Source organism: Vidua chalybeata, chromosome 6 (assembly GCF_026979565.1).
Source record: "Vidua chalybeata isolate OUT-0048 chromosome 6, bVidCha1 merged haplotype, whole genome shotgun sequence".
NCBI lineage: Eukaryota > Metazoa > Chordata > Aves > Passeriformes > Viduidae > Vidua > Vidua chalybeata.
In genome coordinates this window covers 40,828,894-40,973,072 of record NC_071535.1, presented here as the reverse complement: position 1 = coordinate 40,973,072, position 144,179 = coordinate 40,828,894, and the positions used below count along the sequence as shown (strand labels likewise).

General features: G+C 40.4%; 2 protein-coding genes across 5 annotated transcripts; both read left to right on the top strand.

Moving 5' to 3' along the window:
* Window positions 1-47,188: 47,188 nt before the first annotated feature.
* Window positions 47,189-62,368, top strand: ACCS (1-aminocyclopropane-1-carboxylate synthase homolog (inactive)). Of its 2 annotated transcripts, XM_053946578.1 has the most exons (16): window positions 47,189-48,279; window positions 49,368-49,981; window positions 51,523-51,582; window positions 54,172-54,242; window positions 54,784-54,853; window positions 55,949-56,015; window positions 56,488-56,585; window positions 57,160-57,237; window positions 58,211-58,311; window positions 58,979-59,068; window positions 60,001-60,046; window positions 60,175-60,316; window positions 60,432-60,548; window positions 60,899-61,041; window positions 61,424-61,577; window positions 61,780-62,368. In XM_053946578.1, exons 1-16 carry the CDS (start codon window positions 47,643-47,645, stop codon window positions 62,073-62,075), a joined length of 2,784 nt encoding a protein of 927 aa, XP_053802553.1. In that variant the 5' UTR covers window positions 47,189-47,642; the 3' UTR covers window positions 62,076-62,368. The 2 variants fall into 2 exon arrangements, with proteins under 2 accessions (XP_053802553.1, XP_053802554.1); XM_053946579.1 differs by lacking the exon at window positions 60,432-60,548 and having other exon boundaries at window positions 47,194-48,279.
* An 8,130-nt stretch (window positions 62,369-70,498) lies between these two features.
* Window positions 70,499-143,459, top strand: EXT2 (exostosin glycosyltransferase 2). Of its 3 annotated transcripts, XM_053946032.1 has the most exons (16): window positions 70,529-70,547; window positions 70,768-70,859; window positions 71,101-71,210; window positions 72,391-72,950; window positions 73,123-73,212; window positions 77,963-78,079; window positions 81,452-81,647; window positions 85,030-85,169; window positions 86,074-86,167; window positions 104,453-104,584; window positions 113,001-113,190; window positions 125,485-125,651; window positions 132,656-132,799; window positions 133,321-133,449; window positions 134,647-134,729; window positions 140,679-143,459. In XM_053946032.1, the coding sequence occupies exons 4-16, from the start codon at window positions 72,415-72,417 to the stop codon at window positions 140,815-140,817; spliced, it is 2,157 nt and encodes a 718-aa protein (XP_053802007.1). In that variant the 5' UTR covers window positions 70,529-70,547; window positions 70,768-70,859; window positions 71,101-71,210; window positions 72,391-72,414; the 3' UTR covers window positions 140,818-143,459. The 3 variants fall into 3 exon arrangements, with proteins under 3 accessions (XP_053802008.1, XP_053802009.1, XP_053802007.1); XM_053946033.1 differs by lacking the exon at window positions 70,768-70,859 and having other exon boundaries at window positions 70,499-70,547; XM_053946034.1 differs by lacking the exons at window positions 70,768-70,859; window positions 71,101-71,210 and having other exon boundaries at window positions 70,499-70,547.
* The last annotated feature ends 720 nt before the right edge of the window (window positions 143,460-144,179 follow it).

Genomic DNA, 144,179 nt, shown 5'->3' with positions numbered 1-144,179 from the left:
TAAAGGTGGCAGGAAAATAGTGTAAGATTGGAAGAAAACAGAGGTGAATTCTTGGACAGTGGGGGCATCTTTGTTGACACTTGATGCACAGCAATGCTGAATCCGTGAGAAGCTGTGGAAACAGATACTGCTCTGTATCCTAGGAAAACCACAGGTGACACTGTGAAAGATGATGTCTGATAGCACCAGGCTGTGGAAGAACTAGGAAGGTCAGGCTGGGCTCTGGGAGGCTTGCTGTGCAGATGGGCAGCATGATAATGCACATCCAAAAGTGTCCTGTGTGATCTGTTTTGCCCTTGGTTACACCACTGAGCCTGCTTTGAGCCCCACGTTGTGCTCTCCATGCTTTCTGTGGGGCTATATCTGAGCTGAGGTCAGGTTTCTTTTGCTGTTAGCTGGGACAAGAAGAAAACAAATAAAATCCAAGAGATAAACAGTGCCTGTTAATCTTTTCTGTGTGTTCCAGTGAACTGGATTTGTTGTTTAACAACCAGCAGCTCCCCCTCTGTGCAATGTTCTCTGGAGACAAAATGCTCAGCTACTTATATATCAAGTTCCAGCAAACAGGGATCCAAAAATGCTTTCAGAAGAGGGGTTTCTGCTCAGTTGTGGGTTATTGATCAGCGGAAAGAACAAAATGCTCCTCATGCTGTGGGAACCACATATCCTTCTATCTTTAGCAATAAAATCAAATACTGGCTTTTGCAATACAGCCAGGGCATTGCATGGCAGACTTAAGGCTGCTGCTTCTCGCTGGGGCCTTGCTTGTGACTTCTGACAAGGGGTCAGCAGAGGGGATTTTGTGATGAGGTGAGGAATGTGGTTAGCATTTTATTTGTGATTCTTCCAAAGTCTCTGCATGAGTGGGAATCACAGCTCCCTCTCCTTAGCTGCCTTCTTCTTTTCCCAAGAGCCTGGCCATAGCCATGGAGGCACTTTAGGCACATCAGCATTCTGTCTGCAGGGCATGAACCAGGGGAAGCAGGTTGGTGCTGGATGTAATTCTGCCACAAGTCTGACCCAGCATTTATCTCCTGGATAGGAAACAACTCCCAGGAGGTGCTGATACTTCGAAAGGAAGCGGTGTGGATTGAAGCACGTTGCACTCTGCAGGGGGGACTGGCTTTCAGCAGAAGAGTTTTTCCCTGGGCTGGACAGGACATCTGAGCCCAGACAGGATGGATCTATCCATGAACCAGTACAACCTTCAGGTAAGAAAGCCGTCTGTCTGTATTGGCGGGCCTTGGCTGTATAACCCACTAAGGGTAATTGTATTGTATGTTAGGGATGTACTCTGTATTATCCAGGCAAGCTCCCCTACACATGACTATGTGGTACCTGAGGCTGCAGCAGTTGTGTGTGCAGCTGTGCAGTGGCAGAAGCTTTTGCTCTGGCCTTGGGGCTGCCACAGACTTCATGGGGCTACGGCTGTCAAAGGAAGAGTGCCTCTTCCCTGGACTAGGTGGCAGGGCTGTGCTGGAGTAACGCAGTAAGTGTGAGAGCCTCCAGTGTGCTCAGCTCTGGGCAGGTTTGTTATTTAGGGCATAGCCTCAGAAAACAGGATCCCAGAACCAGATGACTCCAGGAGCAGTTATTTATTAAATTAATTCATTATTTTTTATCAATCTCTATTAATATTGTTTATATATTTCTTCTTTAATACATTTCCCTTTTTGTTTCATTAATGCATTTTCCATTCAGTTATATGCTTAGCGCAGGCATTGGAGTTCGTCATGTCAACGGCAGATATTGAATCTGTTGTCCTGACAGATCTAGAGGGCAAAGCTAAGGCTGAACATCCACCCTGAAGTCAGCACCTGCCTAGTCCTGAGGGACTAAATCCAAATGGGACCCACTGTGTCTTTGGGATTCTGTACCTAACATTTAAGTGTCACAATCTTTCCACCTTAAACCTGTAGGTGCTCTGTAGCTAATCACAATAATGAAGTTTCTGGTTTTCTGCCCAACACACTCTCTTAAGTCTCAGACTGGCCTGACCCCATAACTGTACTCAGACCAGGTCTCCTAGAATAGGCCTCAGAAAAATGTCAACAAACATTGGCATTTTGGTGTTACTTTGTCCTGCAGCCAGCAGATAGAGCACTAACCTTTGGTGGGACAGAAATGAAGACTTGTGTCCTGTCCTTACTCTGCCTGTTTTGGCTCTGGGATTAAACCTGATTCCACCACATCCTGGAGGGAAGTGTAGGCAAAGGTGACAGTGGAACCCTGTCCACATCTCTGTGTCTGATTTTGTCACCCTAGGCAGGGTCTCAAGCTCCAAGGCCCTGAGGAGAGAGACATGCTGCTCTTAACCTAGAAGCTGCCACCAAAGCCCTTCTGCTTGGCCCCTCCTACTCTCTAGCTGACTTCCATCTTCCTCTGCTGCCACTCTCTTAACAATCTCCCTGTCTTGTACAGTGAACTCTGGGAACCTGATTCTTGACTGAACTTGTCCATGGGTGAGAAGACACCAAGGAGCCAGGAAACTTGTGAGTTATCTGTGGGCTACTTGGCAGCCCTGATTGCTACAACCATGTGGGAAGCTGCTGGTGGTGAGGCAGCACAGTGCACAGCTAGTTAAGCCTTTCATGGCTGCTCAAAGAATCACAGAGGAGGAAGATGATTTCAAAACCAGCTCCTGATTCTGGAGCTCACAGACATCTCAGGAAGTGCTTACAAAACCAAGGCTGGTCTCAGGCAATGGAGGTCTACAAGGTCCACATCTTATGGGCAATGTGGTATTGAGGAAGGGTACAGGGCTTTGAATTGCTATTTGATATTTATAGTCCTGTTGGATTTTAAAAGCAATTCTTCTGGTGTGTTTAATACCATGGGCACAAGGAGGACTCAAGAGGCCCAAGGCAAGAGAGAGGATTACTCTTTACATGCAGGCTCAGCAGAGCGATGTCCTGATGTAACAGGATCAGACACCTGGTTTGTTTCTGCATAGAGGACTCAGGCAATCAGCCCCATTTGCCCCTGCCTGCTCAGCCATGGCTTCAGGCTGTGAAAAATAGGAATTATGTGCAGAAAAAGTTTTGAGACTAAACAAAGTATTAATTTTGGTTTCTTTTCCTTGTTTTCAACTACAGTTCAAGAGACTCAAACGCTTTTCTAAAGGAGGACCAGAAATGTGATGGTTTTTTTTCTAAGAAGAAACTGAGAATCTTGTGCAAAGACTGGGATTTAAAGATAGTAATGAACCTGTCTTGAGCTATCATGATGAAAGCCCAAGGCACATGGGTCTGGATGAAGTGCCAGACTGAAGTGTGAGTGTGTGGGTGCAGTGGAGTGAAAGGAAAGGGTTTGTTCTTCTGCAGCCCAGATGTTAGCCACAAGCCAGAAGTCTTGCACTTGAAGTTTGCACCCCTATTGCAAGCTCTACACCTTCCACATTACAGCACTGTGCCTTCTTTCTCAACTCCGCAGCTTCTCTCAAGGTGCCTGTGAGGAGGCCACACAAGTCCTGTGCAGGAGGGTGCTGCAGAACCCTCCAGCTGCAGTCCTGAGCTGGTGGTGTTCCCCCATATTGTGGATTTGTCCCATCTGATGTCCTGGAGAAGAAGGTATTTTCAGGGGTGTTTCACACCAGGAGCTACCACCTCTGCCCATGGGGCAGCCACACTTGCTGCCTCTCTGCCCTTGGGAGACACTGTTTTGGAGCCACCTAAGATCTGCACCCAACAGTTTTGCTCCTTCAGCAGAACTGGGGGGTGCATTGCAGGGATGTCTTTGCCCCTACACTGACTTACTGCCAGCAAGAGCACATATAGATCTTGCTATATATAAACAAGCAGGGTCAGAGCTCTATTTTTAGCCCAGCTCAAAATATATCCCTTACAGTGCATTTATTGCCACCAATTTCTAGTCCTGTCTTCTTGCCACAAAAAGCCCTCTGAGGTCAATGAGGTCTGTCAGCCCTGGGATCAAAGTGGGGGAACAGGGCAGAAAACTTTGCTATGGGACATTCCCCAGTACTGTGCCCTGCTGTGAGCAAAAAGTGAGCAGGGTACTTGTATTAAAATATCCCTTTAACATTTCAGGTGAGAAAGTCTTCACCACAATTTTTAGCATTCAGAGTCAACCACTCTGTGAAATGAAAGCCCAGCAGTTCAACTGTGGGCACAGGGGGAGTATTGAGAAGAATTGGATACTGCGGGACACTTGTCCCACCACTGTAAGTCTCTTCTGCTGTACCAGGTACACACAGTTCTGTCCTCTCCAGGGCTGAGCTTTGCTTTCTCTTGTAGCTGATAGGATCAAGGAGTACAGGGCAAGAGCATCTAATTTATATTGTGCCAGTACGTGATGCTATTGGTGCTGCAGTGTGATGGTTCCTGTCATGCTTCAAACATTTCCTGGAGCCATCATGGCAGTAATGAATGAAGTACTGCTTCTGGCCTGAAGACCAGGGTGATTTTTGAAGATTCTGCATTGGCTTTCCATCTTCCTAAAGCAGACATCTTTGGAGGTGTTTGCAGTACAGCTGATGTCGCTGCTGCTATTTAACCTGGCTACACGGGGACAGGAGGTGGCTAACCTAAGGTTGGACAGGCAGTATTTTCATAAAGGGAAACCTTGCTTGGCTGCAAGTATGGGAAAGGGTAGGAGGTGACATGTGAGAGGGCAAAAGGACCAAAGACTGGGGGCAGTGCTTCTTCTTGCAGTGACAGCCCTTGGTCCTGGCTGCACACTCTGCCTGCTGCTATAAACCCTTTCCTCTGGCTCCCGGGGCACCTGTTTGAGGAGCGCACACTGAGCCTGCTCTGGGAAGGTGCAGCAGAGTGTCCTGTGGTCATCTCTCCTGCTTCTGTTGTGTGCTCGGGTCCCCTGTGACAAAGACATCCCTAAGGGACAGTTTGCTTTGAAGGGCTCTGGGTTCTGAAGGGCTCCCACGCTCCCTGGCTTTGCCATGCCATTGCAAGTCCCAGTGCAGCTGCTGAGCTGGGGCAGCTGCCTGAGTGTACGTGCTGCAGCCCAGGATGAGCAGATCAGTTTACTGCCTTTCATCACAGGCTAAGCTGAATTTCATTTGCCTTGCAATAGTCCTGGCTCGTCCTGTGTGCATGGCTGGTTACTCATGGTAACTCATGTCACCGTAACCCAGCTCTGAGTCCCAGCTCTGGCAATTTGACTGTAAATCTTATGCTAGTTCAGGATTTTTTCCTCACTGATTTGGCTCCTGGAAGCCTCTGGTTTGGCAAATATCTCTCCTTTTGCTTCTGTAACACTTTTCACACTTCCTGTTATGGAAAGCAAGAGCATTAAAATGGGATTCCAGTATTCTTGGTAGGCTGGGAAGAGAGAGGGGAAATGCATCAACTATTAAAAAATGATCATGACTTTCCAGCAGTTTCATATCAGAGGGAGACAAAGAGGTTTTGAGATAACCTGTTCTGTTTATTCCTTTTATGAACCATGGCTCTTTGTAAATTTATTCCTATTAACTAAAAGGCAACAGAAAACTAATGGCATTTTATCTGTCTTAGTCTTTATAGAGGGGATAATGTGGGATTCTAAGCAGGAAGACTGGAAGAATCCTAGCAGATCAGTCAGTGGAGCAGAGTATTGTGAACTCCAGTGCAAAGACCCACAAGCTGCAAATCTATACCAAAAGGAAGACTGTGCACAGAATCATGTCAGTAATATCTGGAGGAAGAAGGTAAGGATTATGAAGATGTGTGAAACAGACAGCCAAGTTCTTACAAGTTCCTTACAGTTACCCATGATGCTTTTAAGGTAAAATACATTAATTTATGGTTGATTATACACACAGGATTGATTTTCTAATTTCTTATTTGCAATTAACTAATAAATAGGTAAAGCACAAGTATTTCAATGCAAAAATATATTCACATGGAGGCAGGAGGCTATTGCTATTAAGCAGTAGTAAGCTTGCCACCTTGGGTTGAATATCAGTATCAGCTATAACAACTTTTCATTCATGGCTTGATGACTACCAGAATATCAACTATATCAGAATATCCTATATCGAAATATAGGAGAAAAAAAGGCTGGCAATGCAGGCTTACTACAGACTCCTGTAGCCTAGGAAGAGTCTGGAGCCAAAATATATTGCTCTGCCTGTGACCTGTGATGTCTGATGAGGTACAGTGACCCCCAGAAGGCTGGGAAGAAGAAACAAGCAGTTTGCTGAGACTGAAATGGGCATCTGGTCTGCTGGCCAGGAGGGCTTCATGGTGCTGAGAAGGTGGACATGCAGACCAATCAGCTAATCAGATGGAGACAGGATCCCCATCTTCCTCTATTTGGTCATGTCTGGGATTTGATGGGGTTGTCCCTTCTGAGAAGGATTAATTTGGAGAACTGAGCTGCAACAGCTAACTCTGGAAACAGTGAAAGCTCCTGAATTTGTGGTGGATATTAGGCCAAGAGACTCACACTGCTCCCAGTGTAGCGCATGGCAAAGCTCCCACCACTGTTGTCAGCTACTGTCTTACAGCAGTGGGATGAGCTCTTGGAAATCCTGACCTACCAGCTTGTCTTCTAAGACCAAAGGCTCAATTTAATTGTTCACTGTGCACCAGTCTTCTCACAGCATCAGCTCATCTCTTCCTCCCAGTTCAACCATTTAATTTTATACGGCTATTTAGTGATTAAAAATGTAATGGGATATCGGCACTTTCCTTCTGTTAATCCTTAAAACTTCTCCCTTCAAACTTCCTCACTTCTCTCACTTCCAGATAGCTATTTGGATATCCACAAGACTAAGAGCAGGATGAGGCAGGTAAGAAGATGGCCAGTGCCTAATTCCTGTTATATCACCATTTTGTGGTAAATGGAGAATCCATGTTATCTGGTGGACACAGTGGCCAAAACTCAGATTCCCTGGGTCCATAGCATGGGAAGAGGAATAGATAAAAAAGCAGAGGAGACTAGAGTTTGAATTTTGGCCATGGCCTGTTTGCTGCTCTCATTGACAGTGCTAATTATAATTTCCTTATTCCTTATATTGGGCCAGGGCAAATGACAAAGTGGGGTGAAAGCCAAAAATAAACAGCCCTCAGAACAGCCTTCTGCACATCTTCCTGCTAATGGCATCTCTGAAGATGACTGCTTGTTCCCCTTCAGACAAGCTTTCAGAGGCTATTTTAATCTGTTTTTAGTTGCAAATAGCATTTATCAGAATAAGTGTGGGCTGGTTGCCAGCTCCTTCAGATCTTTGACAGCCTGGAGAGGCAAGTCTCTGAAATATAGACTGAGTGTGCTTCTACTGCATGTTCCCCTGCCCAGGGGATTTTGGGAACATAATAAGGAAGCTTTCCTCTGATGGAGCAGAGCCCAGGAACCAGTGCTTTACTAAACCAGCAATTCCTCTGTCATCAACACTTGTTCCCAGGAATCAGAGCTCTTGTTCCTGTCATCAGTGGAGTTGCTTCAGATGCAATTTAGTAATCATTAGGAGGCAAAGAAACAAGGTTGGCAAAAAAGATTAGAGAGTCACTCATTTCTGAGTCACTGCTTAGAACATGACCCTAGCTAATAGTGTTCAAAAATCCTTGCTGACAGTCATCTCATGGCCACTCTGTGGCCTCCAGTGAGTTCACCATCTTTGCCAAGTTTATAAACTGTTCAAAGTTATATTTTAGAAAATGCCATATTGAACATTAATTAGCATTCCCAGGGAAGGAAACCTGGAGCAGGCTGAAGCTTGAATGATTAATTATTTAAAAGATTAAATGTCCCCTTTCCTGGAGAAATTTTGATACCTGTGCAGCTTGCCTTAGTGCTCTGTCCTGGACTCTGGGGCTGTCATCTTTCATCAATTCTAAATCAATTTTAACATGTCTTAGGAATAATATGTATGGTGACCTACTGCCTGACTTCCCTGGGAAAGGAGAGAGCCCCGACAGAGGGCTGGGGGTAACATGAGAGATCTTGGGGTCTGATAGAGGTTGCCATAGGAGAAAATTAGGAAAATATTGCTACATTCATGGTTCATTGCTGTCCTCCAGCATTTGTCATAGTGACTTTGAAGATCACTTGATCTGGCCTTGATCTATTTATAGCTCTTATATTCAAAACCAGGCATCTGAAATGCAGATCAGAAGGGGTTCATGAACAGTACTATGCAGAAAGCCTGTTGAGCGTGTGATACCTGGGCCCTGCGTCAGCATAATAATGATAAATTCTTTGCTGTGATGGGGGAACTGTTGCATTTAATCAAGAATACAGTGGTACCAATCCATTTTTCTCTCACTCCTGACTTGAGACCCAGTTATATGTTTTACGATGTGCAAAATATGTGTTCGTATGCTTTGACAGTCACAAACATTTCAGGACAATATGGGAATTTTCACAATGTTGCTAGGTTCTTGATTCTTTATTATTTAAGAGGGTAAAGCCTGGTAGCAACAGAATGCATCAGACATGTTAATGTGTAGATGCAAACAAGCCTTCAAGGAATATTAGCCAATCTTTTTCTCCCTATTTTATTTCACTGTTTGTGAGAGGAAAGAAGACTTGGCCGGAGGTGAGCAGGCAGATCATATTTCTAATTACGTCAAGTTTGAAGGCTGACTAGAGAATCCTTGTGGCTGCTGTTGACCTCCCTCCATGCACTGTCAGGGTCTTATGACCTGTCATTTGTTGCCTGGAAAATGCCAATAAACCTGACTTATCAGTTATGTGTCATCCTCTCAACACCAGTAGGGCAGTTAAAATTTTCCTATTAAATACTACTCCTTTAACTTGATTGTATAAGGGTTGCAGCAAGAACCAAATGGCAGCCCTTACCTACTTAGCTCGTGTCAATTCTGTTTCACTCTGTTTCCACAGATGTGTTTGGCTGTTGAGCAGAGCAGTCTTTAAACAGTGAAAGAGTAGGGGATGACTCACTGCTGCAGCAAGCTGAGAATGCTTCTGCTCACTGCCTCCAGACGAATTAATTTATCATGAAACTGGAGGAGTTTTGCTGAATGTCACCATGCTTGTTTTCCCTGCCTGGACTTCCCCCATTATTTCGAGGTGGATCTTTAATGGAAAAATTGGGTCTGCCATCTGTAAGTGCACCCGTCTCTCTGGTGATGCTGCAGGCCTAAAAGGGAAACCCCAGCAGCGCTTTGGCTTGCATGACTCCAGGCCCTGCCCCACGACAGCATGCCCAGGACATGTCAGAGACCACTCTGCTGAGAGTGGGGATAGCACCTGAAGTCCCGTGGAGAAGGCAGCTGCTCCTGGCTCACTGCCCCACATTCTTGGCTGCTTCCTGCCTTGGTGCCTTACTTGTTGTGCCAGCTGGAGCCCTGGGGGAGCTGCTGCTGATTTAATCGCTCAATAAATTCCCCTGTGCAAATACAGATGAAAGCATCCCCCTCTCAGGGAGGGCTGGTGCCAGGAGTGTCAGACAGCAGTCCAAATAGTTGCATGGAAAGCTGGAAAGGACATTTTATGATCTCAGCAACAGGTTTGAGTCACAGATGTCCTTCCACTCATGCACTCTTGAATTCAGAGCCTGAAGTGCCAACTGCCTTGTCACAGCTATTCCTACTCATGACAAAGATGGATTTACCCTGATGCAGATTTTTCATGGAAGTCAGCTCTGATATATGTGTTATGTAGTAAAGCTTGGGCATCCTTGTGACTACTAAAAGTTCTGCAATGCTTTCAATTGGGGAATAAACTTCTTTTTCATCTTGGCTCAGCTGAATTCTCTCTCCTGCATTTTCAGGGATAGGTGCTGCTCCTCACCTAGAGAGGGGGCATTCAAGAGGGCATTGAATTTAAGTAGAGGGTTTAGCATTTAGAAGTAAAAGAAAGTTTGCATCTCTGAGCATCTAAAAGTGGTAGCTGATGAAATAAAACTGAATACTTGTGGGGAAATCTTCATAGGCCAAATAAGAAGGGATGAGCTCTGACAGTTCATATTTGACTATACCATCTGCAGAAGGTCACAGGCTCTGTTTTGTGTTGAGGAAATGCTGAGGGTAGACTGTGAGAAGGAAGGAGGAAGCAAGAAGGTGCTTAAGGAATAAAAGGAGAGGAAACCAGGAATGACACTTGAAGGCAGGAGACTGGTGGAGAATGTCAACTCCTTACACTCACAGTGTTACAGAAACAAAGGGGAAATCTTACCTGAGCAATGAGGGGAGCAAGGTCGATATATTTGGGGGGTTGCATTTGTTTAGGTTTTTTGAAAATGCACTTAATGTTTGGTTTTGTCTTTGGATAATTATATAAACACAGGGGTAGAACTCATCATAAAAGGCTTGCATTGAAGTCTGGTAAGCAAAGATTCCTCCTCATTTCCCATAGTTCTCCTGAAGTCAGCTCCCAGGGCACAGGCAGTACACAGTGTGCTCATATTCTGGGGGTGGAAATACAGAAATGAGTAAGCGAAGGGCTGCCTCTTGCTTTGAGTTCAGAGCACTCAGACTTGCTGTCCTGGTGGCAGGCACACACCAGAGACAGGGGGCAAAGTTTGCTCTTTTCCCGACAGGCCAGAGCTGTCTTTAGCATCTGAGTTCCCACCCTGTCCTCCACCGCCCTCTTGTAAAGGGCACTTGGACAGAACACTCTTTTGGATGGGCTTCCAGAGACCTTTTAAGGCTGTGGGGTTATTCCTTTGTAGCCGCAATTTACTGGTAAAACTTGTCTGAATTATGTAGGCTTTTTATGGTGAAATGGGTTCAAGAACCTCTATTTTTAGTCCAGCTCTAAACAAGTGCAAGAATTACTGCCTGCTAGTCTTGTGCTCCTCTGTGGCCCTTTCCCTCACCAGGGCTGTCAGCTTTCTGTGCCAGGTAGCTGTAAGGTGGCAGGAACAGTCAGAGAAACTGGACTATTTAGTCTGAAAGAAATCGTAAGCTGCTTTTCCAGGACTGCAGAAAGCCAATCAATCCTCTTGATTTGTCCCAACAGGCTGATGTGACAATTAGCAAGTCCAGTTGCTCTCCAAACCTGAAAAGTGTTCTGGCTTTTGGAAGATTGTTGATCAGGAGAGAGCATGAGGTAAATGTAGGCATGTGGTACTGGAGTACTGAGCATGCATGTGCATGTGCACTGTTGACACAGTGATGTGTCTGTGTGCAATATGTTACAGATATTTAACACGCACATTCCTTGATGGGAAGAGCTGTACTTGAAAAGCCATTTGCAATCATAACAAGGGCTCGGGTTGACCTGTGGAAATATTAACTGTGGCAGAGTTCCTTAGTCTGATATCCGTTTATATAAAGCATGTATGTGCTGTCCCTTTGTTGTATATACAAATTGACGTGGAGTCCATCCAGGAAGCTTATGATCTAGGCTTAGCACTAAAGGATGCTGACTGTGGCACGGATGGGAATGGCTGGAAAACACACAGGACCCCACCCTCAGAAGAGACAGTGATTGCCAAGAACCTGCTGTGCTAATCCCCACCCATATTGTTTCTCATTTGACCCCAGCTCCATCAGGTATCAAACAACCTTGCAGCACACCAACAGCCAGCTGCCCCAGGAAGAGCCCTGGGGAGCAGGAATGGCGGGCTGGACCATTCTGAGGCTGCCTCTGCAGCACACACATGTGTGTCCTGTCCCAACATCAACCCAACCTGTTGCCTCCTCCTCAAGGCTCAGCTTGAACTAATCCACCAGTAATTCCTTATATACATCTCCTTGGAGAGAGGATTTTGTAGGCTCTGTAAAAGCCATGAAAGTAGCTCTAGCCTCCTGCTCCCCTTCTTGGCACAGGGGTGGTCCTTGGAAGTGCAGGAAACAAGAAACTTTGCAGCCACCTTGCAAAGCCAATTCCCTACCCACCGGACTCCCACTGCTGACTTTACAACTGAAGCTGCCCAGGCTGCTGCTGCTCTACCAGGTAGACCCCTATGGCTGAGGATGGGATGGTGGTGTGAGAGGTGGGGGGGCTTGACTTTGGATGGCTGGACTGTGTCCTAGGGCTCCTATGTGTCACTTGATGCAACTTTAACCCTTGTGGTCAAATATTTTTGCAGACCAAGCAGAGAGGCTCTCAGGGCCTGTGTGGAGCTGGTTTCAAGGGGCTTTCTCACACAGAGTAAGGTGACATGCTTCTTGAAAGGCTGTGGCCCTCAGCTCTTCTCCCGTGGATCTAAGTAGTGAAAAACCAAGGGGACTTAAGTAGGTAAAACCTGTAACTGGCAGATCATTGTTGCTTTCTGTTGCCAAAAGACCATTGAGAGCTCAGCACAGGCTCTGTCCTCTCTCCTGGGGACACCTGTGAAAGTCTTGCCTTGTCTGTCCCAGCTCTCTTCTTGTGCTTCCCTCCACACTTCCCCAGCTCATGAGCAGTTCTGAGGATGTGAAAGGAAAGGACAGACTTTATCCTAGCTCCCAGAGCAGAGCCATGCCTTGTGATGCCCCAGAGGGATGCACCTAGGGCTGGAAGAGCAACAGCAGTAGCCATTGGCAGGGTGCAGCTCTCGGGTTGTGGGCCAGCTTGGCATGGCACAGCCTCCTGGGTTGTAAATCCCAGGGGTGAGATCCATGTGGATAATTGCCTCTCTGCTTCCTGCAGAGCAGCACTGAGGCATCTGTTGCTACTTTTCTGCTTGAAATCTATTCATCTGCAGACTGAAATGAGAACCAGCTGGTGGTTGTTGGGATTTATTTTACGAAAAAAAAAATCTTCTGTAAAGCATTATTCTGTTTTGCATTCCTGTTTCCTTTTCCATCTGCCCAAGGAGCTGGGTTTGTAGGTCTCCCACTGCCTGCATGTCCTTGCTCACGGCATGGCTCCTGTGTGCTGGGTCCCAGTGTGGCTCCAGTGGGAAAGGCCAGGGTTACATTTCTCCCCAGACTGTGCACAGGGGAGCTTGTGCAAACTCTGTGTGTTAGTTGGGTATGTTTCATCTGCTTATGTTTTCCCTCCTCCTGAGTTTCCTGGATTTGAGCAAACCCAGAAATCTCAAAGCAAAACACCACTGAAACACCATCTGGTTTCACATCAAAACAGCACTTCCCAGGCAATCCTCTGCCAGAGCTTGAGTCTCCCTTGCAGCCTGCAACTGCGCATTGTCACTGGCACCAGCACAAAGTGGCTGGTTTGGTGGTATTCTGCACCCACAAATCCTCTGCAAATATACAAAAACACAAGACACAAGGCCAGCTTTCAAAAACTGGGCAGAGCAAACTCAACAACATTGAGCAATCTCTGGACTGGAATTTTTTCACCTTCCTTTGTATTCTGTGTTTGATTTTATGAGAGTACAAAACTGCCTTATTTGTTTAAAATGATAGGCCAGGGGTTGCTCTCAGTTGCACCAAAATTAATCTACATTTACGCTGAGGTTTTGCAGAAAAGGAATACTTCTGTGACCTCTTTTTTGTTTTCTACAGATATCCTTCCTCTTTTCTTCAGTTGTTAGCAGCTATGTGAAGGATTTCCTCACTGGATTTTTAATATTTATTAAAGAAATTGTGGCTTTCAAAAAGATTTAATGTTCTTTTGCAACTTCTAATAGTAATTAAAATCTCTTTCATAACACAGCACAATTTGTTCAGATGTATTTCAGTGCTTTCAGAGGTCTTTTCTGTTCTTCCTGGGCACTTTTTATATTTTTAAGACCAGAGGGACCTTTACGATTATTTGTTCTGACAGTAAATCTCACCCAATAATTTCTGCTCCAACATTTCTTGAGATGCATTGTATCTTTGAAAAAAGGCTGTTTTGTCTTCAGTTCAAGGTCTCAAACTGTGGAAGCTTATCCCATTCCTACGTAAATGGTTCTAATAGCTAATGGCTTTTGTTAAACAGTGCTCCCTATAGTTCCTCTGAATTTGCTTGGCTTCTAACCACTGCATCAAATTATATTCCTGGGTTTTACTATATACCTGATTAAAACCCCCTATTTATTATAATTTCTTCTGGTGCTGGTAATTACAAATAATCTTTTTACCTGCTGTTGAGTAAACTTGCGTTGACCTTCATAAGATTCTTGCTAGAAGTATGTTTTCCAGATGCTGTATCTTTCTTGAAGCTCTTCTCTGAACTCTTGACCATTTCTGTGTTGTTTTTAAACTGTGAAAACTGAAATAAAACTACAGATTCTCTTTCGATACAGCGGAGCAGTTTCCGCTGCTGTTTCAACAGCAATGTATACTAAGATAATGCCACATTTCTGCTATTGCAGGATAATTTTGTGCTTTTATGTCCCAGAATCATGTTTGTTCTAGCAATAGGATCATGTTTTACTATGTACCATGACCCTTGGGTAGAGTCAGGTTTTAACCATCCCTTATGGAGATGCTATTTTGTGAGGGACTGTCTTCCACTGTATCCATGTAACCCTCACCATCCTTTACTACCATATGACTGATCCAAATTTGGATGCATTAACTACCATGATGTACAATTTAATTTGTCATGTTGGGCAGCCTTTTAGGTGGTCCTGTACGTCTGAGCATGGTCCTTGTCTTTCCAAGCTTGCCGTTAGTTAATGCTACCTGCTTTCCAGGAGCAATACTAATGTTGTGGATTGCTGTTTTCATATGGCAATGTCAAGTGAGGCTGTAAAATGACTCCTGGCATAAATATACTCATAGTTATCTACATTAAAAAAACTAGTGATGTCACCAAATACGGGACTGTGTTTTAATAAGACCTGATACCATAAAAGGATAAGCACCTTTCCTAGAGAGAAAGTGGAATTTTTGACTCTGCAGATACTAAAACTGAACCAGACAAGTCCCTGAACAACCTCACCACCTAATCACACCTGTTTGTGCAGAAGCTTGGATGAGATGACTTTCAGAAGTCCCTCCCAACTCCAATTTTTCTGTAATTATATAATTGTGACTAATTAGGTCACTACTTTTAATAACTGTCACTGTTTTCTACCGTCACCTTTCTGCATTTCATCCTGTTGCAAAGACAGGTTAACTGGATTAGGCCCTTCAGATTTAAATATCTTTCGTATCAAATCTACTTAAAGAACTGTGTTTATGGATGAAATAGAGAGCGCTTCATTATCAGGTAATCCTGCTCATGCCAAATACAAAACAGAGGTGCTTTCCAAAGATGTTTCTCTGACAATGTTATGATGGGTGTCTACGTTATGTCTTGGGGGCTGACACTGGGGTGCCTGCAGAGATTTGTCAGGGGCCTCTCTTGCACTCTGGCCAAAGAGAGGCAGCTATAGCCTGTGGCTGGGCTCCTGTCGTCCCTGGAGCAGGGCTACTGGGCTGGCAGTCTCCAGGAGAGGTCACTCCTGCCTGCCAGAACCTGTCGACACTGCCTCTTCCTAGGGCCGATCTGTACTCTCACCTCTGCAATATGCAAAGCATGGTGGGCAGGAAAGACATCTCTTGGGGGTGGAGAAGGTTGCTTCTCCTTTTCTCCTCAGTCTGGCTTTCCCATTCTGGATACATCCAGCAACATCAGGAATGTCAGGCATATGACTGGCCTGTGATTTCAATAAAACCTATTTGATCAAGTTCATTTTAATAACAGAATATTTCCAAATCATTCTGCATTTGATTTGTCCCCCTGATCACAGTTCTCTTGCTAAGTACTGTGAAATAGCCATTCTCAAGCTCCTGTTTTATTCCAATTCTTAATGGTAGCTTTTGATCAAACACCACTGTTTCAATTTGGACTGGAAGAGATCTCTGAAGATCACCTGGTCCTTCCATCCACTCAAAGCAAGACTAACTACAAGGCCACTCAGGGTTACATTTGGCCGATTGCTGAATATCTTCAGTAATGGTGAATTCACAGCTTCTCCAAGAGCCCCTTGCACTGCTTGACCAGCTTCATCAGGGTTTGTTTTGTGACTTAATACCCAAGGGAAATTCCCTTGCTCTGTCCTTTGTAGAGTCTATGTAATCCTATTGTTGTGCTCTTTACTGAGATCTTCTGAAGTATTCCCATAACAGCTTTCCATTTCCTGTGTTAGTCCTGCTGCCCTTCCTGAAGTGTCTGAACTAACAGGGGCCAAGCATGTACTTACTGTACTCAGGGAAGTCTGGAGCACTCCAGCTCTGAAAGTATGTTTCATATTGAGAAATATGCACTGGTGCTAGAGAAGCATGCTAGAGCAGGAGGCAGCTGGAACCCCTGGCATCTCTGGAGGGGCCTCTGTGGTAACATGGGGGACCACATGCCCAGGGCTGTGTTTTGTGCAGCCGTTTACCCACCTCTGTGATAAGCTGCTGCTGCCTGAGCCAGGCATTGTGCTCTGGCTGCCTTCCCTGTTTGTTTTCTTCCTTGCGGGTTCAGTTGTTTTGCATCTGTAAGGCTGAGTGGGTGGTATGTAGTTTCTGTACACTCTGTTCTTTTAGTGGGTTTGGTTTAGTCTGTGTTTTTAAATGCAGGTAGTGCTTCTCAGAAGGAACACTGCTGTCATTGAATGGCATCATCCATCTAAATACCTCGTTTTGATTTTACACCAGAAAATCTGATGAGATACAAGCTGACATCTTCTTTTCTTCATCTGGTTAGAGGAAGTCACGATGTTTTTTCAGGTAAATCTTTATTCAAAGATCTCAAAATATATAAACAAGTAGATACTTCCTCTGCTTTCCTTTGTCAGGCTGTCAGAATTTTCCCAGGCCACACTGCTTTGTGTTTTTCACTTGTTACTCCTTCTTTTGGATGACAACAGAGAAATGAGTTGACAGGCACTGGTATCTGTGATCTGTGAGGCAGAGACTTGTTCGGGGAAGACAAGTGCTCAGCTTTAAAGAAAACTTTGTACTTTTGGCAAGGCTGGATCAGTGACCCTGCCACAGAGCAATGATGACTTTTGTCCAAGGGCATTCATATTGCTAAAATATACAAAATATACAAATATACAAAACTCCTGAAAGAGCTGTTCCCTGGGACTGTCCTTTGTGGATGGGAAGGTGTGCACAGCTTTTTTTCCAAGGGATATAGGCTAGGCTCAAACCTGAAAGCGTAAGCATGGGCTGACTTACTTATAAAGCCAATCCTCTGCCATCAATACAAATAGACTCCTGAGTGTAGGGCCTTACCTTTCTTCTGCTCTCACTTATACTTTTATTTCAGCAATATAAAGTGTTGAACCAGTAAAAGGGCAGGCTCAAGCCATAGGCTTCTCATTGGTTTGTTTTGTTTTGACCCAGTCAGGAGTTTGAAGGCTGAGTACAGGGACAGCTGAGGTCTGTCTGGTCTTCGACTTTCAGGACCAGACCTTAGCAAATCACAGCATCCGACTCTTGTTAGATGGTAGCAGGAAGGTATGCCTCAAACTTGCATAGTTATATTGTGTTGGTTTGAGCTTAAAACAGCAAAGGAGCAGTGGCTGATATGGATTGTGCTAGTGCATAACATGTCTGTGTTGACTGGAGACAGTAGGCAGTGGGGAAAGGGACTTTGTGTGCTCATGAGAGAGACCAGGGAAAGGAGAGCTTTAGCCATGAGATGGAAAGGGCTTGACTCAGGTGTAATGGCTCCTGTGTTTTAGAAGCCCATGTGATGAGTTGGAAGAGTTATAAGCTGTGAAAAAAGAGAAGGGTGAGGAGTAGAATATGAGGGCAGAGAAAATGAGATGGGAAAGAAGGAAGGGAAAAGCTGGAGTGGTACAGACCCCCTGAAAAGGGAGTGGTCAGGCAGGTTAAAGATTTTCTGTGTTGTTTATTGAAATTTGTGATGGCATCCAAGTTCTAAATATTAATTGTGCAGCCGGACACAAGCGACATGCAAGGAAGGAGGAGTGAGACGGAGGACTGTGACTTGTCCACTTGCCTTGTCTCTTCTACTTGTTCTTCCTTCATCTGTCAGCCTCATGCTATGGCTGAACAAAGCTGGAGGTCTCCAACCTTCTGCATATGAGTGTTCTATAGAGAGCAGGGCATGCTGCCTCCCCTCCTTGTTCTCAGGGAAGGACTCATCATTGCTGTGAGGCACACTGGAGCATGTCAGGCATCTTCTGAGCCACATCCAATCATCTGAGACAACATCCAATCAGTTATGTCCATGAGAAACTAGTGACCAACAAAGGGGGGGGTAGTTATGAGGATGAACATGAAGAGTGTGGGGAGGGAGGGATGCACTCTGTGGCTTTGGTTGCTTGAGGTAGTCAGGGAAGTAGCCAGCAAGGAGCTCTGTACACTGCCTTGCCAAAATCCACGAGAGATGCCAGTTTTGCCTGGGGATCATAGACATGGCCATTCCTCTGCTAACCTTCAGCATCCCTTATGGGACTAGGTATAGGAGGGAATAAAAGCCAAAGGTACACATTCTCATGCAGTGGATGTGAAGCCACAGAAAAATGTTCTGTAGCCTCATACAAAGGTTACTTGGCAGCTGTCTGATAGAATTTTTTTCCTGTTAGAGGTGGGTGTTGTGTTGAAAAGTCAGAGCAGAGTAATGCACCTCCTCAGAGAGCTGCCTTGCCTATTCTGGAGGTCCTGGATGTGCTCTGCTGAGCCAATGCTGCATGGTGTGGGGAGTCAAATGTGCCATTCCTAATGTCCTCTGGAACCTGTACTGAGAGCACAGAGCTGGACCACACGTGTAGCGGCAGCTGTCTGGCAGAGGGTCCAGTGCAGGGGCACCACTGTTCCCTTGGGCCCACCATTGAACAGTGGTGCCTTCCTGTAGTGCCCAGGTCAGTCTTTCATGGGCTTTATTATTTTCATGGATGAAAAGACACTTTCCTGATGTGGACTTACAGCTGGCTGTGCTTCATGGCATGCATCAGCCTGTTATTGTTATGACACTGATCATGTATTTCCTTCTCTCACCCACTGCCTGTCCAAGGGGAAGCTGTGATAATGACAGGCCTACTTGTTCTTTGTCACAGAAATTGGGTATAATTGCTCCATTTTGGCAGCTTTAAGATGTGCAGCAAGGGAACAAGCAGGGTTCTTTCTTAAGACATCAGTCACCTGAAACATTTGGTAGATGGCACATCAGAGCTGGGAAATGACTCAACCATCTTTGTTAAAAGCAGTCACTCAGCTCTGGGAATAAAATTAGAGGAAGAGAGCTGAGGGAGGTGCAGGAGGGGAAAGGACACTTGAGCAACAAAAACAGAGATGCTGCATTCTGTGTCGCTGTCATAGCACAAGAGTTTCTTCTTGCTAGAGCTGTATCTGAATCATCCCTTCAGTCAAGGAGCTGTTCATCAGCCTACCCAAAGAAAAAAAGGGTGAGGTGTCCCAGGGGACAGAAGAGGTTGGTGGGTGCAGCTGGGCTCAGCACAGCCATGCTACTTCTGTCTGCAGCATGAGGATGCTGGGCTGAAGCTCATTCATGAGTGACTGCAATAGTGTAATTTCTGTGAGGGCATTGGCATGAACTCAGACCTCTCTCCTAAACCTCTGGGATCCCTTAGAGAAGTGCGTGGAAGCGGGTGTTCTGATGTCTGCCTTGATTTTAGATATCTCTTGTTTTCAACTTAATGTTGAGATCTCAGCAGAAGAACCCCAGCTTCCCACCACTGTCTGAGCCAAGATGGGCTGTTATTTAGTGGAAAACCTCTTTAAGGGAAGTGAGGATTGCCAGGGATTTACATGGTCTGATTAAACTGGCTTCCTGTTCTCAACTGACATGGTGTATTGGAATCAGGGTAGGTTCCAGGGTAGCTCTCTGCCCAGGGAACCTCTAGCTGGTGGTGTGCTGCTGAGTGCCTGGATGGGCTGCAGCTTTGCCCTCCTGTCAGAACACTCAAATCATCCTAACTGGGAGCCATTCCTCCTCCTGTCTGGGCTCACAGAAACCTAGATGGGTTGCTCTTGCCTGACAGTAAGTCTTTGCAGATCTTGTGTGACAAACTGTTTCATGGCAAAACAAGCTGCTTCTCAGTGGGCGTAGCAGGGACTGGCTTTGTTTGTTTTTCCTGCTGCCAAGGCCTTGCTAATCTAACCTCCATTTTAGTTCTGTTCTGAGTGGAAATATTCTTATTTATGCAGCTGGGGCAGAGGTCCTTTTTGTTTTAACTCTTCTAAGTTTGAACTTGTGGAAGAGAAAATCTCTCATTGTGGCTCTGTCTTCTTCTGGATGAAATGTGGTGCCTGATACATGAGGTGTACAGAGAGCACAGGTCAGTAAATCTGTCCCCTGGTCTGTAATGAGCCACAGTATTTTCTTCAGTGCATTTACACATCTACTTAATTACATCTAGTAGAAATTAATTTGGCCCTTCTTGGTCTGAGTCAACCCCCTGTCAATAACATCCAGAGACTTTAAACCTGATGCAAGTTACACATAGAAAACAATCACTGCTCCAAAGAGAACTCAAGGGTGTGACACCATAGCTGAGGGACTCCTTGAAGAGCACCCTGATGTCATCTCAGTGTGGGTTTGGAGGCCATCTCCTGGGATGTTCTGTGCTTGGGCACATTTATTTAGGCTATGCTGCAGCTGTGCTGGGGGCTGCTCATGACAAGGCAGTTCACTAAGCACACTGTGCTTGTAGCCACCCATACCATATGAGAAGATGTAACCATATATCTAGGAGACCCTATCACTTTGTCCCAGTGTTTCTGTCTTTAGTCTGGGTACCAGCATCCCTGATGGCCAACACTGACTTGGCAAGGACTATTGTGACAGTGGGGTCTTCACACACCGATGGACTTCTTTGATTGTGGGATCCAAAGTGACTGGGTTTTCTGTTATACAGAAGGAACTGTATTCATTCTAATAGAGAATTCAGTAATTTGCAGAGCATCTGATACCTCCACCGTGGCCTACTGCAGTGTGAGAACTCCACGGCCCCAGTATTGCAGCTGTACCCAGTACTGTGCATTCCTAGGTGATACTGTGAAATCATGCAGAAAAATGATTTCTTATATATTGCTTCCTTTTATAGTCTCTCAATGCACTGCTTTGTGTTTTTGTTTAAATACTCCAAGCTCTAGGTTTGCTTTGTTCAGCACAGTCTGTTCAACACAAAGGAAATCAGTCATTAGTGATTAATTGGAGCATGCTTTCCTTTCTTAGCTGGGCTTTTATGGACCATGCAGGTGCCTATTTCCAAAACAAAGTTTGTCTCTGTGGCTCCACTCTGAAAAGCACCTACCTGTGCTAGGTTATGATTCCACAGTAATTAATGAAGGGTTGCAGAGCTGGTCATTGCTGTCTATTTAGTGTGGGCCAGTGTGTTTCTAAGTACTGTGACAAATTGGTCAAGGGAGCACATGTGCACGATTTGCTACAGCTGATGAATGACAGTAACAGAATTACCCTGTACATTTGCATGCTCAAAAGCTCTTGACAAGGCCCTAATGATAGCTCTCCTGTTGCTTGTATGAGAAGAAATTGTAATTTTGGGAGCAAGCAGAACTAAGTAGAGCTTGTTTCCGCAAGCTGAGTAGGAACTGAGTAGGAATGTTTCAACAAAGCTGATGCAGTTAGAAAATGTGTATGTGCTGAAGTAGAAATGTTTCATGGAAACATATGTGGTTTGACAAATTTTAATTGTCAGTCTCATGTTGGATAACTTGCCTGTTGTATCACATGTTTGATCTGGGAACTGCACAGAAACAAAGCTGCTGAGCTTTGCCCAGGAATTGCTGCTCTGTAGTCAGTCCTGCATCCTCTGGCTGGTTGATGTTGGACTTCTTTTGCTCTTTAGAACCTGGAAATTTGATTCTTGTGTGAGGCTGATGTGACTCTTCAGTTTTATTGCTGCTCACTCCCAAATACGTTTGCTGTCCTTATTCAGTGCTGAGGAGCCACGATATTGGAAAAACACCCAATGTTCATTTTACTCAACAGCTATTGAAGTCCTGGCCTGCATCTAATATTTTGTATGTATTAGCATTTCTGAAATAAAATCTTACAGGATTTCAGCTTCATAGGAAGCTTGCAAACTTTTTTAATGCCTATTTGAAATTACATTTCAAGCTATTGAAAAATGTCTACAGAAAGAAAATCCTCTTAGTCAGCTAGCTTGAGACCTGACTTACACCTTATTGTTGCTGAAATTTTGAGCAGATGTGGCTGGAGGTGTTGTGACAACCACTATACTCTTAGATAGCTGTTGCTTTTATTGCTGTTTAAAATATAATTTGCACTGAGGTTTACTTGCACACAGGCTTCAGAGGCTCATCCAGTGGAGATTAAGGGCAGAACAAATTTGGCCATTTCTAAAAGTCTTTGCAAGAAAGAAAATTGTTTTACAGCTTCTGATAAGATATTGGTCTCTTCTGTCTCTACAGAATGAGTTTGAAGCTCAACAGAACAAACCAAAAATAGTGTTAGTATTTTCTACATTCAGGAGATGATCCTTTCTTGGGAATTTGGTCACAGGTATATTTAGGGCTTGAATAAAACCCCACACCAGAGAACCAAAACCTCTAAGGAAGTTTAATTGTTGGCTAGAGAGATCCTATGACCCAATTCTATGTAGTCTTATCAAATCTGAAATATTATGCCTCTAAAGCCTTGGCATGCCTACCGCTTCATTTCCAAATGTCTTCACAGGATATTGACCTGTGGGATGCTCGAGTCTTTCTGTGTGCAACATTGCTGCCCATAACTAAACAGAGACTGAGATCTTAATGAAGTAAATTCCAAGAACTACAGTCCTGTAAGAAAAATGAAAAACTCACCCACAGCCATCAGTATTTACCTTCTAGATCAAATCTCAGGTCAGGCTTGGAGTAGGGTGTTAAGAATTAAAGTCCTGACCTAGGGACAGGACAACTGGTTTTGAGTCAGCTGCTCTGTCATCAGTTTTATGTGAAAATTTGGGCAAACAGTTACATTTCACCTATTCTTGGCTCCTCATTTTCAAAGTGGGGGCAGTAATATATTTCTGTCTCACAGGCGTGGGAATACAGTACAGCTTGTGAGGCTTGGTCATTACTGGTTTGGAAGTAGGACCAATCCACCTGTTCTCCTGATTTCACAGATGGCAAACGTGGGGAGCTGGCTTTGTCAGAGGCTGTGCTAGAAATGATGGACTAATCAGTGTAGTCTGGGAACAGCATGTTCTGATGCCAGATCCCTGCTTTGGCCATCCTGTTGATGTCTCTGCTATGCTTGGCTTTGCATCTGAGGTGCAGAGGAATTTCACCTGGGGGAGTAAATGGATGTAAAAACTTCTAGTTTCTCTCCTTTACCAGATGCATTTTTTTTTCTGGAACAGCTTAAGATTAGCTCAGTCATTAGACTCTCTAATTCCTTTAAAAACACTTTGTTTTTGCTTTCACATGCTGACAACATGCTGATGCTTGTCACTTGACTTGGCTGCGTAGCACTTCCCATGACCCCAGTAAGATATTTTGGAAAGGATATTAAAACAAGCATAAATTGGCCCTGAAGAAGAGCATGTTCAGTAAGCGTGTGTTGCAAGCACTTACGTCAAGGAAGCTAGAAATCTGTGCAGAACTTTTCTGTCCCTGAAAACTTTGCCATGAGGTAATTTTCTGAGGTGCTGACTGCTGACACAAAAAGACCTTGACGCTGTTTATGGAAAATCTGGTTGTCTTTCCCTCTAGTATTTACAGCATCCTCATGGATCCCAAATAACCTTGTTGATCCCACATACCAGTGGAACATAGGAGGCTTTGCTCACATGTCTCTTGAAGCATTGCACATCTGCCTGGTACCATACAACTTTGGGTTCTGCCACATAGTTGATTTGCCTATTCAAATGTTACTGACAAAGCTGCATGTGGTCAAAAAAAGTATGTCCATTTTAATCACTGACCAAAGTCAGTGAAAGAATAATTAATGCAAAGATATGAGAAAAATTTAATCCAGAAATATGTGCATATTACATTTTTTGCTCCACTTTACCAGATTTTGTTTTAATTTTGCCGAAGACTGCAGTACCCAATTGCTCAAAATGATTGACTAGTTTATGTAAAAATAAGCAGATTGTTTTGTCTATCTATGGCTGAATGTAGACTGATCCGTTTCTTAATGTTTTATGTTTTGCAGACTGGGTTCCTATGCAGAACTGGCTAGCAGCTACTGCTGGGTTTCCTAGTCCACCCACTAGGGCAGAAGATCTTTTGGTGTGAGAGATCCACATCCAAGGCTTCTTTGGCAATGGCTGATGCCCAGGTGCTTCAGTCACATTAGGGGGTCTACATTAGGTTTTGTTGTAGAAATGGGAGATGGCTTCAGAAGAGAAGCCTGAAATACACAGGGAGCATATCTGATGGTTTCTTGCTTGGGACTCTCTAAGAGGATGGGTAATGAGGGCAGATAGAAGTCCATGAACCTGGGATTCTCTCCTACATGTTGAACAGCCAGTGCCGGGGCTACTCTGCCTTCTGTCTCTGCTGAAGCTGCTCCTTTTCATTTCCAATAACTTCTAAGGTCAAAGTGGGTTCCATGGCCAGGTGCTTAGTACAGCCCAAGTGGTACCACCTCTCTTCTGTAGCCCAGGAACAATTTCTGTTCTTTTGGGAATCCAGCCATTCTGTCTGGTTCTTTAGGCTTTTGTAGAAAACGCCTCCCAAGGGAAATTACTTGATTTCCACCTAATAAAACATTTCACTTTATCTGAAGCCAAATGTTTTCAATTTGCCAGATATTCCAAAAGAAGTAGTTCTCAGGGGGGCCCACAACAACACTTCCTTTTTTTTTTCCTGTTCCATGACAGAACAGAATTAATTAACTAGTGCCTCACCTCCTCTCATGCTAAAGGCGAGGTGGCAAAAGTGGCAGTGCTATCTGCCCTTGCCTTGCAAAATGTGCTCAGGCTGAGGGAACCTCTGGGGGCTGTGATAAGGGGGCACTCTCCAACCCTGAGGTTGCGTTCATGTTTGAGTGAGTCACACCTGCCTGTTTGCTTCCCAGTCAAAAAGCAGCCCTGCAATAAGAGAGGTGAGTGGTTCAGAGGTTCAGGGCTGTCCTCTGACAAACAGATGAGTTTCTCAACACCATCTGTCCTTTGAGCATCTTTCTCTCTACCTACTGACAGCTGAACTGCTCCTTTCACATGCCCTGGGGCCACTGAAGTGCTCCTTCTTTCGAGCTGTCTGTCTTGCTTGAACGGTATGAAGGACCGAAGTTCCTGCTGTGGTGACACTGACCTTCCTCCAGGCACCACAGAAAGTATCCAAGGAAGGATTGTGAGCTCAGTTACATTCTTCCCCTGCAGCTGCTGCCTGTGGCTCACTTGTTTTGCAGCAACTCTGCCTGCAGGCATGATGCCTGTCTGTGTTATGGGGATACCTTCACCTCAGACTCCAATGTCAAATCTGTGATTTCACTCATCAGTCTTTTCTCTCCTGATCTGTCATTTGGGCCATGATGACACCCCTATGCTCCTCAGGAGGGCTAAATGAGGGAGAGGAGGGACAAACTGTCTTCCAGCAAAGCAGGAACATAAAGCTAGAGCTGCAATTGCAGCTAGAGAGCACATAAAAGCCGTAATTTCTTTGCCAGTGCACAGCCCAGAGACAAAGCCTCTGCAAAGCCCTGCTGGCAACCACCCCAGACAGAGACATCTGCGTGGCACATCCCCACAGGGGTGCAGAGCAGAGGGGATGATATGTCTCTACTCTGCAATTAAGGCTCTCATTTTGTCACTTTTATTCCCTTCTTGTGGAAGTCGGTAAAATGCTCTGCTTTTCCCAACTCCCACTCTCAGTGCAAAGCTTTATGGTGCTTGGGTGTTCCTTCCTCACTCCACAGAGCGGCTGCCACCACACCCCCCTGTCCCCACTACCCTGGCAGAGCTGGGTGACTTGCCACTCGCCTGCCTGCCTTCTGCTGAGTGATGTTCTTCAATTTTTCCTGAGCACTGCTGCAAGGCACTGACCAGCACAGGACCCTGCTTCTGGGAAACCACTGCAGGCAGCCTTACTCTGAGGCACACTGCAAAGGCTTTAATTATGTGTGTTTTCTTCTTGGGGCTGTCCAGGCCTTTCCCCATTTCTTGTTATTTTTTAAAGAATTTTTGGATGAATCTTCTCTTTCTATGTCTGTGATTTAAAGCACTCTGCTGCAGGCACCATGCTATAACCACTTGCCTGTCCAGCTCTCCTGCTCCATCTGATACTGTGGTGCCAGGGCACACCAAAGTGCTAAACTCTGATTTGACTGATCAGCTGTTCAGATCCACAACAGCTGCTTCTGGGATGCTATTGATCTGTTGTAATTCTATGATTTCACAAATACTGAAATCTGGACAGACCCAGGGAAGAAATCAGGTCTGCTGCACTTCATTTTCCCATTACACCAACATATGCTCCAGGTTTACTCCTTCTCATCTGAAAGATGATGTTGTACATCCTTTATTCTTCCTCTTTGTACCCTCATGTACAAAGATCATCTCAGCATTACAAATGAGGAGTCACCAGGCAGAATGAGTCACTGGTGCAATTTTCCATAGCTTAATCTAAACTTTTAAGGCCTGATTTCATTATTATTGCTTACTTTAAGTGGTTTCTTCCTTCGTGCTGAAATCAGCAAGATTTCTTGTTCACTTGGTGGAAGGTTTTTAAAAAACATACAGGTTGTTTCAGGTCAAGGTTTAATTAGGGGAGTAAAGAACAGGAAGAAATGCTGGGCAGGTAAACAGCTGGTGATGAAAGCTGGCTTCAGGTAACCATCCCTCCGTTTCATGTTCTTTTGTGTTACTTAAACACTTGAGTGATTTGGTAACTTCTGTGAGCTCCAGGCTGATGGGCTGGCATGCAGTAGGGTGGAGAGGTGGCATTCAGTGGGCAGCTAAGAAATGCCATGTCTCTTGTGGAAATGTGAAGATTTTGAAGAGCAGGGAGTTAGATGCAGTGCTGTTCTTCACATTTCCTTTTCCAATAAATCCTCTCTCGGGAAATGGAATAACTTCACCAGACCATCAGAGCTGAGTACTGCAGAAAAAGCATTTAGGTCTTTGAAAGAACCCAAGGACCTGATACCCTTCCCTCACACATCACAAAATGGATCTCCATGACTTCTCAGGAAGTGTACAAGGATGCCATTATGTCATGTAGAAAGAAAATTAGAAAAGCAAAAGCTCGGCTAGAACTCCATCAACCACTGCTGTGAAAGATGATAAAGAAAAGTGTTTTTATAAGTACATTGGATGGAAGGAGGAAGGAGACGGTGCCACCAAAGATGAGGAAAAAGCTGAGGTACTTAATGTCTTCTGTGCCTTTAAGGGTGGCTATCCTCAGGGCAACTGTTTCCCTGAGCTGGTAGGCAGTGACAGGGAGCAGAACAGACCTCCTGCAATGCTCACAAGTCTATGGGGCTGAATGTGCTTCATCCAAGGGTACTGAGGGAGCAGCAGAAGGGCTCGCTAAGCCACTCTGCATCATTTATTAACTGTCCTGGCTGACTGGGAGGGGCCCAGGTTACTGGAGGTTGGCCAGTGTGATGTCCATCCACAAGATGGGCCAGAAGGAGGATCCAAGGAACTACAGGCCTATCAGCCTTACCTTGGTGCACGAGCAGGTTATGGAACAGATCATTTTGAGTGTGCTCACACAGCATACACAAGAAAACCAGTGGATCAGGCCCATCCAGCGTGGGTTTGAGAAAGGCAGTCCTGCCTCAGCAACCTGATTGACTTTTATGACCAGGTGACCTGCCCAGTGAATGAGGGAAAGGCTTTGGGTGCAACTAACTACCAGACAAAGAGGACATAGTCTCAAGCTGCTCCAGGGAAGGTTCAAATTGAACATCAGGAGGAATTTTTTCAGAAACCTGGTAAAAGGTTGGACTCAATGATCTCAGAGGTCTTATTCAACCTAATTTATTCTGATTCCCCAGCATCACAGAGCATTCCTTTTCCCTCCTGTCCTTTCTGCTAAAACAAACCCAGTCCCTCTGCAGGATTTCTTAGTATCATGGCCAGTCTGACTTGAAAAATACTCTAGTACTGAATCTTTCAGACCTACTGTATTACATTGCCTTTTCCCTACTTACATTTTTCTCTTCAGGTTAAGTCCTTTTTACACTCTTTAAAAAGTCTTCTGCTTATTTTTGCCATATTTGCAGACTTAAGAACATATCTGTTTTGCTTCTCAGCCAAATGGCAGACACAGCTCAATTCTGAGAGCTGCACTCTGGCTAGAGTTTGTTTCTCCTCTCTGAATTCGCAATTTCATAATGTCTTACTAGTGATGTGCTACACACTACTAAGTGAAAGTATCCCCAGAGAACATCACTCACAGATCTTATCCAGAAGGACTGTCCCATCTGTCCTTCAGGGCAGATTTTCTCAGATATATTTTCTCAGATTCTGTCAAAAAAAACTTTTGCAAAAAACTTGTCCCCCACTACCACAGACTTGACTTTTTCAGGTTTAGCTGAGGAAGGCTTTGACCCTGCCAGATCTAGGGCAAGAGAACCCTGGGTATACCAAATCAGGTCGTGGACCCCCACTGCACTTGTGCCAGAGTACTGGTGAGTCAGGTTGGTTACTGTGTTCCCCAGTGAGCTCTGCCCTACTTTCTTTCCTTCCTTTATCCCTTTTTCTCTGTTCCTTTTCTCGTGGCAGAAGAAGTTCAGCCCCTATTTCTTCAGTTAGTAACTTTTTTTTTAAAGTTCAGTTCCATCTTCCCACGCTGCAGAGATTTTTTCATGCTGTCTGTGATATCATTCTGTATGTAGACCCTTCTATTTCTGTAACCCTTGAAAGTGTGGGTGAAAATGGTAGAGTATATTCAAATATTTTGAGAAAACATATAATAATAAAAAGCTAACAAATAATTAGCAGAAAAATCAATGTTCTAACTCTCAAAATTATTAGATAATAGAGTAGGTTAAAAATATGCCTGCCCCACTTTTTTTTTTCCTCTGCACTTTCCTCATGGGCTATTTCTGTAGCTTTTAATCCTTATAATAGCTAATCCTTTGGGAGTAAGGATGAATCCCTTGAGACTAGTGGACTTGGAAGGCCTGTAGCTTTTCCTTTTCCTCAGGCAAATACTAACTTTACCAAGCCACATAATTTCTGAGGATATTCTCTCTGGCAGCCTATATAACCCATAGGATCTCCTAGGCTGTTACTTGCAGTAGAAATTGTTGAGAGCAGAGGCTGTGTTTCAGATGGAATGAGCCCTGGTTTTTAAGCTGAGGTGCATGGGTGATGAGTAAGAATTGCCCTTGCACATTATCCCAGGAAAGTGCATGCACTCTTTGATATTTTTGGTGAGGGAGTAGCATCTCTGTCCCAGTTTTGGCATGACACAGATGTTAGTCTAAACCACCTAACACGGTTTTTGAGGGTGGGGGAAAGGGACTCTGGGTTAGTAAAAGAAGGGTGTGGCTTCTGGCCAAAAAAATGTGGTGGGTGGGGGAGAGGGTAAGCTGTCCACCATTCTTCAGTGTCTTGGGGTCTGTGGTGAGCATTTTTGCATGTGAATCACCCTCTGGTTTGTGTACTTTTGTAATAAACATTGTTGCTGTTACTGCTTTTTTTCTTATATCATTGCTGTTTCCAGTAAATCATTCTTATCTCATCCCATGATCTTCATCTTTTTTTGTCTCAATTCTCCACTCCACCCCACCAGAGCAGGAACAGGGAGGAGAAAGGGGAGCAAGAGAGCAGCATGTGATTTGAGAGTCTCAGTAGGGGCACTGAACTGGGGAGTAGCATTCCTAAACCATAACAAACACACAGGTGAAATCCAAACCAAAGGAGAAGGGGAGTAGAAGTCAGCAGAAGGCAGGCTGGCTTATGAACAATAGAGTAGAAAACAGAAAATTTCTCCCACCCAGTTTAGCAAAAAGTAAAAGAGAGGTGATGAGGGGAGTGATCAGAGCCAGCTGAGCTCTTCCCAGATTTGCAGGTGATACCTGGGGGTCTGGCAGGTCCCCATGGGACAGCAGCTGTTATGACTTCCTCTTTGGCTTCATGTAGACTCACAGCTGGAAAAGTCTCATGGGCTGCTGAGGCTCCATCTGCTCCCTGTTTGTACTGTGATATGCTCCATGGGGCCACACGTGCAATGGACCTGTCGAAACACAGAGCCTCTGCAGATAAAGCATCTCTTGTGACTCAGTGTGTTGTGCTACACAGAACAAGCATCAAGCTGCTCCCTCTTGCCAAAACCTCCACCAGCTCAGACCTCCTCTGAAACTAGAAAATGCTCAGCTGTTTGTTACAGCTGTAGGTTTGAAAAATACCTGTTCTTCTCAGTGTGTGTTGTCCTTAGGGATCTGGCACAAAGGTGTGAGTCTGTACATGGTGTACTACCTTCTACAATATTTATCAGGATCTAGAAAGCTAAAAGACTTAGAGGAAAAGTTGTCCTTCCAGAGAGACTACCCCAGATCAGGCAGCTTTCAGAGGGATGAGTTCAAAGTGTCATACTCTCTCATACTCTCTTTGTTACTGCTCCAACACAGTTGTATCTAGAGGGGGACTTTGGCAAGTTCTGCTTGCTCGTTCTTATTGAGATCAAAATTTTCACGTGCCTGTCCAAATTGCGGCCTGAAATTCCAGCTCAGACTCTGGCTCACAACCCAGCCTACCCAGGGAAATGGGAGTGAAATTCCCAACAACTGTGGCTTGTGGCTGCCCTGAGCTGCCTGGATATTTATTGAGCTCTCACACGCAAAACAGGTTTCTTCTCAGGAAAAAAAAAAAAACAAAAAAAAAAAAAAAAACCAAAACCCCCCCAAAAAAAAAAAAAAAAAAAAAAAAAAAAAAAAAAAAACACCATCAAAAAAAACCCAAAACACCAAAAAACTACTCTTGATCTCTCTGCACATTTTTTCCTCTCAAACTGTCAGATTTAATTAAAGCATGACCCAGTTTGACAAAGTGTTTGTGAACTTGAGCAGACCTGGCCTTCACTACAGCTTGCAATGAAACCCTGAACCAGGAGCTCGTAGCCTGGTTCCAGCCTGGGCTTCACTCACCAGCTGGGATCAATGCAGCCCCAGCCAGTTGGGTTTAATTGCCGCAGATGCCGTATGCTGTGCAGTGGGATGCAAAGTGGAAAACAGGCTTTCAACCCCTTGTGTTCCCAACAGACAAACACAAAAGGGATCCAGTGGCTTCAAAGGACAGAGGGTTTGGATGTGAGTCCCAGAGAATTTGCAGGGGGAATTCTGGTAGAGCTAGGTTTGCACAGGGGCCAAGAGCATTCCTGGTGCAACTCTGTTGACGTCAGCCCTCATGCGTTCAGCGTCGGATTCTCATTTGTATTTCCTCCTGAGCTCACAGGGCCTGGCATCTAGTTTGTGCTTTTGTTACAGCAGCTGTTACTGGTATGGCTGCCTCAGTAATTTCGCCAGTCCCTGGAAAACCCACTCATGAACCCATCTCTAGAGCTCTGTGATTGCTCTCTTAAGCACACAATTCCCAGATTGACTCTCTCTCCACAGACTAATTAATCTGACTAATTATCCCCTTCTTGGTGCTGGTTTGTTTTGAATGCAGAAATTTGGCCGTTCCAATTTGTTCTATTCTTTAAAATTCCAAAGTCATTGAACAATGATGAATAGAAAACCCTTAATTCAAATTCGGCAGTGAACAGAGGCAGCCTCTCTGACTGACCTGGCATGTGAGGCTGTCTTTTCTGAAAACGTGAGGCTGTGGCCCCAGAAATTCATCTGCTTCAGAGAAGTCAGGCAGGAGGCTCCCCTTGTCCAGTACTGCAGCAAGCACTGCTTGCAGGCACTTTCTTGAGCAATATACATATAATGAGATTTTTTTAGTGGGAAAAATGAAGCAAAACCACTGACTCCTAGAAAGAAAAAATTGATTTCTCTTAGTGGAAGTGGATTAGAACAAGAAATATATATCAGCACCTTATCAGTGCAGCACTCTAGCACAGGAATTGCCACAGTGGCTTAGACAAAAGGTTTGTCGTTGAGCCCAGCTTTTATTGCTTCAGAGGACAACACACAACACCATTAAAACAGATATTGGGTGGCACCATGTTAACAACCATGTTTGACTATGGAGAGTACTTCTGCTGTTTCCATAAATCTCTGCTGGATACTTTTGCATTCCTGTGAGCACTATTTCTCAAGCAAGATCTCAAGACAAGGGCTGTGTCTTTCAAATTCCTGTGGAGCTATGTTTTAATGTGAGGTCATTAGGGAGACCTAAATGATCTCTTACATGGGTATGCTTATGTCTGCCCTCTTCTATTCTTGCTCATCTGCTTTCTTTTGCTTGTAAAAGAACCTATTCTCTCGATCCCTCTCTATGTTTTTATATGGATTTTCGATTCTTTCTAGTTGCCTCTTTATACATTTCAATTTTATTTTGATATTTCGTCTGAAAAAGGATAATGAACACTGTTATTTCTGTGCAAGTGGTTAATTTTGTTCTTAAAACACCAGCAAAGGCAGTTTGCCCAGTTCTCTTAATAAGTTAGGACCTTCTGAAACTCTTACCTTTTCTTAATGTCAGGGGTAAATGATGTTCTTCCTAGTTCAGATACCTCTATACCAAAAATGACTGCTTATGCCAGATTTCCACCTGCTGCAGTTTTGTTTAGATAAGTATTTTGAAATTATCTGGATGAGCATTCTTATCCCAATATCACCTACTTTTAAGGAAACCTGTTTGTGCCTCTCTGAGAGTAACTCAGACATTCCTGCTTTCTAGAAGGAATATGACTACAATGATTATTAGTTTCATGGAAAGTAAGTTAAAGCTAAAATTCCCTGAAGGTGCACAACAGATTGACTCAAAGTCCATGAAAACCTTGTTATCTTAAGGCAGCCTTGGAATGAAGGAAGATCTTTTTCTTCTGTCAGCTTCTTGATTCTTTCTTGAGGTCATAGAAATCAGGCTCTCACCTGGTGTTGTTTAATGCCATGTCTCAATCATGTTCCCTGCGGCAGTTCTGTTCTAGACAGAAACCACCACAGCTTCTGTCTCATTGATCACATCAGAAAGTGAAGTTTGAGGGAGAGATAGAGTTTATTGCCTTCTGATCTGTAGATAAAAGATTGCATCCCTTTCCACTTACCTTAAACATGCTGGTTTAAAAGAGATTGTTTTATTATTAAAAATTTTAGCTCTGGAGGTTGCCTTGGTAGGACTCTTAGGTTTCTTCTCCAAAACTCTATGAGATGCAAAGTGACTTGTGCACAAAATATTTGCTGTGGTTAACTGTAGAGAGGGCCTGTGAATCCAGAATCAGAAAATGGTGGGAAAAAAAGAGCAGTGAGACATGGTCATGGAAAATGAAGAGAATTCCTATGAAAGGAATGTGGGAATTTTTAAAATTAGAGGGTTTTGGGTAAGTTTTAAAAGGTAGGCTTTAGAGATAGTAGAATTGTGATTAGAGTTAAGTAGTAGTTATAAGATTTGTTAGTAAAAAAATTATATAAGAAGTAGAAAGTAAGGATAAATAGAATAATGGTTTGTGTATTAACATTTGGTTAGAATAATTTTTTAAGTTATAGAAATGTATACTTAGTGAGAGGAAGTTTTAAGTTTAATAATAGAATTTTGTATATTGTACTTTAAGGTTTATAAGTAAGTATTGTATTTGAAATAAGTGAGTATTTTTTTAATTAAAGGTATGTGTACTTATAGTGGTTAGATAGAATTATTGTTAATAAGTTTTTGTTTTGTCTAATTGGTTAAAAAGTTTTTAAAGTAAGTTGTAGCATTAACTTTTTGGTTTATTGTTAGAGATGTGAGCTGCTAGCATCTTCCCATTGTCATAACCATGTAATAAGACTGATGCTAAAAAATAAACAACTCGAGACACGTTCCTCAGCAGTCCTGTCCAGTTCATGATTTGTACATAGTCCCTCGGCCAGCGATAGGAAGACTTCCTATAAAAGGCTACACAGTATTACCTGCTTATCCCCAGTTGTCTCCCTGGAAAGTTTTAGATTGTGCTAGAATATAACTTTTTCACATTCTTTTCTGTCTATCAAGTCATCCTCTTCCTCTGTCCCCTTTCCCCCATCTCTAATATTTGTGTTTGAGTTAAAGCTGGACACAATGAGAGATATTTGGGTTCCCTGCTCCTCTTCCCCCATCATCTCTTATTTATGTGTGTAAATATTTTGTTTTATTGATGCACATTTGCCAGAGAAATGCTGGGCTCGGGTCCAGGCAGTCTCATTTCCCTCTTCCATCTTGAGACATTCCAGACCTAAACAGCATAAGCTTGCACAGCTAAATAGGAGAAAGCAACAAATCTGTGTCACCAAAATCTCTAAATATCCCTCAGAATAAAATTATATCATTTAGTATGTGCAGAAGAAGAAATATCACACCATTTCTATAAAAAGTCTTGCATCACATTAGGAAAGGTTTATACTTAAAACTATGATTCATTGTAATCAGTATAGCGTCTCACTTAAGTCTGATCTCAGAGGTAAAACACCACCATACTCAACTCACTTCTAACCTCAGAGCACTGAAATACCAGTGTGCTGCTGACTTCTGAAATCTGTAGGATCCCAGACCCCTCCTAGAACAGATCAGCCTCTTCAACTGAAGATCAGGATCTTTATGCTGTCTCCTCTCATTCCTCTTTTAATCTTTCAGTACTTTCTATGAACATGGAGAGGAATTATGGACAAGCATGCTTCATTTGGAGCACAGGCACTGTGCTGCTCACCTTTTTAGAGACAAACACCACCTACTAATGTGAGTGCTGGACCTGAAACAAGTGACTTTGTCTGCAAAGGTTTCTGAAATTTCCAAACTTCTCATAGAACTTGGGGCAGAATTTTGCCATAGGTTTTCACAACCATAGGAGTTCAGCAGAAAAGAATACAGATGGGACTGTCTGCCTCACTTATTCTGTTGCAGCTAATTTTGACAGAGGCTGTGAACTAGAGCACAAAGTCTGAAAAAAGTACCAGAGGTTTGGAGTATCTTCTTTGGACTTTAGTGCTTGTATGAATCAAGCCTTCAGAATGGACATGTTGGTGAAAGCAGCTCTTTTTCCTCTACTGCCACACGGCCTGGATGTGAAGGCAATAGAGGAAATAGAAAGCAAATGGGATTCTGGAGAAAGAGGTCCAATTTATCCTCAGTGATGCTGGAGTAACTCAAAACTGAGGATCCTTCATGTCCAAATGTGTGAGAGAGACAACGACTGGCTGCCTGGCTGTGCTTACTCTGTCTGGTAGTGACTGGAGCATGCTGCATCCTCCAGCTGCCTCCTGCCCATGGTAAAAGTTTTTAGAGCTTCTCTGATGAATAAGAGCAACGCTGTATTTAATCACTTTCCTGTTGGCTGGCACAAGGCCTTGAAGTGGTTTGGGAGAGGGAATGCAAATGCTGCACACCTGCTTCCAGCCTCTGCCCAAGATGCGCTCACTCACACCAGTGCTACCATTGGGTTTGTTTCTGGGTTACAACCAGGTGTTGAGACAAGGCTACAGGTTACACAGATGTGCAGTATCTTTGCATCCACCCTGGCACAGCAATGTACTCTTTAGTTCCTCAGTTCATGGGAAACATCTGAAGCCTGGTCACATGCAAATAAATATTCCCAGTGGATAAGAGGGAGGAAAAAGAGAGAGGGGGGGAAGATCTAAGGCAAAGGCTCGACTGACTGTAAATGGGAGAAGAAGTGAACCAGAACTACATTGCCAGAGTCTGGATTTTTCTATCAATCTTGTGGTTGCTTTTGCTTTCCTTAATGCCTCAGCTTTATGGAGATCAGTGTTTACTTATTATTATTGAAATAATTTTTGAATATTTTATAACTTAATATTTTGATGGAAAATAGATGCTGGCTTAATTTCTAATTTTATTTATTTGAATAAGGATACACAATCATCGAGAAATTACACATTTTTGTATCTATTAATATATGTATTTTTCTTTTAGCTGAGCACCTGATTGAAAAAAAAACAACAAACTATGAAAGATGTAAATAAAAGTTCTTTTCTTCCTCCCTTCTTGCAAATTGTTCTGTAAATAACTATGATTGGTTTTAGACTGGAGGCCAGACCTTGACCACTTAATCAGTGGATCAGCTGTGCCTTTTCCCCAGCATCACTTGTGAGCATCTGGTACATTCTCTACGTGGGACTTGCATGTGGCTTGCACCTGGGTTTGGAAGTGAGACAGCAATAATCTTGCTCTTCACCCAGTGGTCTGGAGCACAAGAGAGTGCCTGGTGAAACAACACAGCTAAGGTGACTCCTGCTTGTGCACCCGAGGTCTTCCACGCCTTCCACTCCTGGAGATATGTAAGTGATGGACTACGCTGCCTCCGGGGTACCAGTGACCACTGCTATTTAGCAAAGTTCCCGTGTCAATGGTCAGTAATGCAGATGAAATGTGGAGTGGTTTAAAACTAGCTGATATTATTAAAGTAGATTGATATTAGCTTAAACAGATGCTGGTGCTTTCTCAAAGAGGTGTCCTTCTGTTTGCAAAGGAGTTCAAAGTATGCTAATGAGGGGAGCTGGCTTGGAAATTTGTGAGTCTTCCTGAACATAACTATACTCTGATTTCTCTCATTTTGTGTATTTGAATTGAGTGAAGTTTAAGGAGTTTCATGGGGATAGAATGAATGAAATCACATCAGACTGAAGCAGCCTAGGTACAGGCAGAACACATTTCAATGTATGCTGCCTTTGCTTGCCAAAATATTTCTTTCTTCTAATTGGAAAAAAGCAAGTTCCCTTGTGGGACAAACAGCCTGCTTGAGTCATGATCTCTGGGCCAACAACAAGACTTAATGATTTTTCTGTTAGGTATTCATCATTCCTAAACAACTGACTCAAAGTGCAACTAATTTCCTTCATAAAGGTTTCTGTAATTTTGGTCACTTCTGAATGAAAGTGGCTTCACTCAAACAGGAAAAAACAGGAAAGCAGAAAGAAGAAAGCTGGCAATAATGCACACATTTCAAATTGAAAGTTAATGTGTGTATTCCTTCATAATTCCTTCCTATTCAGCCGCAGTGGAGCCAAAACTGCAGAGGAGAAGGAGTGAAGGCACATGAACTAAATGTGATCAGTAAGATAACTTTAGGGTAGACTCAAGTTTGGGTTCAGTTAAAATCTCTTTAGGGTGAGGATACTCAAGGAGTGTACAGTCTGATGACAGGACAGACTGAAAGGCTGAGATTTTGGGAAAATGATGTGAAGACTCTTACTCGTAAGTCTTTGACAGTACTGCAGGTGAAATCCTGTTCCCTTTCTCCCACCTGTTCTTGATTTACAGAGGGTGAAGACTGCCACTACAGTCTGGGTTATAGAAATCTGACTCAAATTCAAGCCAAGTAGCTCACATCTTTAATCCTGATGAACTCTATTTCCTTCTGTCTGTCAGCGAGGGTGGTGATGGTCCTGGACATGTTCCAGCAGTCTGGAGGGGAGATTTAGGTGGAACTGGCCCCTGCTCAGTTTTCACTGCACAACTCCCATGGCACAAAAGCAGTTCCCTTTCTGAAGTCTTGCCAGATGCATTGAAGGCTTAACTAGAAACTGAAAAAATTTCTTTTATCTCTTGCAGTCACCCACCAGTTTTAAGCTGTGCAATGGTGGTAAGTCGCATGGGAAAATCTTCCTTTGTTGGCTGAACATGACATGCCCTTTCTGGCTGCACTCAGGGTATGAGTACCCTGACTCAGTTCACTGCCACTGCACTTACCTACTATTTTAAGAAACAGCTTACTAAACCAGAGGAAATTCTTTTGCTCCCACAGTGTATCACATTTGGAAAGTGACCTCAACATAAGCAGCAGAGACTCGGTAGGCTTGAGACACACACCTGCAAAGGGTGCTGGGCCTCAGCTTGACAGAGCTTTATTAGCTTTGGAAAGAGGAGTTTCAAGTATTCCCTCAGGCTCTGGGGTGGGGTTTTGCTGTGACAGTCTTGGGGTAGAAGCTGATCTCTGCAGAAACCCTCTTTGCAATTCTGAAGTTAGAGGCTGAAAACCAGTAAGCACTGGCATTCTTCAAGGCACAGATCTCTGATTGTTATTGACATCTCAACAAGTGAGTAGATGAAGACCTGTAATTTGTAGACCTAGAAGTACTTTCTTACATGTTTCTAGAACCTTTTATGAAGTTCCCTAGAATTTATAATTGTTTAAAAACTGCTTAATAAACATCATAGAGTTAAAATGATTTGAACATAGCACAGTTCAAACTAAGACTGAGTTTTCAAAGAAAAGGTTTGTCAGAAACTGCAAGACAATTCTTTTCCTTAATGTAGTAAAACCAGTCAGCCTCCAAAGAACCAGATTTTCAGAAGTTTCTAGCAATAGCTATGAATTCTGAATGTTCCCTTCCACCCTAGAAGGCATACACTCGATGATTGATAACCTGCACACATTCTGCTCTTTAAGTACTGCAAGGAAGCCATGTGACTCAACCAAGGGCACAAGGACATGGCCTCTGACTGGGAAAACCATCCAAGGGGAGGTGTGATTCTCACACATGCTTTTCTGGGAGCTCCTTGATGCAATCTGTTGAACGTACCTGACAAAGTAAATAAACATCAAAGAGAGCATTTCCTCAGCCTTTTTCCAGGGTTATAACTGCAGCTGTACTTGGAATCATAAGGCAAAATCTGACTGTTGTCCATTTTCTCTTCCAGTAAAGTCTACAGGTAAGAGCAAACTATTACTATCTTACTCCAATTGTGTTTTGCTTCAAATGTAAGGTATGGAGAATTATTTTTGTTTGCTTTAGACAATGGGTGTAGTTAATTTCTGGGGCATTCTAGCTCTGGATAAGTGAAACTGTTGTTATCATGAGGCATTGAACTCTGAGAAGACATCCAGCATCTTTGGTTGGTACTTCTCTGCAAGAAGAGCCTTTGGTTAGTATTTCTTTTGACCTGTGACAAGTCACTGAATTGCCTGTCTTTGTAAAGTGGAAACAAGCTGTATGACTCTGTTGTAATGTTGCAGTCAAAAACACACAAGGCATTTGCCTATTCTATAGTAGACAACGAGATTGGGGTGACCACGAACTGTATTTTTAAGAGTAATTATTTCCATTTGCTAACCTTTTTGGACCAGTGTAGCAGGATGTGTGTTGGCCAGCTCACCATTGTGTGGCTGGTAGGGAAGAATAGGCTATTTATTGGGATGGAGAAGCTGCATGTTGAACCAAACCAGACTCAGGACCAGCGGATCTAAGTAATTTTGTGGCAGTCTCCTGGATGAGTCTGCACCCTTGTAATGTGCACTAGTGAGAAGAAACAGTGGGCTCTGGAGAGATAAGGAGGTCAGACTCAACATGCACGCATGCGGTTGTTGTGCTTTGAGGACTGGGTTGGCTCATGATCAGTGTCAGAGGGAATGGGCCTATAAGAGACTGGAGCTGGCTTTGTGTAGTTCCACTCAACCCTAGGATTGTTCAGGCACTGCTCAGATACATGTCTTCATGCACCCTTGATGAAGTCCAGCATTAAGGGAACTGGCTGAGAAATATTAGGAAATATTTCTGAGTTATCATGGGAAAGGGATGAAATTCCTAAGGTAAGATAAGAGTGCATGTAGTGATAGATTTGAAGAAAGGAGAAAAGGAAGCGGAACAAACTAGGTAGCAGTCACCACAGATGCAATTTCTGGAAAAAGTGGGAAGAATGAGCTGTGCATAAGCCTACAGACGATAACAAAGTTGTAAGTAGCAGGTACACACGCTTGTCAAGACGAAATCCTATCAGAGCCACCTGCCCTCTGTTTTTTGACAGAGGCACCAACCAGGGAAGAAAAATGAGATGTCCTATATTCTGACTTGGCTAAGGTTTTCCATGTTCCTTCACATGATACTCACAAGGCAGCTATGGACTCAGATCCCATGTGAAACTCCAGGAATTTCAGTCAGAGCTGCATGGAAAAGCACATTCACTGAATGTTCCTTGGAGGTTTGCATGAAATGGGAGGGAGCAATGGGAAGACTCTTGTCTTTAATGGCTTCATAGGTGCAACAGAGATAATGCTTATCAAATGCGATGGTGGTGTCACGCTGACAGGCATACAAGCACATGGGAGAACAGGGTCAGAATTCAAAGGGGTCTTCAGGTGCTGGAGGACCAAATTAAATAATATTCAATATGGAGAGGTACAAAACAGGAATTAATAATCCACTGCACAAATACAAGGTAGGTGACAGCTTGCAGGACAGCAAGATGGTTTAAGTGATTTTAAGCGATCACAAAATCAATGTTTCAAGTGTTTTGCTACTGTTAAGAGACCATTCTTATCCTGAGACAAACAGACATTAATATAGTTTCTGAAACAGACTCCTTTCTCTGCTTTGCACTGGTGGGTTTTTGGATTGAGTGTTATGCCTAACTGTGGATTGCAGGTTTCACAAAAGCTATAGATTAGTTTGAGAGCATTGAGACAAGGGAAAAAAAATCAGATGTCTAGAGAAGATTTTCTCCACATTTTTTCAATTTGTTGACAAGGCTGTACACTAACCTCAGCTTGTGAAAGAAGAAAAACAATTTTCTGAGTCAGCGCTAGATAGGATAAGAACTCTCCCTTACAAATTACATTGTAGCAGGAGAGATAAGGGTTAACCTTTAGGAAGCCCTTCTCATTCCAAACGTAGAAGAGCATCGACTAAGTTGCTTAGGAAAGTTTTGCAGTCTTTTAAGTGAAATTTCAAAAACTCTGCATCTTCCAGGAATTGTCATGGTAGTGCTGCCACAGGTAGAGATGTAAATAACAAGAGAACAACAGGGAACCCAGATAGGATAGCTGTGCAAATCTGACAAGCCTTTGGGCAAACAAGTTTCTTTTCCAGTCTCAAGCTATTGGTAATCTTATTGTGGAACAGACTAGACAGAGTCCCTGCCAGTCAGGGCTAAGGGTAGGAGAAATCACTCAGTAAGAGGTGTTTGTCACCCTGTGTAGAAACAAAGTTAACAGCACCACCTGCACCCTTCTGTTGACTGCTTCTGTCTTATCTTAGTCTGCAAATACTAATGCACAACTGTTGGAACAAGAGGATTTTTTCCCCAGCTTCAGTTTAAGTGTCTGGGGCACTGGTTTTAAAGGGATTTCAAGTTCTGGTACTGGATCCATGTGAGAAATTGGAAGGATTTCCAGTCTTGGGAGACTTGATTTCCATCCCAACCAGTTCCACATTTATTTTCCTGACCAATTTTTTTTTATCTGTGCACTACTTTGAAGGGAAGATAGACTCTTAACAACATTGGCAAATATCTACTTACAGCTACCAAAACCTTGTGCTAATCTGACTTCTGGTTATCTCTTCTTTCCAGAGAGAAATCAATCCAGTGTGGTTATTTTCATTTAAATATTCGCATAAAATTTCTGCCAGCCATACTTAAAAATTTATTTCAGGCCATTCAAAAACCTCCCTCTCATTCACTCCCTTGCACAGCTGGACAGCGCTGGTTTCCCCAGTCTGCTCTCAGGAAGTTTGCATTAAAGTCATATTTAAAAACAGGATTTTAATTTTGGTCCACATCAAACTCAGATAATGATAGCATATCTGGATGAGACACCAAAGAGTTGTGCAGATCAGGCAGTTGCCATTACACTGAGCCAGTGTTGACCCACAGGGTCTCAGGCTGTTTCTTGAAATGCCGCTAATTACACAAGGACAATAATGTTCCTGATAGCAATTGCCGACTTTTTAAGAGCAACATTACTGAAGCTCTTGCACAAGATAGTGAGAATGAGGGAAGAAGAATAGAAAGGTCTCTATATCTCATGAATTGACTGCAAAGAAAAGCTTAAAAAGAAAAAAGAATTAAAGAGTATTTAGTAATAGTTGCTAAGAAAGCATGACAATATATGAGGGGACCATTCCTTTTTGGGGATTATATTTGGCTCAGGAAAGCAGAAGCTGAGCTGTCTTTGTAGCTCTCTGATCAAGGCAAGCAGTTACAAGTTTTGTGGCTCAGCCTCAGACACAAGGCTACCAGTAAGTGTTATCACCATTTGTTATTCTCAGGCCTGGCAGAGCAGAAAAGAAGGCCAGGATGAGGACGATGACCTGCTGTCAGTGCAATGCGGCTAGAGCAGAAAAGCTGTGGGGCCCCAGCAGGATTGAGTTGCACTGGCAGAGCCCTGTGAAAATCAAGGACACCTGTAGCAGTGACTGGCCTCAAAAAGCTGCACTGATACCATCATCCCTCCCTAGAAAAGGCTCTGTGTAAATAAACAGGTCCTTTTGGGGGACATTAGAAGTATCCTGCTTGGCTCTTAGTTATGCTACAGGAAACAAGATCCTAGTTTCAGCTCATGTAGTTAACTCAGGCAAAAGCAGTAAAAGATCCTCACTATTATAAATTAAAATACAGAAGAATTCTCACCCATGGTTTTATATAGAAATTGAATTCCAACTGTCTATTGTACAAGACCAAATATGGATGTCTCTCTGTCTATCTTTAGCATCAGATAAGGGCAGTTAGCCTGCTTTTCCTTGAGTCTGGCTTTTCTCTTTTAAGGCAAATACGACAGATCCTGAATATGCCTTACGTAAAACTAGAGAGGAAAAAAAAAATCATGGCAACTGAAGGGCACAGGAGAGAGAAATGGGATGACACCTGATTTTGTTGTGTTGTTACTTAAGGAATTTTATCTCTTGTATTTACCTTAGTGATCAGTGAATCTGAGTTTGGAGACCACAAAAAGGACTGAGGGGTTTTTGGCTTGGTATCTGTTGGTTCTGAAATGACCCACGTTGTCTTTTGGCAGCAGAGAGGGAGAAAACATTTGCAAAGAACTCCCAGAACAGAGTCAGCCTAAGAAGCAGCAATGGCCAAAAAAGAAAGAAAACAGACAAAAATGCATGCCTGACTAATATAAACAACATGTTAAGAGGGAAGCAACTTCTAGTGCCCATTTTCTAGCTAGAGCCAGTAGCTCTTCTTTACCTCTACTCCTTTGAACATGGGTTTTCCTTGCAATCCTCTTTCCCTATCAGTGACTATGAAGAAACTGCAAACAGAGGTCACTTTGTCAGATGCCACACCATGTCCTTCATGGTGAAGCCTCTCATGGTTTTTTTTCTCTAGGGCAATGAAAATTTTCTGTTGTTTAGAAAAGGACGATTTCAATGAGCCCTGCAAGGAACTTAAATGTATGTGGGAATCTGCAAGTGCTGAGTTGCCTTTGCTTGCCTTGGCCTTGAGTGCCTGGCAAGCCTTAGTGGTGAACATGAAGCACTGCAAGAGCTTTCTCTGCATATAGGATGACAAATGTCAGTGTCATATGGAAAGTTAAATTTATGTGCCCTAACAGATATATTTGGCTTGATTTCTTGCCTGTGGCATCAGTCAGTGTTACTTCACCCTGAAGAAGAAAATGCCCTGTCTCTCCCTAGTGGTGTGCTTATTAGTTTAGCAGAAGTGCAATCTGCTCCTGCCCTGAAATTTGCCACCATTTAATCTGTAACATAAACATATATTCAGTCACAACTTACAGAAATCATATTATAGCAGCTAAATCTACAGAAGTTTAGATATCTTGGAGAAGAGAATGGTTTATAGGAATCTGGATCCATTTATTCTCTTGAATCCCTCTAACAAATTAATTTAGAAACTTAGATTCCCTTTATCTCTGTTTGGTTTTAGTCACAGGGTTAGCCAGTACTTGAAACACCCCTAGTCCAACCACCACTTCCTGCTCCAGGGAATACCATTAAATATTTGCATGTGATGAATAAGCAGACTTGGTTCTTATCAAATTTCCACAGAAAGTGTGTAAACCACAACTCCTTAATTGTTTGTGTAGCTGTTACACTGACTTTGAGTGTGGAAAACACTCAGCACTTCCAATAGCTCCCCCTGCCTGCAGTGGGGCAGGTCCCGTGGGTCTGTTCAGAATTTCAATGGAAATGCAATGTACTGTTTAATCGTGTACAAAACTGACACTTGGGGAAAAAAAAGAATCAGTCTCATAAAGTCTAGGAGTTGAACAGTGAAACTCTTCTTTTCTTCTGCAGTTTTCTTTGTCCAGCTCCACTTTACAAAGTATTTTTGAAGACTGTCCTACTGCCCTCTGTGGGCTTTACTGTGAAGTACCTTAAATAACCCTGTGGGCATGTGTTGGGATATGACTCCTCCAGAAACTTTTGCTTCTTTTCTCCCATGCCCATGTGCTGCAGCTGCTTATTAAAGTGATACCTTAATTTAGCAAAGCCAATTGTACACTCCCCACCCCTTCATGTGCCTGCCAATGCAATGAGAAGCCTAAGAGAAGGCATCTGTAATGGCTGTTTGGTCTTGCTGGTTCTGAAAGCCAGTGAGATATAATAAACTCGTCTTCAAATAAACATACAGAAATAGAAGAATTAGTAAGCAGTTTGGAAGGAGGATCCTGGTACGTATGTGATCCTGCCTTAGTTTTGGTTGAGGTGCTTTGTTTCAGTCAGCATTTTGTGGTTTTCAGAGGCTGGCCTGAGGGGTTTTGCAGGAAATTGAGTGGATAATAAATATTACTAATAAGCTTTGCAACTAGGAAGTCTGTGAAGTAGAAAGGGTGTTTTCCATTTCTTTACAATGGTGAGTTTTTAAAGAATGTAAAAATAAAGACTGCTTTGGCTTCAGCTGTTTAGTTCCTCTTGGCAATCTGGTGCAGAACAGAGAGTACCTGGGGGTGCTCTTCTGCACCATCTCTGGACAGAGCAGTAGCTCAGATCCAGAGGAACTAGCAGAATTAAGAGAGTTTTAACTTGGTCCCATTTGTTTGATAAGATGGCAAAATATTATGTTTATTTATTTAAACTATCTACCAAACTAGGAAGATACATGAAGTTTTTTGTCTCGATGGTCAATTTGGACTTTAATTTGTAAACTGCAATTATGGTAATGAATTTTTATTAGAGTCTCCTCTTAGGAAATAGACCTCAGTCTGCTCAACTTGTCTGGTTCCAAGGCAGTATGTGGCATCAGGTGGTTGTGGTTTTAGTCACAGTGCTTCTGGGCTTTACTTAAGTGCTGCCAGCAGCCACTACACATCCTGGGGAAGTAACCTTCCTCTGATCTAGGGCATTGTAAGAGCCAACCCAGCCCCTTTCCCATGCCACACGCTCTTGTGTTTTACTTGACTGCAGCAGAAACTTCCCTTTACACCCAACCATGGAAAGCCATGTACTGAACTTTGGAAAACGGGCCTGCTGGGCAACTGGCCCTCCTGTTAAATCTCTTGCTAACACATTCCCACCCTGCCAGGGTCTCCCACACGTTCCTTGCCACCCGTAGGTTTCCATGCAAACCCACTGCCAGGCAGAGAGGAAGGTAGCTGGGGCTGGAGCACCCTCTGCAGGGACCTTCCTCCCGTCACCGCGCCGGCCACGCCTGCCTGGAAGGGAGAGCTCCAGCCCAGCGCGGCCTCCCTGCGCCGCCAAGATGGATGGAGCCAAAAGGTCAGAGAGGTCCTGCTGTGCGCAGCCCTGGCTCAGGGAGTGTCCGCAGTGGGAGCGCCAAACGGCCTCTCCTCTGGGAGGGGATGCGAAGGGCATTCTTTGGGAGAGGGAAGCAGCGTGACAGTGGAGATGCTAACCCAAATGCTGCTTGGTATGAGCCATCCTCTTTGCAGCATGAAGGCATTTATGGTTTTAAGGCATTATTATTATTATTATTATTACTATTATTATTATTATTATTATCCTGTGTACTAACAAAATAATTTATTATTTTATCAGTGAAAACAACTGAACTATGAAAAATAGTTCAAGATTTATTATATTTTTTTATATTGTGAATCTAGGTTCCATTCCTTTTAATGTTTGCATTTTGAAACTGTGGCTTTTCCTGATGCCAGGACATATGACAAGTTCCTTTTGAGAATACTCTGCTGCTGTCTGGCTAAGTTATGGCCCTCAGGTATAACAGGCTCTAGCCAAGCTTTCAGGCTTCTTTGAAAAGCTTTTTAAAAAGACTGTTTCATGCTGCCTTTAATCTATTTATATTTACTACTAAACTTCTGTCGTCAATGACTCTATTCATGGTTGCCCTGGTCTTTGTGTACTCCAGTATACAATATATGTAAAAGTCCTTGAGTAATTAAGTATGTACTTGTAGAACATAGAGTGCCATTCCCATGAAAAAAAGCCAGGAAAGTAAAAGCACGTCTTATAGACATGTGGAAATACAAACTGTAGTTCAGCAGACCACTAAAAAAATCCAAACTACTCTCTCTGGTCATAATTTATTAAGAAAGGTAGTGTGATTTTTAAAGCTAAGTGGGGGTTTTTGGGGGTTTGTTTTGTTTTGGGTTTTGGTTTGGTTTTTGGGTTTGTTTGTTTTTTTGGTGTTTTTGTTTTGTTTTGCTTTGTTTTGTTTTGCTTTGTTTTGTTTTGTTTTTTTTTTTGCTAAGTATTTTTGCTTTTTTTCTTTTTATTGCCCCCGCCCCCAAGAGAGCATTCAAAGTATTTAATGAAATTTAGTAAAAATCAAGTTTTCTGTTTCCATTTCACAGACTGAGAAATGGATTCATAGAGGCTGCAAATGATTTATTAAAATCCTGAGTGAAGGTAATAACAGTTGGATAAAAAAGCCTAGTGCTGCAATGGAGTGGATCTTTTGGTCTAAGAGGAAAATTACAAACTTTGTTGTGCTTCACTACCTGTATGTTGGCCACAGGTGATACAGGATATGGACACACTATGTGTCATTCTGGTTTCCTCATTAATTACTGGTTTATGCTTGTACTTGGTGCCTTAGGGCTCAGTCCTTATCCTGCCAGACTGGGGTCTGGACTGAAATTTCCGCACCGATGTGGCACGGTGCTGCTAGCTCTGTCCTGCAGCATGGCTTGAGGCCACCTTCATGGCTGATGCGGCAGGATAGCTCTGTGAAGTCGAGTTCTGCAATTACAGATCCCTGCAGGGAATTCAAGCTGGTGTGGTGTGGAGGAAAAGGAAGAAATCTTGCATTCGTTCTCTACAGTCCTTCAGCCCAGCTAGAGATGTGGCAGAGGACGGAGTGCTTACTAGGAAGGATTTGAACCACGCAGCTCACTGACGGTGGCGGGTAAACAACGGAACAAACTGGTGTAATGCCTGGTCGCTCGGGAGGGCCAGGCTGGAGGCACAGGTCCTCCGCTGTGTCCAGGAGTGCCCAGGAGCGGCGGGCAGTGCCCCGTCCCCGTGCGTGTACCCGAGGGACACGGGGGCAGCGGGGATAGCCGCTGTCAGGGGCTGCCGCCGCACCCCCGCAGCTCTCTCCAGGCCGGGCCCGCCTCCGGCAAAAGCGCCGCCAGTGCCCCGGGCCCGGGGGCACGGTGGGAGCGGGGCCGGCCGCTCTACCGGCGGCATTCGGCGGCACCGCTCCCGAGGTCTCCGCCTCGCCGGGGCCGGAGCCGGGGGTGATACAGGCGAAGCCGTGCCGGGCCGTGCCTGGCAGCGCCGGGCGGAGCGGGGCGGGGCCGCGGTGCCGAGCGCCGTGAGGGGAGGCGCGGCCGCGGCTCGGCACGGCCCGGCACGGGGTGATGCGGAACGGCACGGTCGGTGCTGCCTCCTCCCGGGCCGGGCCGTGTGGAGGGACGGACGGCAGGAGGCAGAGAGGGAGGAAAAGAGGCAGGGTGGGAGGGACCCCACGGCGCCGCTCGGAGCCCGGCCCGGCCCCAGGAGCGCGACAAGCGCCTGGCACGGGATAAAGTTATCCCGGAATAAGGCTGCACGCATGTGCGTCACCCCGGATGTGAACATGCCGGCCCGGCTCCCCGCTAGCTCGCTCCGCCTGGCTCCAACGGATGGGCTAAGCCGTGCCGTGCCGAGCCGAGCCGTGCCGAGCCGTGCCCGAGGCCCTGCAGCCCGGTAGGGGCCGGGGGAGGCCGGCCGCCCGGGCGCCCTCGAGGGCCGAGGTGCGAAAGCCCCTCCCGGCGGGGCAGGGGCAGGTGCGCAGCCCGGGGCGAGCGGCGGGCGGGGCCCCGGGAGCGATGGATTTTCGTGGGAAGAAGTACGAGCGCGGCAGCAACTGGTCGGACCCCGAGGTGGTGGAGCTGCTGCAGCTCTGGGCCGACGAGTCGGTGCAGATAGAGCTGGAGAGCTGCTTGCGCAACCAGCACGTCTTCAACCGCATCGCCGAGGTGCTGCGGGAGAAGGGCATCCACCGGACGGGAGACCAGTGCCGGGAGAAGATCAAGAAGATGAAGCTGGAGTACCGGCGGATCAAGGACAACAGCAAGGCCCCGCGGGGCGGGCGGACGTGGAAGTTCTACGAGGTGATGGACCGGGTGCTGACCAGCCGGCCGGCCCTGGCCTATGGCTCCCTGAGCGGCAGCATGATGGCTCAGCAGGTGCTGCAGGGCGGCATGGTGGAGAGCTACCACCACCAGTTCACCTCCTCCGCCCTGCCCTTTGGACACTCCCAGCACCCTGAGCTAATGGAAATTAAATGTGAGGAGGTGAATTCTGATGACCACAGCTTGACCCCAGAGCCCCCACAAGCCATGTCTTACCAGCAGGGCTCCCCTGAAGATCAGGAGATGGAGAGAGCCTTCTTGGAGAGGGCCCAAAACGACTCTCCCATCTCCAGGGTGGAGATTCCCATTGAAACCAGTGTTTCACCTTCAGGTAGGGATAACCTTTTACATTCCAGTATAAGGTTTCTGCCCATTTTCCCAGAAAGAGAAGATTATTTCTGGTGCAGAGATAGACACCTGGTTTTCTAAGTGACATTTGGATCCTTGTTTTTCCACATGCCAGAAAGCTTTAAAGTAGAAGGCTGATATCTGAATTTATGGTGTTTTGACCATTCCCAAATGCAGGTATCTCACTGCAGGTAAATATAATCTAGAATTACTGAGCTAGGTGAAACAGTGTGTATGAAATCCAAGGAGTTCCACAAGCTGAGCTAGTTAGTTTTCTGCATATAATGCTGACAGTAAAAAACGCATTTGCATGCTTATTTGTTATCACTTGAACATAACCTGAGCTGTCTGCTGTCCTCATGCTGAATTGTATCATGACACCCTCTTCTGCCACGATTGTACTGTAAACCTGCAGGTAAAATGTATTTGCATTGTTTTAAAATATGTTCCAGATCTAATATTTTAGCCCCTCAACAGTGAAGAATACTTGGGAGTAATCATTGCCTGACTTTCTAAGCCATTCGCTGGGACTTGCAAAGAAGATGTTTTTGAAAGTCACTGGCAGAAACCGTGTATTTGTTTACAGGAGATGAGTGAGATTCCTGCACTGAAAATGCAGTTGGCATTTCCCAGAGTACAGTCTGGGAATCCTGGGGATTTCAAGCCAGTCTAGGACAGGCTGATGGAAGACCATGAATTGCTGAAGAAGGAGAGATGATAACAAATGGGAGGTTAATGTCTGAGGTCAGGAAGAAATGGTATCTCCTCTTGGCTGTGGTGATTGCATAGTTAGCCTAGTGGAGGGAACTGATGACCATTCAGGTTAATACAGAGACCATGTAAGGGGCTGGGGCTGGCAGCATCATGGTATGCCCAATGTGTGATGTTAAAAACAAACTTAAAAAACTGTTTGCGAACCTCAGGATGTACCTGACAGCTTTTGTTTTGTTTTTTCTATAAACTCTATGGTAGATAAAAGGGTGTCCTTATGACAGGCAGGAGAAGGAAGAAAGGCATGCCCAAGCTACTTTGCTGCTGCACTTTTTCTTCTTTGCTTTTGTGTATTCACAGGTTTCAGTGAGCCAAACATGGCAAACTCATCACGGATCCAGAATGTTGTTCCCCGGCCTGGCTTCTCGTCTTTGCATCGGCTGAGAAAAAAGCGGAAAGGCCAGCGCATGAGGGACCCACTTGACGATCTCCTGCTGAAGACTCTGACATCTCAGCGGGCCATGGAAGAGCGCTTTTTGCAGATGGAAGAACGCCGATTTCAGCGAGATTTGGACGTGGAGGAGCGTCGGATGCAACTGGAGCAGCGCCGGTTTGAACTGGAGAGGGAACACGAGTTTCGCATGTTCAATGTCTTTGCTCAAATGCTCAGCATCCTAAAGCAGAGCCATAGTGGCTCCTCCTCCTCTGTTGCCATGCCTCAGGGTTTGGACTTCAGCCAGGCACTGTCCGAAATTGAGGGAATGGGAGGAAGAGGGAGCAACGTGCAAGAGATGAGGGTTCGGCCGCTTGCCAAGAGGAGGGTTGACATGCACAGCTTCTGTAACCCCAGCAGCTTCCAGAGAAGCCCCTACCTCTCTGCTCGTGGCAACTTTGCCAACGTTTTTCAGGGCTCCACTGAGGAAGGGTACAAAGCCTATCATGCTGACAAGTATGATGAAGACAAGAACCCCAATGTGAGTAAGAGCCTCAAAGTGTTTTCCTGGCTTCCTTGTTAGGAAAAAAAGTTTCTCAGAGGTTTGCTGGCAGATGTCCTAAAAGTGTGGGGGTTTTTTTGATCTCACTAGTACAAGGTGATTCAAACTGCTTATTTGAGGAAAAGAAATTAAAAGAAAGAAAGAATAGAAAAGAAATTAAATTAGCTTTGTGGATCATCTAGATACCAAAGATGAATGCTATATTTAGCTCAGGTTTGCACACTCTGATTTTTTAATCAGCGTAGTAATAGCAGTAGCAGACCTTGAAAGAGATAAGAAATCTGGAGGAACAGAGCTCATTTTCCTCCTTTCACCTTGTGACCTCTATTGCCCACTGAAGACCATCTCTGATGATCTGACTATATCTGATTATTGTAGGTGATGGGTGCAGGAAGTAGAACTACTAAGTAGTAGCCTTTTTTTTTAATTACTGTTAATAACACTCAGCAATTTTTCTACCCGTTTACACTCAGCTGCTCAGTTTTAAGTAGCTCATCATAGCCCTCTTGTGGCACAAGGTCTGTGTTAATAGTTCATGGCAAATTATTACTGAGTAACAAGTGTAGTAAATATAAATAATTTATATGTGGATTACTTTTAGTTAGAGTTTTCATTCACATACTGAACTAAGTACTTGAAACTTTTAAAATATTTTATTATTAGCCCTGACTTTAGTTGCCCTGTGTGCAGGGGTGAAAACTAGATTGTCAAACTAGAAACACACAGGGGAAGTTTTTGTTACTAGGTGTATTATGAGGTACAGGCTTCTGCTTCTACAAACTGTTGTCTCTGTAGGAGGTAGTTTTTTTTAAAAAAATACCTAAAATTAGACTTGTAATTTAATAACATCAGAAGTGTATAGTTGTTTCAATTTTCTTCCACATTTTAAAATTATATTTACCCAAGCTCTTCCAATAATGAGAATGTACTAGTAGATTTGAACTCTTCAGAATCTAATGCCGTATTATATATGGCCAAATCACAAACCTGGAACTGTAGGGTCATCTCTCCAGAGGGGAAAATTCAGTAATTCAAATACTTATCATGACTACATGTTTATATGGTTTTTGAGCAAATCAGTGGAGTGGAATAGTAATTAATGGTAAACAAATGCTTTTAAGATAAAAAAACATATCCAAAACCTTGTTTAAAACTGCTGCTGAAGGGTAAACCTTGTTTTTTTTCAGAGTTGCTTTAGGGTTTCTTTTTTTAGTTACACATAATAATGAGTGAATTCAAGATTAAGTTAAACATGTTCTGTAAAGAAGTATAAACTATTAGTACATGTTCATTAACAGACAGTTTATTATTATTATTGACTAAGAAGCCAAGTGCTTGGGATATATATGGAAATGTACACACATAGATGCATGTCTTGAGTTATATATGGTGAAGTTTATGTGAACTGTGTTTTGATTTTTCTTTGGTAAGCTTTTTGGAGGCAACTTAGTGAAGTGATAACTAAGGTGATGTACTCACATGTTTTATGTGTCTATAAACAATACTGTTTCTTTTTCTAGGGTATAATAAACTTTGGCACCAGTGAGAACAAGCTCTGCTTTGACCTGATGTCCAAGCGGGTAAGTTCTATTCCAAAATAAAACACTGAATTTGCTGTGCAGTCCCTCTTCAAAGCTTGCACTTTCCTAGAGTTACTACTGTTACTCAGGATTCTCCGGTGAAGTTTTTCATTATGGATTTTAAATTTGTTGAAAGTCACTTTTGAATACATCTACTTGTACATTTATTTATTTTATTTTTGCAGGAGGATAGGAACATGGGTGTTTTTCTCTTCATCTTCGTGATGGGTTTCCCTCTGGGGATGTACTTATTTCAGAAAAGTAGATGAAAATAAAATTAATTTTATTTTCCCCTCCTTACAGCAGATGATTTAATACAGATGTTTTGAAATTAGTTTTGAACTCTATTTAATTTTGAGTATCTTTACACCCATCTATTATAAAGTCACACAACTTGGACACCTGATTCTGAACTCACCTGAAATGTGCAAGTGGGGCAGCAGTGAAATCTCTCAAAATCAGAGTGGATCAGCTGCTACCTGCTGGCTTTGCACCAGGCAAAGGAGTGGAACACATAGCAGAACTGAAAAAGTAGAAAAAGTCAAAAGGAAACAAGAGAACTATCCTGTAGAGGAATGCTTCTAGATTTCCATTAAAATCACTACCCAGGTGGCAAGCAGCCTTTGAGGTGGACATGTAGCACTTTTTCCTACCTGTGGTTGTGTGCGGGGAGGGAAGATGACTCAGAGTTGGACAGTCAGTCTTTGCAATTTGAAGTTCATGGTTGCTCCCATTCCACCACTTCCCATCCTCAAAATGTTCCCTGTTTTATTTCTGCCTGCTACTCCACTGGTTTGGGGGATGCTACCCCACCACTCCACATTCCAGCTAAAAGAACAGGTAAGGCAGAGCTGCTGCCTGCATGGAAAGGTGTCTTCTAGGCTGTGTAGGTGGTGCCTTCCTTCCTTCACTGTCCTTTCCCCTTTAAACTAACACCACTGCAGTAAGTAGTGCAGAGGGAGACAATAGTCAGCTGCATCTTAATTAGCCCTTCTATGAAAGTGAGTCAGGTATAGTGTTCATGTTTGTGGCAACAAGCAGAAGAAAGATGTTGTTGCCAGCTTCTCAGTCCTTGCAGTCTTGAGTAACAGTATGGATTCACTGAGGCTGATGCAGCATCAGCTGGGATTGTAGGCAAATATTTTTTTGCTATTTGGGATTAAAAATACTTACTGCTGCCACTGAATAATGTATCCAGTTTCTGTTTTCAACTTCTGACCCTTAAATTAGAGAATACTTACCCTATTACTTCTAGGGGTCCTCCTCTTATTAATTCATAGTCATTTTTGGCCAAGTCTGCTGGTATGTTTGGTGTTTCATTCTCTAGATAAGTTTAGGAGAGAGATGTAAGGAGGCACAGTTCTTGGAGCTACATAGACTCCAAGAACATCTGCAGCTGAATGAAGGAACTTTTATCCTATACTATCAGGTTGTAATTCTGCATGGGATAAGGACATTGTCTTTAAACTCCAGAGCTTGGCGCTAGTTATTAAAACACCTATAGAAAATGTTATGGTTTTGTTACCATGTGTGAAGCTTTCACACTGCATGTGGAATTTCCCTCCTCCTTTGCATTATCACCTACTTGTGTCACCCCCACCTTTACTCTTTTTAATATTAACTCATAGATTTGGTTGCCATTAAATATTTGGAAGGGGCATTGTATATAATACTTGTTTATTGCCTTTTTGTTTATCTAAAATGTTCTCTCAGCCTGTATCAATGCTGTGCTTTCCCTTGCAATTTCACAGAACTGGATTATGTGAAACCCTGATACTTAGAACCTTGAAAATATTTAGGTAAAAGCAGTATGCACACTTTATCTAAACATAAGTATTAAAAAGTATCTCCACAGTTCAGGTCAATCTGTCTTTGAGATCAGAAAGAACTTCTTATAGGGAACAAAGTGCCTGCCCTAGGTAATAATTATTAGGAAGATAATTTCAATTTTCTCATGTCTTTTGAAAGGTCCTGTTACACTTCAACACTTACCAAACTGATCAGAAAAATAAATCTGAAGAAGCTGCCAAAACTTTGAACTGAGACATAAATGAAAGCTGTGATTCATTAAAAAAACTAATAGATTGAAAGTTAATTAAGGAAAATGCATATCTGACTGATTCAAATTCCTTTCTAACTCTTTCTGACAGTCTGGACCTGAGCTTTCACAACTGGGACTTATTTTTCCAGCCAAAAGCTGTTGTCCTCAGAGCTTGGGCAAAACACTCTTGGGTTTGCTTAATTTGCTGAGAAAGTCTTTTGCAGACACATTGGTTATGGGCATTGGTATGGGTACGTTGCCTGTTCTGCATCCTTTTTATAGATTTCTGTGCAGTGAAGTTTTGGCTGCAATAACTTAGCAGAAACCCATAGTTCGTACAATCTGAAGGTATCACAGATCAATTTGCTGGTCCTTGCTTCTCCAAGCTGCTTTAATTCTGATGGTCAGTGCCTTTCCCAATCCAGTTTTACAGCTGTTGAAGTTGTACAAGTGTCTGTGCAGGTGTGTGCCTGTGCAAGGATCCTGTCTATCTCCATATTTCCCTTATCAGTAACTGGGCTTTTAATGTTTCTTCTCATTTTTCCCAGCTGACACAGGCTGATATGAATCTGATGGACCCTTCACTGCTTCAGTATCCTGACTGGAAAGGACATCTGTTGTAAGTCTTTTCTGTAATGCTTCTCTTTTTAACTACTTGCTTAATAAACAGAATGGATGAATACAAACCTCTTCTGCTACATTCTCTAGTTAAAATGTTTCTAGGTCACTTAAATCATCTTTTTCTTTGCAAAACTTTCCATTAGCTGTCCTACCAGCTCATCCAGTTAAAAATCCTTTTATGTGAGAGAAGATGCAGATTTTCTAAAGCAGAGTTTTAAAAGCACTTGTATACATTAACAAATTGGGTAACTCCAAACAATTTTTTGAAATATAGTGAACACTTGGGGTTGTTAATTCTTCTTTTCTGTGCCAGATTAAGGCTCATCAGAAATGCATGCACCTTTATAGACATTATCCATGGCACCTCTGCTGGGTGTAAAAATCATGTCTGTTCCATGGGCCAGAGCTATCCTGTTTTCTAGCTATTTTCACCAGACTGTACTGTCCCTGATCTGACTTTCATAAGATGTGAATATGGTTTTGAAGCCCACCCTCTTGGAGAATATTTGAATCAGTATTTACTTTTGTGTATTTTTCAGTTTACGGGAAGAAGTGGCTCAATTTTTGACCTATTACTGCAAGGCCCCTGCACCTCTCAAAGCAGAGAATGTAGGTAACCCAGTGACCATTGGTGTCTGTTCTAATGTATTGCCATTTGTTGAGAAAAAGTTTCAAAATCTGTTTTTTTAAACAAATTATTTGATAAGAATGAAAGCTGTTATCATATAAATGAGATTGATTCTTCATTTCAGTAGCTTTTGATGCTCACTTTTGCCAGAACATTTCAGGCCTACTGTATATTTGCCTTATGTTTCACTTCTGTGTGCTAGCTCCTCCTACCGGTACTCTCAGTGCGGCTTTACATTTTGATCTCCCTCAGGGACCTACTATGCCTGTGTCCCTCAGCCTTGACAAAGAGTGCCCACTGTTTGAGTTCCATGTCATTTTATTCCTCTACCTCAAGACAGAGATTTGTAATTGAACCAAGAGTTAGTTTTAGGCTGTAAAATTTGTGGCAGTGTTGCTAGATAGACATCAGGACCAGAGTCTGCAGGACTTGCTGACTTGTGAGAGATACAGCCTGGATGCAGGGGCGTGTGGAGGTCAGGAGCTCCTGTCTCTGCTGAGTGCTGGAGGCAGCAGGAGCTGGTACAGCCATTGCTTTTCTGGCTGCAGTAATTCAACAGAACCCTGCACTTAATGAGAACTGAGGTTACCACTGATCAGTTTGCTGATCACTGCCTCTTCGAGGCACCAGATTGTTCCTGGTAGTTGGAATGAAACTCATGGTATCTGTGAGCATTTGTCCTGTAGAAGCAGGAGTCAAACCTGCTTCTGTGAGAGACGATAGTTTCCACTTCTGCACAAATTTGGCAGGAGGTCAGAACTGCTCTTACCATGAAGAAAAGATAACACGTATTAACTGTTGAAAAGTACTTTGATTTACTAGCATCTCAGAACTGCTCCCCAACTTTTTCCCTACTTTAAGCGTATTATTTTTCTAAATTGCTTATTAAAATGAAAAATGGAACTGGAACAAAATGTCTGTGAAGGAACAGGATTAAAGTTATTCTGGTAGAAGTGGGATTTCAGCAGGAAAATTATAATGGAGAATAAGGGAGAAAATTTATTTCAGTCATATTCCTTTATAGTGTTGACTTTCTATGTATGGATTTATCACTAGCATTTCTCTTTCTTCTGTAGGTGATTGTTTTAAATGGTTGTGGCTCTTTATTTTCTGCATTAGCTACAGTCCTTTGTGATCCAGGGGGTAAGTGGATGGTTGGAACATTTGTTTTGTTTTGTTTTGTTTTGTTTTGTTTTGTTTTTCTACTGGGAAATAATGTTACTTTGTTTAAATACTGTTAGACAGAAGTGAAGTAGTGGAATTGGCATTGGTCTGCTGCAAAGTTCTTGTTTCCTGCAAAGTTGTGCTGTGAAATTCTTCATTTCTGTGGTCTGCAGATGTCATGCGCTCACACTTGGTGCCTGCCCTGTCTGCCTTCACTGTTTTTGTGGTGCCCTGTTTTAGTTTGCCAGACTAGACATGGGCTATACTCATGGTTACCTGGGCACTTGCAGAATATTAAAGAATTAATGTAAAAATAAAGTGAAGAAAGAGGCTGTAGAATTGCAGTTTTTCCAAGGGACCCAGCTGTAAAAATGCTTTCATATTTAGCTAAAGCACATTAGGAGAGAAGACTGTGGCCTGTTGATAACTAATTTTGTTTTCTTGGTTCCAGAAGCTATTCTGATTGCTACTCCCTTTTATGGTGGTATTACCCAGAGTGTCTTCCTCTATGGTAATGTCAAGCTGGTGTATGTCTATTTAGACAGTAAGGTAAGATCTGAGAGAAGGGAATAACAACCTCTGTAGTTAAACTGGAAAGCTGACCTTTGTAAACCTCTGCAAGCAGTTCTCAGAACAAGGGTACACTACAGCCAGTGGACATTTACACACACAGGTTATTGCTGGGAAAATGGGCACATGGTTTACAAGAAAGTCACTTGAGACCATGCATCTGGATTCCAATTTTGTCCTTTTCTTGTATCTTACTCCCAGTAAAAGTTCTTGAAAGGAAAAAAATTACCATTTTGAACCTTGGAGAGCAAAGTTACTTCGTGTGCTACTGAAGGTGGTCCCAGGGTGGAAGAGCAGATGGAGATATTACATTGCTTTAGTTATCCAAGGATAGCAAGAAGCATCTGGTTTTGGCCAGCCTATGATGGACTTTTCTTTGATTTTACTTATTGATTTATTTATTCTCTCTGTAGTATAAAAGGATAAGATGATGGTTGCTAGGTCATTATTGTTGGGGATTTATTTTCTTTCAGGGAACATTTCTCAGTGGATTGACTCAAGGCAGTCTCTATGGAAACAACTTTGCCTTTTTAATCTTTTTTATGTTTTTCAGATTACTGGAACAAGTACTCGGCCTTTTCAGCTTACAGTGGAAAAACTGGAAAAAGCCTTGCAAGATGCCCGGGCAGAGGTGAGTTTAGTTTCACATTACCAGCTAAGTTTACAATATATTGGAGATGTCACATCCCAGAAGTGGCCTAACTATCAAAGCATTTTAAAAACCTAGCATTTTCTGGTTGTCCTTGTAGACCATATGAGATGACGGCTTGCAAGCTCAGGGGCACTTCTAGGGGGAATCCCTCAGTGTTGTGTCTGTCCAGTTTTGGTCACAGCACAGAAGGATAAACAAGACAATTTGTGAAGCACTGGAATCCATTCATATCACCAAAAAAATGTACTTGGGCGTGCACTAAAATCTGGGACTACCCAGGATTTCTCCCTCAAAAAGGCCAGCTGAGTTACCTGAAAAGTGACTGCTCTACATAGCAGGGCAGATGAACACGCTAAGAATGCTGAGAATTTTCACAGGAGGGAACTGTAGAGGATAAAATGCAAGTGAATATCACTTTTCTGAAGAGTTAGTCTGTAAGTTTGGCATTGTCCTAAATCTCATATATGTTTAGCTGCATCTGTGAATTGCTACTAGCTCTGACATCTCCAGCCAAGTAGTGTGCTCTAAATGAGTACACTTTGCAACCACCTAACTCAAATTCTTGTCTTTCTTGCCACTTTCACAGGCAGTCTTCAGTAATTTATTATTTCTTAATTACTAATGCAGCTCAGAAAAAGTACTTCCCTACTGAGAGCATGTGAGACCATCTTTCTCATTAATTGGTTGACCAGATGGCAACCAATTACTTGGTGGTGGCAATTCCCTCTTTTCAAAATCATAGATTAATTCTATAATATTTTGCTCATTTCACTTTGCAAATGATTTAATTGTAAAAAAAAATCTTAATTGGTGGCTGAAAGTCTTCTCATGCAAATCTAACCTTTGAGGTGAAAAGTCATGGTGGAAGCTTCAGGGGAATCCTGTGTAGAGGAACTGAAAATTTCTCCCATGATAAGCACTCTCTTAATACTATGATGTTTGTATTCTGCAGGGTGTCACTGTAAGGGCCTTAATTCTTCTGAATCCCCAAAATCCCCTTGGGGACATCTACTCCTTGTCAGAGCTACGGGATTACCTGGAATTTGCTAAAAGGTATGTCATTTTGGAAGGCTGAGATATCCTGAGTCAGATACAGCTTCCAGAATCTGGTGGACTACTTGCTGTCCCTGAATTTATCTGTGAATACCTTTTAAGTCAGGTAAACAGTCTGTTCTTCACACACATTGGTGAACTTAAGAAAGGAGAGGGGAGTGCTGGGATCATGGACCCTGCAGTCATTTGGGGTGGCAAAGCAACTTGCATCAAGGAATGCAAGTTTTATTTTTCAGTAATCCAAGGAAACACTATGGCACTGAGCTTCCCTGGTAGGAAGCTGAGTTCTTTTCGTTCTCTGTATCTGTAAAGACAAAGAAGTATATGAATATGGGTTCCCAGTTTCATCATGGATCATAATAATCTTTGAGATTCAGATTCTATGAGATGCTGAGTGGATGGGTAGTACATATAGGAATTATTTCTCACATTGGCAATGATAGGATCTTTGTCTTGTTACATGGTTACAGTGGGTGACATTTAAGTGGATATATGTCAAATCATTTCAATGTACACAAAACAGATCTAAATTGAGAAAAGTTGCTTTATTTCTGCAAAATTTGGCATCCCCTCTTCTTTGTATAAAGCAAGTATTTGGAGGCCTGAGTTTATCTCTGTTAAACAAAAAGCAGCCTTCTTTTGTAATCTCAATTTTGTCCTTTTGCAGGCGTGAATTGCATGTGATAGTAGATGAGATCTACATGCTGTCAGTTTTTGATGAATCAGCCACGTTTCACAGTGTCCTAGGCATGGACAGGTAAAAGCAGCTCCTACTTCCCTGGCCATCTTCCAGTGACAGTTCAACATGATGCCTTGCTGAGAACTTGTGACTGGAAGTTAAGTCATGAGCTAGTAAATTCTGAATCCACCTTACATTGATTTATGCCCTTTTTTTTTAATATAATTTCTGAATGGTAAATGCATTTTGTCAGCATTTAATCTAGCAAGTAAAAAAATGGTAGTTAGCTTTTTATTGTGGGATACTTCTCAATGTGTGCATCAGTATTTGGTTATGATAGTCCCCAGAACTGAAAACAGATTTTTCATTTGTTGAAGGTGATAATTTTTTTCCTACCTAAATATGTTTTTCCCATGTTTCTGTTGATGTTTGTAAATACTTTCTATTGGTGTTTACTTCCTAATTTTCCATAGAGTAGTCCCAGATCATTGTTTTAATGAGATGAAAAACTTCTTAAATATTTTTAAAAATATGGTGTGTTGTTGAGTTTTTTGTTTTTTTTTTTTAATTTCTAGTCTTCAGCAGTGGTGCTAGCTATCTTTTTGTTCTCAGTTGCAAGGAAATAAAATATACTCAGTTAAGTGTTAGCTCAGTCTTGCTGGGCTTAGATGTAAAAGAACATCGCTTTTGATTCTTGACAAAATACATTGGCAGAAGCCTGATTTCTAGCATTAAATGTACGAGCTTCAGGAAATGTGCATGTAAAATGTAGCAGTTGTAAGCATCTGTGTCTTTGAAATATTTAAAAATTCTATCTAAAGCTACTTCCAATAGGTTCCTAGCTTGTAAAGTTAGGTTGCATTTGAATTTTCCCTTCTTGACTGCTGTTCGGTGATGCACTGTCTGTCATTGTGTAATGCTGCCTCTCTGTTTCTGCAATGCTGCACTGGTGATCCAAAAGCTTCAGCACCTATGACACTAACTGCTCATCTGCATCCTTCTACATACAGATTGCCTGATCCACAGCGGACTCACGTGATGTGGGGCATAACCAAGGTGAGTGCTGGTTGTTATCGTGCTGTGCCTTGGGCTCCTCAGGTTCCTCATGCTGGAAAGATCAAGTTAGTAGTAATAGGGTCCCAGTGGTTCAGTGTAATAAAGTAGTCTCTCTGCATCTTCTGCAGGATTTTGCTGTTTCTGGGATTCGTTTTGGTACTTTATATACAGAGAACCAAGATGTTGCTAATGCAGTGGCTTCTTTGTGTTATTTCCATGGGGTTTGTGGACCTGTTCAGCACAAGGTTGCGCAGCTGCTTAGAGACAGAGGTGAGTCAGTAGCTCCATGTACAATCTTCTGCCATTCTGTATGTTTCAGTACCTGGAAAATCTCCCCTCCCTTATGTTCCCTAATGGTCTCCTCTTTGTACACCTTAATTGACAGTTTTCTATTCAAGAAGAAGCTGCCCGTGCAACACAAGGCTGACAGCTCTGCAGAAAAGGACCATTTCTGCAGAGCTCCTGATCAGCAGAGTTAGAGGAGCAGCTTGGAAGAAGCATGGTAGCTATTTATACAGAAATTGCCAGTGTTATCTAGAACCAGATGAGCAGAAACAAAGAATACAGGCTTGTAGGACAAGGGAAATGGAAATGGGCTTCAAACTCTACGCAGGGTGGAATGCTAACAGTCCACAATGAATAAGAACTATAAATGTAGGGAAACTTCCTCAGGAAGGTCGAGATACTCTTCTGTGCAGACATGAAACTGTGCAGTTTCGTGTTATTTGAGGAAACAGAAAACAAAAGAAGGAGATTAAGTATGAAGCAGACACTGAGTGTCTTGGAAGCTTGAACAGATCTGAATACTTCCTCAGCTTGTGATTCTTTTCTTTATCTTCTTCTTCTGGTCAGATTGGATCAACCAGGTGTACCTGAGGGCCAATCATGCTCGCCTAAAAGCTGCCCATACGTATGTGACAGATGAGCTGAAGACACTTGGGGTTCCTTTTCTCAACCGCAATGCAGGCTTCTTTGTGTGGATTGATTTCCGAAAGGTTGGTAGTTTTAGGAAGTGAGGCTTTTCCTGGGGTGAGGACAGGCATGTAGTACAACTGCATCTAGAGGAAAAGTTAATATTGTGACAAGCATTTTGTTTCAAAAAATCTGTTGTCTGAGGAAGAGAGGGAAGGACTGCCAGATGTTTCTGTCTGTTCTTTTCCTTTCATCAGTCTGTGAACTTCCCTCCTTGCAGGAATCTTTCTACTCTCAAGCCAATTCCCTCCCCATTTCTTCCTTTGTATCACAACTGCTGTACATCAGAGGTAAAAGGTGTCTCCCTTGGCCTTTGCAGACCTTATGGGAATCACAAATTCATGAGGATCTCAGTGATGTAGTCTATATGGTACTAACCTCTGGCCCTTCTGATGACTCTCCTAGTACCTGAAGACAGGCACATTTGAGGAGGAGTTGCTGCTCTGGAAGCGTTTTCTGGATAATAAGGTCCTCCTGTCCTGTGGAAAAGCCTTTGAGTGCAGTGAACCTGGATGGTTCCGTATCATCTTTGCTGACAAGGCCCACCGACTGCAGTTAGGTGAGTAATGTTCTTTTTCCTCCCACCACAATTTCTGCAGCACTGTTCCCTTCTCTTCTTAATCCTAAACTTAGCCTTTATTATCCTCTCATCTTCTCTGTTCTTTTCTCCCTTTCTACATTATCCTTTTCTGGATTGGATGGATTTGAAGACACTTGTGGCTTAAACTAATCCAGTAGTGTTTCTCCTTATACCACTGCAGGTATGCAACGGATACGCAAGGTTTTGGAAGAGCGTGAGCAGGAGATACTGGCTGAGGAGGAGCAGCCTTGTCAATCAGACCAGGATGGCAAAGCAGATAGCACAGATGAAGTCATTTTTGTATCCCGCCACCAGGACCCTATCTGTGCCAGTAGCTCCAGCCTTGGTGACCTCATTGGCCTCCTGCAGCAACAGATGCGTTCATCTGACTGGCTACAGAAAAACACAGCTGAGCAATTTGCCCAGGAAAAGCCAGAGATCTATGATGTGTTCAGCAAACTGGTGGGGAAGCAATAGGGGTCAGTGTGCCTTCAGGGGCATTCCTGAGCAGTGACTGACCCTGGGCCCCTAACAACTCGGTCGCGACTTCCAGCAAATAATATATTTTCTGTATAGCAAGAAAATTACTTTGTAGGCCCCCTCCTCTGCCTCCTGTTTGAGATCTCTGATTTGTACTATATAGGTGTGTTTCCTTGGATTGGGGTGAGGGTAGGGAAGGGGGGGGTGTCTTGTTTGTGTGCTGCTCTCTGTTCTGCGGCATCATTGTATTTTATATTTAATTTCTAATGAATATGCTCTCAACTCTCTTATAAGGTCCTGTGGTGTAATTTTTTTATTCTTCTTCACACTTTCCAGAAAGAGACTCTAGATTGTTAAGTTATGTGAAGTTTCCCTTTTCTTAATTGATGATCAGCTATAACTATTTGGGGGCCAGCTGTCTCAAAGAGGTGGTTTTGAGAGATAGAATCTAGTGTCAGCCCTAACTTAGCCCTAGCTAAGGGTAAATAAACATGTACATAGATTCATCTTCATGACTGGCTCTTAGGCCCATAGTCATCTAGACTGAGTTCTATAAATCATTTTGTTTTGAGTTGGTTTCCAGTCTGACCTCACATCAGACAGTATCTCTCAGGGTCTGTGTATGAAGTCTTGATGACCCCACGATTGTAAAAGTCCTTTTTCTCCCAGCCCAAGCCGCCAATGAAGAGGTTTGGAATGCGTCCAATTGCTTTTTCAAGGTTGTTTATTTCTTCTTATCTATACATTCTTTCTCTGACCTGCCGAGATCCTCTCAGCAAGGCAGCCATGGCAGTCTGCCCTCGAGCCTCAGGTGTCTCCCACCTTATATACTCAAAACTACGTGTACCATGTTTACAGTTCCCGTATCAATACCTAAGATCTATGTTGGACATTGTGTCTCTACCTTAAACCAATAGAAAAGTGTCACTATCACAGCAAGACATGGAGGACAAGAAGAACAAGAAGAAGATCAGGACGTGCCCAAATCCCTCCATCTTGTCCCCTGAACCCCTTATCTTAAAAACCCCAAAATTCTATTTTTCACCCTATGTTAATTTCACTATCACACTACTCAAACCCTTGTGGCTTATAATCCCTCATATAAAATTGACAGCCTCTTCCACAGGCTAAAATTGAAGCCACAGCTGTTTTTGACTTCATGCCAGGGTCTCCAAGCCCCCTGTCAGGGTCTTGAGACAGCCAGGGCAGCCAGAGGGATGTCCTGGACTCTGACAAGTATCCACTGCTCTTGGCTGGTGAAATGCCTGGTTTTGTTTCTGTTCTTCTTTTTTATATTCATAGAAATAAACTGCATCCATTGGCCTTTTGGCAGAATGTCCAGAACAGAGCTACAAATGGAGAGGCAATAGAAAGTAGATGTTCTTTTTGTATTTTTCTATTCCTGGAAGTCCATCCCTTGTGGTTAACAGCAACGTATATTGGCAAAAGAGTGCAGAGAATACTTCTGCCACCGTGTTAGGTGTACCTGCAGGCACAGCTGCTTCTGTCACCTACCACAGGCATCCAAGGACGTGCCTTCCACCATTATCATGATAATGAATGCATTTTTTTCTGTTTCTCAGTTTGCAGGGAAATTTTTTTGACTAAATGGTATTCTTCTGTCTCCTTCTCTTTCCCATTTTAAGAAACTGTTTTCTGTATGCTGGTGGTAGAGTATTTCAACTGAAAGACTTCTTTCACAGATGAAAAACTATTTAACTTCTGGTACTATAAAATTTGGGTATCCTAAAGGAATTGGAGCTTGTTTTTCTGCATACATATTAATCAAGAGTTGAAGGAAATTGTTCATGAAAACTGAATAGAAGTGCACATTTCCTCTCCTCATAGATTTTGGCAGATGGGCATGAGTGCCAAAAGCGCGTCTGCATCATAAACCAAATTACAAAAGCATAGGCAACAAATAAATAATGCAACCACAGTTTGCTGTGTGGTGATGGTGGAGAGCTGCTTGGACAGTGAGAGGGAAAGTCTGAGCAGTGGCTGAAGAGAAGATGGTGCTGCTTGTGACTGCTGTGAGCAGTAACCAGTTCCTCCTTTGGCAATGAGGCAAGGTTGGTGAGGTGACTGGTAAGATCAGTATAAGGGATAGTTATAAACATAGTATTTGCTAACTAGTTTGGCATTTGTCCATGGACAATATTTCTAAGTCCACAAAGAAAACTATAGCAGAAGACAGGTGTCATTAATGAATGGGAAGTGAGATGTACAGCCAAATTAAAAATAGACTTCCTGATTTTCCCCCTCTTATTTATGTACCCCAAGGAGGACCTGAGCAACAAAATTTTAGTGATCAAGCTCTTTGAAATCAAGAGCCAGGTAAGACATTAGTTAAAGTGATATTTTAGGGGATCCCTATAACAAATTCAACCCATTAATTACTCCTAATTTTCTTTTGTTGTTCTAGTCATTCTTTCTGTTGGAGTATATGAATATACAATAGTAACAATTTATGCAATATTTTTCACCCATATATATTTACTGCCCAGAAAGCAGGCTTATTGTACTGTCTCTGTGTGGATTCAGCTAATAAAGCACACCTCTGCAGGAAAGAGGGTGTGATGTGCTTTCAGAATCCTCACAGCTAGTACAGTATGGCTGACAGTCACATCTAAGCATGCTGTAACTCAACAGAATACACACACTTTGTTGCATTGAGTATTTTCTATGTTTTTTTCACATTTAACACCTGCCTGAGGACCTCTCCACTGAGGAATGTTAACTTGGTCAGAGAAAAAAAAAATTTAACTGGAAATGAGGCTAGAGAGAAATATGGTTGTGAGTCTGCTGTTGGGGAAAAAAGTGTTTTTTTGACTGGTAAACCCCATAAATGTTATAAATGGCCTTAACTAGTTTACAAGAAGTGGTAAACACATAGAAAGTCCTGTGCATATGTATATAGAAGCTAAATTAATTCCTATTTGCTCTAAGATTACCCCTGAGAGGAAAAACACAGGTTCTGCCTGTACAAATTGTTTGTTCTTTCTGCTACCTTCATGTTAGATGTTTTCTCTGCTTGATGTATCTCGTAGTTCTCATTAATGGCCTTTTCTTTTTCTATGTGGCAAATCTCTACAGTAAAAACATAGCGAAAAGATTAAGGATTCTCCCCTGCTGTCCCTGCCCTCACAATTTTTTGGACCTATTTGTCAAGCGAGAGGCAAACAGAGCAGCATCTCATATGAATCCAGTCAGATATATATTTATAAAACTTCTGCATTTCATCTAAAACAAGAAATGCCATCAAAATGAGTATAACACTGTGCTTTCATTGCTTGAACTCATTGTAATCATACTAGACGATAAAATCCACTTTGCATACAATTTTTATGTTCCAGTTATCATTCATTTGAGCACAGAAAGGATCCTAGATGGTTTCATGGTCCTTGCCATGTTGCAGTCACTCTCTCTCTCCTCCTCCCTCTCTGTTCCCCTCCTCTGCCCCCTTGCCCATTCTGTCTCTCTTCTCCAGAGAAGTATTCAATACTTTTAGGGTAGAGGTGGGAATTTCCTGTCCTGTTTCTATGTCATAGAAACTTGCATAACATACATTTCAGGCATACACCTGACATTTCATGTTTATGGGAAAGAAAAATCTGTAAATCTCCAAATTATTAACCTGTGCTACATTGCAGTTAAGCAGGCAAAATAAGTGGAGCCCATTCAAGATAAGTATTTCTGAAAAATCATGCATACTTACAGGAGGAATCAGTGAAAATGAGTTTTCCTTACAGAAATTTAATAGGGCCTAAGCAAAATATCTGTAAGGAAAAATATTCAGTGGTAACTTAAGAGCTTTCCACCTTAACTGAAGAAGGGCAGTTGCTCAAATGTACTGTGTGATAGACATTATTTTTTAAAAAAATAAATGTTAATCCTTTAATTGTTGTCTTTCTCTCTTGGAACATCCAGCAGGTCACACAGTTGGGCTGACTGCTGTGTGTTTCCCCCATCCCTATAATGACCCAGTTTCTTGAAACCTGCCTTGGGGTCAAATTATCATTTATATCAACAGTTTCTCTGCAGTCCTCCTCCAGTTACTTGGTTACAGAATCCCTCTGTTGCTCTCATCTTGCTGGCAGAGTGGTGGTTTCATTTCATCAGAGAGATAGTGGCACACAGAGGCTCTATGATAAAAAAACCTCTCATGGAGGAAGCTATGTGAATCACACCCCTGAAAATTTCTTCATCTGAAGTATCAGGCATACAAAACTGCTTTTGCACTTTTAATTACATATGCAGCTATTTTTGTAATATTTGCTGACCTAACGAGAGGTTGTTTTGGTTATTTCTGAAGCAATTCAGACCACATCATGAAGAATAGGGCAAGGTAACCTACAAGGATTATATACAGAATGATATGTGTTCCATTTTAGAAAATCAGAGTGGCAAGACAGACTCATTTTCCATTCCAATTAATGCTTTATTTATTACTGACTTACATAAAACACTGGCAACTGACTGATGACAAGATCCTAGATTATTTGCAGCCAGCAAATATACTAAAGAGTCTGAGGAGGTTATAAATACTCTACTTTTTGCCCTCAGTTTGATGGGATTGGTTATTTTTAGAAAATAGCCAGTCGACCTTATCAAAATGAAGAATCAAACATAGTCTGGAAAAACACTGCAAGGAAAGGCTATTTTTAGCTCTCCGTCTATTCCCTGCTGCTATCCAGCAAGGTCTGATGGCACAGCTCATGCACGACTGCTTAGTTATTCTAGGCGAGTGCTTGTTATGACCTGTCCTTTCCCTGGATGCCTCACTGCAGAAGGCATTCAATTGATTAAAGATTAATGCCTCTGCAGACCATGACAGCTGAAAGCTTTAGGGAGGGGGGAACACACACTGACAGATTGTTTCTATCTGCATTTTTCTGCCAGATTAATAGTTTCTTTGAAGGGAGCTCTTGCCTAACTGAATTTCTTTGTGTCTCATATCCCTCAGTGGGATCTATTGCAGTACCCCTTCTAAGTATATTTACAATTCTTTTTCCTTTCAGTTCAGGAAGGCAGTAGAGGAAGTAAAAGTTACAGACATAAGTTAAATCACTGTTTTGACCAGTACCATCCATCACAAACCAGTAGCACTGGAAGTGCATGATGGACTGGATCAAGAGAGAAAACCATGCAAGTGGCTGCTAGACAGTTTATTGATCAGGCTAGTTAAAAACTTCACTGATATAAATGAGGGTACCATTTGGTTGTAAGACTTTAACCAGAACAGTGAACCAAAGCAAGGACCTGGCTGCTACAATATCCTTCTTTCTCTTATAATAGAAACTCTTTAATTTAGTTCAGTACCTTATATATTGGCAGTAGCCAATAACAAAATTTTCAGAAGAATAAACTGAGCAATGAGTTTTTAGTTATGCTATGCCATAGGTGGAAAATAAGGTCGAAAAAATGTCCTCAAACCATTAGATTTCCTCTTCATATTTGCTTTTTAAAATTACCTCCTTTTATTATAAATGTGTTTCCAGAATGTGCTGCTTCCATCACTGACTGCACAAGGTACACCAGAATCTCACATGCAGTTTCTTTACATGTGGAGGCACAGTAGCTAGCAAAAGGTTTTCTCCTCTGTACACTGATCATCCCAGCAGAAAATGCAGGATGCTGTATGCGACAGCAGGCAAATGTATGGTGTCATGGTAAAGCCCTAAAAAACAAATTCCAAATGACTCCCAAAGAGCCACAGAAGGCAGGACATAAAAGGGCAAAGCAAAGAGAAGTGAAATATCTGATTTCTCCTGTGCATTTATAAAAATTGATAGTTGGTTATCCAGATGCTGATGAATATTTTCACAAGCTATAAATGGCAATCTGGTGTCTAAAAATAGATGCTGTGCTGCAGACTTCTCTGGCTTAGCTACATCACTAGAATATAAACAGGCTCCCTGATGTGGTTTCAGGGAAATCTCTATCAAGACAGACTACATCCTCCATTTTTCTTGCTATATAGCTGATTCCTCTTGAATTTGTTTAATATAGCTTTTAATAAAATTGCATCGATTTTCAAATTTTCCTACAGGGATAAAAGGATCATCAAGTCTCCGTGAATATTTCAGCTACAATTGATTCGATGCACTTTCTTCTCCCTGGCAGAGCAGGAAGGCAGAGGAAGCGCCTGCGGGCACTGCGTGGGCTAATGCAGGCTGCGTTCGGTGACCTCCTCCCCGCCGCTGCACGTGGACCAGCCAGTGTCCCTGTCACGCGACAGGCTGGGAACCACTCTCCTTGGCTCAGGCACATCCAAGCACTGCTCATGCTGGTGAATCCCATAACTGCAGAGATCCAGCGCTCATCGGAGCAGCCGCAACACATGAATTAGGCGCCTTCCAATTCACAAAATCGGACCCGGTCCAACCATCCTCCTGAAGGGGGGTTCCTGCCTCTGATTTATGAATGGGGCAGCTTGCAGCATTTGGAAGCTGATGGGTTACGCCCAGAAACATTATGTGTTCTAACAAGCCCCGGTAACTTGTACTCGAAAGGAGGAAGAAGCCAGTACCAGAGGAAAAAGCCAGTACCGGTGCTCAGAAAGGTGCTTCGAGATCTCTGAGTGCTGTCTGTTGTTGGTTTGAATGTCACAGACAAGATGAAGAAGGTAGCAGTGAGTCTGAGGAGAATGCTACATCACCTGCAATGCCACGTGTGTGAGGAGAAGTTGAAAGAAAGAGGAGAAAGCACTGCAGTGACAGTGTTTTGCTTTTTTTTGTGGGAGCACCGAGCTGTCTGTGCGTGCATGTGGATGGCTTTGCAGAAAGCAGTTTTCCCAAGGGCAGGTGAAGTGAAAGAGAACTAATCTATTGCTGACAGTCAAGGCTGTTTAAGGACACTGTATTGCGTGTGTGAGAGAGATTCAGTTTAGAGGCTTAGAGCAGGGATAGGTGCAAACCCCCATCCTTTCACAAACACACATTATAGGATACCACACCATACCATCACCATTGCACATAAGATACAAATCTATAAAAATGGCTACAAGAAAAATTGAAAAGGGGAAAAACACAAAAGCTGACACTGTCATGAGATACACATGGTAAGAGTCTTTTAAAGCACCAAGGATTACAAGATAGAAGCAGAGCTGGCCTGCATTTTATCCCAGGGGGCAGAGAGACTGGAAAAGCTTCTGGCTCATAGATCAGGCAGCTGAAGGGGCTGCAGCAGCAGAACTTCTTGTGGCAGGACACAATTTTTGAAAACTTTATTGGTTAAAGGGTAACAGTTGAAACAGTTGCAGTCCTAACAGCTGAAACTTGTTACCAGGTGAGAGATACAAAGTCAGCCGTGGGTCTGCCGATCCAGCCCAGAGAGCAGAGAAGGATGAAGAACACGGTGTCACATGCAGGCACACCACACTGCCACTGTTGGAATATCTCCATTGTACCATTGTCCTGTGCACTGTTCAGCTGCAGCATTTTGGGATTGTTCAACTGGAGAAAAGAATGCTCTGGGGGGACTTTAGAGCAGCCCTTCTGAAGGGAGCCTACAAGAAAGCTGGAGAGGGACTTTTTTACAAAGGCATGTAGTGATAGGGTAAGGGAGAATGGCTTCAAACTGAAAGAGGGTTTAGATCAGATATTAGGAAGAAATTCTGAACTGTGAGGGTGGTGAGGCACAGGTGACCCAGAGAAGTTGGAATGCACCATCCCTGAAAGTGTTCAAGGCCAGGCTGGCGGGACTTTGAGCAAACTGGTCTGGTAGAATGTGTCTCTGCCTATGGAAGCAAAGTTGGAATGGAAGCAGATGATCTCTCAGATGGCTTCTTTCAACTCAAACCATTCTATGATCTTACCTACTTGAGTGGTTTTGATTTGCTTTGTTTTTGATATTGTTTTCTTTTTTGCCTTTTTTTTTGTTTGTTTTTGTTTTTGTTTTGTGTGTGTGGGTTGAATGAAACCAGTGTCTCTGATTCCTGCACACAGCTGGAGGTTTATCCAACAAATATGTCCTTCTCTATCTTCTGTTAGAAGAAGATATTTCCTGTTATTTTTATGAAGGGTTTGGGGAAGCTGTAGATTTGGGATATTTCCTTACTGAAGTAGTGTGATCCAGCAGAAAGTGGCACATGACCGAAAGGTCCTCAGTCAATGAGAAGGCCCAATACAGTTTGGAAAGGCACACAGGACTGGAGGCAAGCGAGCCAAGAACGCAAATGTGTTGGAAACCAGCGTGGCGGCGATTCATCGGTCCAAGTTTTGCACAGATGATCGCTGTCGTGGCTCCCGTGCCCGCTCCGACAGGACAAGCTCCCGTGCCTGCCGGGGGAGACCCCCGCGGCCGCGCCCCGCTGCACGCCCGCCCTCCCGCCGCGGGGAGGCGCTGGCCCGGCGGGGCCGGCGGCCGCGCGTGCGCACTGCCCGGGCCGGGGCGGGCCTGGGCGAGGGCGGGCCCCGCGCGGAGCGGCCGGGGCGGGCGGGGCGGCTCCGGCGACTGCGGGCAGAGGTGAGTGCGGGCGGCGGGGCCGGTTCTGGTGGGTGGGCGGGAGAGCAGGAGCTGCGGGAGCCGCAGCGGGCCGGCTCCTGCTGGCCTGGTTCCGGGCTGGCTTGGGCCCGCCCGCCCGCCGCGTCGCTCGGAAGGCGGCTCGTCCCGTCCCTCCGCCCTTGAGCCCCGTAATGCGGTTGTCACCTCTCTGTGTGCTGCGTCTTGCTTCCGTTACTTCCAGCACTCCAAGTGCGAGTAGACCTTGTGCCGTGCTTGCAGTTGCCCGAGCGGATTGTGCGCTGTGTAGGAGGGAACGTTTCCATGGATGGAGAGGTACCTTCCATTGAGGGCTCTTCCAGCCGGGCTCGGGGCTGGACAGATTGGCCAGTGACTGAAATACTCGCTGCAGAGTGTCATCACATGGCTGGTTCTGGTGCTATGTCAGGAAGGAGGAATAAAGAACGTGGTTAACAGTCGGAAGCATATGGAAAGTTTTTAGTTGTAAAGCTGATAGTAATGTAGCGTTCTGGCTTCTGTCCTGATAACAGCATGACACATGTATTGCCTTGTACAGGAGATTTTAGAAGCTTCCTCCAGAATCAGATTGTGGACATAAAGTGATGAGAAGAGCCGTTAAAAGTGGAATGTTTGTTAGCATCTGAGATTATTTTAGAGCTACTCTGTGTAAGTACAGTCAAGTCATGCATTAGCCACCCCATCCTAACAGTCTTTTGTTAAGAACGCAAAATAAACATAATTCACTTTGTTGCACCATTTGATTAATAATGAAATTAATGCTTCTTTTGTTCATTTATTCTTTTTTATTCATATATGTTATCTACTGGACAGTTTATATGTCAGACTTCCTTTCTAGCTCACAAAACAAGAAAACATCCCATTTGTCCAAAAGAAAAACACATAATTATACTGTTCACATTCTTTTTCTGGAAAACATGCTTACTACTCTTAAAAAGCTCTCATTATGGAGAGTTCAGGTTGAATTTACTTATTATGAAAGTTTTAGTTGAAAACCTACGGAAGTTGTTGTTTGCCAATTTTTTAGTATGTAGTTAATGTAAATTGTCTTTTGCAGGAACCACAGCTCTTTGTGTAGGAGCTTGTAAGAAATATCAAAGATGACAGTAGTTTGTGATACTTTATATTATATTATGTTTTTCATTTCAGCTGTAGTTCAGGCTATAGTGAACTATTTAAATGCTTTTCTCAATGTGGCTGCAATGGCAGCTCATAGAACACTTTTATGCCCCACAAGGCACATTTACAAAGATGACTAATTAATTCCTTTCCCTTGCCAGAGGTAGTTTACCATCATTCTAATCAGATATGGTAGGGCTCCTATGAAATTCAGTTTAGAAGCACCTTTACCTTAGAATATCATGATCCTAAGTTTTGTGTGATGCCCTGTTATAAGCCCTTTGTCGGTATCCAGGTTGTTTTTCTTCTGTAGATAAACATTTTGGTTTTTTTATTAGCATTCCCTCTGAATATGCTCTGTTGTAGGTGTAGTGGGACCTACGAGGCCTCACCACTTCTGCAGTGTCTGAGATTTCCTCTCCCTCCCTCTGCCCAAGCTGTGCCTTTTTCTGGCTTGTGGTTGTTAATTGGCCCACATCATGTCATTACATCAGGCCCAGCAGATCAGCCTCAGTTGGTGCTTGCCAAGTGGCAGTCCTGGTTGGCATCCTGCGTTCCAGTGGGACTCATGAGCATCTGAAGAAAGCCTACTTCAGTCTGCTGAGGCAAAGACCCTTTCCTGGAAGGAGTAACTGCATGTTTCTCTGCATTGTGATAACTATGTATCTCTTGTAGAGTTCATCCTAAAACCTCTCTCTCTATTTTGTAGTGACAAGAGATAATTGATGCCATTATGTGTGCCTCGGCCAAATATAACACCCGGGGTCCAGCCCTCATCCCAAGGATGAAAACCAAGCATCGCATCTATTACATCACTCTCTTTTCCATAGTTCTGCTTGGCCTAATTGCCACAGGAATGTTCCAGTTCTGGCCTCACTCCATTGAATCATCCAGTGACTGGACCGTTGAAAAACGCAGCGTCCATGATGTGCCCGTGGTCAAGCTTCCTGCTGATAGCCCCATTCCTGAGCGGGGAGACCTCAGCTGCAGGATGCACACCTGCTTCGATGTCTATAGATGTGGCTTCAATCCCAAGAACAAAATCAAAGTGTACATCTATTCACTGAAAAAGTATGTGGATGAATATGGGACGTTGGTGAGCAACACCATTTCCAGGGAATACAATGAGCTGCTGACGGCCATCTCTGACAGTGAGTTCTACACGGACGATGTCAACCGGGCCTGCCTTTTTGTGCCATCCATAGATGTCCTCAATCAGAACGCCCTCCGTATCAAAGAGACGGCCCAGGCTTTGGCACAGTTATCCAGGTATGTGCTGAAACTTCAGTGTGTGAATGTAAAGAACACAAAGTTTAAAAAAGTAAGTCTAATGCAGGAGGGGAGAATGAAGTGAATTAATGCCAGCACTAGGCTTTGACAGAACTTGTCTCTATGTAGAGAACACCTTTCTAATTGCAGTTTGTTTCTTCTTTTGCTGTAGGTGGGATCGAGGCACAAATCATTTGCTCTTCAATATGCTGCCTGGAGGGCCACCAGATTATAACACTGCCCTAGATGTTCCTAGAGATAGGTATGTGTTGTGCTGTGTGACAGACAGATTGGGATTTAAGTGCCACTGAAGAAGCAGCAAGCTTGGAAGGGCAATTGATAGCAAAGGATGTGCTCCTTAAATTTTACGAAGATAGACTATGACTTGCTTACTTCTCAAAAAAGGAAAGTAAAGCCTTCTATAGAAGAGGTATTTGCTTTTGAAGTCTGATAGTTTAGCCCCATCCTTAATTTTGTGGCTGACAGTTTGCTTTTAAGTCTTGGACTTGCTATAAGGTTGGAGAATCTTGATCTGGTGTGTAACTGATTATGAATGCTTTACAGAATGTCCCATTTGATGCAAATTAGAAATTCAAAGATGATTGGAGCAGCAACTTTCTAGTAGAAGTCAGGTGCTTCAAGGCCATTTTAAAGCAGCTGCTCTGCTTGACAAAACTATGCTGAATTTCAACAGTTTTTGTTATCTTAATAATTAGACTATATTAGTAATTGGATAAATGCTCTTAGTTATTCTGTGGCAAGTGTGCTTTAAAAATATTTGCCAGGAACTTAAAAGGCATACATTTTGAGCTCGATTTTCACTTGCAGGATAGTTTAGTTTAGGAAGAGGAAAGGAGGTTGTAAGGCAAAGAAAACTTGAATAAGAGGAAGGTGATACTGTTGCTGAAGATGTTTCTAGTATGACAGCCTGTGTGTGCTTAGTTCTGCTGAGTTAGGATCATTGTTACCAGTGCTTTTCCCGAAGGTCAAAGTTAACTTTCTTCTGTCAAATGATAATAAAATCTTGCCTGAGATAGGGGATCTTTGCTAAGATGGTAGTCTGTGAAGTGTATCTTGATTTCTTTTCAGCAAAGACAATTTAAAACATCCTTCAGTACCAGAACAGATTTTTTTCTGCACATATTTAAAGAGTTAATTTGCTCATTGTAACTACATCACTGCGAAATAAGGCTTTAGTTTTTTCCTTGTTGTATGTATGGGTTAGCCTGGAGAGGGCAGTCAAGCATCAGTCTCATGCAAACAAGTCTGTTAATCTGTTAGTAAATACTTGCATTTGTTATCTTACATTTATACTTACGGAGAATTTTCATTTGACCATGGCACGGACTGCATGTTTATGGATACATGTGTCTATCAAAGAAGTGAATTTATTAACTGAATGTAGTAGATATGCTACAGAAATTTTTATTTTTACTTTTTGATCTCATATCTCTGTTTACATTTGGCCTTGCATGCATTGGCTTAGCAGGCAGAAAGCCTATTATTTTGGTAGGTGTTTCTTCTAAGTATTTGTCATGCTAACATGGAAAACTGAGTAATTTAAGTAAAAAACTAAAGTCTTTTTTGGCATTCAGCTGTTGTAGCTTGCCAGTCTGACTCAGTCCACAGCTGTATGATCATGAGCTGTAATACATAAGAGAGGCAATAACAGTGCTTGGGATGGAAAAAAATGGACATTCCTTTTTGTAGGCAGTTAACAGGTGGACTGTTTGATGTACAGAACCTATTCTACAGGTCACAGGTGCGAAGACGAGGGACCTGTGAAAGAAGTTGAGAGTGTGGACCTAGTCCTGGAGAGACTTGAGTGATGCAGTGTGAGCTTTCAGTATGATTTTGGAGACCTTTGGAGTCTTAGTTCATGTCTAAAGGAACAAGCAATGTGGGTGTGTTTTCTTAATTTGAGAATGTCTAAAGGTGTTAGGAGTGGGTAGTTAACCAAGTGTAAAAGACAGTTGTTTGTAGCATCACAGGGTGAGAAGCTGCTGGCCAAAATAAAGGCATGCTGGCAGAGTTCAGTTTTTTTGAATGACTTATCATGGTACATCTGACTTATGTACCATGACAACACCAGAAGGACTGCATTTGTGGGAGCTTGTGGATCACTTGTGAGATACACAGGTGATATTTGTGAAGTTTGCACAGGGAGTGTGGCTTGCCTTCTAGTCAACATGTCTGAGACATCATACACAGTTGAACTGTAGTGGATCATGAGGTTTACTAGGCTTGTGTTTTATTAATTTGCTGCAGAATATTGATCAGGTAAAGTAAGACCTTATACACAGCAGGCAGTTCAGTTACATAATAATTTTACATCTGGAAAAGTTCTTGACTAAGGTACTTCACTAAGGGGTTGTTTGTTTATTAAATCTTTAAATCCAATTTCCAAAGACAGTGTAAAAATGCTTTATTCCATAATTTCAAAGGTGAAAGTTTGCCTTGTGGGCGTGGAGGTTATGTTGCTAGTATTAGCTGCCATAACATATGTAATCTCCTGCCATAAAACTTAAAAGATAAGCTCTGTATTATCTGTTAATTAGTGCTGTTGGATTCGGTACAATTATGAGGTTAAAAGGATTTCTTTTGCAAAGCTGTTCTGGTGCTGTAGAATTGGATTTATGAACTAAGATACTTTTTATTTATTTCTGTTTCAGTCCATGAATTGGGTTCAGTGACTTGTGAAGTTTGGCAGAAAGCTAATGCAGATGGCAGTTGGACAGAAACATTTAGATTACAGGCCAGCTGGAGCACTTCAAGGACAGAAAAAAGGATCAATATTTGAAAAGTGGTGAAAAGTTCCTCAGGGACAGTCATTCCTTGCTGATCAGTGCAATTGAAAGATTATTTGTCTTGAGTACATTAGGAGTTAATATTCCTACTCTCTTAATGCACTATACAATGAAAATCCAAGTGGAGTTACTTAACTGGTGTTGGTTCCCTGTGGGTTTATTTAGGTAAAAGTCTGCATGACACACACCTGCTTTCTCAAGGCTGATGAGGTGTGGTTGTGTTTTCACTGGATCCTATTAAAACAATCTGGTTCTGGTTTCCCAGTCTGGGCGGAGGGGGTGTAAAAAAAGAGAAGGGAGAGATAAAGTGCAAGAACAGTAACACTCAAGGCAATCTTTTTTCTCTCTTCTTTTAACTGAATTAATATGGATAAGACATAGAACATGCAGCTTCAACTGTGAAACCTAGTCACAGCAGTGTGGTACATGTCACCAAAAGCAGGGGGATGGGGACATTGGAAAGGAATTAGAAATTATTTGGAACATAAATTCTAAACGCAGCATGTACTTAATTTATCATCTGTTTCTCAAGTTGATTTTTGTTCCTGTCATAGTTTGTGTTCTGAATGAAGAGTCACATTCATGGCAAAGTGTTATCATGGTGTTTGAACACTGAACAATTGTGCTGCCGGTCAGAGCAGGCAGTGAAGTATCCTGTGGTGCATCTGATGGGAATTAGAACAGGCACAACATACTGGTGTTCATCCTGAGTGTCTTGTTCTGATGGGAAAAATCTTGGGTGATAATTGGTATAATGGTAATCTATTGTCTAACATTTGTGGAAAACTGCTTCTCCAAACACCTTATCAAGGATTTCATTCAGTGATATCTGAAACCAAGAATATTAGCTAACGCATTGTTGGTGCCTCTTCCAGTTTCATGTTAACTTTTTGTTCCTGTGTGTGTTCTGATTACTGAGACCTGTGCCTGCTCTGACCTGAACTGTGACAGTAAGGCTTTTCACTGTAATCATAGCTGCTGCAATGGGTACAGCTCCCCAAGATCCTTTCTTTAGTGCCTTGTCTAGTAATGTATTTGTGTCCTGCTCCTTTCCACAGAGAAGGAGACAAACTGGAATTGAGAAATATGGTACCAGTATCCCAGAAGCAGCTGAAATTATAGCACACCCTCCTGTTGAGTGACAAAGGACTGAAAGTTTGATCAGCTCTTTGAGAAGTCTCACAAAAGAAGCTGCATCTGAGCTTCTTTTGGAACTAGGATGATGTGTTCCTGATGCCACCTGGTCACTGGACATTAAATGGCAACAGAAAAACTGTTGTCCTCTACTAGCATCTTTCAAAGAGGCTTGATTTGTGATAGGAGATAGTAGCGAACATCTTTTTTTTCTGGAATTCTGTATGATATACTGCTTTCTTCTATACCTATTGTTCTCTTCTGTTTCTTAAATCACTTCTGTGTGGCAAAAGGTTGTCCCATTTAGGAAAAGGCACGATGTAGGTCATCCTGTTGGAAGGTTGAATTGCATTTTAATTTATCAGTCCTTGATTATTCCCATGCTCTCTAGCATATAGTGTTGCAAGCCACCTCTACTGTTGGAACTTAGTGTCATGACATACAGATTTCTTGTTTTCATGTTTTCTGTTTATAGAATTTTTGTGTAATATAAAAATGAAATCAATTTCACTAGTATGATAACTTTGAAAATACAGTTGCAAATAACTTCATTTTATTTTCCATCCTGAGAAGTCCAAAGTCACTGTAAGATGCTAAAATACTGTTACTGTACTGTGATTTGTATCTGAAATATGACTTGTCTCAAACACTTTGGAAGTTATGCTGTACCAAATTTTAGTACAGGCATCAAGGAATATCTTAACTAGCATAAATAATTCGGACTGTATTTTTTCAGATTAAAGTTGTCTTAGGATATGTAAGCTTGCAAATTGCAACAATGACAGCAATATATTAGATTTCCCTATATTAATGCAAAAATGGTCCATTCCTCAGTGATCATATACAATTGTAAGAACTCTGTTGCTGACTAGATCCAATTTAGCAGTAAAACAAGATCACAAAACCTAAAGTCAACCTGAAACCAGCATGAAAACATGCCACTGACAAATGCTGAGGGAAAAGCTTACCTCAGAGCATGCACCTTTTTGTTCTGGTAATGGCAAGTAGTGAATTGCTGGAGTTTGGATGTTAGACATTCTCAGTTTAAACTTATTTTCTTGTATTTTCCAGAGCTCTCTTGGCTGGTGGAGGCTTCTCCACTTGGACTTACCGGCAAGGCTATGATGTCAGTATTCCTGTTTACAGCCCATTGTCAGGAGAAGTAGATCTGCCAGAAAGAGGACCAGGGTAAAGTAGTTCCCATGAATTGTGCAAAGTATATTCAATATACTATTGACGATTATGAAAAATAAATATGGTTACTAACTTTCTGGTGAGTTTGGGCAATTTTGTAAGTTGTTTTTAACAGCTCTTGCTATTAAAATAGATGATGCTTTCAATGCTGATGGTTCCAGTGCTAATGGTCTTGGTTCAATTGCCAACTGCTCCCTCTAATAGCTTTATACTTATATTGTGGTGCCCAAAACTGTGCAGAGGACTCAGAGTGGGACAATCCCCTCCTCTGAGCAGCTGCCTGATGCACCCCAGGACATGGCTGGCCCTTCTGGCTGCCAGGACACTGCTGACTCATATTCAGCTTGCCACTGACCAGGACCCCCAGGTCTCTTTCCACAGGGCTGCTCTCCAGCCTCTCGTTTCCCAGGCTGTCCATACATCCAGGTTTGGCCTGTCCCAGGTACAGCCTGGCACTCATCTTTGTAAAACTGCGTACTGTTTGTGATTGCCCAGCCCTTTGATTTGTTGAGGTCTCTCTGCAGGGCTTCTCTGCCTTCAAGGGAGCCAACAGCTCCTCCCATTTTTTTTTGTCGTTGAAAAACTTACTTAGTATCCCTTCCAGTCCTGTGTCCAAGTTGTTTATGAAGACGTGGAAGAGCTCAGGCCCTAAGCTGGAGCCCTGAGGAATCCCACTGTGACAGGTTGCCAGCCTGATGTAACACCCACCATTTGCACCTGACCTGTCATTAAGCTCATGAAAAAGAAGGATGAAAACTTGTATGTGTGGTTATGGGAATACATACATCCAGAGCTTAGAGTACTGATTCTATTTTTTTCTTTTTTTAAAGTAATGGAGTAAGACATAAACACAAACAACACAGCCCTTCCCTCCTTGAACCTTGTAACTGGAAGTAAAGCAAGACAGTTGGGAAATAAAGCACTGATTTTCTCAGAGCATGTAATTAGCCATTGAAATTAACTACCCTGGCAATGGTGCCTTCTCTAATTTGTTCATGTCTTCAGAACAAGAGGAGGTGGAAGTCTGGAAGACATGTTTTAACTGGTCATGGAAGGCTGTTCTTTTTATATTTCATAAATCTTCTAATTACACAGCTGAAAAAGTTTCACTGTAACAAGGTCTTACCATTGTTATGGTTTAAAAGATGGGCAGACAGAGGCAATAGGGAACAATGATCTGTCTGCTCATTGTGAAGATCAAGTTTACAAATGTAGAAACTTTAGGTCCTTTTCTTCTTACAGTGTTCTGTAGAGAATATGAAATTGAAAACTGATTGAAATGGTGCAGCCTCTGTTGGACACAAAAGTTACCAGTCTTAGGTTCAGTTGTCTTTTCTGGTAAGGGCAGTGCTCTTGCTGTTGCTTTTGGCCACTCCAAGTACAGTAGCACAGTCAATGAGGACAAACTTGTGCAGCAGTGGTTCACTTTGCTCGCACCCTTTATGTCCCTGCTTGTGATGCCCTTGGACCTGGCCAGCGAGTGGCATCTGGTTGCATCCCAGCTGATTGTTCGTAGGTCTCAGGTGTTACTACATTGTGACACAGAGTGAAAGCATGCTTTGTGTTTCTGTCTGGAGAGCATGAATGTGATGATAGGCTCCACAGAACCAGTTGTAGAGAGAGAAGCAATCATACTGTTCATGTCCATGTAGTCAGATAAACTCTGTCTGATTTTGGGTCGAATAAGAGAAGTAGGTCTTGTGTTCAGTAAAGGTGTTGGAGATGATGTTTCTCAAAACCGGTTTTTTTTTTTTTTTTAATTGTGTTGGGCAGCCTGGTGTCCGGAGTGCCATCCAGTGGCCAGTCAGCGTTCCTAGCAAGACGGATTCCCAGCCTCGACTGCTTTTTGTAGGAAGGGTGGCACGAGGACACACTGCTCAGAATCCAGGCTTGCTTGGGATAGACCTTTTCATCACACTATGTTAGTTATTTTTTGGGAGATGGCATGTACTTTCTTTTGTAGCAATCTTTGATAAGCTAGTTTTGAGTGTCATAGAGTCATGACAGATTCAAGGCAAAATTTGCTTTTAAACATATAAACAAACCTACCTTTTTTTAAAGTTGGTTATATGCATTTATTATCACTCATCTGTATCATTATTTCCTTTTTTAAGGCCTCTTACAGAGCTGAACTGAGGGGGTTTGAATTACTTGCCTTTTTAATTGGATTGCTTAAAATCCACTTCTGCTGGTAGCAAGTTGGTAGCAGCTGGAGACATTGTGAGAAAGAATGTTAAAAAAAAATACTATGCATCTGTTAATTGGAGCAACTAAAGTGACCAGCATGAAAATGAGTAGAAGAGGTGAGAAGAGCAGCAGGGGAGGTCTGACTTTATAGAAAGTGTGTGTGTTTGTGTGTTTTCAGAGCTGTAAATTAAAGATAGCATCATATGGAGTAGAACTGGAATCCTAAGTACAGGCCTTGCTTCCTATGTTCTTTTGGCAGCATGAGGGCACTCACTCACTATGTGTGTTCTTTTCACTGGGGAGTGGTTGGAGCAGTCTGACTTTAGCTGACTTGTTTTTAAAGGAAACCCAAGTAGATGAGTATAACAATTACATGACACGCTATTTTCCAGTATTAGTATAACTTTTTTAAGCAGCAAGCACCTCATTTGAGCTTGTATTCCTGTATGGTTTATCTCCAGTGTTAATTAGTGTTTTTAAATATGTCAGTATTTTAAATGTTCAGCACATTTTAAATATTCATGGATTTGGAGCATGGTAGGAGTTGAGAGTGTATGGGATAACATACACCATATGGACCTTCAACTTTTCCTTGGAAATGTTGCCTCTATATTGCCCAAGGGACAGAACTGAATCACAGTTAAAAAGATGAGCTTATTCTATTGCTGCTGTCACCATATCAAGACTAAATAAGCTAAATACTGAGATGTCAGTTCAGCATCTTTTCTCAATTAAAACTAATGAGAACATATATGGGAGGAGAAACTAGAAGCACTCAGTGTCCTATCTACTTTGTTTTAGTACACAAACACCAAACAAAAGTACAAGCAATCCTGGCATCAGTAGCAGGCTGATTTAAAATGCAGCTAAATAATGTTTCTCTAAGTTTATAATAGGAGTAATAATGCAAGTGCCTATTCTAATGTAATAAGCAAGTACAAATTTCTTACCAAATACAAATTTATTCAGAATTGTAAATAATGTTGAGCCACTTACTATCCCAGACTTAATTATATTTCATCATTGCCCTTTCCAGTGTTGTCTGAAAATATGGTCTTGGCAGCATGTCCACATTTAGTTAATCTTGCTCTGCTTTTCCAGAATGGAAGGAAATGTGTTCTTGAGCATCTTGGAAGTAAACTTGCAGTGCTGTCAGGTGACCTGGCTGTGTTTTTTCAGCCCTCGCAGGTATTTCATTCTGTCATCTCAAATGGCTCTGCACCCGGAATACCGCTTGGAGTTGGAGGCTCTCCAGGCTGAGAATGGGGAGTCAGTGCTGATCCTGGACAAATGTACAAACCTGTCAGATGGTGTCCCTGCTGCTCGCAAACGCTGCTACAAGAATCAAGTCTTTGATTATCCTCAGGTGCTTCAGGTAAGGCTGTCTCTCCTGCAGACTCCTCTTCCCAGCGGTGTCTTAGTTGTGATTCTGTTCCTGTTTAGCAGTGGTAGGGTATTTCCTTGTATTTAATTAATGTGCTGGATATGTTTTAAAACTGCATAATTTGAGTATTATATCCTAACTTTATCCTTGTTTTTAAGAGGATCAAAAACTATGTTAAACTAAAAACTGTTTTTAGGAGGACCAAAACCTCAAACTTATATGCAGACTATGCTTATATGAGACTGGTCATGGTGATTTAGTAACACAAGACAGTGCCATGTAAACTTAAAAAAAATTACACAAAAAATACTGCCAAATCCAGCAGCAATGGGATGCTAAAATGGAGGAACGGGAGGAAAAACTTTAGTTTTTAGATAAAAAGTTGCTCACTTTAAAACTGGAGAGGAACATTGGAATCTATACCTTCCAAAATAGCTGGCAAAAGGTCTTTCAGCAGGCATGAATTTGGAACTAATTTCTCAGATAATTAATTTCTCTGTCCAGTCCTTGCTAGATGAAGCTTGGAGCTGAAGATGGCTTTGTCAATTGGATAGAAGATTAAAATGAACTTTTAACAGCAAGAGTGTTACATTTAAGTAGAATTAGATTACATTTTTTTGTATGCAGCTTAGTAGTTAAATTGTACAAAACTATCTGTGTAGATATGACAGAGTGAGCTAGAAGGCTTGTCAGCATGCAGCTATGAAAACATCTAGGTGAAATGTGTTTCATGGCCTTGGCCCAACTTCCAGAGGCCTTTTGATGTGTCAGTGAAGATAAAACTAGATAGTGTTCTCAGACCCCTGTGTCTCTTGGCAGTTCACTAACAGAAGTGCAGTGTGGCATGCAGTGTGGTGAAGTGAGTTAATGCCGTAGTCCACTGTGCTCTGTCTGCAGCCACCAGCATATAATCTGTCTTTGAACTTCAGCAAATGATGGTAAAATAACAAACAAGCTGAGGAAAGGCAAAGTTTCCACCCCTCTTGTTATGTTTCATAGGAAATATGTTTAAAATTCTATGTGGAGGAGGAGGAGAGGGAGGAAAGGGTCACTGTGAGTCCTAAACTTTGAGTTAAAAAAAAAAAAAGTTTGCTTTATTTCTTTAAATACAGACTGAATTGCTAAAGGATAGCAAGTTGGGGAATCTGTATCTGTATTTTGCTATATATGATTTTATAACTCAGAAGAGAGCTGGCACATGCCAAGATTGTTAAAATACTTTCCCCTGTATTTCCCTTTGGAATGTCTGGCTGATAACAGTGGTGATGTGAGGAGATGTATTTATAGTAACCTTTGTCTAGACAGGAAAAATGGTTATCTGGGCAGATGAGCATTTGTGTCCACATCTGGGCTTTTTTTTTAATCCTTTTTTGTCTCTCCCAGACCTTACTAGTCTCTTCCACCTGCTCCTGTGTGATCTAGTGAGTCAATGGTTAAAATGTGTGTTCATTCTCTCAGCTCCTTCCATTCCCCACACCCTTCTTTTCCTTCTCTTCCTGTCTAAGAGTGGGGGAAGGGGAACTTGGATCACAGTTCATCCTTTCCAGCACTGCCTTTACAGATGTCTAGTAAGACAGACTCTTGGACTTCTGGGTTGTTAATACTTCCTGTTTGCAGTCTTCTCTTGGATGAGATTTTCAAGGCTCTTAGTACTCTGTGGGTATGAACACAGGTCTTATGATTGCATCAGGAAACAAGTGAAGAGCCAGCAAAACCCCTTGTATTTCCTAGTTCCATCTTGATGTTTTGCTGTCCTGCTGAGCATTCTGGCTCCTTTTCTTCAGGCCATGGAATACAAGCTAGAAGAATGTTTTCTTGTCTGTGGGAATCCCTGTATCAACTTTATAATTTTTCTTTCTTAAACTTAGGGATAATACTGACTTGGGATTTTCCCTGTTGTGTAGCTGAACTCTACTAGCATTTATTTTGAGATCTTGAATCTGTAGCAAGATTCCTCACTCAGTGGCAGTGAGAACCAAAGTCCCTAAATACAGGGTGAGTGCAACATAGTCAAGAAGTCTTCTCTGATGCAGGTTAAACTCATGGCATTTTGTCTTGTGTGTTGTGGACATGAGTAAATGGATTATATTCTTTTCTGCAACAACTTTTTTTATCTTTGAAGCTCCCTTCCTCCTTCCCTCATTCCTTCAGAATAAGTAGCATTGATAGATTCAATCTTTCCTTGTAGATTATACTTTCAAGGTAAGTAATCATCCTTTACTTACCACTGGATGTGCATTGCCCAAGACTGAACCCTGCTCTGTTTGAGGTCTTTTGTTACTGTGAAGAGTGAATGAATCCTTCAGATTTCTTAAATTGTATGTCTTTTAAGACTGTGATATTACCTGTGGGTGGAGAGATTCGTTTTTTCAACAGTACCACATTTCAGTCACATGAATACCCTTTCTTTGCCTGTTCTTTTGTAGGAAATGTTCTCTTCTGCAAAGTACAAATCTTAGCCAGTTACTTCATGCTTTATATTTGTGCAGTTTGCTATTTTTCTCTAAGTGTTGAATTCTATCTGTATCAGTATTTCTTAGTTGTTTTATGCATATGATGTCAAAAGTCTAATCCTGGTATCCATTATACCTGTTAATCCTACAAAATCATAGGTATTGTGAGGTCTAATAAGAACGGTCTTAATTCTGCTACTCAGTTAACTAAGGGACACACTGGATGCTGTTGCACATAGGAAAGATTACTTGGTCCATCACCGTTTTACTTGTGAGCCACTGCTAATTACTTTATACTTGGAGTTCTGTAATTGTAATTTATGTAACTGTAAAGCCTTTGAGGGCTTTATCTAGTCCCTGATTTCTTAATTTGCCTGTGAAAATGCTGCCAAACCTGTCAGATGACTTGAGATACTAAATCTGTTACTTCCTTGCTATCCATACAGCTGCACTACCTTATAACAGAAGAAAATTAAGTTGGCTCTATACAGTTTATACTCAAATAAGTTTATCTTAATTGTTGCTCATCTTGTTGTGCCAAACCTTTGAAATGTTTTAAATCTATTTTTCTCCTTGAATTTTCTCAACTGAATTCTAAAGTTTGGCCATTAAAATAAAGCACAGAATTGTCCTACCAGCCCATTTCTCATTCCTCCACTTCTGATATTTTTCCTAGTCTCTGGAAGATAAAGTTGTAAAATTATTTTGAATTAGCTAATAATTCAGAATATATTGATTGCACAGAGCAACTTGGTTTTCCTTTTGACTTTGTTTATTGGTTTTTTTTTTGTTTTTTTTTTTTTTTTTTAATGAAGGAAAGGGCAGGAAAACATAATGCATATATACATACACGCATACAATGCAAATATAATATTTCCTTTTTTTTCCTCATCTGTGTGTTGGATACCATTTTTTGACAGGAGTCTACGTTCTGTGTTGTTCTACGTGGAGCCCGCCTGGGACAGGCTGTGCTGAGTGATGTTCTTCAGGCTGGCTGTGTCCCAGTCATCATTGCTGATTCCTACATTTTACCTTTCTCTGAGGTTCTGGACTGGAAGAGGTCTGTACCCTCACTGTTGTACGTTGAACCACTGCCTGAGATAGTTCACTGCCTCAGTGATTTGCACCAAATCTGTGTGATAAGTCGAGTGTACTGTGGGTTACAGGAAATGAAATACAGAATAAGATGCACACTGTCTTTGCCCTTGATCTATTATGTATCAAAAATAAGAGAGGAAAATAAATGAGACTGATATGACAGAGCATTTGATTATCCTGTAGTAATTTTTTCTTGTTAACCAGATTTGCTGCATAATCTTGTGCTTGAATTCAACGGGGACTGGTTTCTATTCTGGCTCTTTTAAGGAAAATATATACTAAATATTGCATCACAGAAATGCTAACTCTCTGTATTGCACCATGATTTTCAAGTTTATCTGAGATGGAAAGATATCATTACTTTGTGACTGAGTACACTGTTAGGAGTTTAGATTATTATTTTTCTATGCATTCTGCCCAGTTACATGATCTTGGGGTAGGGATAATATGCACAAAAATTATTTGTTTTATGTGTAACACTGTATGTGCTATTACTGTTTGTTTATTCCAAAAATCTCTGCTGACAGCAAGTCAGTGGCAATCCAGAGATGAGAATTCAGGATTTCTGAATCTCTGCCCCTTCCATAGTTATTTGATTGTTTGGACAGATCAGTCTACAGACTTTGGTAGCATTATCTGTGGGCAGACTGGCTGGTGTTGGGAAGGAACTGCTGTGGAGTATTTTGTTACACTGAAAGAAGACTGCTTCTTGTTGCTTATGTCTTTTGAGTATGTCTTGTTAAAATAGGACAAGATTCTGGGTTGGAAAAGCAGTCTTTTAATGAAAACTTCTTTTGGAAAACTTCTTTCAATGTAGGATTTCTTTCTTCTCACCTTGCTATATGATTTCTTTTCTTTGCTTATAGGGCCTCTGTTGTCATCCCTGAAGAGAAGATGCTTGAAATGTACAGTATTCTGCAAAGTATCCCCCAGCGACAGATTGAAGAGATGCAAAGACAGGTAAATCACTGTACCATGGTAAAATTATTTTCCTTGCTTTCCAGTTGGAGTGTAGGTTTATACGCCTGCCTTGCTCTGAAAGCTGTTGGAATGCAGAAATATCCACCAAACTCTTATGTTAATATTTTTACTATTTGACCCTGTTCTTTCTTTATGCTAAACATCTGCATTTGCTATCACTTTTCAGTGGGATGGAAACTCTTCCTGAGTGTACTGCCTAGTGACATATATTAACATATTTCTGATGAAATCATGGTGTATATTTGTTTTTCTACATGGCATTTAAATTGTAGTTAAGAAGTTCAAGAGTCTGTGTTTATTTCAAAGGAAGCTTTGGTTTGTAGAAAAATTTTAGTTGCTTAAAATGTGAGGGGAGCATTAAGTCCAAAATATTTTAAATATTTTATCTATATTGACAATTCCTCTGAGAGAGAGATTTTTCTTATTTGATGACTGCAACAGCTGAGACCATGAACTGTCAGGCCAGCAAAAAGGATATTAACATGTAATGTACATTTGTGTCTAGGATATTTCATCCTTGGCATCTTATTGTATCTGAGTGTATATTGCTATAAGGTAAGATGGTACTCTTATTAGTGCCCGAGTTCCTCATCAGGAAAATCCTAGAGGAAGTAAGAGCTAGGTACTTAAGGAAAAAGTTAACTATCTGATTTCAAGTGACTTTTCAAGATGCATGGGATTTCTGTAGTCAAATTTCTGCCAGAATTGTGAAGTCATATTTCTGAAATTCCCTTACACAACCTTAGTGACAAAGTGGTCCTTTGCATGGTCCTTGTAAGAAGTGACCCAAGACATTTTTTTAGAATGTAGCCTACAACACTCTAGTTATTTCTACTTAGGCAATGCTGAAAGCTGCACATGTACATTAATACTGATATATGGGGAGAAAGTAGACTCTCAAATTTAGATGTAAATATGTTTCACACCTGAATTCTGTTGCCAGCTTCTCTTCATTCTGTTCTGAGTCTGCAAATACCACAGCAGCCATCAGGGGTCTCCTTTCTCTTTAGTGCTTTCACACAAATGAGCCATTTTGATGGGGCCTGCTGGCAGCACCAACGTGCCACCAAAACCAGGAGATGAGAAAGTAACCTTGGTGTTACAACTCCTAGAGATGTAATTTTTGGTTTAGAGATGTTAACACTAGGGAGTTTTGCCTACTAAAGCTTTAAAACTGATATTAATAGTCTTCAAAGTGTGCAATAACTTTCTTGTTGACTATTTCGCTGATAATGTAAAATAATCATTTCAGGACAGTGTTCTCCAGCTATGGACAATGCACATGACATTATGGACACTTTAAACACTAAAGTATGAAATCAGGCAACTCATCTGTAAAGAAAAAAAGCCAACAAAATAAAGACAAAGGAGCAAACCCCCTAAACATTCACAACTAAACAAACCAACAATAATCCCCTTAATTTGGATGATATATACATTATCTATATTACCTGTAATTCTATAAACTTAACCTAAAATAGATGATATTTTAGTGCTCACAATACAGATACAGTCTCTGTTCAGAGTGAATTTTGTTGGATTATACATGGTTTGCAATAGTCATTGTCACTGGGTTCAAAACATCACAGAACATCAGTAGAAAATGTGATTCTATTGACTGAAGGTGTGATGTGTTTTTCTGAAGCTTCTTCTCACATCTTGTTGCTTTTATTGTGTGTTTTGATAGTATAAGTAACAGGATGAAATCACAAGGTCTGTCTTTCATTTTTCTGAATTTGTTTCTGTTTGTGTATTGAGGATACTTAAACATGGTATCCATACATTTCATATCATGTCAGCCTTATTTACAAGGCAAAATCCCTGTGTGTCTCTGCAATTCCCTTGCTGATAGGTGTTCCGTGTTCTAGCCATCTTGAATGGTGAAAAGTACTTAATGACTGATACTGTGTGGACTACCAGTAACCTGACATGTATGGTTGAGATCATCTTTTTCCAGGCAAATAGAGCAAGTCCTTGCTCTGTGTTTTTCCTGGCTGAAGCATGCATTTATCATACCTGTCAGACTTTTTGGGTCTGATAACCTTTGTGGGATTGGAGCCTTGCTGTCCAACTGTATTGGTTTCAGTGGTTGTCCTATGATATAATTCTTATCCTTATTTGGAAAACAAAATTAAAACAAATATTACTACAAATGTTAGCTTGCCAGTTTTCTTTGTTGATTACTCTGTACTTTTTTGCAGTATTTTATCACAGGAGATTCTCTGGAGATTGTACATCAAGTTTAAAATGTAGGCATAAACATATAAACATACACTTACATATACCTGTATATAATTTTTTTCAAATTGAAATAGGTTGTTTTCTTCTAATGAGTAAAATTTTCTCTGCATATTCTTTTTCTTTGTTTCTGGAGATCTATACATCTCCAGATGTAGCTATACATCAGCTGGGTAAGAGGGGAAGTCTTGTAGAGAGAAGTCATTACATTTAAATTATATAAGAGCTCATATTTGCAAGTGTTTTCTTGCAGTTCGTACACCTATCATGGACATCGTATAACACTGTAATGAAGAGGATAAAGTAACAGGAGTTTCAGTTTTGGAGACATCATCTGCTAGGATCTGTGGCTGGTATGACCTAAGCTGTGATTTCCTACAACACAATTTTATTTTCCTCAGTTTTTTATCAGACAGTACATAGTATAAACTGGGAAAGAGATTCATTGGTTTGAGCAGAGCTTGAGTGTGGGAAATCAAAATTAATTCTACTGTCCTACATCATACCTGATGATGTAGATATGTGAGACCTACACATCTCTGTGTAGAGATGTGAGATCTGAGATCTCTGGAGATCAGCTATATTAACTTAGGCTTTTATTATTCAAACTTGCAGAACAATTTGCTCTCAACAATTCCCAGTCCAATTTCCTGTGCGCCCTCACAAAAGGCAATAGTTTCTATGCTTGTAGCCTAGTCTACACAGTTGTAAAAAATTGATACATATTTTCAGTACTGCAGGTACAGCCTATGTCCCTGAAAACCAGATGCTCGCATATGATAATACATAATAAATATAATTATTATATTATTATATATAAACTGCAAATAAGATATATAAAATTATATATAAACAGCTCTTATAAACTGCAACATTTTGACCATCAAAACCAGCCTCTGCTGATTGAGCTGCTAAAATTAATAGCAATCTGGATGAAACTTATGTATCTCTGGGGTTGCTGTCTTGTCTGTTTTCTACAGTAATGTTGTCATTCTCATTTTCTTTGAAGCTTTCTTGATCCATCCCCCTCTCACAAATAGTTCCATATGGAGTCTGAAACACTGGCAGAAGTGCCCAGAGGCAAGTTGATAAGCAGCTTAGCTGCACAGACCTGATGCTGCGTCCTATGCTTTCATTTTATCTGTATCTCTAACCAGCATCCAGGTAATACCAAAGTTCTAGAAGTGGAGGGGAGGAAGTAGATGTAATAGACCTGTATGATAGAGAGTAAAATTTGAAATTTTGACTTGCTCCTGCAGAGTGAAATAAATAAGGAAAAATAGCAAAACAAAACTTTGCTGGTATTACCTTGTCTCTTACCTTGTTTCAAAGTTTCCTTTGCAACAGGTGTTTTGGTTTTTTTTAATTTTTTTTTTTAAATTTTTTGCTCTGGAAGCCTGTTAGTCTCTGGAAACATGTTTCAATACTGTAGTTGATATATAATTGTCTTTAACTAGTGTGAAAGTTATCCTCAGCTTATATCTCAGCCACTGTGCTTTTTTTCACCCTCTTTTTGTGAGGTGAATCTGTGTATATGAATATATAAGCATCCTGTAAGTACTTTTCTTCACTTAACACCAACATACTTAGAACTATTTTAGCATGGATAGACTCATTAAGGCATAGAATCAGAATAAAGAAGTACTATGTAGTGGGAATAGAAGACTTATTCTTCTGCTTGATTAGGTATTCTTTCTCCCTGAAGAGATTTTAGGTAAGGAGTTTATTTTCAAAAGGTGGCTTTGTGCCTGTTCCTTTTTGACTTTGTAACACTCTCTATCTCCCAGAAATAAAACTTCTGAATTCATATTTGTTCTGGAAGACTGGATGACTTTGTGTGCTCTGATGGCACAAGGATGATGAGCTGGTGTTCTTAAGTGTGGGAAATATTTTCATCCTGATTTTCTAGGGAAACGTGTATGATCACATACAATGTGCATACTGATTTCTCTTCTGATTTCTGTTAGTGTCCAGTTTCAACCAAACTTACAGAGAAGTGGAGAGATTGGAGATAAGAAATTTCCTGAAGCTGGGCACTTGTGTAGGAGTTAAGTACCCCAGAATAACATGGCCTTTTAAGAGAAACTTTGCAGCTTGAGCTAACGATTATAGAAAACCACTTGCATTTATCCATTATGAACTATCTGCTTCGGGAAAGGTCTTATTTGGAACTGGCACACCTTAGACCACAGAAATTCAGGTGCAAAATGGCCAAATGATGAAATAATAAATTCAGTATACAAAGGGGTATATATGCAATTTAAAACAGCCTTCTCATAGGCAGTTTTGGCCTCTCAACTAGCTGCAATCACTTGGAAAAGAATTCTTAAGAACTGTAATAACTAGTTCTGTGAAAGTATAAATTCCATAGTCAGTTATGTTAAAAATACAAAGAATTTTTAGGAAAGAGATAGAGAACAAGATGGAAAATACTGTGCCACAATGTAAATCTGTTGTATGTCTGCACCATGAATACAGTGTGTAGTTATGGTACTTCCATATTGAAAATGATGTAATAGAATCAAGGTGATCAAAAGTTTCAAGAGAAGACTGATGAAATAGTGTAACACTCTTCATCTTGAAAATGAATGATATAATACAGAACTAAAAAATAAGAAGGTAATAAAAAAAGTTAATGGATGTGACTGTACATTGTTGGATACAATTTTATTTGATGTCTTAGTACTTTTATTATTTGGAATCTGGTCTAAAAAAAAAAAAAGGAGATGATCTCACAGAACTAACAGGTAGCCTGTGAGAATCACTGCTTCATAATTTTGTGTGAGTGAAGGGGTTTTATTGACATAAAAGGCAGAATGAAGCAATCCAGAGAAGGAAAGTCTGTCAGAGATGAATGCAAAGATATACTCTCTGGCTTAAAAGTTCCTGCATTGCAGACTTCTGGAAGCTGGAGAGTACTTTGAGGAAGTGGTGGCTTATGCCTGCTGTGTCTGTGGGAGGGGGGTTCCTAAGGTACCTGCTGTGGAGCACTGTCAGAGGGAGAATATGGGAACAGAAGGCCATTTGGTCAGACCTGGCAGCTTCAGGACTCATGTTTACAAAAGACTTTTAGTATTGTATTGCCTTGTGTAATAATGTTGTCAGAGAATCAGTGGTTTTTAAAATGCATTTTGACTTCACTGGCTGCTAAACACTTCAGTGGGAGACTACTGAAAGTGATGTATAGTTTTCTTCTTCAGACGAATGTTTAATTAACTTCCCTGAAGCCCCCACAAGGTACCCTCTCAAATAGTGGCCGTGTACCATTTTTGCTTTTCATTAATTAAAGTTTTAGATAATCACAACCTCTTGTGTTTTTTAGCCTTTAGTAGTGGACAATTAAAGGCTAAAACAGGATGTAAATTCAGGGTAAAAAATTGTGGGTAGAAAACATGTAGTTTGCAGTGTTTGTTCCCACAGTTGGAATACCTGGACAAGCTGTTGTGTTTTTTTCTCAGGCACATCCCATGTGCTTCAGCCCTGAACTGAAGTTCAGACTCCAGGTCAAACAGAGCTGAAGACACAAGCATAAATCAATGACTTGTTTTAGTGCCACGTTAAAACAACATGAGTGGCTGGCTTTTCTGACCCTCCTCCCTTTCATTTAATGTGCTTCTTTGGCTCCTCTTTAAAGAGGGCTCTGTAGAGTAATTTCAACTCTTATCAGCTTGCTGACAGCTATATGAGCCTTTCTGCTGGCTCCAGGCAATCACTGCCAGCATGTGAAACATCCCATTCTTGCAGTGAAATGGTCTTGGATAGAGTTAAAGCAAATGGGTGGTGGAGTTTTCCTGTGGGTGGTGCAGCTTACATGAAAGAGATGGGATTTAGTTCTTGTTAACCAATTAAACAGAAATTCATTTCAATATCTGGACACTGGATGCTCTTTGAGCATACTTAGGCTTTTACAAGGTCCTTTTAATGAGAATATTAAATGTACAGCTGCAGTTCTTTCCCTGACAGGGGACAGCTTCTGTCTCTGGGTTCTGTAGAATCATCATTATCAAATTTAAGAAAACTTTCATCTGTCTGCCATTTGTAGCGTTTTAAGGAGTGCGACTGCAGAGCCTAACCCTGCTTTAATCCTCCCAGAGTGCTTCAGTGAAGCTCTGGGTCCCCCATAAATGTCAGGCCTGGACAATTTGCCATCTTATCAGATGCAGTGAAGTTAGTTCCAGCCCTCTCACCCCTCCCCCAGAGGAAAGATTTGTTGCTGCAAACAGCAAAGGAAAGAAAAAAACTTTTTCCTGGCTTACTGCCAGGATCACCATGGGAGTTGTAGAATCCTTGGCATTTATATATGAGACTTTCATTGCTCTCCTCTCCCTTCAGTTGTTGCAGAGAGTATCCTTATCCTAGATTTTTTTTTTTTCTTCTTGCCTGTCCTGCCTTGTTGTTTTTCAGAATGAAGAAAACTGCCTTCGTGGCATCTCTGAGAGCTCTGAAATTTGAGACCAATCAGCACCTCTGTGTACAATTTTTATAGGATACATTTGGGCTGCTTTTGTATCTACGTTGGCAGCTTCTAAGCAGCAAAAGGTTAAACTTAACTGTAAGAGGAAAATTATGCTATTCTAAGACAATTTTATTTTGGTTTTCAGATTAGATTTTAAGAATGTGTTTTAAGAGTCTGTATCATGTTGCACAATGGATTTTTGGATACCCTTTGCAGATTGCTATACACAACTTGAGTAGGCAACAGATAAACCAGATGATCCAGAAATTGGAAAGGCATGTACTTTTAGAAAGGATATTTGAAAATATTCTGTCATGAACATGAAGCAGTTAGCTGCAGACAAATAGATGATTAAGCATATCTCCTCTTGTTGCACTCTTTCTTTGTTACTTTGTGCTTTCCCTCTGACTCTGTATAGTCTGTACCACATCACATTCCTTATCAAAGCTACTTGCTTTGTTTACCCCCTTTAATTACTGAAAGTATTACAACTTTAGCATTTATCTGTATAGCATAAATACAGGGCATTGCTGTAGTAATTTGCATGTGAGTATATAAAATAGAGTAGTAAATACACCTTAGTCTTGTATCCATTTTACTGATGAGTAGATAGATATGTAAATAACTTGTACAAGGTCAAATCATATTAATAATGGAATTTAGAAATCTAGATTCTGTTTTAGTGACTGTATCAAATGTATCTTACAATACAGTAGGAACATCTGGCTTTTAAATTAGAAAGGTCTTACATTTTCTATAGAAACAATTTGCGACAGATAATCTTCAGCCAGCTTTTCCTTTAATCTTTGTCTCTAAATTATGCAGATATATGGAATAGTTTCTTAGATGCCTGGAGGTAGGAAAATTATGTGTCTTTTTGCGAACTGAATAGTGGGCTGGTTTAGGAATATACAGTAGTGTCCCTGGGCTTTCAAATGCTGTAATTTGTATCTGGCGTTTGGCTTCTTCCTTTTTTTTTTTTTTTTTTTTTTTTTTTTTTTAATTAGCTACAATTTTGAATGCTCTTTAGAAATTAAAATGGCACCTGGCATTAGTTGTCTTTGAATCCTGGTGATTAATTCTGTAGAGATGCTACGGGCAGAAGGATAGTAGATGGTGTGCATATTCCAGGATGGTAATGTTGGAGTAGGGAATCATGGGTAGAAGTTTGACTTCATACAGTAAAGAATAGCATGCTATTCCAGATGTTTACCAAGAAGAAATAAATAACTCTTGTTGATACCTTTCAATGATTTTTTTAATGTAAATTTATTTTCAATCCTGTTTCATTGTTGTGTAACTACCACATAGTATTATCACAACCTGCAGTTAATATTCACCTTCCCCATTTCATCAGACAGCCATACAGCCATGTGCAGTTTGGGCCATGAAGGATGAGGTATTTTTATATAGCTCGAGCTAAGATCAGTTATTTTTACGATGTGGAGGAAAAAAGCAGCACCATGTCCTAAATGGCATTTTTCCAGTAGATGTGGAAAAAACCTCATGACTGCCAGTACTTCAGCTTTTATCCTCAGAGAAGTCAGTAAGATGTATTTGTATTCAAGCAATGCTGGCAGTAATGTCTGCGGTTAAAGTTGTCCAGTGTTGAGAGCTGTGTGTATGGGGTATGTGTATAATGTTTGTGCTTATATGAAACAGAGCTGTATAGCTTACAGGAAACTGAGCAAAACATGCCTTCATCAAAAGGGCAAGTTCTTCCTGGTATAGAACTTAAGCTCTGAAATTGAGGTATGTGCTGATTTTTGACAGCTATAATATGGTGGTAACCTTACCTAGATTTATTTTTTTGTCCTTCAAAAAGCTGTCCTTTCATGTGTGTGATTGGCACTGGGCTTGCTTTGTGTTTAGCTTCTCTAATCAAGGGAATTTAAGCTTCTATTCTCCCAGCATTAGTACAGCAGTCATGGGAAATCTCAAACAAGCCATATCTTATTGCAGCAGTTGACACAAATAAAAGCAGTTGTGCTTTTATTTATTTATTTTTGATGCTGGATGCTGATTAAAAGTTTCCAAGCATCCTTTAGCTATGTTATAAAGCCAACCAGCAGAGCGCAGGAGAGCTGCCGAGGAAGGGAGATGCTGGTGGACACAGGACAAGATCACAGTGGGAAGCATCAGTGTGTGTAACTCAGAAAGCTGGGAAAGGTGTAAACAGATCCCCAATTTATCTATAGGGTGGGCTCTCCAAACACTGTTTTATTGGCCAGTGGCTCCTGCTTTACTAACCTCTAACCTCAGCAGTACTCAGAGGTGCTGCCCACCAGCCAGCCTTGTCTTTGAACCTCCCTTGGCTCCTGCCACCTCAAAGACTTGAAGTCCGATTCCTGTGTTTTGCTTGGGACCTCACCTCTCAGCAGGATACCTGCAGCAGGGAAAACTGATCCACCCTGAGAACATAGACATATTTGAAGGCAATACCCCTAGGACTAGAAACCTATTGCTTTCAGTTTCAGGAGCTGTCCATCACTTGTCAAGAACTGTGGATAAAACATCTTCCCACCCCCCCAACTTCTGGGCATGCAGTAGTTGAATGTTCCTTGCAATTACATACATATATTTGTTTTCTGTTATTTTCCTGACTGCTGTTGAATCAGTGATAGCACAATTCTAGCTCACTGTAGGTCTGGTTTTATGTTGAGTGTGTTGAGAACAAACATCATAATAAGGATGATACAGGTTGAAGTATTTTTGACTACTCCCCAGGTTAGGTGTGCCTGCCATTTCCTTTACAGTAATGGCCTGGTGAAATTGGAGTAATTACAGAGCCATGCAAACTCCTGGAAACTAGAGGGAAGAGACTGGGCTATTTTTGTGTCTTTACATCCTTATTGATGACTATGTAGATATAATGGCTTATCTGGAAGCCAGACAGCTTAGCTGGAAGCTAGAGTAGTAACTATTTCTCTTTTTCAGCTGTGTTACTTCTATGGTGTCAACACATGCCATTTGCTTGTAAATAGGAAGACAAACTGAAAGCTCTTTGGGAGCAAAGGGAATTCAGAAAATGGTAGTAACTTTTTTATATCACATGTTTTTAAAGCTGTAAACACTGCATGAAATTTTTGGGTTTTGTTTGGTTGTGGGGTTTTTTTGGGGTTTTGTTGTTTTTTTTCCCTCTCATCCTGTTGCTTTCTTTGCTGGCTCTGTCTCCATACTTTGTAACAGTATTCCCAGCCACAGCTGAGCATGGGGTGGGTTCCTTGCTACTCATAGTGTTGATATTTGTTTGTTGGCTCCATAACTGAAAAGTATTTTGACCATGGATTTATAGGGTGCCAGGACAGTAAGTCAGGTTTCCTGGCTGGTGCAATGTTGCCTTCTGCAACAGAGTTGCTAAGTTGACATATTTATTAATCAAAGAAGCAAGTTTGAGGTGCAGCAATATATGGAGGGAGGGGAGAACACCTGTGCTAAGTGATATTTTTATCTATTCAAGTCTTGTGTTCTTGCTACTTTTAAAATTAAGTTGTTATTACTAGGACAAGGAATAGTATAAATATGTATTTTAAAGGTAATGATAATGCAGAATTTCAAAATTATATAAAAAGTTGCCATTTAATGAGAGAGAATGAAAACTCTTATTGAAAATACCTTATTTTGTGTCATGTATTTAAGCAGAAGAAAGTTCTTCATGAGAAGATGAAAACCTTAGAAACACCAAAGCAAGAAAACCTCCAAAACCCACCACTCCTAAAAAAAAATAAAAAAAACCCTTAAACTCCCAAAGTTATGTGAAAGTGTGGAAGCAAGAGTGAAAATGTTAACTTTAATAGATAAGCTTCTAAGAACCATTCTCATATAAGCAAAGTATGTGTTGTATGTATGGATTACTACAACTGATGTGATTCTTTTCAAAGCACCAAAGAGAATCTGAGGAAGGCTGCAGTGCAAGAAGCTTAGTTTTAATATCTGAGCTTGCACTAATGTTTTCTTTTAACTCTTCTAAGAGTCAGCAAGTAGTCTCCAGCAATAAAACTGAGAGTGAGTAGAAGTGAGTTATTCCCAAGTGGCTGGTATCTGAAGGTTAAGATTAGCATTTCGAACTCTGACCTCTGTCCCCTTATGAATTGGCAGCTTCAAAAAGAAAATGGAAAAAAAGAAATTTGGATAATGGAAAGATTCAGTTTTCACTCTGTTGTATCTGAAGGAGGCAAATGTACTTGTTTCATAGCTGAAATTACTGCAGCAGAGAATATTGAGCCAAAGAATTAAATCTACTTACTGCTTCATTTTTGAAGATACTGTTTTTGAAGCTGAATTACAATAAAAACCAGCACCATGAAATGTCTGTCTAGAATCTCTCTCTTAAAACATTTGACTATAATGATACAAATTATTGTTTTGTTTGCTCATACTGCTTAAATTTCTTGTAATTAAGGAATATTCCTCTATAGGCCACTCATATAATTTAAGTTAAACAGATGAATTGAGTACTCTCAGGGCTTTATTTGAGAATTGTGCATAACTCAGTAACATGGAATGAAAGTTCAGAAATCATATTAAAATAATGATGTCAGATTACATTAGGAGCAAATCTTAGTTAACTGGAAACAACAGTGTGTGCCCTGCATTGTTCTACTGTTTCTTTGCAGAGGAACTTCAGGGTTCAGATAACCCTGATGCTGAATTCTGGATTAGTCTTTATCTGAAGTGATCATGGGCCAAAACTTCAATTCCTTGCTTATGTCCATTTTTTAGCTTTAGAGGTGACATACTGTTACTCTACGCACTCTTTATATACTGTTTGCACTACTTCTTTTCTTGAATAGGTCTGCAGTGAGAAACAGATGCAACACTACCAGTTTAGGTTGAATTTGAAAGATGCTTTTAATCTGATATCCTATAAAAAACATGAAAATCAGAAAACTTTTCAGTTTTAGGCAAGTTACCATGATTTTAATGGATTAGCTTTTAAAATTCCTAGATAGTCCATGTATGAGGACAAGAAACTAATTTTTACTTTCAGACTGCAATTTCTAAAGAGTTTACCTCCAGTTTCAGGTAATTGTACTGGCACTCCAAAAGAGAGAACTTTTCAGAGCACAACTCTCTTACTGTTATTCATAGGCTGAAACACATGAGTTGTTTTTGAAAAATGTAACCTAGATTTGTGTAGCATAGATTTGCATTTCAAATCTTCATGCCTCTCTGGGAAAAATGAGACTGCTTCAGGACACTATTGAAAACAGAGCTTTAAGGGGAAGAAGGACGACGACCTACAGCTAGTCACTTATTTTATCCTCTCATGATCCATTACTAAGAGAAGAATGGATTTATTGGAAGTTATTTTAAGGTACCAGAGGTCTAAATTTCTGTCTGAATAACCCTATTTTTTCCTGCAATGTTTACAGAGAGAATGAGCCAGCCAGCCTTAGGTGTGTTGAATGTGATTGAGTGATATCACCAAGGGTCCTAAACCAATCAAGCTTTTTTTTTTTTTAATCCCAAAATTTTACCATTTTCTAGAAACAACAAAATACTTTTTAATTCTTAATAGTATAAAGTCTTCTGAGGCTATTTTGTAAGTCTGTTTAAAAAACCTAAACATATCACTGGTTTTAGCTGATACAAGCTGGTATCATCTTTGCTGGAGAACTGCATACTAAAACTAGGATGTGTGATCAGCAAGGAAGCTGTTGGAACAGGGAACTAGATGTTGGAACAATAAAACTGTACAGAAAGAGGATGCAGATTACAATTTATAAGCAGAAAAATGTGGGAACTTGGGGCTATAAGTTCCTCAGTCTAAACCCAAAATTCATCTTCGGAAACTTTTTCTAAAATCCATATTGCTCCAAGAGAGAAACTTCCCTTCTCTTCAGTCCCCTTTTGCAGGGGAGGTCAGTAGGGCTTTTGAGAGCTCCGGTTTGCTATCTGTCTGTAATATAACATCAGCTGTATTCATATGCATCTTGAGTATAGGGCAAACATACAAAAATTCAATTTATCTTGAACCTCAGTAGCCCATTTAATCCTCCTGCCCAATGGAAATAGTTTGGGGGTAGGGGAGGTTGCCTGGGACCAATCTGAGTAGTTTACTTGGTAGGAAATAACATGTTTTGTCTCAGTAACTTAGAAACTCTTGATTATATTACAATATGACATAAAACTTTAGCACTTCCATGTCCAGAGCTGTCAGATGCACAGCTGAGCTATAGATATTTACTGTAATATCTTTTGTATCCCCGTTGAAGGTACACATTTTAGCAAAGGGTTACTGCAGTCAGTAACTTCAGTTACTTAGCTAAATATTTTATTAAAGTTTCTATTTACAAATAAAAAGAAAAGATAAAGTTATTGGGGTTTTTTTCTATTCTTCTATCCATCCCAAAATTTGAAAAGTTTAGAATGGTTAAGTCTCACATCATCTCTTTGAGGTCAGTATTACACATACTGCTGAGAGGCTGAAGTAGAAGCAAGAATGCCAATAAATAAAGGCCAAACTTTTATCTGTACATAAGAAACAGAACCAGGATTAAAGGTAAAATCACCAAGTTTCCAGGCCAGTGCTGTTGCAGCAGGTTGGGCTCACTTTTTTGCTTGGATAGACTTCTCTAATCCAGCTGGGAGTAAAAGCTAGGAACACCAAGAATCATTAAGAAGGGAAAGCATTTAAGTAGAGTCACCATAGGTGGTGTGAAAATGGTTGTATTTTGAGGTCTTGTAAACCCTTTCAAGGCATTCTGGAAACACTGAACTGCTGCAGTGGGGCAGGATCTCACAGCATCATGGCGCCTGACCCACAAGTTGAGAAGAGTGGTGGTTTATGGGCAGTTAAATTTTACTATTCTTTTGCGAATTTTTTTTTCTCCTCTTGCTACTTTTACGGACTCCCACCAAATCATGGGCTGTGAAAAGAGAGAAGGCTAGAAAGTTCCTTTCATGGACTGTTTTCCCCTTGATGTAGATGTTACAGAAGGTAGTCCTTTCCTTACCTTATGCCCAGGGTTTTTTTTTTACAAACCAATTGAAAGATTTACATTGATCTGTCTTGCACTCCACACCAGAGTACCATTAATGGCATTAACACCAGAACTTATAAACATTATATGAATGGACTCTGTAACCTGATGCTATGTTGGCTTGTAAAGAGCTTATAAAGATATACTAGGCCCCCAAGTGTGTTTATTTCTAAGACAAATAACACCTTACCTAAATAAATGTTACTTTCTATGAGTAGGCTGCCCTGTTGCTGCATGCTGCTGCCTGTTGTCTGGTATGAACATAAGTGCAAATGATCCCTTCGCAAGCTCTTGCCTATGCTGGTATGTGCTGAATATTGTCAGTTTAGTTTCTTCGTAGTCTGATTGAACTAAATCCTGGAACTGAAAACAAGTGGAATTAACTTTTGGGTTGGATGCTTTCTTACTTGGTTTAAGGCATATCTGTCTTGCAGGTATTGCTTGTATTTCTCAAGATGTGCATGTGTATTGGTAGAGATAAATTGATAACATTACATTACGTTAAGAAATTTTGGCCTTCACAGAAAATGATGGGTTTTCATGGCTGATCTATGAGGATGCAGAAGTTGGAAGTGGGGCAGGAGGAAGGAAGAAAGGAAGGGCAACAACTTAGAACTACTTACTGGCATGCCCATGTTTGTAAACGTAGGCTGCAGCACTCTCTGCTTGGTGAGAGGAGAGAATTTGGTCTCCAATTCCTTCAGTTTTTAGCTTCCATAATTAAGTTGTCATGGCTTTGTTAAATTTACTGCAGAAATTGAATTCAGATGAACTAATTTCATGGGCAATCTATTGTATAATGAGAACTTCCTGTCACTTCCAACCCATTGGGCAACCCAATAATATAATGTATTTCTCATTGTCAGTCAAGTCATACAGTATGCTCAGTTTGACTCTTCAAAGCATTGGTAAAACTGTTTTCAAAAGTAATGCTTTTCTGTCTTTCATTTTGGATCTATCCTAGATTTTCTATTTATCCAGAAATTTAGAAATAGAAGAGAAATTGTATTTCTTCTTTCTGTTTTCAATTCCTTGTAAGCCATTTAGGTTAATGTACATTGATCTGTGTTGTCTTGGCAAACAAAGTACAAAGTAGATGTTTGATCTCTGTTAACCACCTAGGTTGCCCATGGCCTAAGCAATATTTAGATGTACACAAAGCTAGCTTTCTCTACAAGTCTGTGGTCTACATAGTGTGTTCCTTAGAAAAATCTGGAAACCTCATCAAGCAGGCTTCTAGAATACTAGAAGTTAATTTCAGTTCAGGTTGAAAGGAGGAGTCTGACTATATCATAGTTGTAGGCTGTGTATAATCAATTCTATGTGAAAGCCAAGGTCTGGACTTATGGATTGTTTATTTCAAATCCTGAAAGGCGTTCAGGTAGCTCTAATTAGTACGTTACAATTACCATACCTTAAAAACATTCCGTTGTGTATTAAAGGTACTCTTGAGTTTCCTGGATTCATAGATACAGAAAAGAGGAACAGAGAGCTCAGTAAAGCTATGTAAGAATAATAAGAAAGTTGGCAGAGGAGTCTGGAACAGAAACCTTTTTCTTTTGTTGTTGTTACTCTCTCCTGTATCACAAATGTGTTCATGGGATTTCTATCCCCTCTATTTCTTACATTCCAACATAAGCTTTTCAACCTCACCAAGTAGAGTAGAAAATAGATTTCAAATGGAATCAACATACATCTTCCCAATAGAAAACTTTCCCAAAATATTTAGTAAGTCAGCATGCAGAGCAGCAGACACTGGCAAGCCATGTTAATCAGTTCTGCTTTATAAAAGCAAACAAGGTGGGGAGGAAGTAATGAGACCCTGAAACATCTGTTTGGGGACTTCAAATCCCCTTAGAAGGTTTTGAGTTCTGCCTTAAAGAAACACAACTCAAAAAATATTACAACCAACTGTGGGAACATTTTATGGCTCTTTACAAAAAATTAATTACATAAATATTAGTCTATAAAATATAAATTCCCTCTGCCCTCTTCTCCAGATTTGCTTCTGGTATAAAGGTGTAATCTTCCCTGACATTGCAAGCATTCTTTAAGCAAAGAGAAGCTAGATCAGAGCCATCCTAGTTTTGCTGAAGGAAGAAAACCATCTTTGATTTTTATGAAGCTAGATAATAATAGATATTATGGTATTAATAAACAATCTTGGAACACTATAGGAATGATCTCATTTAATGACAATGGAATACATAATCCTGTATTACATACTATTAATAGTTACATAATTGCTTATAAAGTTGTATGTTAAAAACATACATAAAACTACATAAAATAGTTTCTCCTTCCTACTTAGTGCTGCTTACAGCAATTGTTCTAAACTGTTGTCTATCATGAAAATAAAATTTGGTATCCTTTTTATTTAGCATACTTGAACAGAGACATTAACTGTTGTGGTCCATTTTAGTTCTTAATCTGCTTCTGTTTTTCTTTTTAGATAGTTTGCTGTTTTGATAATATATTTTTCCTAAGGGATAGGACATGGGGAAAGAAATACTAATGCTTTTGCTTAGCATGTAGTGTTTGCTTTATTGTCTTTTTACCTATTCTTATCTGTTTATATAATTCTTCTGCTTTTACACTTGAATGCGGTAGTAATTTTGTTCCGTGTTCTTGGTAATCAGGCTGTTATCCAGCTGTTAAGTCCTATCAGGAAGAGAAATAAGGAGAGGGAAGTGATTCCATTCTAAACTGAAGTTAGTTTGCACTCTCTCTGGGTGACAAGCTCAAGAGTAAGTGTCATTTTGGACATACCCATCGCTTTCTGCAGTAAAATTTTGAAATAGCCTGAAATAGTCAGAGTTACAGCTGTTTGCACAGTAAATGTAGTACTTCAGAGAGCAATAATCTCTTTCCTAGTTTGCTTTTTAAATTGTAACATGGATTTTTTTCATCTTAAATATTTGCAGAAATGTTCTGCAGAATGTGTTTTACAGATTTTCTTTTTCTTTTACTCACAGAGTAGAGTTTTAGGGCTGGTGGTCAGCAACAAGTCTGTAGTTCTAAACCCCTTAGCTTACACTCAGAGTAAAGTACAGGGTAGCATAAACATGAATATGTGCAAGTTTGTGCTTATAATCTTTCCTCTAGACTGTTATTTAGTCTAGGAATATCCAAAAAGAAGTGTAAATGCAGGTATCACTGTGTGTCTTCTGTTAAAAAGTACTGACCTGCAGAGTGAGGTCTGTTGGCATTTGTTAAAAACAGATAAACAGGAGTTATTTTTGGTTCATCCCAAGATCTGTACCTCCAGAAACTTGTTATGCCTTCAGTAATTAAATAAGGTAAATAATGCAGTAACTAAATAAGGTAAATAATATTATTTAATATTTTCATAGCATGTTATTAAAACTGTTTGTAGAGCCTTTTTGCTATTTAAGAGATCTGTAGCAAGAGTAAAATAGCACTTGCCCAAATTTGTGTATTGTCTTCAGCTGTGTCTTGACTCTGAAAAATTTTAAAGGTTCCAATTAATGAAAAAAATGCATTTTTTTAAATTGCTGTACCTCCTACATGCAAACACATACTCTTATAGCTGGTAATTAACCATAGGGAGAGTGCAAATGAAATTAATTTCTGGAGAGTTTAATGTGCTGCAATTTCCTGAAGAAAAGAAAGGTTGAAAAAAATAATATCTTTTGGGCCAGAACTCTTTAACTACATGGTTTGGTTAAGCATGTTTCCTTCTGGGTTGGATGGGGACCTACAGGATAATTTGATAGTTCTAGGGATTTAAAAAGTATGTTTATATCTCTTAACAGAGAGTCAGATAAGTCAGCAGTTTCATTTCCAAACAACTATAATTTCTGTCTGACACAGAAACTGGGACAAGATGAAAACTATGGGACCTTAGTTTTGGAACAACTCATCTGTGAAATTCAGAGCACCTGTATAACAACCTCATGCTTCATTTCAGCAGTTTTACACTGTGCTAGAAATTAGCCTGGATTGATGATTGTAATAAATTGGCATGTACATGTACTTTTATGTGAAAATCATAATAATTTAATTGTATAAATTATATTAGGTTTCTTGGAACACTTGGGAAGCTATTAGTCTGGTAGGGTTCGTGAACACTGAAATTCTCTATCAAGATCAAATGTCTCTAATATTGATGTTAAAAAGTGACTTCTAAGTTCTGCCTTTCAGGCAGAATGCTTTTATTTGACTATTTAACTCCACTGTGGATTCCTTTTGCCTTAGAAAAAATGGAGGTTAAGAGTAATTTATTTTGTTCCATGGTTAAACTGCTTTTGACATTTTTCAGGGTGAAAACATATGATCTAAGTGTGAAAGTACTTGATTCCTTCAAATATTTTCATTCTCTTTAATCACTTGAAAAATAATGCTGCTGCTTCTTTTTATTGGCTATGAGTCCTTTTAGGGGGTGGAGTTGAGTTTGAAGCCTTCAGGCATTATGGAAATACTCTATCTACAGTAAACCTGCCTCCTAACTTAATTTCCACCTGACATGTAGACTGTATGGAACAGATTGTGCATGGCAAGCCAAAATTGGCTATTAAGCACTGGATCTGTGCAATGTGAAAGTGAATTTTATTTTCTTTACAGGCAAGGTGGTTCTGGGAAGCATATTTTCGATCTATGAAGGCAATTGCTCTCGCTACTCTTCAGATTATCAATGATAGAATTTACCCATATGCTGCCATTTCTTATGAAGAATGGAATGATCCCCCAGCTGTGGTAAGTATATTCATTTGGTTTACTCATAAAACAAATTGTGGTTTTGGTTTTTTTTTTCCCTCGTATAAGAGGTAAGTGCTATGAAACTTGGTAATAATTCTGTGTCTGAGTTTGAGTGTGTATGTGTTGTGCTGGTAACTTGCACGGATGAAGCTAATATATTTTATGACAGCTGGCAAAATAACTAGCAGTTTGTTTTATGTCCTGGCACTAAGATGAGAACTTTTAACTTTTGCTATTGCACACATTAAATTGCTTCCTTGTTTATATATTTATTTATTTTTCCTTGATGCGCAGACACACACACACACACTTTTCTTTATTTCTGTTTTATTCAGGGAGAGTTTGGGGCACTGTATATATTTGGAGACAGTCTATATGATGCAGAGAAAATAGTGGAAATGCTGAAGATCTCAAAAAATCTGCAAGGATCTTTCTTTTAATTCTGTTGAAATCGCTAATTATTCTTATGGCTACAATTTTCTCTATGTTATTTTGTAACAATTTCTCTTTTACAGAAACTGATGATCGAAGTTTTACTGGATTTTTTTTTTTTGCCTGTTCTTGGTTTAATTTAAAGTTTCACTGGTTGAACTCACTTATGTTAAGAAAAAACAGTGCAGTATTAATTAACCTCCTGCATCAAACAGCTGGTTCTGATTTTTTACTATATAAAAGCCTGTAGATGATTTTCAGTCATAATCAGTTAATTTTCTCTGTGTCAAAATATAAAAAATAGTTTTGTTTTACTTTTAAAACCAAACTTGTTAACTGTCTTGCTTTATGATAGTTTAGAGAAAGAAAGCTGGGTAGGAGTAAAGTGTGTTTTACTTTAAACTCTTCAGACCCATGGAGTGTGAACAGTTGCTGATGAAGAGTTAGAAGCTCATTGCTGTGCTTCAGAAGTTGTGTTTCCATTGCTGAGCCAAAGGCATTAATAATCGCCTCTTGTCATTTCTTGGAGAGGAAATGTAGCCCTAGTCAGTATTTGAGGAAGAAATTAATCTGCACAGGTGTGTACTCCACAAGAAGGGAATCAGAATATCTTAACACCTTTACAATTATGGTAGCAGAACCAAGCACCTTTAAACACACTTAGTGAAATGAAGAAAATGCTTTAAAGATTACTCAGTCCTTAAAGGGAACCTAAAAACATCTCCTGGATTCTCTCCTATACTTTTTTTTTTAAATAAATGCACTTATCAGAGTTTCAAAGTTGTCTGCTTTTTGAGCAGTAATAATCTGCTTGAGCCTGTGTCTCATCTAGCTCCTGCTTAATATCCACTCATAGCACTGTTACAATTTCTAGTCAGCCTGGATGAAACATTATAGTTGGCAAGACTTAAATATGTATGTTTGAGGTAGCAGAAAATGGCAGCTGTATCATCTAACTTTGATAAGAAGGCAAAGTAGCTAATATCCTTTTTATTTACAAGAAAATTGCTATATTCTTCTCTAAATAAACTCACGACTGAAGCTTTTAAAGAAAATGGTTTCAGGTCAGTCTCAGGGCTAAGATATAGCTAATTGTTAAACAAGAGGTGTAGAGGTGCAATCACTAGTTTAAGGGCTTACTGAAATTAGCCAGAAATTTATTTAATCAGTACAAGGTTTGCAAGGCTGCTCATAGAGCTCAGATCTCTGTGCTCTGAATAGTGAGGTTTTGAAAATGAGAGCACAGATTTGCATATGGAATATCTATACACCTTTGGAATATCTATATACCTTTAAGGGATTTGTGAATTTACTTGCTAGGACAAATTCACCTATCTAACAGAAAGAAGAGCTTGTTGTGCAAGATCATTATGCAAAGAAGGCTATTTAGAAAGAACTCTTGGCCATGGTTTCTTACCTGCCTGCCTCCTTGGTTTAAGGTGGGGATTTTTTTTGTGTATGCTTATAGGGGTTAATTTTGCTTAGTAGGTCACTAGAATCCTGAGAATTAACAGAAGAAGTTTGCTAAAATGTCCTGGTTAGTAATTGTTGTGCTGTTCAATTGTTACAGCCTGCTTCAGGTGTTAGACAAAGCAGTATAACCATTATCTCTACTTTGACAATTACAATGGCTCGTGACTCTCCAAGGTGTACATTATACTTTGCATTTTGTTGAAGTATTGTAGCTTCATGTGTTTGCTTCCAGAATTAGATTCATATGCAAAGAAACAGTCCTGCACTCTTCTACAGTTGGGTCACAGTTTCTTCTTTCATGCACAACCTTTTTTTAGATATTTCTATTTCACTTGTGGTGAATTAGCCAAAATAACGTTCCTTATATAAAACTTAGCAGGCAAGAGAAAAAAGAAAGAATGGGGGTGTGGGCAAGGGAGGGACTGGGTGGCTTGAAGGCTGCTTTTCTTGGCATTAGTTTGACTTATATTGGCTCAAAATATTATTAAGACTGTTGCCTGAGTATCTTCACCAGAGTATCGATCCAGCAGTGGTACAGGAGAGTGTTTTTCCAGGAGGGAGTATACAGTATGCAGATGATAAATGCATATACAGTTAATTCCATACTTAGTACGTTGCACGGCGGAAGTGGTCCAAGCAGTTTTATGTGTTTTTATGGGCTGACTGAAGACTGTTGGCCTTTCTCAAGCGAAAAAAAACGTAATGAAGTGGATAATTTTTCTACTTATTCACTGTCCTGTTGAGGAAATGGAAGACTAGTAGCATATAATATGCTAATATGTTATGGAATAATACTTTGAATAAAAAGGCATTATGACATATTTCCTCCTTTTAATGAAGAGGAGCAAACGGTACTTTTGGGGCCTGAAATTCATTGCTGGACTACTTCAGCCCTTTGTGTCTCAGACAGTCTTTTGATGCAGGCATGGAAGTTTAATGTCTTTTTGAATTTTTTGGCCCAATCATAATCCATTAGGCAGAGGCAATCAGTTACATCCAAGTAAGCCAGAAAATGAGTGATTCTACGGTGTGCATTTTGATGGTTACCAGTTTGGGCTGGATTAGAAATAATGACTTGGGCTTGAGATGTGATCTGTTACCTTCAATTAAGTACTTTGTTATGCTCTAATAGAGGTAAATTACTTCCTCACTTGTGCTTCGTTGTAGATTGCTTAAATTCTTCTCTTTGCCTTATACCTCACTAATATGAAAAATGAGTAAGACAGGTTTTTTTTCAGAATTCTTCAGCTGCTTTTGTTGAAATTCTTTCAAGCCTGTTTATAATGTAGACCTATGAAACATTAGATGGTTTTTTTGTCAGGGGCTGCTTTTGAGCTCTGACCTTGGATGATACAGACCAGAGCTTAATAATCACTTGAGAATATCAGTATGCGAACAATAAACATACCAGATTTCATTTCTTCCAGTGAGGCAGAAAACAGCACCATCATTTGGTGTAAGCTAAAATAGCAGAATTATCTCAGTGCGCAGAATGCCATTCATATAGCAAAGCCTAAGTAGTCCTCAGTCTACAGATAATGCTACTGTTATAACTGTGCTTCCCTCCTAGTACCATTTGTCATCTCCACAGCATTAAGCAAATATTAGTATACACTTTTTTATCTACCCGTAAATGAGAACAAGCGAGCACTTTCCTGGGCAGTGCATATCTGGTATTTTTTCCATTGAACAATATTAGATTTCTGTTTCTGCTGTATTTTCCAGCTACTTGTGTGATGGTTTCAATCAGCTGGATCAAATCTTGCTTTATTTATTAAGTTAGAAGATAGGGGTTTTTTTAATATTAAATAAATTTCAGTTTACTGATGGGGTTTTTCTTGTATTAGTAATATGTACTGGTTGAATATCCCACAAATATTCAGATGTGATCTTTGGTATTTTTATATGGGTGTGAAACATGATTTAACAGTTGGTTCTTTAATTTACCTGCCCAGAGTTAGGATACTTTTCTTACACAGTGGATTATTCTTCTACTAGATAGAAGTGCCTGTCTGTCTTGTGGCTAATTTTTTATGTGAGGAGGGTTTAAGATCTTCATTAAAACATGAAATGATGGCCACTGCAACTTTGTTTGTAATTCTGTTGGGTGTAAGCACTTTGCTTGGCTCTGGACAAATAGGGAGGGTTAATTCCTTTGGGTTTGCCCTGTGACCACTTGAGGATGGGAAGCATGATGAAATACTTTCTCAAAGTATTGAATAGAAACTTACCATAAATAATTGGAGAAAAATATAATAAATCAAGGCGTTTTTAGGTCTGGTAATTCATAATTGAAACCATGTTGAAGTTAGATTGACTTTAAGAACAACCCAGCTGAAAAAGCCTTAGCCACAGTGGCAGGGGATATATCTCTGTTTTGCTTAGATGTGTAGGACTGCTCAGCTACTAAGTTCAGCACACTGCTGTCCTTACCTCTGTGTTTTAAAAAGACAGTGAATTGTTGTTCAGACTATGTGGTTTCAGTAATAGGTAGGTTACAGCAAGGCTAGGTGTTGAAAATAAAATACACAGGTGGGAAAGCTCACTGTCTTGTTCATGGGAGCAGTGAAATTTTATTCTTCTTAGGTGCTGTTGATGAGTTTTCCCACTAAATGATAGCTGGGAAGTTCTTGATCCTTCTTGAATATGGAACATCTTACACAGCCTTGTTTTCCCAGAGACCATTCTGTGATGTAGTTTCTAATGTGTCTACTGTACCTTTCTTCAAGTCTCTTTCAATGGTGCACAACAAGTTAAGAAGTTTTGGGACTGAGTCTTCGTTACCTCTGATGTTTTACCAATATCTTTGAGGCTCTATAGAATTTAAATATTAAGATTGTCCATTTCTCAGTCCAGTTGTGTTCCTTGACGTAGTGAAGCTCCCACCTGTCTCCCTTCTGTACCCTGCTAAAAAAGGTCTAAGCTTCCCTGCCAAGTTGAACCTGAAGACTCAAATCCAACCTGAGTCTCAAAGACTCAAATCTCAAACCTGAAGAATCAAATCCAGCCTGAAGCCTCCCACATCATGATAATTCAGCTCCCTTGATACATCATCCTTAATGTATTTATTTTTCCTAAAGTAGCATCAGGTTGTTTTTGATGACCAAAAGGGAGGACAATATTTGATCAAGCTATAGTAAAAGAAGGTGCCTTGTTTCTAAGGCATTATCACACATGCACACTTGTAGAAAGCATGCACAGGACAGCTGCATGCTTTCCTTATGTACATACAGAACCATTCCTGACTTCTCCCCTCTTCAAGCTTCGGGCTATTCCCAAGCTCTCACTGTCACTCACATTCCGGTACTTTGGATTTTCATATTAACTTCAAAGAGCTGTCAGACAACTGAGTCTTAAGTGACATGAAATTACTCTTAGGAAACTAACATTTCAATTTGATCCTTTTTGCCCATAAAAATGATTCACAGCAAGTAACCTATTAATCTTGGATTAATTATCCCGGCTCTTCTAATTATATTAGCTGGGAGGGTGATGGTGAAGGGTTGTCTTATCCATAGCTGAGTGTCAGCACTTTGTCAAAGAAAGGTGATGGATGATCAATCTACTTTTGCTGTTTCCTCTCCTCTCTGAGAGGGAAAGTTCCTGTGAATTTCCATCAAGAATGTTAATAAAGATGGGAATGGAACAAATGTGCCTTCATCACTTGGTTGCTTGAGCAGTGACTGGGAGAACCCATCCCTATGTCATTAGCCATTTCATGCTTTGCTGCCATAATGGAGATATAATTAGGTTGCTGTTGTATTAATTGCCTGTATGGTTTGCTTTTCCCAAGCAGAAATCTGGAAGACTTTAGCAAATTATGGAGGCTTGAATTTGCCTGATTTCCTGCAGAAAGTGGGGTCAATAGGTCTCAGACTGTAGACACACTCTTCAGGCAGGCAGCAGGGGGTTGGCTCTTAATAGCACTTGAGAGATGCTTAATTGCCTTTTCGAAATGTTTTTCTCAAATGAGAGGCATGGTTCTCCCATCCATTAGTGTGTGTCTACAGGCTTTTCTCTCCCTCCATAATCCTTTAGTAGGTGCAGAAGCAAAACCTCCTTAAAAGTTGCCTTATTTTTCCTAAGTTATGACCAGCAGGGGAGAATTTTCATGCCTTTCTGAAAGGCATGAAAGTTGGGATTTAATGAATTTACCTAAAATTTAAGTTTATAAGAGAAATCCATGACCATTTTAGGTACATATGCATGTGCTTGGACACATATGCATGATATGTTTCTTTCTGTAAGTACTTAAAATAGTCTTAGATTATGGAAAAGAAATAATGATTTTCAAAATATATTATAGCAAGCAATTTGTTAGAAGGTGCTGTGGATGGAGAGAAAACGTTTCTAGAAAAACTTCAAATGGGAGCCAATAATCCAGGTAGCAATTCTCACCCGTAAGTAATAAATAGAACATTGTCTGCAGATGGCTCTACCAGTTATTTCTTCTTGTAGGACAGAAACATAATATTTTCTTGGCACTCTGATTATGATGTTAAACCTCTGTTTCAAGTATTAATGAAAAGAAGTTTCTGAGAGTTGTGTTAAGAAGCTGCTTGACATTACCAGGGTCATTCGGATAATAACAGTCTTGGGGTGGGGGTTGTGTGGAAATAAGTCTGCAGTAAAGCTTTAATGAGGTGGATTATGCTCTGGTAACATTTAGATTGTGATTTGCTGTAGGAATTATTGAAGCTACAGCAAAATCAGAGGGCTGTCCCCATCTGCCACTAGTCATCTTGTACAACTAGCAAAGTATATACAAGCTTTAATGTTAGAAAATGTAATAATCTGAAAGCAAATTTTTCTCTGCACCTATCAGTTGCTGAAGTAATGGATGTATATTTTCTGAATTACTGAGTGTGCTTTCACAGGTAGCCATGTCCCTTTCATGAACCAAAGTTCCACATTGTACCGTTACTGTTTCTGCATTATCCTATTATTCCTTTTGGGTAAAAACTAGAGCTTTGTGTTTTCCATTAGAATCCTCACAAACAGTTTAAGATGAATGCTGCTTTTACCAGAACTGATAAAGTGTGTGTAGCTGAAGGCCAGTCTGTCTTTCAGTCTGTCCTACTGACAGGTCCTTGCCTGGAACATACTGTTAGACCATCCTGGACAAAAGAGTGTGCCAATGCTGTGCTTAACATACTTTTCTGCCTCACATATTTATCCCCTCTTCAGTTTTGATTTGTTCATAGAAGGAAATAATATTCACATCATAGTTTTTTTTGCTCTTTACCAAAATGTTGTGATGTCTTTCAGTAAATAGGCTCTTTATCCTCGTCATCCTTGAAGTCATTGTAGTTACAGGTGTTTAACCATTAAACACAAGGAAGGTGATTGTTGGGTGCATAAAGTTAACCAAAGACTAAATAGGGTAACATAAAATTTCAAAGTTTACTTCCAACAGATATGACCTTGTAACTCTGAGTCTGTAAAACTTGCTTTACTCCTGATACAAGCAGGCTTATGGTATGAGTTTAGCTGGAGAATTTCACAGTATTTCTGTAAAGTACTGGTAGTTGCTAACCTCTTATAAGTATTCAAAGTTTTTATGGGCTAGGATTCAAAACTTCCTTGTAAAACAGCATCACTCAGTTTCTGCTTTCCCAACGCCCCTTTTCACCTTGTCCCAAAGGGTTTGGTTTTTCCCTTTGCTTCTCTGTCCGACCCCTGCTTGGAACGTCAGTTGGAATGGAAAATTTGAGACTAAAATGCTGGTGTGTTCATTCTTGTCAAATGGTCCCTTCACTGCTTCCTCCCCCATGTTGTCAGCTCCAAAGGGGGTTGGCACATTCAGTGGGAATGTAGTTGTCTGTCTTGTCTTTTGCCATCTGGGCTGGCTTCCCTATGCTGTGTAAGACCTTTAAAGTCTTAAAAGGGATGCCCTAGTTAAAATTCACAAAGAGCAGATAACTGAAATTCATCTTTGAATCTCATGTTTTTAAATTTTTTTTAATGTAATAGGTGTTTTTTTTCCACCATTGAACGAACTTTGTGGAAGCTAGTAAGTTGCTTGTCTTCCTACCTGCTTTTTCCGTTTTTGCTTGGGTGCACATTTTATGCCAAGTTTTTGGGTTTGTTCCTTTGGTTTTGTTGTTGTTAACACTTTTTCACTCTGAAATTGTAGTGCTGATTAAGTTTCTTTTTGTTTATTGAGTCTTGAAATAATGATTAGTAAATGAGAATTAAACCATGCTAGCTGGGTTCAATTCACCTTGGTTTTCCTTCTCCACAAATCTATCTGCCTCTTCCACTTTAGTTTTTACCTTAATCTCTATTTGGTTGCAACATTACAGCTAGACAAGAATGGAAATTGAAATAAGAAGGAGATTGGAATAAAGGTTTTGGGAAATTGCCAAAGTCAGAATTGGAAAATCAGCCTGCCTGATCTGAGCAAATTACAAATCTGATGGTTAGGACCTGGCTGTGTGAATTGCTCCCTACTGTGATAATTCACCTTAAACAAATTGCTTTGCTGTTTTCTTGTTTGCCTTTGCAGAAATGGAGCAGTGTGAGCAACCCACTCTTCCTTCCACTGATCCCACCTCAGTCCCAAGGTTTCACAGCCGTGGTTCTGACCTATGACCGAGTGGAGAGCCTTTTCCGCGTTATCACGGAGGTGTCTAAAGTGCCCAGTCTGTCCAAATTGTTGGTAGTCTGGAACAACCAGAACAAGAATCCGCCAGAAGGTAAAAGAGGGGTGGTGGAGGAAGGTGAAGCTGGGCATAGCGTGTTTTTTGACACCTGTTACAGAATGACCTCTCTTCTACATCATTTATATTCAAGAAGTATTTCATGGTTCTTTCAAAATAATTGGTTTGGACTTTTTGTGACAAAGTGTTTGGAAGTGAAATAAGAGAGGCCAAAGTAGATAACAAGAACAAAAGCATGCCAGTGGTTGTGCTGCTAACTTCTGAATCAAAAGTTATAAATACAATATTCCAGAAAGATTTCTGTCTTTAACATTTTTGGAGGGAGTAGTTAAGGAGAAGCCTATTTTTGATCTGTCAATACTTGCTTTTATTTCTTTGTAGACAGATTTTCATCACAGTGTATATACTGCTGCTACTGGACTGTTTCTAGAGCAAATGTGGTTCAAAGTAGTTTGAATGCTTGAAGCTATAAAATAAGTGAATATTTTGATTGATTGATGAAATGAAAATTTGGGACATTTCAGGTGTCCAAAATGGCATTTCCATACCACTAGAGTATCCTGTGAAAATGCTAATGCTTGCCCAGTAAGACAATACCTAAGTGCCTGTTTTAAAATATTTCTGTTTCCAACACATATGGTGTACTGTGCTGCTCTTTGTAGTATGTGAGTGAGTCTGGTGTCATCTGCATAGTTCTTAAACTTTTTTTTTAATTTGTGGTTATTTTAAAATGAGGACTCATTCACAGGCATTTTCCCAAGTTATTTATATGTGTAGATTTTTGGAACAAGGTTTGGTTTCAAAGGAATATTAATTACTCCAGTGTGAATTCAGTGCTGTAAATCTGCCAATTATTTAGTTTTCAGTAGCTGAGGTGTGCTTTGCCAGCCTGACATACTGCTGTACTGTATCCCCTTGTGCCAGGACCCCAGTCTCAGTCTGCCCAGTCCTCACAGCTTGCTGCCTACATTTTCAAACCTAAGATCCGTATCTCATGGGTTTTTTTGTCCTTCTATGCAATGTCATTGTACACTCCATGGGCTGCTTTGTGTCCAACTAAGTTCCTTCTTTCCCATCCCCAGGCTGCCTGCCTCATGAGACCATGCTGCTCCTAATCTTTTCCCAGGTCCTCAGCTGAAAACACATGTCCTGACATTACTGAATTCCATTATGAAATCACCATGAAATCAATGGGAGGTCTTGCCCCATGTAAGGGAAGCTAGCTAGGCCTGGCCTTTGGTAATCCCTTCCAGTGCTGGACAATCCTCTCCAAACACTGCTCATTTTATTTCTTACTGTTCCCTAGGGTGACTTTCTTCAAGGTGTTCATTCAGATCTAAAAATCTAAAATCCTGAGCATGGTGCTGGGCAATTAAAGCCTCCTCCTCTCACTCTGGATTAAATACTGTAGCTATAGGAGCTGTATATGAGCCTGGTTCCCATGTGCTGTACATATGGATCTGTCATTCTCATCTGGAAATGTGGTGATTCTGTGGGACAAAAAATGTTGCCTTCTAGGAATACGTGTTCAAAAGAAATGCTGTTTTGTGTATTCTTCTCTCTTCTGAAGTGAATGAAGTGTGTTGTTAGGACTCCTGACTTTATAATTCTCTTTCCAGAGGCTTCAACTGCTGCTGTGTTCTACTCTTCAAGGTTAGTTATTCTGCATAGCAGCCAGATGCAACATAGAAATTAATCCCTGAGCACTTGTCTCAATTTGCCATCTCCTAAGAGCTTCTTAGAGCCAAGCTATTGCTACCATTCATTTGGCTCATTTGCCATTTTGGCAACTTGCTGTAGTTTGAAGCAGAGTAACTTTATTACTTAATTTTAAAAGTGTTCTTTATTACTTCTGGGCTAAATACCTCAAGGTAAGTCATATTTTAAATGTCTTGCAGTCCTTTAGAGTAAAAATTGTTGTGTATAAATTGATAACAACAGTAATTTTCGCAGTAAGCAGTTATTTCCTAAAAGCAAAAAAGCTTAGTGATATATACAGTTATGTGATCACTGAGTGTGGGTGGATTCAACCCAAATAAATTGTTTCCACATTTCCTTCAAGTGAGATACAGGAGAGAGATACAGGAGAGTTTAAGCAAATGGATCATTAAAATGACCTTTTCTTTTCAATCATTGTATTAATCTTGAAAATCAAAGTGTGTTTAATTTTTTTCTGCCTCTACTACTAAGTTGTAAACTAGTTAAAAAAAAAAACCCTCAACCTGTAGAGCTTAAAATTGTGGACTTGAGAGCACAGTTGAAAGCATAAACATTTTTTCCTTGCATTAGCCTATGAAGCGAATAACTATTTGTTTTTAGTGTCCCTTTGTCCCTTTATTGCTGTTACAATCATTGCAATCTCTTGGCCCATGGCTAGAGAGAGGTCAGTTTGATTAAATGAACTTGTTTTATTCCAGATCCATGCAGGGCATTCCACTTGGCTCTTCAGCCAGTCTCTTGTTCAGTCTGTCTATTAGTGATCCTAATCCTCGGACTTCAAAGCTTCTGCTGTTTATAGCCTGTTAAAGCCAGGAAGTTTCTGATGGATTAGAACAAGGAATGAGTTTGAAGTTTGTAATGTGCACCACTGTCACTGATAAAGTCTAGTTTATTACCCTACAGTAGTATCTGCACTTTTATGACTATTCATTTTTAATTGGTTGTAGTAAAGCAGAGGTGCTTAACCTTCTAGAGCATCAAGTACTGTATTTCTTGGTCCTTTCCACGTAAGGGACATGTTTCAGTACAGAAGCAGATCTTGACTTTTGTCATTGCAGCTCTTCATGTTGTCATTTTGTTTTGCGTGTGTAAGTGGGAGGGCTGGGTGAAGAACATCCAAATTGCCTTCCTTAGTGAGTATGTGTGCTAAATTGAGAATTGGGCTTAGGTTTCCTGGGATGCAGCTGGCAAAGTGCCACACAAATGACATGTGGTCTTTCCTTTCTTTCCTCTGTCAACACCAGAAAATTATTATAACTGAAAATATCATTATTATCAAAACAATATGCATTTTCATTAGTGCCTTTATGTAATGATAATCATGACTTAGGAGGAAAACTGAATGAAAATGAAATATTCTAAAAATTGTACAAAATTTAATATCATGGAGTCACAGGTGGTCACTGCCATCAGAAGTGCTGAGCATCTCAGCTAAGAGGCTGTAGCTGATCTTGGCTACTGTGCAGTGGTAACAGGTGTGGGAAGTGTGCAAGGTGTCTGGAAACAAACTCTTTTCAAACCTAAACCTCTCAGGGCAGATGCAGCTCTGATGCGACAGAAATTTCTTGTTATGCTGGCTGACAAAAAGGTAAGCAGGTAAAAGGGCAATGGATTAAATGAGCACTTGACTGAAAAGTTTTCAACCGAACAGCGTGTAGAAATATAAAATTGGAGAAGTACATGTATGTGGGCTAGATATCAGTAGTAATTTTAAAATTGTTTTTTCCTTAGTCTTAAGAGTTTGTAAGGATCTTTTTTTTTAACTTAATGTCTGAGAGCTATATATGGAAGTCTGAACTCATGGTTCTGTGTTTTCTTTAGAATCAATGAAAAGAAACAAGATGAATCTATGAGAAACACAGATGTCTTTTGCAAAGACAACAATGTTTTTGATGGTAAAAATATTGAATCTTATATGTGAAATAGCAGAAAGAAAATATTACAGTGATGAGTCTAATCTGGAACATTAAAACATTATAGAATCAGCTTGTTATCTTAAGTACTCAATGAATTTAGGGACGTGATCCCTGCTCTATGACTTTGGCTGAGTTTTGCATGTTTTCTCTGCCATGCATTGTATGCCAGAAGCCCATCAATGCAACAGTAATGTCAGTAGGCCCATAACTTGGTGTATAATACTAATAAAAATAGTAAAAGCCTTGAATATTACAGGAAAAAAACCAATATTTTCCCTTACTCTGGATCAATTAAAATAAACACTGTGGTCTAAGTGCCTGCTGCTGGGACTATTTTGTAGAAATCATTATTTTCTCCATCAGCCACATGGTTTTTTTCCTTTCATTTGTGTTTTTCTAAATTGCTAGTTCTGAAATTCAAGAAAATAGTCTGTGATAGAAATTTCCGCCAATATTTGTTTCAGACAAGTGAAGAAACCACTTTGTCTACCACATAACATATTACAATGTATAAATTCATTACTCTTAGTAAATATGCAACAAGCTACAAATCCTGTGTGGTAGCTTGATTCCTTAGGTTGTTTCATAAAAATCTAAAGTATATGTTAAGGAATATGTATTTTCTGTTCAGTTGTGGATCCTGGGGCTAAGTTGCTATAAACTTCTTATGGTGATACTGAAATAATAATCTTTGTATTTCTATTTAATGCTGTTAATGGACAACATTGATATAAACTATTTAAACCGCTGGGGCTAAAGAAAGTGAGTATGCTTTGGATTGCTGTATCTTAAGTCTTATCTTAAAAAAAAAATTAATAAAAACAACTTCAGTGACAAGTCTGGGTTTTTGTGCATATTTTGCCTTTGGTAGTCAGTGCTGGTAGGAATAATTTTTTTTAACTTCTCTCTAAGTTTTGAATTAATTTGGCTTCTTGGTGATGGACTTCATGCCATTTTTCTTGATTAGCTAGAGAATTAATTAATGATGATTTTAGTCATCCATAAGGCATATTACAAACATTTTGCAATATTACTTCCTAGGGAAATCTAGAAAGTTAACCTATCAAACTCATCTTAACAAACTGGGCCCTAGTGTCCTAGAACCAAATGTTCTGTTTTGTTATATACAAGAGGAATTCTGTGGATTTCTGTAAAACAATATAAACACTTTAATGTGGGTAGAAAGCACCTGTTTTGAACTTTAAATAGGCTTTTTCACTCAGCCCTAATGGAAGGAATTCTGATAATAAGTAGAAGTAACATGCCTGATGTTGTTTCTGACAGTTTTTTAAAACTTCAGACTCCAGCTAAATTCTGCCATTCAGTATTAGAGTTTGAAAAAGTTTTAATTAGGTTTCATCAGCAATGTTCAATTAGCTGCATTCAAACTACTATAGACCAGCTAGAATCAGGTATGAGAATTGAGTATGCTTTATGGGATTCTGTGCAACTGCAGGTACAAACAGAGCATGTTTAGAAGTGTTTTCTGGCAGTTTTTTTATCAGTCTTTGTCCACCTTGCAAAACTTCTGGAAAGGTTTTTCCTTTTTATATTTCCAAATGGACTCCATAGAAGTTTTGGGAAGTGAGAGCATTATATGAATTAATGTTCTGGACCCAGATTATCACTAGTCGTTATTATTGAGGCAGTGAAGCAGAAAAAGAATGTTTGTACAAATGTCTATGTATGAGTCATCAAAATGCCATGATTTTAGGCAATCAGTGGATTTAAAAAAAATTATCATATTGTTTTAATACTGACAGGCATTCAGTTCTTGCCATCAGGAGTGCATGCTGTATTTCTAGTTCCTCATTATCCTTACCTGCTGCTTCCAATTGCAAATGCAACAAACCATCTGCATTCAAGTATCACTTGCTATGTTTTAAACTTGATACTACTTAGAAGTGGTGTCCCCAGAACATTGGTTAGCTCTGTACAGCTGCTGTACTGATTCTCATTTTCCCTATGTTGAGTGTTGAAACTGGGAATGGATGATTAGTACACAGAGCAAGTAATTCCCTTTGTAAATACACTTCTGTCTGCTGACAAGATCAACAATAATGTTTGTGCTGCAAAAGGACTTCTTGAGGTGTTATTAGCTTCCTAGTTTCTCAGAAGCAAGCATACAGAGAATGGTGCTATTTAGCAACACGATGGCGTGTCCTGGTTCCGGCTGCAGTCTGTACCACCTCACTATTCTGTACTACCTCACTCTTTTTGAGGGAAAGGGAGTCTCTTCCAAGGAGAAGGGCTTCTTTCTGATTGAAAAAACTTGGTGGAAGGAGCTGTCTGGTATTGTCTATTGTTGGGTTTTTTTTCCATGCGAATAGTTTCTTTTCTTGTACCCTGTGGTTAGTACACTGCTACTACTGTTCATTTTATCTCATTGCTGTTTCCAGTAAGTTGTTTTTACCTCAGCTTGTGATCTTTGCCTTTTGTGCCTCCAATTCTCCTCTCCATCCTCCTGCAGCAGGCAGGGGGAAGGGAGAGAGTGAGAGAGGTGTGTGGTTTGGAGAGTCTTGGTTGGGACACTGAACTGGGGAGTACCATTCCCAAAGCATGGCACGGCGCCATTTCACTTTGAAAATAAATAATACATTCCATGGAAATATTGTGCTCTATTATTTTTAATGATCCCCCTTTTATGTATGATGTAACAGTTCATTCGGTACTGAGAAATAGGGCTGGATTTCAGACTAAGAAATCATTTTTATAGATGAACAGTGTGCAAGCTTAGTTACATTTTCATTACAAACATCTGATCACAAGCCTAAGGAGGTGTGGAAAGTGAGAGAGGTTTTTCATGTGAGAGGGTATTCCTTTAGGTTATAATGAAGTTGCCTCTTTCTCATGCCTGTCCTCCCTTCTCTTATCTACATGTCTCATGTGGTTCAGTGGCAGTTGTAGCTGAGAAATGCATCATTAGATGGGAATTTTTGCTGCTCTTTTATATGTGAGTGTTTAGTTGGGAATGTAACTATGACACCTTTTTTTTATTTTACAGTTTAAATCATCTTGAAATCATGCTTGAAAATTTTGCTGTGAGATTTCAACTTGCAGGACTTACTGGTGGAATTGTGGGCTGGCCAGAGCCACAGCCATGTATGGATTGTTAGCCCATTAGAAGAGAGAGCTGCAATGGCCAAAGTTGGGAAACTACTGATTTTGTGTTTAGAGGACCACACACTCTTTTCTATGGGCTTCTCCAGCAATCAGTGCATCAGGAGTCCTAAATAGCACATAATGCCAATCGTGACCTGAGTCATTACCAGAGAGCAAGTATAAGTGTTATTCACTCTTCTCTCGTGATTATTTCAGTATGACCCACAATAGGAGGCGTCTGTCATTCTCTTCAGAATCCTTACGTACATAGACTTGTATTCATTCCAGAGAGCTTTATTTCCATAATTTGCTTCTATTTTCTGCTGCATCACAGAGTCCTCACTGATTTTTTAAAAAGTAAGAGTAGTCTCCAGTCGAAACATGCATTTTTACTTTTGTATGCCTAAAGGATCTTGTGCCATGATATAAGATTCTTAAGCTTCTTTTGTGTATGTCATACTCTGTTAAAGGTCTGTCTTACTGTAAGAATAAAGCCTGTGCTTTTACCTTGGTTATAACAAAGTCTAGTAAATTGAGAATTTCCTCCATATATGTTATGCTAGTTCTGAAGTTTCTCAGAACTTTCCAAGCAGTATCTGAAAATTCAAAGTCTGATATTACAGAAGTGTCAAACCCTGTTTCTGATTGCTCCTTAAATACAAATACTTTTCTTTTGTGGTCCTTAAAAATAAATATAGGCAATTTTAACCTACCTGATGTATTCTAAAACTTTGACTTCTGATGTGATCATTGTCTTTTTTATATATGTATTGCTTTTGGAGTTCCTGTGGCAGAGCTAATTTGTAATACTTGAATCTCTCACTGGAGCCTGCTGTCCTTTATGAAAGTCAGTTTTGCCCAGGTTGCCAGTTGTTACCCAGGTGTCAATGTGTCATAACATTTCCCATGTGCTTCCATCTCTGTAGGAGCAGCAACCTCCAGTGTCAAGTCAGTCTCTAAGCAGCAAGTAGCCTTGTGCATTTTGCATGCTGCAGACTAACTGGTACTCTAATGTCTTATTCCAAGTTTCTCTGAAATGCTTATATTTTCTTTTCATTAATCTAAGGCTAAATTCAGAAACTTTATATTATGTTTCTCAAAGCACAAATATTTGACAGTAACATACCCGTTGTTGAGAACTGGTCATTTTAAAAGACTTTCCAAGACCTTAGTAAATCAAGTGGATTTAAGAGGATTTGCTGACATCTGAGATGCGTGCTGATTATAATTAGATTACATCTTCATTTTTCATACACTTTTCATTACTTTTTCTTCTATAACCATTTTTTATGCAAGTGGCATGTCTTTTAGTAAGCTATCAAATAGCTGATTTTTCAGAAGAGCTGAAAGTTTAATGCTTATATGCATGCTTGTTTTTTTTGAATCATTACTTTTTGATCCTAGTGATTTTTCAGTTTCAATTTCTGTTTCAATGTATTCCTACACTTTGTTGCAATTTAGTTTTTATTTTTTTCAACATGTAGTGGACGCAAAAAGAAGAAAAGGCTGAATAAAAAAATGCTTAACAGGCATCAAATGTAAACTTTGATGCTACATATAAATACAAATTTACAATTGTATGCATACAAATGTATGACAATTCTGATTGTAACTGAAACACTTGTAACAGTATTTTTGGGATCTATCAGGCTGCTTAAAGTTATTTTATACCAATTCTGGGGTTACATTTGGATAATTATAGGCAATTATCCAAAGGTCTTTAAGAAGCTTGCAAACATTATACAATCTGTAGTCTTTACGAGGCAAAGACATCTGTCTTTGTGAGGTACCTGTAACTGTCTGTTACCATTTATAAAATGGTACTTGCACATTGCATGGTAAACCAGTAAGAAAGCAGTGAGTGAAATCAAGAGTACTAATTTGCAATAGTCATTCAATGTTAGTGCCTCCTAAGGTTACAATAACAAGTAAGCTGAAAAATTTGGAATGTCAGTGGTCTCCTACTGGAATCATAATTTCAGATTATGATTCATGCAGGGCTTTTAAAGATCTTATAAAGCTGAGAATAAAATGAGCTCATAGTGCTAAAATTGGAATCAATGCTCCATTTCTGTAGTGGCCCCAAGGAGCTTGCTGTATCTCCCCAGCTGGTGGCTGACTGGGACTTCCCTTGGAGTCCATCAGTAATGGGATTGAATCCTTCCAGCTGACTACTGGTCAGTGTCACAAGCCACTCAAATGTGCTAGGGCTAATGCCTTTGCCTTCTAGAAGAAGGACAAGAGGTGAGTAAAACAGGACAAGAGTGTGCATACGTTTTAAATGAAGGCCATGGTGTACAAGACCACACAGATAAAAGTAGATTTTACAGATATGTTTTCACCCTTAGAGGAAAAACCTTGGGGTAGGAAACCGAATACTGAATACAAATTTTGCCAGTAAATATCACTGTGTTCTTTTTTTTTAGCTACCCATGCCTGCCAATCCTCTTTTCTAAAATACAGCTCCAAGAAAACTGACTTTTGAAGACTTGCTGTGGTTTGGAAATATTGCTTTGTTTTCCTGAGTGAAGTAGCATTCATACTCTGGTGTCTTCTAGCAGTGTGCAGATTTGTGGGTTTTTGGAGTGTTGTGTGAGCTGTTAAAGCTGAGAGGCCCAGTGGTGATGGGGATGGACACTCCTTCCTGAGAGCAAATTTTACTTGTACATATGGGAATGAAACAGCTTCTCTTCTTCCCTGGTACTGTCTTCCTAGTGTAACAGACTGACAGTGGAAAGAGTGCAAAACTGTCTTGGAGGCAGACCTGATTCAAGGTTATAATGGCAGTGTGTGCACATTATTGTATCCCATAATTTTTGGTGTTGTCTGTCAGCCAGCATTCTTCAGATCCTTCTGCTGAGAACAATTCCGGAATATGATCATATGTTGTTGTTTAAAAACTGAAATAATTTTCTTGGGTTAGGACTTCTCTTATTTTTGTCCTTACAGTGGCTTTTTTCATTGACACCGATTTTAACTTCCATTTTTCATTCTCAAAACACAGAAACAAGGATCTTATTTCCTTATGCTCTTTTCTGAATTTCTGTATTTGCTCCCCATGTCTTAGTAGTTTTATTCAAACTTTCTATTCTTATCCTGGTAGCAGTCAACAGTCTTGCTGTTCATGAAGTTTGAGGCAGAAGGTGCAGTAAGACCATCTGGGTTGACCTGTGTGTCATAAGTCACTACATTGCCTTTCTTTTCAGTCCAGTGACTTCAAACTTGACTGCATTTTCTGTAATAATACCCAGTCTTGTTGAAAGACAAGATGTACAGAACCAACTGCTGTCCTTTTAAACTTTTGCCAGAGGTTAACCACTGTTACTATTAAAAATGTCTGCCTTATTTATACTTTGAATTTGCCTGGCTTTAGATTCCAGTCATTGTTTTTTGTTATGTCTTTCTCCAGTTTGTTGAAGATACATGTCATTTTTCTTCTTGTGTAGGTGCTTGTACATGTTAAGCAAATCTACTTTTTGTTCCTTCTTTTAGTAAACCAAACAGATAGATCTCCATGTTCGACCAAAAGGCATTTTCTCCTGACCTCAGATAACTCATGTGATTCTTTCTGCACCATTTTCAATGTTTTAACATGGTTTGAAATATAAAAGCACCCGAATGAAATAGTATTTTAGCATCTGTCTGTCTGTGTCTGCATACAGGTAAAATTGCCCTGCCCTCTGCCCTTATTTCTTACTACATACCCATCTATAGATACAAAAATTATATTAATCCATTCTGCCACAGCAGCATGCTGAGAACTAATGTCTACTCTGTCCCTTTAATCCTTTTCAGAAGCTGCTTTTAGGGAAAAAGTTGCCTTGGTCCTAGTGTTTAACTGTATCTTGAATGTGTCAGTGTGTTTTTGGTTCAAATGCACCTAGTTTACTAAGCAGTTCATATAGAGTTTAGTAAGCTCTGTATGACTTTATTGTGCTTACTGTTTTTCATGTCTCCAGGCTTTGTATCACTTGCAAATTGCACTGAAAATTTATATGTATTTCAGATATGCAAATTCCAGTGCCTTCAGGCCCAGTATCAGTTCCTCTAGACTCCACTTACCAGAGAATTAGAAAATGGCTAAGCTTGGAAAGGACTTCTGGAGACCAGCTGTCCAGCCCCCTCTCAAGCAGGAACATCTTGAGCAGGTTGCGCAGGACTATCTCCGGATGGTTCAATGTCTTCATGAGCAATATCAGTATCTCCAGATGGGCTGTCAATATCTTCAAGAGCAGAAATTTCACTACATCCTTGGGCAACCTGTGTTAGTGTTCAGTCGCACACACTCTGAAAAAGTCTCCCCTGATATTTGGAGGGAATGTCCAGTGTTTCAGTTTGTGCCATTGCCTCTGGTCCTTTCACTGGCCACCAATGAAAGGAGCCTAGTTCTCTCTTCTTTGCACCTTCCCTTCAGGTATTTGTACATATTGGTGAGATCTTCCTTGAGCCTTCTCTAGGATAAATAGCCACAGCACTCTCAGCCTTTCTTTCTAGGGGAGATGCTCCAGTGCCACCATTACTTTCATGGTTCATGAAATTAATGAACTCTCTCCAGTTTGCCAATGTCTCTCTTGCTTTTAATTAAAATACATTTTCATGAATAGTTGCTTCTGGGATGCATCATACTGTAATAATGACTACTGTTAACCTTTGTGCTAGAAACTCTACATGGTTATATGCATTTAGAATGAATGTTTAACATTCAGCCCTTACTTCCATTTCCTTTAGGTTGGTGGTCTATATTTACACCTATAGCTATTATTTTGTAGTTATAGAATAAGGTTTTGAAAATTTTTGAATATATGCAGAAGCTGTTAACGTGACATTTAAGGTGCTACATGTTAGACACATAGGAAAAAAATGGAAATTATTGCCATGGTAGAGTGAATTTGATGCAATTTTGTATCTGTGGGGGGTTCTGTTGCTATTTAAATCCTCATTTGACTTGTGAATTTTAATGTTTGTGTACTCCAGTGCTCTATTGTACTTGGAAGGATGCTGTAGGGCACAATTTAGAATACATTTGTATTTATCCAGTTTTAAATTATCACTGTGACTTAGGACTTCAAAGATGAAAGAAATTGATGAGACACACAATCTACTCCTTAGAATTGTGCTAAACATTTAATTGATATAATAAAATTTATTTTGCTCAGCCCTTGATAGAACTAACATTCTTAGTAAAATTCTTTATGACCCTAGACTTGCAGTCAGTGATTGTATACTGCTGCTTCAAATTATTTTTCTTGCAGTTGAGTGAAGCATCTTTTCACACTGTGTGTCTTAAACCAATATGTATTATCCCTACACTTACTCTGTGAGTGTTGCAAGTTGCTGTTTTGGGTAAGCTATCCTCTGTGTAGCTGCCCATGAAGCTCTTTGTTGAGAGATACAGAGAGAGATGCATCTGGACTTCTGTCTCTTGCCTTCATATGCTCTTGTGTTTGCCAAACTGAAACTGCTGTAAATTCTCCATTAAGAAGCATTTGTTTAGATGTGAAGAAGAAAAGAGTAAAAAGCAGGCAAGATGGATATGCAGATTCAGAAGTAAAGTATAACATTGAATTAAATTTCTTTTAATTTTTCTCTCTAGATTCCCTCTGGCCAAAGATTCGTGTTCCCCTGAAAGTTGTTAGGACTGCAGAAAACAAACTTAGCAACCGCTTCTTCCCTTATGATGAGATTGAAACGGAAGCAGTGCTGGCTATTGATGATGATATCATTATGCTAACCTCAGATGAACTCCAGTTTGGCTATGAGGTAAGAGAATTGGTTTTCCCTGTCTCCTAGGCCATCCACTTCTACATTGTATATAAAGTGGAGGAAGCACTGCACAATCTGTTGATTCAGATTGTTGCATCTCTCTTTACTATAATAGTTCGATGCTGACTGAAACAATTTTACAGATAGTCATTTCTTTATTGAAAAACCTGCCAACTAAGAGGTTTTCAATAACTGGCACAGGAGTGCCAAGAGACTGCAGAAAATGTTGTAGTGGAATTAGTGTAGTGGAAGCAGTCTGAAGACTGAGCTGCATTCTTCTTAACTTCAGATAAATCAGAAATTCTAGACAAGCGAACATGTCTTGATGGGCAAGACAAGTTTCAGAGATGAAGTGTTGGGAACAGCGGAGGCCTCCTGGGGACATGCTGAAGTAAGGTGGAGGAAGAACTGAAGAATTTCAAGGAGGGGACACATGGATAATATGCCTGAAATGGCAAAGCTTCAACAGCTGCTCTTGTGATGAGGGTATGGACAAAAAGAGAGCTTGCCAAATCAGTTTCCCATGGTGGTACAAAGAGGTGACAGTCTTTGTAGGTACTTGAATTGTTTGTTAAAAGTACACTTGAAGCAACACTGTTGTCTTCCTTCCAAAACTATGTTTTGAGTTAGGTAATTTTTTGTCTTCCATGTGTATTTGAGTATATGATACAGTGCATAATCTAAGTCCACAGTCCATAATCATTACTGTTATGTGTGTATTTAAGACAAAGATGCTGTATTTGTAAACAAATCAGAAACATTAGAAACATAGAACATAGAACATTACATTAGTCATGTAATACAGTATTTTAAGAAAGCTTTGAATTATTTAGTCACACCTGTACATGCATTATCAACAGCAAAACAACACTGGGCTTCCTAAGTGAGAACTAGAACATGAAACTGTTACCTAAGTTGAATGAAATTATGAAAACTGCTTCTCTAAGGTGGAGAAAGCTAGCGAAATGTGATAGTTGTCCAATTTTTAGCAATCTTAAGTGCAGTTAATACAAGGTGATATTTTTAAAAAATATGTTGGACATATTTCTTTAATGTATGTACATGTGCTGTGAAATATTGCTCTTTCTCCCTCTCGAGTAAAAGAGACTGTTAGCAAGTAAAAAAGCTTTTGGACTCCAGAAATGTCTTGTGATGATGTAGGTATGCTGAAGTAATAACAAAGATGTTAAGTAGTGGAGACAGAGGTTTCATCGATCATGTGTGTCTCCAGAAAGGAAATACTTTCCTTGCCAGGTTAAGAGTAGCGAGTTAATACATGAAGTGTGAAAGATGGAAGGAAGAGAAGACAACTGAAGGAAAGGGATTTTGGCTACATAGACTTTCTCTATACTTTGTTGTCTACACTGAGTGTTTTAAGCACTGTACTGCAACAGCAGAGCAATCAAGTGCTGGCAGTTTTGCAGGCTGACTTACTTTTGCCTGTGTTGATGCTTATAACTACTAGTTTTGAGACTGATCTGATGGGATGAAAGATAGCAGATCCGTAATGTGCATGCTGCATAAATCCTGGCTCCATTTGCAGTTTAACTTCCATTTTCATAAAGCTGTCTCAAATAAAGTGACTAAGAGTAAGGAGTGACTTACCAAAGTCACCGAAATGACTGTGTAAGTAGTTCTGCTGTTGTCAGAACAGGCTTGGAGGGCTTTGAAGCAAAAATTCAGACTGCAGCTGAGTTCCATCTGTGTCAGCCAGAAGTCATGCAAAGAAGAACCTTGGTTTTTGTGTGTCTGAACTGTTAATTTTAACACCTTCAGTGGACAATATCTTTAATATCAGACGTATTGAGTCTGGTCACTCACACAGAGAGGAGTTATCCTCATGAAAAACAAAAATAAGGCAAAAAAAATTCGGTGTGAATTCCTCTGTAGGCAGTGCAACAAGAGGATAATTAGGACTTGCAACTGTTCATCTCCTAGGATTAAGTCTAACAGGTCTAGCAGTTTGATTGTGCTGGCTCATTTATTGGCCTTATGGCCACGTGCCTTGGTTGCAGGGACTATCTGAGTAACAGTCCTTATATTCTGTGTGTGAATGTAACTGTTTGGACATGAGATTGTTTCGTTTGGCAGACTGGAAACTATTTCTGTTGCAGTTTTTTGCATTTTATTATAAATCCTATTCCTTTTTAATTCTGGGAAGTCATCTTACTGCACAGTAACATTGATGGAAAATTAAAGTGCTGTATTGAGAAGATAGTTGAGACAAACCTGTGAGTAACTTGAATCCTTGTATTTTGAGTTTGGCTTCACCACCCCCACTCTCTCAGTAAATTAAATGAATAGAAATGTCTTTGAATACAGAAGCAGAGCAAATTATTGTCGAAATACACAGTTTTCCTTGTATAGGGAGTGGGTGATGTAACTCCTACTCTCTGGCACAGAAATCAGGGGCTGAAGATTGATCTTTCCTGTCCTTGAGTGTCGGTGACTTGCTTGACAGGCCTGAGCTGGCTCCCAGATGTTTAAGTTGTCCTCAGCCTATGATAATTTATGTATCTGTTTATGTGTGTTACCAGAAAAGTATCTCTCAAACTCTTGACTCATTTGCAGGGGAATCCAGAGGGAACAGTAGCAGCATATAAGGTTACTAGAAAGTTTTCTTTTAAAAGTAGGTCTGCTTCTGCTTTGGTCATATGAAGGGCTGGAAATGTGACATTCAGTAATTTTCTTTTCTCTTTGGACATCCTTGAGACTTTGCATTTAAACATGTGGCAAAACCCCCTCTGTCACACACTTGTCTGATTGTATAGAGCAAGCCTAAAAAAAAAAAAAAGCCCAGAAAACTTTGATCTCTGTACACTTTCAGCCATAAAAAATTATAGTAACACTCAAAGTGTCAGACATTTTTTACTTGTTAAAAGTGAACTATTATGGTACAGTGATTTATGACCTTGCATAAATCTATTGGAGCAAGCAGAAAAATAGTCCCTGTGTGCTGCTGTATTAAGGTAGCAGAAGAATACTCATAACATTCTGAGTGAAAAAAGTAGTTCTGTTAAGTTACATGACTTGGGACACTGGAAAAAAACTGTTACATCTAGATAATTTTTTCCCACTTACAGAAGTTTGTTGTTCACAGAGAGAGTATCAGAGAAACCCAGGAAATGGAACAAGTATTTAGATTATCATAATCTCAAAAAATTAAAGCAGAACTATTGGCCACCTTTGAAGTGTTTGGTGTTTGAATACAAGACTGAAATCAAGCATTGTAGCATTCCCACCTCTGTGTCTCAGCTGGTCTCAAGGCAGATGTCATAGCATTAAGTAATTTCTTATCCTGTATTTATGCAGCACTTTGTCTTTACAGAGACAAAATATTTTTATTAGAGAATAATAGAAATAGTCTAAATGGGGATTATTGTCTGAGGCTGTTTTTTGTTCATAAAATGTACAGTTTGGTGCATTGCTAAGTTTGCATTTATTCTGTTGAAAACTTTTGGCCTTTTGTTGGTAGATGATCTTCTGTTTCACAATTGTTTTTCAGTGCTTCATGTCTCTGGCATTCTTTAAAAATAATCTATTCTCTGTTGAATTGCATATTTTGATGAAGTTGGAATGCCTTCTTCAGAGGAATTCTTCCTTGCTCATTTTGACTTTAAAAGTTTAGTTTTCAGCATTTCTTTGTAGGACAAGTACTATAACTCTGCTTAACAAAATAATTATTAATTTCTGGCCACATTCAAAGCTCTTCATCAAACTGATGATATTTTACAAAATGTGTGTGTGCAAAGCATTGTGCATCTTTTAATGGACTCTGTGTTTACATTTTACTTTATTTTTTTAGTAATAGCACAAACCATTCCTTTGAGGACTGGGAAAGAATTAAGAGTGGATGGGGCTCTGGAAGGCAGAAGGAGTACAATGGGTTGAGTTTGTTTTAATTTCTATAGAATAGTCAGTGTTTAATTCTTAAAATGTTGTCATGGTAGCTTTGGAAATGCTGACTATTTTTCTGTTCATTAAATTGCTGAAACTGCATGTGACTTAATATAGTTTATTGAATTTAATGCATAAATGTTTGAGAAAGTTTTGTAGAGGGAAATGCTTCCCTGTCCTTCTGGCTACATTGAGAGTTTGCTGTTCTGATGGCACAGCAAATTGCACAGAATAGTTGAGGCTGTGAGGCAGAAAGAGCTCTGGAAAGATGAGGCTGGAGGGTGTTTTAGCTATCCTGTTTATGTCACTTGGGTACTCGACTTGGAAACAAAATTACTATCACTTCCTTTTGGTTTTCCTTACAAGACTTTTAGTAAAACTACTAAGTCAGAATTTCTATTTGACATTTCATCTGGGAGATGCTTCATCCAAAAATATTTATCTTCAGGGTTGACTACCAGAGTCTTTGGCATGGCTTGTCTGCAAAGAAGCATACCTCCTCTTCACTTGGCAATATCTTTTTCCTTGGATATGTCCTTTACCAATATTAAAGCAGGCCATCCTTCTTAGTCTGAGAAAGCTAATAACATCACTGGCTTAAAATGAAATGTATTCCTAATAGACTAATAAATTATAGGCAACCATCAAACATGAAAATGGACAGTAATACAAAATAAATAGTACTAGAATCATTACCACTATTTTTATTCTGAAAGCTTCCTTATATGCAGTAGCTGTATATATTAATTTTGGCACAAAGCATATGTATGGATTTGGGCAATGAGCTGGATGGAGGCATTGGGAGCCTTTCCAAAATCACCATTGAATGAGCTAGTGGTGAACATTATGAAAAACCCAAGCTTTTCCACTGACTTCAAAAGCATTACTTTTAAAGGGGATCTTTGTTCAAAACACCAAAGTTATTTTTTAGATGCATTGAACTGACAATTTTCGGAGGCCAGAAAAAATTTTCACAGGGTAGAGTTGATATTTAGAGTGACACAAGAACATCTGTATGAGTAATGTGCATTATAGTTGGCCTTTATTTTATGTCATTTGGACTCTTGAAGATGACACCAAGGGCAAAAAGTATAAGGGATATGAATCCAGGGTTGTGTGTTGAGAAGGCACTGCACTCCCATGGGAAGCAGTAGCTGACTTTAATCTTTCTTTCGGCTGCTGTTAATATGCATGCCATTTCCTCTACAAGAATTCTTAGCCCAGTACGGTGCAGATCTGTAGTGTTCTGTTAAATCCTTTGTTGAGCTTCAGTAGCTTATGTGGTGGTGCCTTCCAACAGCTGGGAGATAGACATTTTAATATTCAGGTTTTTATTTAAAACTAAATCATTAATTTTTTGAATCCTGGAGAGTGAGAAATAAATTTTTGAGTGTTGTACATTTAGTTTTGTGTTCTTTATTAAGGTTTTCTGCATCATGTCAAAATAGATATCTCAAGCCCTCGCTGGCTTGCCTGCCAGAAGTCTGTATTGTTTTAATAAGACAATTTAGACAATGGCACTAACTTGTACGTGTCCTATGAATTCTCTTCCTTCAGTTCCAAGAACCCTCTTTCAAGAACCTTCTGTGAATTTCAAGAACCCTCTGTGTTGGAGCGTTGTCATATCTAAATACTATCCCAGTACTTGTGCCCTAGAACTGTCTAGAAAGATTGATTTCTGGATAAAATAGAAGCTGAGGAGTCAGAAGATCTGGTTCCCATTCTTGTTTCCTGTATGATTTTTGGCAGGTTCCCTCATCTGGATGTTTGAAATTATAACTGCTCTCATCATGGGATTCTGAAGCTGTATTAACTGACAGCAATAAAATGTGTTGAGATGTATAGATGAAAAGGTATATAGTAATGAAAATTCAGAGAAATGTAGATGCAGAAGCAGTAACTTAAAACTGATTGTTTTATCATATTTACTTCTACAAAATACTTGCATAGACTCTTTATAGTCCAGGCTTCCCAACTGAAATGCACTGACACATAAGTGGCCAAAGTGAACTGCTGATGGAGTTACATTTGTAGGATGGTGGAATTCCAGATAACACTTCCTTTACTGTACATTCAACTGTAGGGTTGCCTTGTTCTTTTGTACAGATGAAAGAATTTGTGAAGGGATCCTTGGGAATTTTTGAGGTACTTTGTTCTTGTTGTTGGTCTTGCATACAAAAATTTCATTATATATGCATCTGTTTATTTATATATTACCAACCTAAACCAGAAACTCTTGTAACCTAACTGTATGTTAGAGTGTCAAGACTCATTCTTCCAAAAAGCCTAGCAGTTATTTGGATTAAGGTACAAATTTTAAATATTTTTTCTGCAAATAATGCAGACAAATTATATCTAGCAAACAAATAGCATTCAGACCCCTCTAAATAATTATAATCCTTCCTCCCTTTTTCTCTAATGCAAAAATTGTCCATTATTTAATGTGGCCAGCAGTGTGGAGAACTGGGGTGGTGTTAATGATGCCCTTCTCCTTGTTCTTGTCTACTGTATTTGATCCTGTACTCAGCTATAAAATAATCTATGGAGTGACAAGGATGGTATCTTGATTGTATCCAGCTGTCTGGAACAAGTCAAGGGCAAAGCAGCCTTCCATGTAGCCAAGCACCCACTAAAGAATACCAGAAATATTAAAATTTAAGCCAGTTCCTGACAAAGGAAGCAGGTTGGTTAGATCCAAAGCCAGCTGTGAAAGTAGTTAGGTTGTAGTCATATCTACTGAAGTCAACATCAAAAGTTTCATTTTAATCTTGCTTGGGTTTAATTAGAGTTACAGTCTTTTTGAGTAGTCATTTGTGTTTCTCTATAACAATTATTTTAGTAGTCCTTTAGTGGCCCTTTGCTCTGGGACATGGCTTCTCTGAGTTGTAGGGTCCTTCCACAGCAAGCTTATTCTTTTTTGTACTTTTTCCTGGCAACTTTTTGTTCCAAGAATTTGGACTTAGAAGAATTCAAGCGATCTTTGCCCCACTGAAACTCTACCCTTCCAGATGTGTTGCATTTGCTACCCTTCCAGAAAGCAGATGTGTTACATTTGCTTTCTGTGCAGGCCTGGTTAACAGCATGTCACGTTTTTTTCTCTTCAGGTCTGGCGTGAGTTCCCTGACAGGTTGGTTGGATATCCAGGTCGCCTGCACCTTTGGGACCATGAGATGAACAAATGGAAATATGAATCAGAATGGACCAATGAAGTCTCAATGGTGCTTACTGGGGCAGCCTTTTATCACAAGGTAATATACAACTTGCACTGTACTAATGTACAATGTGTACATTAAAAAAGATCTATATGTGTTGCTGTCATTCTTGCATCAGTTTTTGTGGTGCTGTGATTATGTTCTTTAAAACAGTTGGAGAACTAATCGCAAACTTTCCCTAGACCTCTTTCAGTTGCTGTGAAAATCACTGATTTGTCTCTGCCAGTGAAACAAAACCATAACTTACCTTTATGACTTAAAAAACTCCTGCAAGTTTGCATGACCTGAAAGAACATAAGAAATTTTGCAGGGAATGTAGCTACAAAGCTACATTCAGGTTCAGAAAAGAGAACCAATTTTAACAAAATTTGTGTGGTGGTCAGGAAAGGAATAATTACATAGTTTAGCACCCAGAAATTATTTTCTATCTACTGAAGTAGTTCTTGTCTGAAGGCACTATCACTTAGCTGTCTGCTGTTCCATGTCTGAAATATTTAGTCTTGCAGTTACTGTATCTGTATTTAAAATTATCTTCTTTCTCTCACTCTTGTCTGCAGTATTTCAACTATCTTTACACCTATAAGATGCCTGGAGACATCAAGAATTGGGTGGATGCTCATATGAACTGTGAAGATATTGCCATGAATTTTCTAGTAGCAAATGTCACTGGCAAATCAGTCATTAAGGTGGGGCTTTTCTGCTGTTTATCTTTACAAAATTAAAAACCATGAAATACATATTTAAATTTATTTAGTAGGCTTCAATATGTTACTTAATCCTCCTTTTTCTCTCATTTTCCCCCAGTATGGTATATTCTTCCATGATAGAAAAGCCTTTCTCATAAATTTTTTATGTTGTCTGAGAAGAGAGAATTATTTTTTACCAGTTGTTTCTGGCGGTTATTTTAGCCATTTAGATTTTTATAGCTCATCATAGAGATGAGCTATAAAAAAGTTAATTTAAATGACAGCTGTATGTTTGTGTGTGTCTATGTACATGCCCACATACATCTATTTTAACTATCTGAGATCGCTAGAGGAAAGAAATTGCCAACTGTCCACAGCTTGCTCTATCGTGGCCTGACAATAGCTGATTTATAGGAATGTTAATTGCAAGAACATTAATTGCAAGATCAGCTTTAAATGAACTTTTTATCCCTGAATTAATTTCCTGACATGTTTCGACACGTTTTCAGGTCTAGACATTCACTCCGTACGTTCATTTCAAAGTGTGTCAACTTGGAATGAGGTTTAGAGGCCACCAGGCATTACTTCAATTAGCAGGGTCCGTTCTCCCTTCTGTCCATCATCATTTACTGGGACTAGTGGCTGCATTTCCTAGAAAAGTCTTTAGAAGATAAAGTATGTGGTTTTGTTGAAAAAGTTTCTGAGCTGTATGAGGGCAGAGCAGAGTAATTTGGCACCTCTGTGCGATTCGGAGAGTCTTGCAGCGTTTGCCAGTCAGCTCTTAACTGGAGAGAGCAAAAGAGTGCCTGTTGGATTAATGTTACGGTGAAGTATGGGAAGCTATATTTCATCGCTGTTATGGCTGCAAGAACAAATGGTGTTTATACAGGGACCTTGGCAGTGAGAAAACAGTCATTAAACAGGAATTAAGGAGCTTGTCATCGCCACTTCTTTTCAGTTACAGAAGGATAAAACCCTCCAAGCCGTTTTTATTGGGCCCCTGTGAATTTTGCAGTCAGCCGGGCCAGATGGAGCTGAATGGAGGAATGGAGTGGCTTTTTTTTTGTACACCCCCTCTTTTTGAGACAGCTCAGCTTACACAGCAGGCATGTTCAGAGGTATTGCACTGCTCTCTGTGCAAGGAGATTAATGTCCTTTCTGTTGATATTTGATAATATCTGGCCTGCCTTTCTGCAGGTGACCCCACGAAAGAAGTTCAAATGTCCAGAATGCACAGCAATTGATGGGTTATCATTGGACCAGACACACATGGTGGAAAGGTGAGTGACCACTCTTTATTTCTCTGATTGCCTTGTTCTGATCCCTAGAATCTTATCCTGGGTCTCATTAAATTAGGATCAAAAACGATAGTATTTTTATAAATTACTAATTTTGAATAATGTTATGTGGATTCGATCAGCATAAGTCATTCCTACAATGGGTGATGTGTCACTGAGAAGCAGACTACTACTAAAAAGGACTTTAGAAGGGTACAATTTTTAGCAGCTTTGCTGTAAAGCTTATAGGACACATATGTGAATTTTGGGTTCTTGGTTGGCAGTACTGTCAGTAATACCACATTTCTGTTTGCCGTGGAATATCAACTGTAATAAGTATGATTTCACTCTTTAAACCAGACAATTGGTAGCTTACCAAAGAGCAGAAAGGATATAAATTATTAATAAAATAATTTGAAGTGATATTTGTTCATTGTCTTCTTTCTAAGGATTGTGAAGCACATTGCTTCCACTAGTGAAGGGCATTTGCTGCACAATTCCATGTTGCATTTTTTAACGATGGCAGCATTATAATATTTTTTCTGAAAATTTAGTTTTGAAATGAAGTATGCATTTGGAAAGGTAGTGAGTGCTCAGAGTGAAATACTGAAAGTTTGTAAGTGTGAAATTTGCATTCTCTGCTTTACAGTAAAGGGCTTTCCAGCCTTGACCAAGACACTAGGCTTCTCTCTGCCTTGGCTTCTGAATTCGTGAAATCAGGGAAAGTTTCTTCATTTTGCAAAGCTGTTCAATGTTTGAAATGGGCTATCTGACAATAATGTACATACTAGTTATTAGGTGGAATTAACCTGAGATTTAGGACCCATAAAGGCATCTCACATTAGGCTTCTCGGGCTGTTGCATCTCTCCTGCAAACTTTGGGAAAAACTTTTTGCAATAGAACTGATGAGGTAGGTAAGCAGCGGGAAGAAGTTACCAGAAGATACAGACAGTTGGACTTGATCTTAAAGGTCTCTTCCAACATTTATGATTCTAAAAGGTGACCAAAAAAAAAAAAAAATCTGACCTGAATTTCAAACAGGCCATTTCAGATTTGCATGGAAAGGTATAACATGGTTATCCTACTAATTATCATTTTAACAGTGAGCTTTTTTCTGTCCTTCTCTGAAGAAATCAGAAAATTTAAAGTGTTGTATGGACTTTAATAAGACTGGATTTTAAAAAGGAGTATGCAACTCAGGAGTAAAACATACCCCATTAAGATGGTAAAAATCACTCTGCAGGAAAATACTTGAGAAAGGGGTGGGAAGTTTTGTAGATCTTAAATGTTAGCTGAAAGGGAAGCACAATTCTGACCTGGCTTACAGGATGGACTACCCAAGCCAGTTAAGCTTTCCTGTAGTGCTACATAGTAGTAGTGCTACAACAACACGTGGGAATTGAGCTAGGTTCTCATTAAGGTAAATGCTATAAAAACAGAAGATGATAGAATTGCTCTTTTCCTTGAAGTGCATTATGATGCTGGGTAAAGGTCATGTTTCCATGTCTATAGCAGTTCTTGTATCCTCAGAGTAAAGTGTCATTGACAGTTTATTGAGAACATGTTTAAACTATTGTTTTGCTTGTCTGTAATTATGAAAAGTGGGGAATACTGGGTTGTGGGAAGTGTTATACAGACTGCAAATCCACATACTTTTATTTGCCCAGCCAAAGAAGTACATGCTGAGATAGAGTCTGAGTGCAGGAGAATCTGGAGAGATATACAGTTTAGGTATATTCAGATTTGATTTTGAAAATCCTTAATATCATACTGAAACTGCTTGCTACACCTAATGCCTTCTTGCCCTGTGTTATCATCTACCTAAATATAAGGGAGCTATTTGAGAATCTGAAAGTGTTTATTTTTTTGAATCTTCCATGCTAGATATTCATTTAAAGAGGATAATAAATGGTAACAACTTCTAGAGCAAATTTTCCTAACTTAAAAGTGAGTAAGGCTCTCATATCTATCTGTCTGTCTGTCTATCTATCTATCTATCTATCTATCTGTCTATCATTTATCCACTATTTTCAGAGTCAAGAGAGAAGCTGAATGGAAAAAAATGCATGCATCAGGGAATCCTTGTCACTATAAATAATAACTTTGTACTGATAACTTTACAGTGGCAATACCTGAGGCTCTCAGGCAGAGAGCCATTATCAGCTTTACTTGCAGCTTCCCCAAGTGCCTGACTCCTTGCTTTTTAGCATTCAGAGATAACAAACAGGTCTGAGTTAATTACTTGCCCGGATATCCAGGGATCAATCTACTGTTTCACAAACAGTTTTTCAGTGTTGTCATGTACATGCACAACATTTAGTGTTAGGTTTCTGGTTCAGAAATAGCAGAAAGATGCTCAGCAACTGCCTGTTGGTTTTGTAAATGGAAAGGGTTTGAGAAGTCAGTTGTGGAGATCTGTCCAGGAAAGATATGTAACTAACTGGTTTTGTTGGGCATTTTGACTCATTCAGCAGAGACAAAGGAAGATGGTACAGTTGAACTCTATCTCTTATTAAGAAATTTTATTATTTTAGCAATACAGTGAATCATGGGAAAGCCAACTTTGCTATTCTTCCTGCTGTCTAATTTATTTGAGATAAATAGAAAACTTTAGTCCCCAGGGTTATCAAACTCCATCATTAAAATACAGTAACTGAAGAAAGCTTTGAACCAAGAATTCCCTTCTTGCCCTAGGTTAGCCTTTACATCAGGTCTAAACTGCAGGAAGGTCTCATAATCCCTGTATTTACAGGTGTTTAAGTAGCAACAAGTTTACTGCCTTTAGCATCTTTGCATCTGGCTCTCAAAAATGGAGAATTCTTTAAAATGCAATCTAGAGGGTGACTGCCAGTACAGTAAATATAGCAAAGGGCTGAGCTGCTTCTGCAGCCACAATAACAGCAGTGTTTTATTTAGGACACGTAAGTATCTGTCAGAGTCAAAATAGGAAGCCTTTTCCTTAAGAGACAAACTGTCCAGGTCACAGTTGGCCAAAGGTTGGAGGTACAGGGCTACCCTGCCAAAAAGTTAGTTGGATTATAGCACTGAGGAACCTGATTAAGAGAGACCTTAACAAACACCAAGTTCATCCAGGGGCATTGAGGCTCTCAATTTCTGAGTTCACACAGTCTTAATGTCTTACTGAGCTGAGCACGATTGTTGTCAGCAAAGTAAGGGGAAAAAAATAATACTTGGAAGCAAACATGCCTCTGTTACTTAGAGTTTGAAAAACTATTGATACAACTAAGAGAAACACCTTCCCTCCATATTGAGATGACATTACATTCTCTTGGCTACCTAGCTTTCAGTGTTTAATGTTCTAGATATCCTTTCTGGTTTATATTATCCATAAATGGCAAGGACTTTGGAATTCAAGTGATTTAGTTTAGTGCTAGAGATGAAATTTTTGGAAAGAAATGTCTTTCTTTCAAACATTTTGTGGCTTGTGCATGACATTTCTTTCCTTTAAAAAAGCCTGTTTCTGATCTTTGAATTTGGTATTTATTTGTGGAGGGCTAACTTCTGTTTCAGCCAGAGTGTTTAGAACACACTAATTTTTCAATTTTTAATTTTTGCCATTTCTTTAACAATGAAATGGTTTCCTGGTGGTTAAAGATATCGTACTGGTAGGCTTAAATGGACTTGCCACCAAAATAAGTTCAAATGTAGAAGGATCCCATCCTGATATTTTGTCATAAGACCTCACTTTTGATTTGGGAGTATAACCTGTGGAGGAAAGAGGTCAATTTTATCTGCCCTGTTCATTTAGTTTTGTCTTTTGCTTTGAGGGTGCCACTTAGTTCCGGTTGTGACAATGGCTGCTCTGATGTGGACACCTGCCTACCAGGCAGTAGGCTGAGATAACTAATTCATTTCACACCAGCCACACCAGCTGTTACATTACAATGTGTTTCAGTCATTACTGGCAAAGGCAGGATTTGAACCAGTAGACAAAAAGTATTCTTGTATTCCAGAAACCAGTGAAGGCCAACAGCTGTGCAAACCTCTCACATGCACATCTCCCAGTGCATCTACCTCCTTGCCTGTGAAGTTTGTGGGTTTCCTGCCATGATGCTTCTCCAATACACATCATGGATTAGTTAACCACATTTCTTACAAGTAACAGATTATTTGAAAGTCTGACTTTATCTAAGATCAGATGTGTTTAAGATATCTCACTGTGGGCATCCTGTGGAAGCAACAGAAACTGCTTAATGCTCCTGGAGAAAACACTCAGTTCCTGCTGTCTGCAGGAACTACTGCAGTGAACCTTTCAGTGCCTGTGGTCCAAATCTCATTCTCTTGATGGTTCACCTTGTTATTGCAGATTATTGAACAGCTACCTGGGTCTTCACTTCAGTCCTCACTGGTGGTTCCTTTGCTATTTCAGATCTGTGCTACACTGGAGCAGATAGTGCTGTCACAGGAGTAGAGGTTGTGTCCCACTGTACATGATTTTCTCTTACCCTCTGAATTCCTTTTCTTTTGTTTGTGGCCCCAGTGATTTGAATCTGAAGAGAGGAAGGTATGAGGTAGGACAAAGTACAAGAGGATGGGAAGGTGGCAGAAAGTGAAGCATCTGTATTTACCTGTATTAATATTTTATTCAAGTATCACTTCATATGAAGTAGTTTTCTGACACTTTTCTCAGGGCAGAAAATGGTCTGAATTATGACCATTATAGCTTGAAATAGCTATGTGGTTGAGGAAATAATTTTGAAAACTGCTCTTGCTGTCCCGTCTACTTCAAAAGAGTGTTTGGGGCAGTGTTGAGCAGTCCCCATCACAGAACTGTCACACTCAGTTGGTGTGATTGACCAGGTCCTGATGAAGAAAATTATCCTGAAGACATAGTGACCCCCAAACCCTTCAAAGGGGTCAGGAGAGGGTGCAGTGGTTGGAGAGCGAGAGTCACCGCCTGCAGCACATCAGTCTCTGTAGCTGAGTCAAAGTGCTCACTTCTTTTTTTTTTTTTTTCTCCCTTTTGAATGACAAAAGAAATGTCACCTGTTTTCTTGTAGCTCTCTGTTATGTGCAGGGAACTGTTGTCATGATTCTTGGTATCTGAATTCCTTAAAAGCTGTTTTATGTAGCAGGTAGCTAATGTTAGCTGAGCATTGGCTGAGGTGAGATGAGCCAGGTTTTCTCTGCCTTGCTACCACAGGTACAGCGCCCTTCACTGAAAAAGTTAAAGGAGCAATGTAATGGTTAAATGTCTATTTCCTTGGTTTTTGAAGAACATGTCTGTTCCTTTCTACATTACTGACACCTGAAGTTATTAAAACAGAAAGAGTCATCAGTGGTCCAGTTTTTTTGTGCTAATGTGATGTCTTATTGCTCAATATATCTTTATTTAGACAAGGAAATTAAACTAGTTAGTTTGTTACATTTTATAGTTTTAATTCAGCTTCACCTTTAAATTACAGTACAATCAGCTCTGCCTATTCTCTGATGCATGTTTATATTTTTGTGGGAAAAGATAGAGCTTCTGAAGAAGCCTGAAAAAAGACAGATTTTTTTTTTTTTTTAGAACTCTGTTTTCACAAAGCCTTGGTTTTTGCAAAATTTTCGTTATAAACGAAATTGACCCAACAGTTGCCCTTTAAGAGACATGTTGGCAGTTAATCTGTTCTGGTTTACAGCATGTACATTGCTTTAAGAATGACTGGAATTCTAGGGGGAGGGAGAAGGGAAGCTTTGACCTCCATGTGCACATATGCTGCTGCCAGCATCCCCTTGCTCGTCTCTGTGATTAAATGGATAAATCAAAGAACACCAGCTTCTTTTCTGTTCTCTCTGCAGTGAGGCTCTCTTTTTATTTATAAGTAGTCAGCATGGCTGAAATACTTCCAAGTGCAAGAGGGAAGGTTTCTACCAGTTATTTTGGTGTGGGAGTTGGTAGCCAACCCAATTGTTTGAGTTCTTAATTATACTGCTTTCCTTTTCACCAGATCTGAATGCATCAATAAGTTTGCCTCTGTCTTTGGGACCATGCCTCTCAAAGTGGTGGAGCATCGTGCTGACCCCGTCCTGTACAAAGATGACTTTCCTGAGAAACTGAAGAGCTTTCCCAATATTGGCAGCTTGTAAACAGTGAGACAAACCTCAGTGAGGAAAACGACAGCTGAAAAGGTCCTATAAGGAATATAAAGCCCTGAAGACAAAACTTGCTAGAGAGTGGGTTGCATCTGAGAGAGATGGGAATTAATGTTGTTGTCTTCCTTTTACATGGCACAAAGATGTAATTGAAATCTGAACAACTGCTACTCTGTGGCTCGCAGAGAACTGAATCTATTTGCAGGTTCTCCAAAAAATGTCAAACACACAGTTTTGTCCAAAGGAGGCTATGCACCTGGAAGAATAAAACAGAATCTTGCTCTCTGTGGTCTGACTGGCATGACTAACCTCTTCTATTAAATGTGCTGCAGGCTCTCTGGTTAGTGAGCATCTATCCATTCAAAGCAACTGTCTGCAATGTAGAGCTGTTCTCTTTTGGGAGGAGTTTATTTCCTGTGTGGCTGGTGGGCCTCTTTTGAGCTTTAACTGTTGTCTTAAGTAACTGTGCAACAAATATTTTCTTCTGTAATATGAGACAAATGTTTATTTTTTTTTTACAACATCACAAAAATCTGTCTGTTTTCACCTAGTTTAAAGAGCAAAGCAATTTGTGTTACTTAAATTATTTTAATGGAGATGGAGACACAGCAGCCAGGAGGATACTCTTCTTCAAAGCAGAGACCTGCAGAACAGAACTGCAATCGCTGCACTTCCTGTGTAAGTCTCAGGTTTTCTGCTGCACTTATGCAAAAGACTCTGACTGTCTATCAAAACTATTTGTATTATACAGAAAATTATTTGTCTTTAGTCTTCTTATATTTTTTATCTTCATTATAAAACCAGCAATCAGTTTACACTTTTACATTGTAGCCATCCATCGGGATGAAGTATGAAATAAGTTTTTCATGTCTGAATCCTCTTCAGCAAGAAGTGTACTAATTTGTAAAACACCTCTATTTGCAGAAAGTCCCAGTTCCAGCTTCAATGTACAGGCACATGTGTGTGTGTATGACACTGTTAACACACACTTACAAACTCCTGTAAGTTACCATTGTTGGAAAAACTATTATGTCCTTGTTTGTAATTTACGGGACCCATTGCCACAGGCTGAAACATACAATTTAGGAAATCTTTTGGAGAAGATTTATATTTCTTAAGAGCATTTGAATTGTTTCTCCATACTGAAATGAACCCAAATGAGAAAACTAAATGCAACAAAATTAGAAATAAAGTTGCCTGGACTGTTTAGTCTTGCCCTTTAGTATTACTGAGGATCCTAAGTTGGGCTAAGAAAGCGATCTCTTTTCTAGCTCCACTGATAAAATGTTTGTTACTAGATAAGTGTGATTTCATTGTCTTTTGAAACCTCTGTTGCTGCTGGTTACAGACACATCCTACTTGATGGGCTGTTTTTCTGTTACAGTGCAAGCAACCTTATTCCTCAGATTTGCCAAACCCCAAACAATAGGACAAGTGTTAGACATCATGGTTCACCCCCTCTCCTAAACTGGATACGCAGCAATGACAGAAACCAAATGAAAGTCAGGCTAGAAACAGGAAACATCTGCTCCTATTTGTCTCACCCCCACTAAGACTTATCTTATTGCCCAATGCAGTAGATGTGCTGTGAATAAAAGTCATATTGGAACAATAGCTTTGAGGGGATGCTTCACTTCATAACCTCCCTGGGATGCGCCTGTAAACTGTATCATCTGACTCTCTGGGAGTGTTTAATTACTAGTAAATGTTTTTTGCTGCACTCTTTGTTTCATTCCTGAGTCGGTATGGGAGCTAAAAGGATAGCTGTTACAGTGACAACTGCTGTCTGCACAGTGGCTATCACAAGAGAGAGGAAGGTTTGTTACTCATTATGTCTCCTTTGCAGCCTTTCAGGTTTATTAACATGAACCTTCTTTTTGAATCTTCCTGTTGATTTATATGCTGGTGCTTGAGCATCAGGAGATACCAGCATATTTCCCTTGAGAAGTTTGCTTTAAAAGGGTAGCTGTAACAGCGCAGTAGTCCATTTTAGCTGTCCTTTTGGAGCTGATCTCAGCTTGGCAGGCCCTAACAGTTTAACTGAGTTATAACTCCTTCCTTACAGAGTTGTGAAGCTGCTGTGATTTTTTGATTCTTTCTCAGTAAGCCAGTAAAAGGTTCGTTTTGCACAGTCTTAAAAGACACTGAGGATTTGAAATACTTGGTTGAATATTTTTAGATGTAGACAGCCAAACCAGTCCTGCTAAGTTGAGGTATAATCTCCAGACAGTAAAAAGGTAACCTGTCCTTGTGTCTGTATCCAGCAGTATCCGAGTAGTTTCCCCTTGCACAAAATGTCCAGTGACCCCTAACAATTATGTTTTATCCTTTGGCCTTTTGCAGTTGCTTTTACAGGGCTAGCTCATTTATGACCCCATTTGTCTCTGTTTAGTGCCATGGAGAAAATTGGGCAATTGACCATAAAGAAAAATTGTAAAATTGCCTACTTACTTGCTCTCTGCATTTATTATTGTGATGTTCTTGATGCAAATTCTGTAAAGATGCGATGCAATTGTGTGTCTGATTTACAATAGAGTTTTTGTCAATCTTTAAATTAAGATCATTTTTAACTTTTCATTGTATATATGATATACAAAAAAGCTTGATAATTGTATATTAAAAATTAAATCACATGAGTGTTTATTGTATTTCACTTCTGGAGTGGCACAAGGAAACATGAATTAATTCAGAAGGGAGAATTTCAGGGACAAGCTCTTTTACTACCTAAATCTGTGTTAAACTTCAATGTACTTCAGAAAGATCTGTCAATATTTTGTCTTTCCCATAACTGGAGTTTTATGGTTGTCTTGAAAACAGAAGTTTGGTCTGCATCCCAGTCACCTTTTTGGGATAGTAGTTTTTACTCTAATTTTCTGCCAAGATTTGACAATGGCATTTATCTTGGAGAAATAGGGAACAGATTTTTTTCCTTTCCTTCTTTCCTTTCCTTCTTTCTTTCCTTCTTTCTTTCCTTCTTTCTTCCTTCTTTCTTTCCTTCTTTCGTTCCTTCTTTCCTTTTTTTTTTTTTTTTTTTTTTTTTGCCAAGAGATACAGCAGATGTTAAATAACTGTGCTTTTGAGAAGAGACCTTTGGCTGAGTCACTGAGATTGTGGAATCTAATGTGGTGGCAGCTTTTTGTTTCCAGAAGCCCTGTGGATCATGCTGCAAAAGGGCAGTGTGTGCATGGCACACCTTGCTGCTTGAACATGGCAAGGGGGAATGTGCTGCAGGGGCTGCTCTGCCAGTCGTGGGGAGTCCTAAGGATGCATTTTTAGCATCACTAGCTCTTCGTACAATGCAAGAGTTTTTCCTTCCTCACAGCTCCACTGTCTTATTACAGGATGTGAAAATTCAG

What these genes read in the sequence shown, in the direction of transcription:
- ACCS (XM_053946578.1), top strand. Translation starts at nt 47,643, where the DNA reads ATGGATTTTCGTGGGAAGAAGTACGAGCGCGGCAGCAACTGGTCGGAC. An exon ending in AGTCCTTTGTGATCCAGGGG is followed by an intron (nt 56,016 to 56,487) that starts GTAAGTGGATGG and finishes TCTTGGTTCCAG; the next exon opens with AAGCTATTCTGATTGCTACT. An exon ending in ATGTCTATTTAGACAGTAAG is followed by an intron (nt 56,586 to 57,159) that starts GTAAGATCTGAG and finishes TATGTTTTTCAG; the next exon opens with ATTACTGGAACAAGTACTCG.
- EXT2 (XM_053946034.1), top strand. Translation starts at nt 72,415, where the DNA reads ATGTGTGCCTCGGCCAAATATAACACCCGGGGTCCAGCCCTCATCCCA. An exon ending in CTGCCAGAAAGAGGACCAGG is followed by an intron (nt 78,080 to 81,451) that starts GTAAAGTAGTTC and finishes GTGTTTTTTCAG; the next exon opens with CCCTCGCAGGTATTTCATTC. An exon ending in GGGCAGCCTTTTATCACAAG is followed by an intron (nt 132,800 to 133,320) that starts GTAATATACAAC and finishes TCTTGTCTGCAG; the next exon opens with TATTTCAACTATCTTTACAC.